Here is a 113,551-nt window from a genome sequence, read left to right as displayed (position 1 = left end):
CGTGCCTCTCCATAGGCACGGACGTGCCTCTCTAGAAGTAAAAACGTTGCAGAGTCTGTCTTCCAGGCACGGATGTGCCTGATGCTGGGCACGGACGTGCCTTCTCTGCTGCGCGTATCACTCATACTAAATCAGTCATAACTTCATATCCAGAGCTTCGTTTGAGGCATGTAATATATCGTTAGAAAGGTCTTCAAGTCTAATTTCCAATGCAATTTTAATAACTCCATAATCATTTGTATATCAAAAGTTATGAGCATAATAGTGAACAGGTGTCATATTTGTCAAGTATTTCATCAACGTTTTGCTTCATTTCCACTCAATTACTCCGTTAATCCTGAAATACATCAAAAACAACGAAACTACCCATAAAAGCATCGAATCATCGAAACTAAACCAAATTACACCAAAATGGACTAAAACACTCTACTAAGCGAATAAAACCAACTAAAAACAAGCTAAATAATATACACAAAACACGACTTATCACACCCCTTGAGACAACTTTAAGGTTTGGTCCCCATAATGCAATTTGGCTGGATTATAATAGCAGAATTCAACCCATCGCGAAATGCCCGGACAACGGCGACGAACCTCACGTAACATGACCGATCGATCAACTAGATTGAAGGCATTTTGAAAATCAACCAACAATATAAAAAGACCAACATCAGAACCACGATCCTCAACCAACCGATTCACTGCATGAAGAATTGCCTCGCCACCCGAAGAAAACCCAACACCTAATTGAAGACCATCAAAGTAACTTCCTAAAGACTGGCCAACCATAACGACATCCACCTTTGAAACTAGACGCCGCCAAACAGTACCCATAGCAATAGGATGAATACCACCACCAGGCTTGACAAGTAGTGTAAGAGGAGCACTAGCAATATACACTCCCAGTTGCATAGGACATCTTCCAGCTAGAAAGAAATTAACCACCCCGAAAATAGAGTCAATTAACTCATCTGATACAGCAACCGCAGCGCCACTCAAGCAATCCATAAGGTGCTGAGCACGTAAACCATCCCTACCACATGATGTGCCACGTGGAAAACTCTTAATCCGATCCAAAACAACATCAGAAGTAGTAACGAGATGAAGGTGATCAATAGGTATATCAGGCAAGGATGGAGCTGGAGAAGTAGGGTGTTTAGACCGTAAATCCGCGAGAGTGGCATCATTATAAGGAGCAACGCTTGAAGAAGAAAGCACCCGGACTGCATGGGTGTACTGGCCCTCACAAATCTTCCTACGACACTGCTTGATATTACGCACCTCCAAATTAAGGTCCTCATCATCAACCACTAAGAAAGTAGGAGAATCCTCTGCTATAGTTTCCCTCACAAGCTGCAAATTACCACCTGGTGCACTCCAAGAACAAATAGAACGGGAAATACTCTCTTCTTGGAGCCGACGTTTTGCCGAAGACCTAGACTTATAGCTACTACGCGGACGAAAGGTTTTAAGGGTGTAAAGAGGTAACACTAACAAAGAGACCTAACTAGAAATGTCATCAGGCTTAGTGATCACCTTATCAAGAGCACCTTTCTGAACCCGAGAAAACCCCAAACGACACTTGGGAGGGATAGACTTCACAATACGAAACCCCTTAGAGAAAAAACAATCAAGAAGAGCCACATCAAAACCACACTGTTGATCTTGCACCAAACCACCCACGTGTCCAAGCCGAGCTGGAGAAGAGGGAGCTTGCGGCTTGGAGAAACCATAAAGCACAAAAAAAACAATACCATCTCTTTCATCCGAGGGTGACACAATCTCACCCGTACTATGACAGCACTTAGTACGATGCGTATGCATTTTGTAGCAAACTCCACATAATCAAATCCCCATACGCGAAAAAGTAACTTCAGCCTCAGTATAAACAGCCAAATTAGAAGTAAGAGAGTGCCGTTTGATATCCCGCACACCAATACAACAATGACGATCACAAAGGTGCTTAATAAGAGAACTCCTAGTAAGGCCATTACCACTTCCAACTTGACAACCACTAAGACCCACAAACGGACAATGAAACTTCACATTGGCTGCCGACATAGCTACACACGACCACTAAAAATTACGGCACGAAACACCAACAAAACTACCAAAAACAGCGAGCAAGAAATGACACTAGAAACTGACCACAACACCTAATCCACACCAACACTGCACCCAAAACAGCACCAAATCCACACCAAAACTACACCCAAAACAACACCAAATTCACTCCAAAACTGCACCAGAAGCGATCCAAGAATGCAACAAAACTGCCTGAATATTCACATAGAACTGCTGCTGGAAAAGTAGAAAATTATGGCAGCCAAATTTGCCGGAAAAACCCCCTGAAGCCGCCGGGAAAACTGCACAAAAACCGAGAAAAACCGCTCTAGAAACTGCGCATAAAACAGAGAAAACGACACCCAAAACTGACCCAATACAGCACCGCCTGAAAACCTTTGTCGCCACCTGAAAACAGCCGCCTGAACCTCGTCAAGTCCGCCTGAAGAAAGCCTGAAAATCACATCGGAAAAACCCCAAAATTGCACCGAAAAGACCCAAAATTGCACCCTAAAAAACCGAAAATGAACCTGAAACCCCGCTGTCACCGTGAGACCTTAGTTGGACCTTAGCCGTGACTGTAATACCCTGTATTTTGATACGCATTTTCTAAATTAATTAATTAATTATGATTTCCCAAAAAGGGTATTTTAGTAATTTAAATTACTATTTGAATTTTGGAGCCAAATGATATTTAAATTTTGACGCCTAAAGTATTTTGAAACCTAATTATTATTGTTAAATTTTGGATAAGATTTATTATCCGTTAATTTATTTTTAAAACCGGATTATTTATATATTTAGGATATTTTAATTAAAGCAAAAACTATATTTTATTATTTAATTGATAAGGTCCGAAAATTCCTAATTATTGACTAAGATTTTCAGATTTTCCTAGTGTGGAAAATCTGATTTTCTAGGTTAATTTATTTAGTGAATAATTGGTATTTTATTAATTAATTATTTTATACTTTAAATATTATTTACACAATTATTTTTAATTCCTTAAATCTAGAAAAATAACTCCCTAAAATATAATAATAGGATCCAAAAATTTGAGCTATGGAAGCTCAATATTTGTGGCCTTCATGGTCAAATTTTGGGTTATTTAATCTCCTTAATATCTCTTATTTTCCTTAATTTTATTTCTCCATCTCCTAAGTATTTGATCGGCTTATTTTCCTACCTTATATCTTCGTTGATTATTCCCCAAGTAATCTCTTTTGTCATATTATTTTTCATCACTACACACTTTCCTTAATTATATTATTATTAATCGTCTTAATATCAAAACTTTCCATATTCTTTCATTTTCTTCTCAAAGTAATTCTTTAATTCTTTTTGCCATAATTCTTCATACATTTTCCTACCATAATTCATTCATGAGCTAGCCTATAAATACCCATTGATTCATGGCCAAACACTCACACCAATTCTGTTCTTCTCTCTTACTCTTCTTATCCTCTTTTCTAAAAGAAAATCAGCCTGTATATCTTTGAAGCCAATTTTCGGTCACTTTTTGTCAGTTTTGGGGTTTTTCTATTTCACAAAAATTGTTCTTCTCGAAAAATCCTTGAGGTTAGGCTCAAGAATCCCCTAATTTGGAGTTATATTAAAGGAGTTACAGCCTCTGCAAGTTCTAACTATTCTTTCCAACGCAAATACAATTCTTCTCTTTTTTCCTTTCTTTTCTTTCTTGCACCACCACCAATCACCATGACCGCCACCTCCAGCCACCTTCCGGAAGGCTGCCCTTGCCGCCACCTCTCTCTCTTTTCCTTGGTTTCCTACCTTTTCTTCTTCTCTTCTCCTATTTAATTAATTATTATTATTATTATTTATTATGAGTAATTTTAATTAAATAAAATCAGATTTTTATTCATGTTTATGAAAAATAAATTAAAAGGTTCATGTACATATAGTTGGGGGTTTTTAATTTAATTGTTGTGATTATTTGTTAACCTTATATTAATTAAGGTTATATTTATTTGTAGGGTTTGTTTAATCAAGGTTCTTGAAGTCTATTTGTGTAATTGCTAGCAAGGATCAAAGGTACGTTTAGGTGGCTAGATACCTTTGGAAGTGATTGGTTTGAATAACATGTTTATATGATTTTATTGGTGATTGAATTAAATTGATTTGAATTATGATTTATGAAACAAAGTATGGTTGGAGGAATTGATTTTAATATTTGTTTTAATAAATGTATTTTTGAAGGATTGATTTCATGTTTTGAATGGTTTGAATTAAATATCATGTTTAAATAAAGGAATTGATTTGAAAAGTTTGTTGAATTAAATAAAAGGTTTTTCAAAGGAAGAGTTATTGATTTAAAAAATTTATTTATATGAGATTTAATTCTCAAGTATTTATTAAAAGGTTGATTTTGAAGGCATGTAGAACTAAATAAAAAGGAGTTTTGATTTAACCTATATAAAGGTTAATTTTATTTAAGGAGTAATTATTGAATTATTATTATTATAGTTTTACAAGCATGTTGATAGTAATCCCACTATGCGGCTTTGGTTGATAAGACTTTGGACTTTGTATGACCGAGTCTTTCCTCAAGAATAGCCTTGCAATATAAGGAGACTACACTACTAGAAAACTGGCCATTTTCGACGGAAAAAATTCCGTCGGAATCACCCTGAATTCCGTCAGAAAACCCGTTTCCGACGGAATTTCCGTCGGAACTTGTTGTCAGAAACAATTTTGTAGGAAAAACGGCCTTTTCCGGCGGAAATTCCGTCGGAATTGTTTCGTCGGAAGAGGAATTCTGGCACCAGAAAAGTCTGTCGGAAAATTCCGACGGAAAAAAGTCAATAAAAAAACAAAAAAAAATCGCCTCCCGCCACCCCCACCACCAGCCCCCCTAACCCGTACCACCAGCCCACACCACCCACCACCACCACGTCCAACCGAAAAACCCACACACCACCCTAACCCTAACCCGTATCCCCTCCCCACCACCCTAACCCTAACTCGTATCCCCTCCCCACCACCTATATACGACCACCGAAATCACCACCCACCTCACCAGATCTACAAACCACCCACCTCGCCATTCCACACCCTCCTAAACCACCACCGAAACCACCCCAAAAAAATCAAAAAATTCCGACCAAAATCCGGATATATCCACCACAATCTCGCCAACCCAGCCACTAAAATCCGAACTCCAACATCCACCACCACCACCATAAATTTTCAAAAAAAAAAGCCGAAAAAAACAACAAATTGATTAAAAAAAAAAGATACATACCTTAATTCGACCACACATAACCTTGAAATTGGGTTTACGAGGCCAAATTCGACCATGAAAACTCTAGATCTAGACTTTTCATGGCCGAATTTGACTTGAAAACCTTGTGTTGTTGATGTTGATGGCGAAAATGACGGAAATTTGTTGTTGTTGATGTCGGCGTTGGTGGTGTTGTTGATGTCGGTGGTCAGTGTTGGCGGTGGTGGTAGGAGATGCGAGGTGGTCGAAAGAGGGGTAAGAAGAGGAGAGAAAGAGAAGATGAAAGAAAAGAGAGAAAGAGAAGAAGAACGAGAGAGAAAAAGAGGAGGGAGAAAGAGAACGAGAGGAAAGAAGAGGACAGAGGAGGAAAGACATAGAAGAGGAGGAAAGAGAAGAGAACGTTGATGATTTAGAGTGTTGAATGGTGCGCGCTCGCGCCCATGTTAAGCGCGCCCGCACCAAGTAGGCGCGGCCGCGATGAGAGCGCGCCTAAACCGCGCACCTCTCTGCAAATCAGCATGTTGGATGAAAGTGGGGGCGCGGTCGCGCGTCTGAGGCGCCCGCGCTGGAGACTGCACTTTAACCGCGCCCCTCACTACCTTCTGGTTTCACTTGCAAACTTTCTGGGACGAGCGCCCGCTCCAAAAGGCAGCGCGCCCGCGCATTCAAGTGGCGCACCCGCGCCTGTGGTGGCGCGCCCTCGCCTGTTTGTTGCGCGCCCGCGCTGCTTTCTAGTTCTGCGGTTTTTTGCTGACGGTTATTTCTCTTATAAAAGAGAATTTTCGTGAACAACGAAAACATAGACAGAACATTATTCTTTGTTTTCTCTCCCAAAAGTATTCTCCACATTTTCTCTCAATTTTCTTGCAAACTATTGTGAGAAAACTCTTGAAATTTAGCCAAATTTGTGAATTATTCATTGTACTACGACTCTAAGTGCTAATAACAAAGTTTTGCTGTCAATTGTATCTCAAAGAGGATTTCCGATTTAACCCAAGCACCGTGTGGGGAAATAAACCTCTTTAGGAAAGTGTTTACACGCCTTTGACAGTGTATCAAGGTTTGAGACTCAAGAGGTCACAAGTATTCTCATGTTCATGTTCATCATCATCAAGGATTGGAGTTGAGGCAAGTTAGAGTCTTTTACATTAGTGTTCTTGTTTGTAATTTCAGAATATACATTGTTTATTTGGTGCTTGGTTGTAATATAGGTTTTGTTTCCCACAAACTTTAAGTAATTCTTTGTTTGAATTGCTGTAAAACCTAACAGAGAAGAGGTGAGGAGAGAGAAAGAGAAGGAGAAAGGGGAAAGAAAGAGGCGGAAATGAATTGGGGGGTTTGGCTATTTTAGGGTTTTGGGTTTTTTTTTTATTTTATTTTTTAAATTAGATTCCTATGGAAAATCCGTTGGAAAATTCTGACGGGTATAAAATCTGTCCGAAATTTATTGTTCCGATGGAAAAATCCGTTGGAAACTACATATATTCCGTCAGAAATTTTCAATGGAATTGTTGAATTCGTCAGAAATTTACGACAAACTATAAATCTGTCGGAAATTTTGCATTTTCTGACGGAAAAACATGTCCGTCAAAATTCGGCATATTTCTAGTAGTGCTAGCTTGGGGGGGGGGGGGTGTGCACACTTGGTTTTAAAAAGAGGAATTGGTTTTATTCAATTGATTATTGGAATATTGAATTATTGGAATTGGTATTATAAATCGTTTCATCGAATTATTGAGAATTGGTTTGAAACATGAGTTTTGGAATTCATTGGATTAATTATTGGAATTGGTTTTAAAAGCATGTTTGCAAATAAATTGAATTTACTTATCTTGCACTTATCGTACTTAGCATATTTTGCTAATCCGTATTTTCTATTTGTTTTGGTTCGCCCTATTTACCCGTAATGGTAAGCAGTGTTGACTATTTTCAGGTGGAGTCATGAATGAGCATATAGGAGTCTCGGGATTTGCTTCACCTAGTTTAGGAATGTTGAACTTGTCTTTATTTTGAGTACTCATAACAATGTTACTATTTTGATAAGTATTAATAAAAGAAAGTTGAGTTTCCGCTGCAAGTTTTGTTATTGAGTTAAGTATTTCGAGTAGCCTTGCGTAATCACGCGGCGGTAATACGCCTAAGTCCATCTCTACGGTATAATTATACGTATTATACTAGTATTTCCGTAGAGGGAGATTTGGGGGTGTTACAGTGACACCGATGCCGGAGAATGGACTGTTGACATGGAACCATTGACGTGGAAAAGCTCCGTACCCTAATCACCCATAATCGCTCCTTTCGAGAGAAAAATTATTATTATTATTGTTATTATTATTACAAAAATAAAATAAATGCGTAAATGAAATCATGGTATTAATTTATTTTTTAAAAGTCATCCTCAAATCTCTATATATAAATTTTAAATTTGTGTATTAATATTACTCCTTATTATTCATTTTTTAAAAAAATTTCTATTATTTTTTAACAAATTTCTACATTAAATTTTGTATGCCCTTAAAACAATGAGTTATACTCATAAGTTTGGACTTATGGTACAACTAAACTAATAATCAAAATGATGGTGGATTGGTTAGATTTCTCATCAAGCATTTTATTTTATTTATTTATTTGTTTATTTATTTATTTATTTGGCATGTTATCATAAAGACTTTATTCATATCATATGCTATCTGCTGCCTTTAATGCATGGAGTACGACATTGCATCCACTCATTCTGAAACATTTCCTTAACCTTAGTTAACAAGCATGGTATCAAATTCACGTACTATATTTTTCGGGTTATGATTTATTAATAATATTGCATATATACTCCATATTACTATTGTAAATGACAATATGACATGACAACCCCAAATTTAAGAAATTTCTTGTTCCTTTATTCCTTCTCGTATAAGTTTCCTTGGTTTCCAATTTGTTTGTTGGAATATATAGATCATGAATTAAAAAACAATGTTACGTAATTTATTGTAACTTTAAAAAATATATGTCACCCTTTATTTAATATTATTGAAAAAGGTATCCATATTATTATGAGTTGTGAATTTTTCGTGATTGACTTTGTTTTACAAGGTTTTAATTTGCTTTAGTTTTAAGGGGTCAATGAACAAATTAAGCAACTATATCCTACAAGCTAAGTGCAACGACCACACATATAATTGGTGCATTTGGTGCATCTATTTCAATTCGTTTAGCTTGGTGCTTATTTGTACACGGTAGTATCGTATATATACAACGTAATATATATGTTTTTTTATTTAGGGATGCTTATTACTTCATATATGTGTAGTTGTCTAGAGAATCACAATGACTTATAAGAAAAATAAAGGACTACTAATCGAAGAGAAGAAATTAACAAACACAACTTGAAAAAACAGAAAAGTATAAAATATAATTAACATATCAATTAATGTATAATTTCTGTTTTCTTATATATGGAAGGATGCCCTTGGGTTTTTTTTTTTTTTTTTTTCGGGAGATAAATATAATTATATAAGGGCTTACATACATTTGTTTCTTTAGCCAAGCAACAATTCATAAAAAATAATAAGATTCTAAGAAAACCAATTAAATTCAAGTTTTTATTATCAAAGCTGGGATGATTTTGATCCAATTGATTTTTGTGAACTCTTAATTGGTTCATAATTAAGTTTACAAATGAATAGCTGTTAGGCTATACGTTGTTCCTTTTTCTTGTATTTGGATACCATTTGTACTATTTAACTTGATCTAACTTAAATTACTTTGTAACTGATTGATTGTACCATTCCAATAACACCATTATATATTATTTTAGGTGGAAATAAAACCATAATATTTTAACTTAGAACAATTTTTTTTTTTTTTTTTAATTAAAGTAGCAATGTATTTGTTCATTATATTTTTTACATGAGAAACTCTAAATAATAAACTACTATACTGCAATTCTATCGGTCATATTTTAGTTGAGTATATAAGTAAACACATCGGGTGTAGTAAACTAATAAAACTACGGAGTATATATACTATAACAAGAAGACAGATTGTATCAATCAAGTAAACCACCGATCTGGTTATTGTACAAAAGGATTTGTCTTGCATCACATAACAAGCCCTAATTATATCTTAATGATTTCGTTATCCAAATTAAGATTGTATGATCTGTTTTCGTGTATACAAATTTTTTATATAATAGAACTATCAGCTGATTGATCAAATCAAGGCACTATTTCTGCTTGACCATTGACTCTATGTTTAATTTGATGTTGTTTATAATATGCACATTGTGTCCTTATCTTATCTCCTCCCAACAAGAATCTTAAAAGAAAAAAAATGAATCACAATCGGCTCAAGATATAGTATCTTAATTATATTATTATCTAAATATGAACATGTTATGTTATGGCTTAGCATTTTACATTTTTTTTAGTTTGGATTATGCTGGTGTGAAAACCATAATTGTGAACAGCTAAACGCACTTTATAAGATTTTTTTTTTATCAACAGGCAAAATCTAGGGTACGAACGTATAGGCGTACAACTATATATATTTTATGGCCTATATCTTCTTATTAATTCTTATATGCATCGATGGAAATTTTGTCCTTATAACCATACAGAGGACCATGAAACATGTCCTGTTCAAGACCTCATGAGTTGGTCTTAGGCAATTAATATGTTTTGTCATGATTTTGTAGTTAGACAAATAATAATGGTAACTTAGATTTTATGTCACATTATTTCTTTTTCTAAAATGATGATAATAATGTTGTGGGACTAATATATATGCATGTCGTTCCATAAGATCTCCATCATCCAACATCATATTCTATCTATGGCATGGCAATCAAGCTTCCACAATCACTTTTTACCTCTTTAGGCCCCTGATTGGATTTTGCATGTCATACTTTACATTAAAAATTAGGGAATTCATCATTATGTAATGTTCCTAGTCAGTCCATCTTTATTTATTTTTCTTATTTTGACTTAACTTGATAATTAAAAAAGATTTTAAATAATAAGAACAAAGAAATTAGAGATCGAGGGTATATATATAATAAATGATAATTGTACATTTGTATCCCCGTATTAGTTTTTATTTTTTTTTATTTTGGTGTTTAGAGAGCCACAAAGGCATGGGTGAAAATCTATTCCTGGATCTCCTAGAATCGGGAGAGAAGCTCCAACCACTTGAGCTATCCTTCAATTGTACCTTGTATTAGTTAAAGGATGACTAATTATCTAAAAGCATGTTAGTTTATTAGATTACATCCCGTGTGATTCTACAATCTGTAATACGAGCTAGTACTCGTACACCATTATATAGATAAGACTCTACTCAGTACTCATACATGTGGTAATTAGGTCATCCAGTCTAACAGGGTTGAGTACTATCTACGAAGTATTAATTTAAAATGTGTGCACTTATAACGAATGTAATCTATTTTTATTATTAGTTCAACCTCGATTTCCAAAAAACAAAAATTAAAATGTTCAGATTTACGAATATATTTTTATCATTTTAAAAAATATTCTTATATTTTTCTAAATTGTTTTAATGCTTCTTTGTTTCTTAAAAAATTAAGTTTCGTGTTTATATTGTTTGATTAACAAAATTTAATTTGATCTAGATATGTTTATATTCATTTAAAAAAAAACTAAAAAATAGAAACTTAGGCGATAAATATTTTAACCAGAAAACGACATATGTATAACTAGTACTTCAAAGTAAAAATGAATTAACTTATTGCTCCATAGCATAAATAACCAATATTGGATTCGTCCAAAAAAAATAACCCTAATTCAATTTCGCATTGGATCAGATGACCAACACATTCATATTGTACAATTTGACAGGTCCAAATAGGGTAAAATTGGGAGGGTCCAACTAAAGGTGTCAAAATTCGAAAAATATTTGATTCAGATTTGGACTCGCGTGGATATAATAATTTAGCATGATTTAACTTTAAATATTAACTAGATCCGACCCGATCTGACCTCATCAGACCCGATCCGATCATCCGAATCGACACCTTTACAGTCCAAATCTATCTACTTCGTATGTTTCTTTGTAAAATGGTTGACAACCTGGTATTATTTGTGGCCAGACCATATAGAAGGTTAAACTGCTACTGAATTGTCAACATTAATACTGAGTACCAATTATAATTATATACACATTGTTATTATATATACGCCAACTGTAAATAATACCGTACTGTAGTACTTAAGCAAAATTCCTTGTTCTAGCCTTTCATGTCATGTGAACCCACGTGCAATTCTCACCGTCATTGGCTTAAAAGCTTTTGCGTAAAAAGTACGGAGTACTGATTTATTAATTACGAGAAATAATTTAAATAAATACTCGTATCCCGTTGCGATAACTTACTACTCCATAATTTATTGTACTTCGTAATAATATAATGTACGAGTAATATGTAGCTCTAATTCTCTATTTAACTTCGTATAAGATATTAAGGAGTACAAAAACTATTATATATATAGGATGTATAGTAATATTATTGTACATCGAGGTAATTTTTATTGAATTTAAGGTAACTTTTAGACTTTTTTGTGTAATTTTTATTAATAAAGCATAAATAATTTTTATTTACATCAAGGTAACTTATATATATTGGATAACTTTCATTCATTAAAGGGTAACTTTTGATCATTTTAAGGTAACTTTATAACGATATACAATATTTTATTGTACATCTGATTTTCTTAAATGTTAAATTTAGTGTAAGTTTAAAATAGCTGAAATAATCATTTAGATTTTGTAAAACGATATATAAATAAATGTAGATGGAAAAAAAAGGGTGTTGTTAAACGCTCTTTTTACATACTAATGCCCCCATTTTATAACTTAAAGTCTTAAATGGACCATTTTGCCCCCCTCTCCTTCTCACTCTCATCCAGCCATCTCCATTAAAGGTGGCTTATGAGCTTTCAATCTTTCATCCATTGAGCACATTATCATTTTAGTTAATATAGTAATACACTATCCATTATTCCCAAAGTATCACAACAATCAATATGACAAAATTAACACGTAACAACATAGGAGTATTCCCACATTATATGATTGAAATTTGGACCTCTAGAAAGTAGAAATCCTTTATTAACAAAAAAAATTAGGAGTTTAAAATTTGTTCCAAATGTTGCTACTGGAAATTCTTGCTCCCATTGAACCATTGGTAAGAATTGGCGGCAGAGAAGCTAGGTGGGGTGCGAACTGCGAAGGAGTTTTTGATGGTGGTCGAAAAATGCCCAAAATTTTCGATACCCTAAGGTGGAAACGCCTAGATATTTCGTAACTTGCAGGTGGCAATGAAAAATCTAGGTGTTTCCACCCGCAGGTTACAATATATTTAGGCGTTTCTTAATTTTTTTTTAAATAAAACAACTTCCAAAGCCTTTGATGGTGGTGGTGGTCCTGGTGGCTATTGGTGTTAGTGGTGGTGATTGATGAGGAGACAGTGATGGCGATGGGGTTAGTGGTTGGTGGGGAGATGGTGGTGCTTTAATGGTGGAGCCCGTGGAGAAAGTCAGAATCTGCTTTATTCAAGGAAAAAGCACATAAGTCCACTTTAATGGAGGATGCTTCAATGGATGAGAAAGCTCATAAGCTGCTTCAATGGAGGAGAAAACTCATAAGACACTTTCAAGTTTCAGTGGAGAATTAAGAGTTGCAATGAAAATGAAAGTAAAAACGAGAGGGGCAAAATGGTCTGATCAAATTAAAATGTGGGCATTAGTATATAAAATGAGGGCGACGTTTAGCGTTTCACAAAAAGAAATGTTGATAAAGTAATTAAAGTAAGTATAATTAATCCAAAAATAATCAATAAAAGAATCTCAAAATTGAAGGAACAAAATTACAGTAACATGTTGAACACTTGTAATGTCCATACAACATTACAACCTACAAGTATTTCATTAATTGTCTTAGAATATTGTCACATACACAAATAATTTACAATCAGCCCAACCTAGCCCATTATTGTTTGAAGTTCTATCACAGTACTAAAGAGGGTCAATAAGTCAACACTTGTAATTTATACGATTTTTGTCAATTTGCTTCTTCAGTATTGATTTCGTACCATAATTATTGTAGCAACTTTTTGGCTGACGGGCTCATTCATGACACTTAAATTTTCCATACAACATTTTTCATTTAATGTCACACAAGTATTGTGCACATACGCAATTACTTTACAATTAGCCCAACCCAACATATAACTGATAAAATTTTATCACAGTACTCAAAAGGGTCAACAAAATAACACGTTAATTTTATACCATTTTAGTTTATTTACTTTTTCGTTTTTGATTTTATTCTATAATTATTGTAGTAACTTTTTCACTGACTCATTTATTACGCTTATATTGTCTATACAACCTTTTTCATTTATTGGTACACAATTAATACAAATTAGTCTAGCCCATTTCTCAGTTGTTTAAAGTTCTATCACATTACTCAGGAGGGTCAACAAATCAACACGTGTATAAGTGTATTTAATATAATTTTTGTCTATATACTTCTCCATTATTGCCTTCATACGATAATTATTGTAACAATTTTGTGACAGAGTGACTCATTTATGACACTTACATTATCCATACAACCTTTTTCATTTCTTGTCACGTGAATATAGTGCACATACATAACTAATTAACAATTACCCAGCCTAAGCTAACCCATATTTGTTTAAATTTCTATCACAATAGTCAAAATAGTCAACAAGGCAGCACATTGATTTTATACCATCCTGTTTATTTACTTTTTCAAACTTGATTTGATACCATAAGTATTGTTGCAACATTTTCACTAGCGCACTCATTCATGAAAATTATATTGTCCTTACAACTTTTTTCATTTATTGTCACACAAGTATTGTATATACACTATTAATATACAATTAGTCTGGCCCAACCCTTAGCCATTTAAAGTTCTATCACAGTACTCAAAAGGGTCAACAAGTCAACACTTGTATATAAAGAAGTATAATATTTGTCTATTTACTTTTCCATTATTGGTTTCATACGATTATTATTGTAGCAACTTTTTGATTAACTGTCTTATTTATGACACTCACATTATTTATACAACATTTTTCATTTATTGTCATACGAGTATTATGCACATACATAATTAATAATCAATTGTCCCATCCTAACCCATATTTGTTTAAATTTATATCACAATACTCAAGATGATCAACAAGGCAACACAGTGATTTTATACAATTTTTGTTTATTTACTTTTTAATACTTGATTTCATACCATAATTATTGTAGCAACTTTTTTACTAGCTGACTCATTCATGACACTTAAATTACATTGTTCATACAACCTTTTATTGTCACACAAGTATTGTGCACACACAATTAATTTACTATTAGATTAGCCCAACCCTTAGTTGTTTAAAGTTATATAACAGTACTCAAGAGGGTCAACAAGTCAACACGTGTATTTTATACAATTCTTTTTCTATTTACTTCTTCAGTAATGACTTCATATGATAATTAATGTAGAAACTTTTTGACCGTTTGACTCATTTATGACACTCACATTAACCATACAACCTTTTTCATTTATTGTCGCACAAGTATTGTGCACAATATGTAATTTATTAACAATTATCCCAGCCTAAATAACCCATATTTGTTTGAATTTCAATAAGGCAACATGTTGATTTTATACTATTTTTGTTTATTTATTTTTTCATACTTGATTTTATACCATATCATAGTAGCAACTTTTTCACTGGCTGACTCATTCATGACACTTACATTGTTCATGCAATCTTTTTCATTTACTATCACATGTATTGTGCACATACACAATTAATTTACAATTAGGTTAGCCTAACCTTAGCTGTTTAAAGTTCTATCACAATACTCAACACGTGTATTTTATATAATGTTTCTATTTACTTCTCCTTTATTGATTTCATATGATAATTATTATAGCAACTTTTTAACGACGCTTATATTATCCCCATACAACTAATGCACAATTAGCCCAATTCATAATTGTGTAAAGTTCTATTACAATACTCTAGGGGGTCAGCAAGGAACACATTGATTTTATACCGTAGCAACATTTTAACTGGCTCGCTCATTCATGTTGAACATTTGCATTGTCCATACAACCTTTTTCTTAATTGGTATACGAGTATTATACACATACATAACGCTACCCTCGTTTGTATACACAAATACTACGTAATTGAAGAAAATTCAATGCAATATTATAGCAGTATGCCAGTATAGTATCTACTAAATCAAACAGATTCTCATACAGTTGTAATTAATACTATATGTAAGGAAAAACATATTCATGTAGGATATTTTTGAATTCGTCTCAATAAGTACTATCATAATATATAACTTTTATAATTTTTACTTATGGAGAATTAAAGTTGTTGATCGTTAAAGTTTTGCATTGGCAAGCGCGATAAAAGAACAGGTCAAGTAAAAAAGAACAGAGGAAGTATATGTTTCTATGTTACGAGTATATAATTTACAATGCCTTGTTGGAGAATTTTAGAGTATTTAGTTGATAATATTCATGTTATGTTAAGTTTAAGTCGTTTGGTTAAGGTTTCATGACTTATACAACATATGATTTGAGTTTACATTCCCAACATCCTTATACAACTAATCAAGAGAAATGAAATAAAGTAAGCTGAATCGTCACTATTGTTGCAACTGTTACTACTTATTATGGTTTCGGTTTCAATTTCTCTTGATTTAGTTTGGCAGTTAATGCATTATTATTACTTAATGCATTATTGTTTGATAAATGCATTGTTTAATGCATGTCTTAACGCATTGTTTGATAAATGCATTGTTTGATGACTTAATGCATTGTTTGATAAATGCCAGTTGACATACTCCTATCTTTATACATATATGAGACTCCTCATATGATGAATGGCTATAGATGAAATATTATTTCTATCTTATCACTTTGGCATAGGAAATTATAATCAATTATTTATTATTGCAAAATATAAAAAACACTTTAATACATTGAATTGCTATAATACTACAAGTTATTATAATTGTTTTTCATTGTATCTCCTGAGTAATTTCCGTGACACCCGGTGTAGTATAGGATCGGAATTATATTTTTGGAAAAGTGATCCGTTCACGCCTCGAAGCATTTCGTTAATTTCATTTCCATTTTTCTTTGTGACCCTTGTTTACTAGAAAATCCCCAACATGCCTCACAATAAAATAGTGTAAGGCAGTGTCATACAAAGGTCTCAAGGCACTTCAACTTCAGTTGAATGAGGTGGAGGAGAAAGCAATACCACAGAACTTAAAGCTCAGAAAAACATTGGTACCTTACAAGTTACAACCTTCATATATACTAAATAATACGTATAACTCGAGTTTTCATACAAATGGATGCAACCACGTCAATCTTCAATTGCAGAAGAGAAAAATATTTCTACCTTCCACCTTAATGAAACAAACAAACAAACAATAGAAAGCAACCAAATTTTACACAACTAGGTGCTTCTTATACTATAAACTTGCAGCAACATGGTGGTTGGATGCACCGCACGATGCATAGCTAGGTCAATCTCATGACAACTTCACTTCCTTTTTGCAGAGCGGGCAAATCTGAATGAAACATAAAACGTTTGCATCAGGTTCGTCAACAAAAAAGCATACTCATCTAAAAAAGATAGGAATCAAACTATTTAAAAACACATGCATTCTAAATTTGCAAACAAGCATTCCAAATTTGCAAGTTATCAACTAGGAACTCCCAAGATATATTAAAGGTTAGCAACTTAATTATCAAAATAAAGTCCCATTACACCATTATAAAATATAATCCCAAAGTTGCAAGCAAACATTCCAAGTAAAGATCAATTGAAAACACAAGGAATGTTATAAATTTAAGAACTTAATTAGCAATATAACACTCTGCATCCCATTAGGCCACACACCTTTTTTTTTTTTTTTTTTTTTTTTTTTTTGCGGGTAAGGGATGGAGAAAGGACTAGGCCGGTGGATGGGGACACGTACGATCAGAATTAGCCTGTTTGACCAATATAATCCAGCCTACTATGCCTCTATTACCAAGGAAGATATAAAAAATTGTACAATTTGTTCTGACAGTAACTTGTGTGATGCTAAGTTGCTAACAGCCAGGCAATCTAAGAAATCTGATCCACAGAGTTAGCAAACAATGTCAGATAACATAAGTTGAACAACCCTCAAATGGATGTCATTAGTCCTTTTCCAATCTCTACAGTACTCAAGCTAAGCTTTCAAAGTGACAAGGGACACGCTGAAATAAGCAGAAACACATGCACATGCAAGGCAAAATTCTTTCAATGTTGATCGGTGATGACGCTAAAGTAGCTGGCAAAGATGTATCTACTAATCTACTGTACCTTTAATACCAAGATATCAGAGATGAGACCCCCAAAAAAAACTCTTCAAATTGTACAGAAATGAAAGAGGGATATTAGGTTATGGCTGATTCTATTTGTGAATCAACATTGAACATTTGCACAACCTTTCACCATGGACAAGTCACCAAGACCATGATTAAATGCGAAGCAACACTTAAGTAAAATTAACACATCGAATAATATAGAGGAAAAGAAAATAGAAAACTAGCTTACCCTTTTCTTCACCAGCCAAGGCTCTATACAATCTTTATGATATTGATGTAAACAGGGCAGACTGATAATAGAATCCCTGTTTTTATATGCTGTACAACAGATCACACAGCTGAAAATGCATTGCACCATCAGTAAAGTTGATCAGTAAGACAAAAACAACACTCTAAGACAAACCAAGAAGGTATACAAATTTTGAATTTGCATCATATAATCATATTCTAACATTGGTAGTTCAAAAGTAAAAAAGCAAGCAAAATTTCATCGGTATGACATGTTAATTTACAAAAACCAGAATCAGATGCACATTTCTCCTTTAAGAACTTTTAGAATTCACAAACAGAAGCTCAAACTTAAGGGAACTTTATGTGTTTCTTTTTTTTTTTTTTTTTTTTTTTTTTTTTTTTTTTTTTTTTTGAGGAACATTATGTTCATCCATTATTTTAAGTTCACCCATTGTTGGAAAAATAACTTTGATTGGATGACCACATAAAACCTCCAAACAAATGTCTACCAATTCCTCATTTCATTTCATTTTCAGGAGACAGGGAGGATAGAGATAGAGAGAGGAGGAAGTAAACTTACTCTCCAATATCAATTTTCTTTGAGAAAATTCCAGATCTGTGCGTGTGACGTGGCAAACTGGATATCTCACTCTTAGATAATCCTTGGTTCTCACTACCAATCGCTTCCCCCAAGGACTGCAGCTCCTGAAATAGGAAAAAATAAATCTAATAATTTAAAAAAAAAAAGAAAAAAAAAAGAGTAACACTAAAATGTGAGCATCTGGACTCTTTACGGTCTGAGTTGCACGATCCCTTTCTTAGGTGACCATGAAGCTTTAAAATGTAACACAGTAATAAACCAATCCTGATTACATGAGCATAAAAACCTACTTTGAAGAACAGGTTAAGGAAACAAATGCCAGCTTGTGTGGATTTTTGCAACAAGCCCACAAGAGGCCTCACAGGCCCTCAATGATTCATACAAACAAATTCAACCAGAAAGAGAGAAAACTTGAGTTAATTAACATGAAAATGTAGATAAAAATGCCCAACTTACCTCATAAGTCATTTGATCTGGATCAACGGAATCCTGAATTGTCTCCTGCAAGCATGAAAGTGACAGGCTTGCCTTTTCAGACAAAAAGTAACACGAAGTAGATTAAATATTTATGTGTGAAAGATCCTAATCGAATTACCGAGACAGATGTGCCAGCAGCAGCAGGTTCAGAGTTCCCTATATATACGAGAAAAGAGTTAAGGTTTATAGTTTATACAATACCATGATTCCACATAATGTATACTGCGTATTAACTTTCTAATATTTAGTTAGACATCAGGTTTTCTTCAAGTATGGGCGGGGAACAGGTATACAGCAGTGAGCCTTCCATGAAAAATGGAAGGTAAAGAAAAGACAAACGACACAAAGTGACTAGTCAAGAAACTAGAACATATCCGATCACATTGACCACATCCACAAACATGTATAGGCCATCTACAGTTCACTTTCTTCCCAATACTAAGCACCATAATGGGCTTCGAGATACCTCTAAGAAGTCAACATAAAAGAACAAATGAGTATGACACAAAAGAAAGCAAAGAACGAGAAGGAAGAAGCTTTCATAGAAAACAATTGACGTAATCACATTTGAGCAAAAGCACATTTTAAGCTTAAATTGTCTAGAACTAAGACCATAACAAAATGAATGATAACAAAACAAATATGGTAAGACTCTAGCAAAGAATCAAGCTCGCATGAGTCGTATCAGATTAAAATATTATACATGCCAATTAGAGTAAAAATCATTGTCTATAAGTCTTAAACCAATCCTAGACTGACAAGTTCCTCCAGTAAGATCAAATTTTAAAGGAAATGATTTAGCAAGCTGCCAACATGCTAAACCAGCCTTTAACTCAAATAATTTATTATTTAAAAAAAAAAAAAAAATCTAAGAATTGTTAAGAGACATTGGCAGCAAAGTCCATACGAGTAGATGGAGTATGAGACCTCACTGGATGCCACAAGAACTACAGAGGTTTACTGTTTCCATGCTGAAAAGTTATATTCACTTGTATCTGGTCACTACCTCACATGCTTTGTGCAAGTAACACTTATTTGAGTATGAGCATCAAAAACAGAAAACAACGTCACAAAGTCAATGACTAATGCAGCGAATGAGAATCAAAAAATAATTTAAATGGTACTCTAGAGGTAAGGAAAACAAAGATTTGAAACAATAAATCTCAGAAAGGAGTAGAGAAGCTCAGAGGTTGTGAGAGAATGAGATACACAGGCATAGATAACAGCTTCTTAGATGGGCAAAAGACCTAAAAAGTTATAATCCCACAATAATATAATTCCCATTTCAGGAATCTTAGTGCCAATACACCAACCTGCCGCAGCATGTGAGCATAGGATGAGTATTAACATGAAGAAAAATTGCATTTCTTTGTCCAATTCTAGAAACAACCAGGCTAGAATTAATACCCCACAATACTTCGGCAACAATGATCACAGGAAAATATACTACATACATCAAGCTAATTTAACAATAAAAGTATTAACATCTTCCGATTTCAGGAATGTTAGGCCAATCTGCTGCAGCCCGTGAATACAGAATGAGTATTAACAAAAGAAAATGCATTTTCTACATCAATCTTAAAAAGAACTTTATACCCCCACAGCACTTCAGCAAAAATGAGTCAGTGGAAAACAAATAAAATTAAAAAAAAGGTAAAGTTCGATCAACATTCAAAGAAGTGTGGATCAGTAAATATCAGGCTTTACTAAAGTAAGGAAAGAAGTTGAGTTCCAGAAACTTCAGCATTCAATACAGGCTTGGTCTTGTACTACTTACTAGAAGCACTACGCAGTGATTCTGAAATGGCATCATGATCAATTTCTTCTTCTAAATCTAACTCTTGCAAAGATCTAGCCACAGCTTCATCCAATGCCAAATCATAGTCACAACTTCCTGAAAATGATGATTCTCCCCATGAATGCTCATGGCTACTGCTTGGTTCATTGTCAGAAGATCTAGCTATTTGGTCTATAGTTAGACAGCTAATCTTTAGGGACTGGTAAAGACTTTCCTGAGATGTAAATAAAAAATTAAAAAAAGTCAACAACAAGGGTCAGCTATGTTCTAATTTCAAATACAGCACATCAAACTTACACATAAAATTTTGTAGAAACATGGAAAGAACCATCCTTGGAAAGTTTTAAAAGATATACCTGATGCTGAAGAGCCTCTTCAATAGTAAGACCAGGAAACAGTTCTTCCAAATTTTCTTTAAGCTCAGGTAGGACATGATGTTCCTCCCACGGCTGGCTACCCATAGCTGTTTGATAATTTCTCTATTGAAATCACCTCAATCCTCTAAACTGAATCAGGAGTTCAGGACGAGAACCTTTAACAGAGGCAGAGCTGCAGAAGAGTGTGTATCAGCACCTCAAATCAAAAGGTGCCTTGTAACTGAAATCCAAGACAAATTCTCTTTTCATCAACTATTTGAATCACCACTTCAACACAGTTCTCTAAACCAGATGTGCCTTTAAAGCTGAAGCCAATTCCTTTTGATCAGCTTTTAAAGACCTCAATTCTCTAAACTAGACCAGTACGAAAAGCATCAACAACAGCAAATATAGCTACAAGAAAGAAGAGATAATCAGGACCTGTGGTCATTATTGTTAACTCTTCTATTGAGAATATTATAGCAGCGTTCAAAAGTTCACCAAAAAAAAGGATGATATTTACAGAATATGCACCAATACAAGTAATGAAATGCAGAAAACTGTAGTACTAGAATCAAATAAGATCATCAATACTATGAACATACTAATCTCAATCTTAAATGAAAAGGGTGTTTCCATTCCTGACACTAAAAAGGATAACCGAATGCATATTACATAGATTAGCAAATACTTCACATGAAGGATAAGTAAGTAAACACCTTAATGAAGGATCCCCATGAACCCGTTTAAAAATTCTCCCTTCTTCAATACTAGCCAGAAGGCCCAGAACCTCATAAAACATATGATGACATGAATCAGGAAGATTAATGAAAAAGTGAAAAAGAGGAAGAAAGAACCTAATTAGAAGTTCAGTGTATATATAGCCTTTTTGGTCTTTATTAAATTGAATTTCTTCTCTAACCAAGCCACATCGACCAAGAATACCGACCAATTTTCCAAATTACTACATGCCTCACCTCACATTGACAAAGACAGCATAAAGAATTTACATTGTAGATATTTCCATGCCTAAGAATACGGGAACGCGGATAGAAAGTGCAATATAAATATTTTTAATTATCTTGAAAACAACCTAGATAAAATCTTGATCATACACTATTTCCAAAATTCAAGAACAAGCTTCTTAGCATCAAACAAATGGAAATTCCAAGGAAAATCTATGTAAATACTACTAGAAGATAAGTCAGACTAAGAAACAAATTACTATAACAACCTTAAAACAGTACTATGTACTAGTTAATCAAACAATAGGTCAGCTCTCAAGTACAATTTCCTCCCACAAGTATCGTCTTTTCTTAGAAACTTATAATTGCAGAAATATAGTAATTTAGACATGTATTCCTCTGACTTTGTCAATTTTTTTGATAAAATTAATAATATCAACAGAAAATGACAATCATCAACAACATTAACCTACTTACGCAACAAAATTACAACATAATCAACTCAAGAACATTAAAGAAAGCAAACAAATTGCTAAAAAAACCCATCAAATTTCCTATAATATAAACAATGTGAAGTAACTAAAAGAATAAGAATGGAATCTTGCAGATCCTAACTAGTAATTAAACTGTGCAAATATATAATTTGAGAGAGATGAAGAAATATACCTGATGATTTTTTAGTGAGATTTGCAAGAAAAAATAAAATTGGGAAGATGGGGTTGTTGATATCTAGACCACAAAATCAGTAGATTACGACAAATAATTGAGATATTCCAAATAATTATCCAATTTTTAATAGTTTCTCTCTCACTTTTTCAGAGTAAGAAGATGAACTGAAAGTCAAAATATTAGGAATTATTTTTTGGCCAGATAAAGAGAAAACTGTTTGGTAAAAATTAGAAATTTCGACGCAGGGCAAAGCTATAGAGGGAGTTCCACCTTCACGGTTGTTCTTGCAAGACTTTGGGTGGGGCCAAACGCCGGTACCGTGTATTACCGCGGTATCTATGGTATAATCGGGTGTATTTACTAATTTAGATTTCAAAACATAACATTTTTAGTCAAATTATTGTTAAAGTATTAAAATACTCCCTTCGTTCTTTAAGGTTTTTCTATTCCTTTAAATATGTAGAAGATTCTCGTAACTTGTGTATATGCTGACTTCATCACCGTAATTTTTAATGTTTTATGGATAGATTTTAGATGAGTAACTTAATTTCTAAGGAGTACTCCGTAATTAAGAATTTACACAAGGATTCGAATATTCGATACAAGATTACCCTTTACATAATCTTGGGTTTTTCAACACAGTAAATTTAGAGATCAAATCTTGGATTTTCGAGCAGTTTATTCACGAGCAAGGTGCGTCAAGGTTTCAAGGACTATGCCAATACTCTTAATTGAATATTTGTGCTCTATGTTTTTTTTTTTAGTTGAAAATATTTTGTGCTCTATGTGCTTGTAATAATTTAACTTTTGGCTCATCATTTATACTTCATGTATCTTTAACTATCTAATAGATCAACTTAGACATAGTTACTTAACTCAAGTATATGTGCTTGTAATAACTTTTGGTTCATCATTTATACTTTGTATATCTATAATTAACTGTCTAATAGATCAATTAAAGAGACATAGTTACTTCACTCAAGTGTATAGTAGGTCTAAGATATTGTGATTATACATGCACTATAGCATGCTTTTAAAAAATTTAAAAATATTTCAGATAAAATCGAAGCTAAATAGCTAGAAGAGCTAAAATCTTGAGTTGAGCTAAGCTCAAGAACTCAAGCTCGGCTCATCTTGTTATCACCCCTGGCGTAATCTATTTGTTTAACTCTTGGACCTTAATTCTTTGTGCAAGGCCATCACTTGATTACCATGTAATGGTACTCAAGATATAGTAGGCATATAATTTGCATACATAAATCTATTTCTAACCTGTAAATATATAACTTGCAAATAGATCGATAATCATCCAATTATCATTATTCCCTGAATTGCAAACTTCAGGTACAAACCAAAAGCAAATCCATTGTTAAACAATATTATTAAAGAAAAAATGGACTAAAACAGATATAACTTTGGACATTTTTTGATTAAAAAGTTCTATTTCATTTTGGAATAGTCCCAAGTTCTTAGGATTAATTTTCCTCAAATGCACCCCATATAAATATGGAGCTTTTTAAACCATTTTTGGAAGATTTCCCATATAACTTTAGAATCATTTTCCAAAATAATTCAAACTTCATAATATTTTGAGAAAACTAGTCCAAAAATCATATTGTTTTAGTCCATTTTCATAGCAAATAAACCAAGTTCAACATTATTTAAGAAATAAATTAGCAAATAGATTGTTTTTGCTTTATTCTTATTTGAAAATTCGCCTAGATGAAAGGACCAACGAACGCCTCTTCAATACTCTCCCAGACATGTATCATTGTCATCATCAATCTGAGGATCGTTGATTAAGTAGGCAGCAATTGCATCCATAGGATCCTACATAACATAGACAAAAACATAGTCATATATCAAGCAATATACAATCCTAGTAAAATTTATAACTTGTACTATGCTTGGGATATCTCAACTACCCCTCTATTTAAATTACATGCAACACCTACTATTTTAGGATATTTAAAATTGACATACGTCTAAAAATTAGTTATTCCGTAATTAGTTATTCCAATATTCAACAAATTATAACCAACAAGACTAGATAAACTAACTTGGTAAAAAGCATATAGAATTGAGCCAATCAAGTGAAAAACTTGAAGTAGTTTGTGTACGTACCATGGAATATTCATCACCATAAACATGTGATAACCAATTTTCGAGGTGATTCGAGGTTCCACTATTGAAGCCATAGCCCTCCATTTCCTACAAATATTACAAGCACAGCATATGTATATAAGTCCAAAAGGCATGGGAAAATAAGCATATAAACATGTACGCATTTGTTTATCTAAGGAATGGTATGTTATAAACTTGTGAATTTATGATGTGTATTGTGGAGTACTAATTATTTTGAACATATATTTTAAGATATTAGTATCATGATTTGCATTTATTGGCTTTATTATCTATGGATATAGAAAGATATCAGGAAATTTACATTACCAAAAAAAAGATTATGCGAACATCATACTATCTTTACATACCAATGTAATAATATTTGTTTCATTTTCTTAGTTGACATATTTTGACTTTTGACATTATTTACAAATTCTACTTTGATTACCGACCGTACCTTTTATGATCTATAGTAATGATAAAACAAAATTGTTTGTTAGGATTACCTCAATATATATGTTCATAATAGTAATATTTTATAATTTTTACTTATGGTCTTATTGATAATTAGAGATATAACCATTGATTTTTTTTTTTTTATTTTTTTTTTTACAACGATATTAACCTCTTGTGTATTGATAAAAGTGATAATAAAAATATGTGAACTAAAAAAAATAAAAACAGAGGAAGTAAATGGATTATAAATTAAATACTACGAAATAACAAAAAATGGATTGATTGAACATAATTAATTGGATGCAAAGAAAACATACCTGATCTTGTTGATCATTTGATGCAGAAGAGCCATTACTCTCTTGATTTGCCACAGCCAATTGCTCAGTAAATGTAACCACATGTTGATTACCAGATGATATGTTGCTCAAATTGTCCGAGTTATCAGAAACAATTTGAGTCTGTTGTGCAACAGAATTGGGCATGTTGCGCGTAGCAGCGGCAACAGGCAGAGGTGGTTGCTCCACAGACAATGTATCAGCAACATCAGGCTGATCAGGTTGCTCATCAACGGAGTTGGGCACGTTGACATCAGAAGGTGCTTGCTCAGAATCGTCGGAAATGTCAACAACATCAGCTGCAGGGTCAGGTTGCTCAGCAAAGTCAGACAAGTCAGCCACAGGGGGCGGACCACAGTCGGCCTCAGAAGAAGATTGCGCGGCACGGTTCCACAAAGCTCCCAAAGGAGTAGTAGGACGCTTGGACAAATTAATCATGGTAGCTATTTTTGAGAAAGGTTGTTGTGATAAGTTGAAGAATTCACCCATTGGACTTACAAAAGAATTTGGTAGGGTGAAATTTGGCCTACTTCCCACAGGAGGGACACTGGTTTCTGTAGGAAAGTTGGACAGCCTAGTCGTCGTTGGATCAGTAGTAGAAGACGCGACATAGCTAGTAGGCATGGCAGGCACAGGAGTAGTATGAGGCATAAAGTTGGTGCCAAGATGTTGATTCATGTAAGTTGGCATATAATTAGCAACACCATAAGATTGTCCAATAAAATTACTAGGCATATTACCAATAGAAGATTGTTGCATCATGTTGTTGCCATTAGTAAAGTTGTGTATGCCTCCAGGATAGTAAGGAACATTTCCATTAAATTGATGATGACTTCCAATTCCTTGATATGGAGTTGCGAATAATACTCCGTCATTATCCATAGCCATAGCCATACCCATACCCATACCATTACTTGGGCCGCCGCCATGTAACCTAGCATATCCGAATGGCCCTTGTGTCATCACATTTTGAGGCTGTGTGCCCGTACCATTATTGCCTAAGCAACCTTGTAATAACCCAGCATATCCGAGTTGCCCTTGTGCAACGGCTTGACCTTGTGTACCAACCGAAGCACCACCATTAGCACCACCATTGCCCCCTAGATTTGGCACGTTACTCTCTAGCATGTACCATGGTACATTATTGTTACACATACGATTACCAAAAATATTATGGTAATAATTCGCACCACTAATTGCACCAATAGTAAAATTAGTACCATTGCTCGGAATTGGTGAGACAAGAGGTGCAATGGGCTGATAAGGGGTGTACAAGCTACCAACACTACTAGTTGCTCCAATAGTACTAGTAGTACCATTGCTCGGAATTGGTGAGACAAGAGGTGAAATGGGCCGATAAGGGGTGTACAAGCTACCAACACCACTAGTCGCACCAATAGTACCATTGCTCGAAATTGGTGTGACAAGAGGTGAAATGGGTTGATAGGGGGTGTACAAGCTACCAAGCCCCTGAGATGATGGTGGTGCCAAAGACGGCGATAAACCAATACCATAACCAGATGTGTTTGTACTATTACCAAGTAATGGCATTCCATAATTCTGCCAGAATTGAGTAACAGCTCTCCTTCTCTTGAATCTTGTCCTACTTTTGTCTTCTTCAAGCTCTTTCATAAACATTGCAGTTGCATAGTTAAGCAAGAAGGTGTTGTGAACAAGGTCTGGAAATTCATTATAAGTTAAGCTTGACATTTGATTCCAATCAAGAGGAACACCATATTCTTCGATTTTCATACAGGCGTCATAAATTCTCTTCATATAGATTCGATACTTCTGCAATAATATTGATCGAAATCTATGTTAGAACTCGTAACCATAACTAGTTTTTATATGGATATTTTATTATTTGAGGACGAAAAGAGTTCGTATACTCCATATATATTGTGAGTAATTAATAAGTAACAAAGATTTAACGTACATGAACGTATGTTTTTTCATAGCCTCACTAGCTCGAAAGATCATTTTATTAATTTACTCTTATAATTAAGTTGTGTAAGGATGGTTCTCACGTATATGATCTAGCATGATTTTTCTTTTAACATTTTTATGTTACGATGAAAATTATAAAAAAAAAGAAAAATAATAATAATAATAAAGTGGGAGAAATACTTGAATGAAAAGTGCAAGTTCTTAAAATTATTTTAGCATACTAGGTTAATTAATTATGTACCTGGAGATGGCTAGATATATGTGCTCGGTTCAATCCACGTACATTCATGTGCTCCATAATCTTTTTCGGAACAGCCCCTGCATTAAAAATAAATGCAAGCAAACAAAATGAGCAAGTATTCTATAATCTTAAACATGCACGTACGCATCTGCAATGATTATTAAGATATCAGATTTACGTTACGTTAAGTATAAAGTATGATGATCTATTTAATAACTTACTATCATAACCAATAGCTTTTATAGCGTCCAAGAATCTATTGTGCAACGCGGGTGTCCAAACCAACTTTGTCTTTGGATTCGCCCTCTTCCTTGTATCGATATCAGAGGGATCTTCATTTTTGTTATTAACATTCAACTTCTCCAAATCAATCTCAGCAGATTGGCCTTGTTTAGGCTTCTTTCCCTTAAAATTGTTCTTAGCTTTCATTCTTATAAGAATAAACCGCCAAAGATTTTGAACTTGATTGACTACTGGTGGCTTACTCATCACAATTGCTCCTCCTTGCAAACCAGTTTCTGCTGCAAGCTTTTGCTTGTCACTAACTTCTGACATCACTGCAATTACACAATTATGTGACAATTAATTAGTATAGGTTAATAGTTACTCTATAGTGATCGAGGGTAATTAAAATACTACGTCCGTTACATATTAGTTGCAACTTTGGAATATTTTATATCTCACAAATAATACGCTAAAGTTGCAATTAATATGTAACGGGGGTAGTATTTCAGTATGTCAAATGACTATCTCAACCAAAAGCCTAAATGATGGTTAGACTTCCACGAGACCATGATTGATTTTAAATTATTTTCGGTCACAATATATGTATTAGAAAATTAATATTGTTATTTTACACTACGTAGGTAGATATATAGCAAGTAAACTTACAAACAACAGGGATTGAAAAATCATCTTCAATTTTCTGTTGGAGCACAACACCATTCATCAAGGGCATATAAATATCTGCTATCACAAAGTCAAATGAGACCTCTTTCATCTGAAGAATGTTTAACGCCTCAAAAGGGTCTCTTGCAGGAGTCACTGAGTCATATAAACGAGAAAAAAAAAAAAAAAAAAACTATTAGCAAATTTGAGATAGTATATAATTATAATTAAGTTTTTGTTTTTGTACGAAATTATAATTAAGTTATTAATTTCATGTCATTAAAATTTAAACATGGAATACATTTTTTTTAATAACTACAAAAATTCATTACTATGTGTCTGTGTCTATGTACAATTGTACATGCAAGACCTCTATTAGTTTGACAAAATTTATTTACCTCTGATCTTTACTAATTACACAAATTCATTATAATTTGATATTCATCTATAATCAATATTAAAAAAAAAATTAATCAATAAGTTTCAATTTTATCAATAAATCTGCACATTACCAATAATTGGGTAAGTAAATGTCTTAGAATTAATCTATAAAAATAAATTTCTCAAGTAATCTATGTACGAAGTATTATTTACATTTAGTACCAATTTATGATAAACTTATAAATTACTAAAATAAATCAATTCTTTTTTACTTTAAAAGATCGATTGTACTTGGTTTTGGTTGTTTAGAGAGCCACTAGGGTGAGTGAAGCTTTAACCACTTGAGCTAACCTTCACTCTCAAAAGATTGTACTTCGTAACTCGATGAAATTATTTTTTATAAATAAAACTAATTTTTACTCTATAAAATTAATTTTTAGTGATTAAACTAGATTTAATTTGATCTTTGATTTTCACTAATCAAATGAATTTTTTTAATATTGATTATAAATGAATATCATTGATTATTTTTTTTGAGGTGTAGAGACTCAAGAGGACCTAGGCCTACATTTAATTAGTCCTTATTCTCTTCAACATTTAAAAAAAAATTAAAAAAAAAAACAATGTATAAAAAAGGATCGATTCTCATCACTCACCCTAGTGGCTCTCTAAACAACCAAAACCAAGTACAATCGATCTTTTAAAGTAAAAAAGAATTGATTTATTTTTTATTTTTTTTTGACAAGAAGAAGAATATTATATTAATAAATAGTCATACGGTATCTACAATAATAATAAAGATTTATAAACCACAGATTTAGAGAAAATAATATAACTTTTACAATCAAAATCATAACTATTTTGCATATCGGGCATAGCTTACACTCTACCGCTTCAAACTTGATACGAGCTGTCATTTTCGATGTCTTGCAAAAATCGATTTTGATAAGACAATTTTTACAATCCAAACTTTTTTAAATGGCAATCTCAGTAAAATTCTTTTTTTTAGCTGGCATTTGATTTTTATTTATTTATTTATTACCTATAACTGTAATTATTTTTTTTTTTTAAAAAATCATACTTTTTTTGAATAAATCCTCAATTAAGCAAAACATAATTACACCTGTGTAACTCAATGTTAGGTACATACAGTCGGTGGTAATATAATAATAGGAGCTATGAACTTTTATAAAACTTTCTCATTAGAATTGAATTGAGCAAAACTTGTAAGTGTCATTACACTTAAATTTGATAAGTATTATCATTTACTTGTATTTTTAAAATGAGCAAAAAAATTATTTGTTGGAAGGTGGGACACTTTATTTAGGTTGAATTTTTGTTTTTTTTTTTTTTTTTTAAGAGCCACAAGGACGAGGGTGAGAATTGATCTCATATCTCCTGATGTAATCGGGAGGAAAGCTCTAACTAGTTGAGCTATCCCTCACTCTCTTTTGTTAACTTTGTGATGGTGATGAATAATTTCATGTTATCAATTAACGCAAAATTTTGCTTGTAAAAAGGATTAATTTGAATAATTCATTCAAAATCTTTGTTTTTACTTACTCTGATCTTTGGCTCTTCAATGAAAAAAAAAAAAAGGATTAGAGGGACCGAGTATATATGTGATGGTTGGATTTTTTAAATAATTTTTTTTATCTTCCTGATTTTACTTTATTTCTTTTATGGTAAATGAAATTCTCACTTTTATATATACCTCCTTATTCTACCACATGGTCTATCTACATTATAGTGTAAACCATTTGGGCTATAATATAGTGTATGATAATACCAATTTAAAAAATGGACCAAACTTTTCACTAATTTCCTTTTGAAAAATGTCATTAATAATATACTACCTTTAGCCTCTTCAATTCTTTTAAACAGGTCACCCTTTTGCTTAATTCTTAATATACATCCTCTGGGCCGGGGGTATTAATTTTAAATACCAATAGTTTAAATAAAACTTGCATTGTAAATTTGTAACCTTTTAAACAGGTTAATTAAGCCATGTGTCACTCTACGATTGGTTGAAAAAATTATTTATTTATTTTTTTTTCCAAAAAAAATTGTAACCTTTTAAAGGGGAAGGGGGTTTCAAGCATAAGGGGTGGTTTCGGGGGTTGGTGGGATGATTTCGGGCGTGGTGGGGGCAGTTTCGATGGTGGGTAGGGGTGGTTTCGTGGGTGACAACGGCTTGTTTCATTGGAGGGGGTGGTTTTGAACATGAATAAGGTAGGTTGGGGTGTTGCAGTGGTAGGGCGGTGGCAGTGTAGGTGGAGCGATGGTGGGGTGTTGGCAAGTGGGGCAGTGGTGATGTTGGAAGGGGAGGAGAGAGAAAAAGAGAAAATATAATTTATTTTTTCAAAAAAGGGGGTGGAGAGAGAAAATTTAATCAAAATAATTTTTTTTAAATGATTCATAGAACGACACTTGACATGGTTAACCTATATAACGTGTTGCATTCGGTTTTGACTTGTTTAAAATTAATAACCCCCAAACATTGTAATATTAAGAATTAATTAAACGGTTGAGTTGTTTAAAAAGCACTCGCCAAAGTTTGTATTATTTATGACAATTTTTTACTATTCTTTTTCTTGCTACAATAATAAGGGAGATTAAAAAAAGAACAAAAGGAATGAATCTCTTTTACTTTTCTAAATTTAATGATTACTTATGTGGCACTCTAAATGCTCATTTTTCTGAAGGCGGAAAAACTTAGTTAGGCCCGGCCCGGCCCGAAATGACCGAGCTTGGGAGTTTTTTGGGCTCGAAATTTGGGATCAAGCCAGCCTAGTCCGATTACTAAATTTTTTGAGTTTTGGGCAAACCTAAACATTGTTTTTTTAGTCATATAAATTTCATCTGACCCAAAAATACTGTATTTTTTACTCGATCTAGAGAGTTTGAGCACAACTTTTTTGGCTCAAACTTTGGTCCGCCTGAAGCTTTGGCCTATGTGCCACATTTTTTAGCCAAGGCCTAGCCCAAGTTTACTCAAAAATTTCTTATGGTAAAATTGTAAAGAAAAATAATTAACAAAATTAATTTTTTAATCAATATTTTTAATTAATAGATGTAGTTTAAATCTTACAAATGGGTAGACTGAATAAGGCCTTATTAAGTCAAAATAATAAAAATTAACTACATGCATTGAATCGAATTAATAAAAGAGGGAGTTTCGGCTCAACAAAACTCCTCCATCCCAAATTTACAAATCAAAATTTTTTCCCTTAGATATATATATACAAGTTTAAAACATCAATCAATTGAAGTCAAGTTAGAAAAAATATTGGACAAAAGAAAGAGCGTCTTTTATCAAATTTTGTAGTAAAATAAAAAGTACCTGAAAAACATTGTAAAAAATCAAAAATGAATTAGGATCGATTCTCATTTCTCATTCTAGAAAATCCCTTGATAGTAAACAACTAGAGTAAAAAACTGATGAGCTTTAAGAATTTACATTAGAGCATTTAGAAAACAATTTACTCATGATATAGAGTAAACAACTAGATTGTTTATAAACTTTTATACATGCTAAAATTAATGGAGAGGAAGAAATTTTTTATAATTTTATTCATTACCTTGATAGTTAAGCATGTTGAGCAATCCCATGAAGAAATCCAAGCATGAAGGGTCATCATCTATAACCAAAACCTGGACTTTAGGGACACTCTCATCTATTGGTGAACAATTGAATGGATTTTCATAGTCATTCATTTTGTTGTGTTTAAAGGATTTAAAAACTAGAGGCCTGAATTTTATTTTATTTTATATAAAATGAAAATACTCAAAGATTAGGACTGTCTTCTCTTAATAGAGAGTGTATGTAAAGACACTTCAAGAAAAAGAAGACATGTATATATAACATTGTTTTTAAGGGGGTATTTATAACAAAAATGAAAAGGGTATATGTTGACTAACTCTAAGATATTATGACCAAAGTCCTTTAATTGACATATATTATTTACTATATTATTTATTTATTGTTAAATGGTAAATATCTAAGCAAGGATAAGGACTCTAAATTAATGCAAAGGTTCAGGCCTTGTTCACATCACCTAAGTTAAATTATTGATATTGATATTGATATTGAAATTGAAATTATTGTTATTAAATTTAACTTATTTTTTGTTGAATTTAAATTATATTTATAGATTAATTTTTTTTTAATGATTCTTTGTTGTATTTGTTCTTTGAAGTTATTGATTTTTTCTGATTAAAACTGATTTTTCTAAGCTTATTAGCTTATTTTTATAGAACTTAAATTATTTTTACTACAATTATTGTTTTAAGAACATGAATGCTATTTGTTAGTAATAATGCATACAAAAAGAAATGATAGGAAAACAAAATATGTATCTATACTTTCTTATAATATCAATCTTCATATCTTGCTTACTTCCATATAAATAATATAGATTTGATTTTAAATACTGAAATTTGGTTTAATAATATAAGGAATTTTCTTTGTACCTAATGCTTTGGTGTTTTTTCCATTTAGGCAAAAATAATTAAGTAATTTTAATTTGAATATATGGTCCTATTATTCATATGTTATGCAAGCTTTCACAATTTTTTTTCATGATGATAATTAAATGGAATAAAATAGTTACTTTGAATTTTTTAACAAATTTAATTATCTCCTTTGATTGTTAAGAACACTTCATATAGTTTTTTATTCTGCAGGATATCACCCTTCATAAGAACTTGTTATAACAATTAATAATTTGCTAATTTACACATTTGGATCAATGTTTGGGATTTACCAAATTTCTAAGCATTTTCTTTTCAACAACAAAAATTAGCTTAGCTAGAACTTGGATTACATATGTTTAAGGTGATGGACTTAAAATTCATATTATGAATTCATTTTTAATTTTTCTAAACACATGTAGTTAAGCTTACACTAGTTTATTCAATAACTTTTCATATATTATTACAAATATGTGTGAAGTATTGTGAATTTTTATAAACATATATGCTGATCTTGTGTTACACATAGCATATAGGATATAATCATCTCATTTTCAATTGACTTTGAAAGACAATGATCTTTCGGACTTTGTGTACAATATCTATACTAATTTCCAGCAACAAATGGTAAGAAAATCATATTCTAGACTTGAATTTGGCGCTCAAACTTACCGCATTATTTGAAATTTACCACGTCCTTTTTGCCGGTTTACATAAATGTTGTATAACTAAGTTTGTAAAATTCTTGAGACATGATGTCCAAAACATGAGATTGGAATTTGTCTACTTTAGTGTTTGATATACCCATAATATACTTAATTAGACAAAATAAAACTATCATATTTAAAAAAGTGCATTACATGAAATTGCTATATAATTAGTTATAAAAATAATTGCTACCTATAAACTTAGATATTGTTGGTTGGTTACAACTTTGGCCTTCCTTTGTTTTTATTTATGGTGCTAGGTCTGTCCATATTTTCATTATTGATTTCATTTAATTTAATAATGTCAATTTTTAAGAAAAACATGTAACACCTTAGAATTTTGTACAATATATGTAGCTTGATATATATTTATTTGATCACCAATAATAGAATCAATCAAAAAAACAAATTATAGATAAGAAAAATTAACATAAAGAAAAGGCCAAATTAGAAAATAACACCTGCAAAAAGACCCGATTTTGATTATAACACCTTAACATTTCGAAATTTTATTATAACACCTACAAAAATCCCAAAATTTTAGTTTCACCACCCACTAACGGACTTTTGGATGGAAACCGTTAGTGGGACCCACTAGGGACACATGTCAGTTGTTTATTGGCTTAAAAATAAAAATTAATAAAAATTAAACCCTAACCCCCTAACCCAGCCAGCCCCACCATCGGCACCACCTACCCAGCCGCCGGCATCACCTGCCCTCGCATAATCCGGCGATACCAGGCCCAGCCCAGCCCTGAAGTTGAGCAGCGAAAAACCTTCCGGATTAACGCTTGCAATTGACGGTTTCCTGAGCAGTGAAATCGCCGGAACTTCACCGACGAAACTCACCGGATTCTGCAGGATTTCAGCCCGTTTCTTGAGCCACGAAATCTTCCGAACAACCACCTGCGAATTGACGGAGAACCACCTGCGAATCTGCTGAATTTCGCAGCGATTTCAGCCGGTTTTTGCGAAGCAACACCACCGGAATTTGGCTAAGACAACTTCCGGTTTGACGCCTGAAATTGACGGAGAACCACCTGCGAAATTTCGATTGGTGCTTGTAGCGGTTGTTGACGGTGGTTTGGTTGTGGGTCTGAAAGAGGCGAAGGGGCTAGGTGGTTTTCGTGGAGGGTTGTGGTGGGTTGGGGTGATTTTTCGGGGAGAAGGAAGGGGGAAGTGGATTTACGGGGGGGCTGAAGTTGGTGGGGGTGACGGCCGGTGGTTTCGCCGGAGAAGGAATGGAATCCAACGACAGTGGGGGGTCTCCGGCGGTGTAGTGACGGTCGGCGGTGGTGGGGCTTGTGGCTGGGTTAGAGTTTAGGGTTTTTTTTTTTTAATTTTAATTTTTATTAATTTTTATTTTTAAGCCAATAAACAACTGACACGTGTCCCTAGTGGGTCCCACTAACGGTTTCCATCCAAAAGTCCGTTAGTGGGTGGTGAAACTAAAATTTTGGGATTTTTGTAGGTGTTATAATAAAATTTCGAAATGTTAAGGTGTTATAATCAAAATCGGGTCTTTTTGCAGGTGTTATTTTCTAATTTGGCCTAAAGAAAATGGATCGAATAACATATGTTTTTGACGATGATCCTATTAAACATATTTCCACATTTACAAGATTTTCATTTGTGCTGTAATATATATATATATATATATATATATATATATATATATATATATATATTTAAATTTGATACTATAGGTGTACAATAATGAAGATTTTAATCTAATTAGCGTAAATTTAGGCATGGATGGGATAGACTATAATAAGCATGTACCATCGGACCCAAAACAAATGAGAACATATTTTCAACCGACTTATTAATGATATACATATATATTGAGAGAGAAGAATTAGTTTTATTTCAATAAATTAACACAAACAAACAAAGGTTGGTGTGCACGTGTGATAATGACCAACTACAAGGAAAAACGCTAGTAATTTATCTTTACTAGCTCCACACTTCCATCCACATACTAACAAGGATTGGCAAATAAAAAAAAACAAGGATTGGCAAATTAATTAGGAAAAAATCTTTCTTGATATTGCTTTTTTTCCCCATTTAATAGAATTGATAATTAGGTGATTACTTTTAATTAAAAAAATAAAATATGAGTTGTCATTCACTAGTCCTCTTAGGTAGATATGAAAATTTTTAGGAAATAAACTCCCTTTGATAACTCTATTATGTTTTTTAAGTGTCGTTATGAACTTGAGGCTCTCTAATAAAGTTGTTATTAGACTGTCTCTAATTAATGCTGTGTCACGTGGTATCTTAATTACCTTTTTACTTTTTGACTAATAAGTTATTAGTCAACTTTTGTTCCCAAAAGTTCTTCTTATTTAATTTAATCCAATATACTAGTACAACATAAGGAAAAATATAGTCATGTGAATTCTTGTTTACTTTGTTTCATACATTAAGAATATTTAACTTTTCTAATTTTTAATTATTATCATGTAATTATAGATATTAACACTTAAAAAATATTTATTGACAACTATGCCCATAGATTTATGGGAAGGACTTTTATTTGCCAGCAGATAGAGTGGTCAGTTTTCCTAGAAGGTTGAATGGAAATTTAAATTTCCCTTTGTTTGGCCAATAAAAAATTGTGACTTATGAATCTATAAATTGGTCTCAATTAATGTATCCTGACAAATTATAACTACTGTGTGGTCCAGGATATACATAAAGGTGTTATTCTAGACATTTGTAATAAAATAGTTAAGACAGTTTGATTCCCTTTATTTTAATAAATTATCCATATAACCTCTAAAAAAATTCGCTTGGCTTGTGAATAGTATGATTTTGAGTAATTTTGCTCTTTGACCTTACAAACACACGCAATGCACAAACAAAAAAAATTACTGCATACTTCCATAGTGAACACCAGTAACTTCAAAATACAAACAGTCTAGTAAAAGTAATAGTAAATTTTATTGTAATTATAATTAATACATAATAAAATAATTTAAAACATGAAAATGACACGCCCTAAAATTGCACATTCCAATACTCATACTCATAAAATCGTAATAGTCTACTAGTCTAGGACTCTAGGTAGGTACGAGTAAAATTTTATACTCGAATATAAAACGGATACCATAACTCGAGTCAATAAGACATAGACTAGGACTTGAATTTGTAATTAATAACAAAACATGGGCTTCAGTTGGGCGCCCACAACATCTCATCATCTTAAAAAAATTTCAACACATTGCTTTTGAACCGTTTAAATCAATAAACAACATCTCTTTCTTTCATACTTTCTCTCTCATCTTCTCCCCAATCTCCGATTCGCCGGTAACCACCGTGCACCACCGTCGCAACGGCGGCGATTCACCGAACAATGTCAACTTCGTTAATCTCAACGCCATTTTCTCTCCCAACAAAAACCCACCTCCAATCTCAACAATCTCAAGCATTTAATACTCTAAAATCTCCAATTTTTCTCTCTAATTTCACTCCTAAACCACTTTCTCTCTCCTCCAGAAAACTCCCGCCTCTTTCCGCCATGGCAATCGAGAAAGAAACCCCAGAAAACGAAGCCCCACCCACATTTCTCCGGGACCCATCCACGTCATCGGACAGTGTACGAGGAAGGTTCGAGAAGATGATAAGGGATGCACAAGACAAGGTTTGCGAGGCGATTGAGGCTGCAGATGGTGGCGGGAAGTTTAAGGAAGATGTTTGGTCGAGACCAGGTGGTGGTGGTGGGATAAGCAGGGTTTTACAAGACGGCGTCGTTTGGGAGAAAGCTGGTGTTAATGTTTCGGTTGTTTATGGTGTTATGCCGCCTGATGCTTATCGTGCTGCTAAAGCTGATGGTGGGTCTCATAAACCTGGTCCTATCCCTTTCTTTGCTGCTGGAATTAGCTCGGTAAATTTTGATTTTGATATTGTTGATTTTTGATTGAAATTTTGAGGTTGAGATTTTGATTTTGTGGGCGATGTTTCTAATTTTGGATTTGATTTTGAAAGGTTATGCATCCGAAGAATCCGTTTGCTCCAACTTTGCATTTCAATTATAGGTACTTTGAGACTGATGCTCCCAAAGGTATCCAATAATGTTATTGAATTTTTGTTGATATTGATTGAATTGTAGCAATTTCAATTTTGATTGACTAGTTATGATTATTGATTTAGCTTGTTATCAAAGTAGAATGGTTACGGGAATACAATTCGCTACCTTTAGTTCTAAAGCTAGTCGAATAGTGTTCTATATTACCAATTTAGCTTGTTTAGGATGGTAGTTTGTGGCCATTGTGGGGGTATTAGTGAATTAGGTGACTGTGACACTGGTATAAACCCAGTAGGAGTACTGTGGCATGCTGGCATCACATTGAGGTTATAGATATTACAGGATTTGAACTCGTGAATGTGTTTCTGAGCTATGTTTCGATTAGTTAAGGTAGTGAAGAACAAGAGGGAGTAGCATAAGGTGAATCATATGACTCGAAGGCATTTGATAAAATTGAGTAGCTGCTAAGACTAGAGTAATCATGTTTCACTGAGCTTCAATTTTTGAATGTGGTGGGAAAATAAAGCATTTCATGATATTAGGCGTGTTATGCAAATGTTCTTTTTAAATTTTTGGTATGGACTATTTTGCAAATTTTCAGATTACTTTATAGTTTAACAACTCTATATTACTCAGAATAGCAATTTGGTGGCCTACATTCAAAGATGATGCATGTCATTGTGATTTAATGAAACTAGCAAAATGGATTTCTTAATGTTAGTAGTTATTTGTTTTCTTTCTCAGTCCATTGCAGTGTTGTATGTGGATACATTTTCGATTAAATTGTTGTCCCATTATACCAATTTTGCTTTACCTAGCAAAAGTTATAGTTGTGTTGCTGATATTTTGCTTCATGACTTTCAAGTTTCAATTAACCTTTTTTTGCTTTTGCGAAGTGTAACATGGCCATGACCCATTCTGTAGTATCACTACTTAAAGCCAGTGCTTCATTGCTAATTGTCTATAAAATCTATCATTCTGCTTTTGCTGTGATCACTGTTTTGTGATAAGAGGTAGAATGGTGGCAGGGTTTCTGACCTTAATGATCTTCATGGGTTAGCTGGGTGTTGGGAGGCCCATTAAAATTTTCAAATAGTTCTCTTGCTAAAGTAAGAAATTGTAGCTTCGAGAGTAGTTTCTGTTGTGAAATTGTGCGAAAGAATTCTTTCTAATTCAAAGGAAAGAGCAGAGAATATGATCTTAGAAGCTTGATGCAAAGCTTTGTTATGCTTTATGGCTTGTAATTTTTAGTTTTAGACATTGTCTGGTTAGTGCTCTCAAACAAATGTTGTTCTAAATGTACAGATGTTCCTGGAGCACCTCGACAATGGTGGTTTGGTGGTGGTACTGACTTTACTCCTGCCTACATTTTTGAGGAAGATGTTAAGCACTTCCATCAGGTATTTGCTCCAATTAAGGGCTAGAAATCTTTGTCAATTTATGATGTGAAGCTGGTGTTTATATAATTTTTATGTTGCGTCACTTAATTTTAGGTGAAGAGAACATCGCCTTAGTAGTCTAGAAAAATCTCATCATGTCAAGTTTTTTTAAATGAAGAATCTATATTTTGAACCTGCTGGTCATTCTTATGCTGCAAAGTATAATACCTCTGTCCCCTGCATTTCTATCATGTACACCTTGCTACTTTTATTTTTCGAATAAAACTATTGAACACTTTCTGTTTTCTAATTTGTGGTTGGCCATACGTGCTTAACAGAATGATGGTATATGCTTGCTTCTTGGGTTGACAAGAAATGTTGCTGGCTATATTTATTAGCTGTGTTTGTGACAAACAAATCATATAGTACTGTTTGCTAAAAATACTTACATGTTTGATGTTATTGCTGTACTGATATCGTGTGAAGGCTTCACCTTAACTATCATATTATGCTGACATTTGGCTGACTTTGTAGGTCCAAAAAGATGCTTGTGATAAATTTGATCCTAGCTTCTATCCACGTTTCAAGAAATGGTGTGATGATTACTTTTACATCAAGGTTTGTTTCTTATATGATGTTCATATTTTACTGTCCTCGGGTGCGTAATCTTCCATGTGCTGATGTGCATGCCTATTTTGTACTTTCTTCAAGAGTGGATGGAGAATTTCATTTTAAGAAACCTTGCTTAGTTGAATTGGGAGAATTTTTTTGCTTTGTCTTGCCAATTTACTGATGTGCCATACTCTACCCATGTCTGCTCTCTTGTATGGAGTATCAGGATACTTGTAGTATCTTCCAGGTTCATTTGGGTTTTAGTGATGAACAACATGAACGAATTTCTTTCCTTTGTCTGGCATATTTACTGACGTGCCAAGCTCTACCCATGTCTGCTCTATTGTATGGAGTATAAGAATACTTAGACGGTCTACTAGATTCAATTGAGAAACTTATGATAGCTTGATGTGTCTACAATCTGCATCTTATGTATCCATATATATATTTACACAGATTTAAGGCTACAGTAAGCTTTCTGAGACTACTTCATTTTCAAATGTGAGTCATTTTAGCCCATCAGCCCCATCCTATTGCTCTAAATTATAAGTCAATTTACAATAACAATACAACAATAAAAGCCATTTTATCATATCAAGGTAAAGAATTAAATAGTTGCGAACTTGCTAATTTGCAAAAGTGACTAAAATGCCTTATGTTTTAAGATGGAGATAGTAAATTGCTACGGCCCTTATTGAACCTTTAAAATAAAAAGAGGTGAATACTCAAATGGCTTCCCAGTTATCACGTTTTCCACTCTTCCACTTGCTAACTTACCTGAGAGCTGTAGTTTGAGCGGGCCGATTCACTAACCAGGGTTATTAAAAGCCCTACGGATCAGAAGATTTTCATCTCCTACTTTTTTCTACAATTCTTCAAATATATATATATATATTTTTTTAATTTTTGTTTGATGGAATCATGTTGCCGATGCTTGTGATAAAGAACTAGAGCTCCACCATTATAGAAAATAAAATGTTAGCTCTTTCATGCTTGCTTCTTTTTTTAACTGATTATCGGATATTTGTATCTCATACATCTGTTTTTTTTATCAGTATGTTGTTGGAGTTTGTTTTTATCTTTCTATCTACTGATCTGAGTGTGCATTCTGAAATGTAGTTTATGTACTTGATATGTGATTTAGTAAACATTGTTACAGTTATTTATGGTAAGGATATATTCATTAGCATTTTTCAACAGCACCGAGGTGAACGGAGAGGGCTTGGTGGAATCTTTTTTGACGATCTAAATGACTATGATCAAGAGATGCTTCTTTCTTTTGCCACTGGTACGTATAAACAGTGAATCCTCTTGTAATCTTTATATAACAGTTTATTCTTGCTTTCCAGCATTCCAGGTATGTTTTTAACTTTTGTGATGCTTTTACTTAACTTTGCAGAATGTGCAAACTCTGTGATACCTGCATATCTACCCATCATAGAGAAAAGGAAAGATACACCTTTCACTGATAAAAACAAGGAATGGCAGCAGTTACGACGGGGACGTTATGTAGAGTTCAATTTGGTATGAAAATAGCTTTGAAGGGTAGAAATTTACTCCTAGTTTCTTTGCAATGGGCTCACTTGTATTATTTGATGGGTTTATAGGTCTATGATAGAGGAACAACATTCGGTCTGAAAACTGGTGGTCGTATAGAGAGCATTCTGGTCTCACTTCCTCTGACTGCTCGATGGGAATATGACCATGTAAGCCTTTTCGTAGCCCCCTGTGATCCTTGTACTATGAAGCCTTATGAGTTATCCCCCTCTTTCAGTCCCAGCTCAAAGTTAACATTGCTTTAGGGCACAGAAATGAGCTTGGAGAAAGATACGAGAGGTAGAATGCTACGTGGAATGTTAGCTTTGAGCTGAGACGAAGGGAGTAGAAAGCAATTTGAGAACTGACACATTGCAATATTATTATTATATGCATAATCACTTATATTACCATTTCTTGCCACACTGGTGTTTACAGAAGCCAGAAGAAGGCAGTGAAGAGTGGAAATTGTTGGATGCTTGCATCAATCCTAAAGAGTGGTTGTGATCGTGAGTTCGTGACAATGCCTTTGTAGAATCGGCCTGACAACTTTTTTCTATCCCTGCCTTTGAGTGAGACTGCTTGAAGTTGTAGCGACAATAGCTTGTATTTAGCCCTTTTTGAAGGTTCATGTGTTCAATTGTAGATTAATTCTGAGAATCATCCGCTCAATTGTTGATGTAGTAACCTACTATGAATGTAATCAGGTTAAAGTTGTAAAAGAACTTTGTTCTCTCTTATTACTTTAATAAGTGTGCCTACTATGAAGTATGAAGCACTAGTATTGTCAAATTACTCAATAGGGTTTGGTCAAGCTTAATCAAGGTTTCAACCCAAGTCATCCTCTTAAATGGGCATCGATGATGGCCCAACTTTAGATAAACTAGAGGGCAAACATTCTAGTTACTTGTATTATTATACTTCTAAGTACTGCTAATAGGCTTGTAGTTGGTTTGTATAAATAAGCTCAAATGTTTAGTTGTCTAAAACTATACAAATTGGAATGCTCCTTGAAAAATTTTGCTTTGAATTTCAGGTCTTTAATTGACACTTGAAAGTATAACAAGGTTGACTGTTAGAATATTAAACTTGAAATGAATTTAACAAGATCACGTGAAAAATTTAGTGCAACGAAGGAATTAAGTTGTAATATTGGTACACCATTGATGTTGTTTACATTGGATTTAACTTAAATTAATAAAGTTTTGAAACTACATCACCAATAAAAAAAATTCTAGCCGTCTTCTCTCTATTTTTTAGTGTTTCATAGGCTGAAAATAGTCAAATTTCTCCGGAAATTTGGCTATTTTCGGCCCTTTCCCTTTGGTTCCTTTATGTTTTTGTTATTAAATTCAATAAATCTACACTCTTTGAAGTAATAAGTACTCATATAGTGAGTTTGAGTGTAGAAAGTGCCCCTATGGTGGGCTTTGTTCTAATTTTGTTTTTGTATTTGTTTTTTGAGTTTAGTACAAGTTGTTTCATGGGTAAAGATTTGTGCGGGATCGAAAAAGAGGTTAATACTTTGAGTACAATCAGATGAAAATTTTCTTCACGACTACAACAGATCGATAGACCCCCTCGTCGAAAAAGGCTGTAAATCACAGCGATATAAAAGAGGGTATGAAGAATGTATGATTTGCAACAACGATCGTAATTCTGCTAAAAGGAAGCTTTTATTTGATTCAATTATCATGTATTTATTAAATTTAAATCTCTTTATAAATTTCGTATGGTTTTTTATTTATGAATCAATCTTTATTCAAAAAAAACTACATCACCAACATCCATGCTGTTCTTCAGCATAGAATCGTAATATTAATCTTTAATTATGCAAGAGCTAATGAGTCAAAGTGAAGGAGGTCCAAAGTGGAGTGGTTACATAATTACTTTACATAAGTTTGGAAATTAGACTTTCTAATAATAGGAATGGGCCCATAAACTATTGTCATTCCTTATTATCAGCAGCAACTTGATTTTAGCCCAATTGTTAACATTATCGTCTTAGCTAACTTTATGCCAAGATTGCCAACCATATAAGTTCGTTGTTTTTTGCCCTTGTTTTTTATCGTTCACAAATCCATGCACCATGTTTATCAAGACCTTACTAAAGTTGACAAGAAAATAAAACTATAAAGGTCATGGTTTCACTTCAGTATGTAGTTTGAGCTTTAAATATTCTAGCTACAACTAACAAGATACTCCTAAGTCCTAAGTATAAGAAATATGAAGTTTATAATTTTTATTGAATGATTATACAAGCTTGTATTGCTGTATATATATATATATATATACAATATTAACAAATATAGAACGTCAATTAGCTGATACTATGCCTAGAATTATGGCTAAATTACAACAGAATTACTGGAGGTAAAAGAGATACATTGACTAAGAAGATTACAACAGAATATTTTAATAAGGAAAAGATAACAAAAGATAAGTGGAAGATTATCTTCTAATACTAAGTACTACTCATGGTCCAAAACTCTATGAACTAAAATAATTCCTCCTTTTTCTGTAAAGATCTTCATGTTGTATATTGTGCAGCCTCTAATATCAATAGAAAATATAAAAATTGATTGAGAATATCAATATTAAACAAATTAAACACGACACAATGAACATGAAAAACTCCATAGAATATAATGAGGAAGTGAAGTAGTATAGTGTTTAAATATAGTAAATTAAATTAATCTCCCATAATGATGTCTCTCAACTAGGAAAATAAAGAAACCATATAAATACTATATTGTATTTTTAATTAACTGAATTAGAATAGTCATTTTCATTCAAGCTATAATTTTCATCTCTATGTTTTCTGATGTATAGTTACAACTTACAAGTTGATCGATCAATTAAATTTTACTAGTATATGGGTTTGGAGAAACATGCGGGAGCCACTTCTTTTGTTTCATGCACGTTTACATTCCATGTTGGATTGTCATGTCTCATGTCTTTCAGTTTAGCCACTTGTTTTTCTTTGACTCTTTGTAGGTACTCCGAGTAAGGGTGTTCTGCTGTTCCTTGCTTCTAGTTTCTTAATCAGTGTAATAACAATATTCCCATTTTACATCATAATTGTTACAATGACATACTTCTATTATAACTGATACAAGAAAGATTTGTGAAATCAACAAAAATAAGAATACAGATTTACGTGGTTCACTGACGATTAATTAGCTACGTCTATGTGTAGGTGAGATGAGAGTTTTATGTATCTTGAGAAAAATACATATTACAAAATAGTGGTTAGGTTAAATCTTAGCTGCATGCCTGCATGAGTTAGTTTATATAGGCCGGATTCTCAAAATAGAAAACGAAATTAGCTGAAAATAGGCCCAAACACACAATACCTTAGCAAATTGGGCGATTTAAGGCGTATTACAAGTTTATCACCATTTTGCACTACTATTTATTTCACAATAACTAAATAAAGATTAGAAATATAGAATAGATTGAAAAGTATACTCCAACAATATATTAGGAAGTACTCCGTAGTAATTAAAAAAAGGATAATAAAGTAATGTATAGTGTGTATATAATTTAAGGTTGTTAAACAAAAAAAGCATAATAAAAAGGTACCCATAATGAATATAATCTAATTAAATGATAATTTGTCCAAAATCAACTCATAAATAATTAAGCAAGGAGCTTATAATTGTCAAATCAGCTCTTAATTGTAAGTTTGGAATAAATGATGGTGTTTGTTCAATTACTAATCCTTTTAACATTTGCCAGCTCTATACTTCCTATGATCCACTATATTTCGCCGAGGCTAGCTAGTCCTATGCTCCTATGTATATATGGACGTATATATGGTCCTATGTAATCATGTGATGGGTTTATATGTGATTACAAGTCATGCATGCATGCAATTAATATAATGTACATACAATTGATTGACAATTCAAGCAATGCAAGGTAGTGGGCAAGAGTGACTTTATTTTTTAAGAATAACGTAGGTATGAGTACTTGCTTACGGAGTAGTACTTACTGGCCTTATTCAAACACTAATTACGCGTGGCATAAATAATTATACGATCTCAAACAATATTAAAACAAGCCATTCATATGTATGATATTGCAGTACTTAAAGATAATAAAAGTCAGTCAATATTTGACTCGGTAATTACATACCGTTTAATTAATTGGTTTCATGACTGTTCATTTAATAGCAAGATCAAATCTTGCTAAGAGTTATTTGAAAGTGAGAAATATAAAATTATCACATTTTAGAAAAAGTCATTACAGTCTCATAATAAGTTACTGTGTTAATTTTTTGAGCATCATCAATTCTTACAGTCTTCACACTAGATGGTTACTTGGGCCTTGGCTACTGGCTAGATAGATGAATAGTTGTACACTTGTACTAAGTGTTTATAGAGCAAATCTATATTAACAAGTCAATTAAATTAACCTAATGTATATGGACTATCTATGCAAGATTACTATGCGAAGAAACCTATGAAAAGATAGGCATACACAGTCATGCATAAAAGCTAAAAAGGGACGACACATATAATATGCACTTTTAAGCTCTATTTATCAATCCAAACTTAGCCCAATCTTCTTAATACAATACTTGAAGACTTTACCTTTATTACTACGTACTGTCTTCATTTCTTTTTTATTGATTACACATTATATTATCGCCCATTTTTATTTACTCTCTATTTGATTACAATCCTACAATGCATTTCTAATTTACAAGTACTTTCTTATCTAACACATAATGGTCAAAATCCACTTACTACCTTTTCTATCTAACTTTTAATTTATATAATTAATCTATTAGAATCCATCATCAATCATCATACAACTTTCACTTATATTTAAAACAAGGAAAAAATTGATAAGCTCAGAAAATCGGGTTTCCTTCAACCTCCGACCAATCACCCAAGATTTTCGCTTATCAAAACCAAATTTTGCTAATACTCTATTAAAGTATTTATCTTTTCTCTAATTCTATACACTTTATAATTTTGTTTATAAAAATTCATTTGTGTCAACTAGGTATGGAGTGTTATTAATAATTAATCCGTAATAATGTATGAATCATACAAAAACGTTAAAAGTGAATGTATTTCGTAATATTTTGCATTAAATTAAGATGAATGTTTTCTCCTATTATTTCAAATTTTAAACATTTATTGAATGGAGTAGCATTTTACTAGTAATACGTATATCGATAGATACAACTTTACGAGTAATGTTTTATTTTCCCCTTAAAAGCTATCAACATCACATAAAACTCACCCACAAATTGAAAACACACAAAAAATTAATACACCTTTTCACCATTTTCCAAAAACCTATAAGCTAGATTTTTACTTAATATATAACCAAATTCCCTTAAACTAACCATCACAAGATATTACATTTTTTTTTTTTTTTTTTTTTTTGAAAGGAGATTTTACTTAATATATAACCACATAAATCAATATATAATCTCAATTTTATTTCAACATTTTCTTCTTCACTCCCTTCACCAATAAATACTCTCACTAGTAGAGAAATCTTATATAACAAAATCCAAACACCCAAAAAAAACATGGGAGGTTTAGACTCACCACACCACCCCACTTCAAAACCTTCTTCCTCATCCTCATATTGGAACAAAATAATCAAAAACACCAATAAACACAACATACTCACTTTAATTTCCATTGTTTTCCTATGCTCCTTTTCCTACCTCCTAGCAATATTGCAGGGCCGTGGTCGTGGCCCTGCCACCGCTACAACGTGTATTACCACCACTTTCAACAACATATACGGGTCGGGCTCACTAGACTTCGTTGCCCACCACACAGCGGACCACGAACTATCCACTTCAAGCCCGGCCCAAACACGGGTGTATCCCCCGTGCAACATCACGTACAGCGAATACACCCCGTGTGAGGATAAAAGGAGGTCAAGAAAATTCACAAAAGATAGACTGATATATAGAGAAAGACACTGTCCCAAAAAATTGGAGGTCCTAAAATGTCGGGTACCCACCCCAAATGGGTATAAAAGCCCGTTTAAGTGGCCCGTTAGTAGGGATTATGTATGGTACAATAACGTACCACATAAACATTTAACGGTCGAGAAAGCGGTTCAGAATTGGATCCGGTTCGAAGGTGACCGGTTCAGATTCCCTGGAGGAGGGACTACGTTTCCTAATGGTGCAGACGCATATATTGATGATATTGCTAAATTGATTAATCTTAATGATGGGTCTATTAGGACTGCCATTGATACTGGTTGTGGGGTAAGTTTATTTATTTTTTTTGTATATTCTATTATGATAATTATTTTTGTTTTGAGAAAATGTATTGATTAATTTTGTTGGAATGCTAGTGTATTTTGTGGGTGATTAAATTAAATTTTTGGAATTTTGTTATATTTCTTTTTTCTAAGGTAATGTATAATGTTATGATTGGTTAATAGTGGGTTACGTAAATTAGACAAGGAGGAATAGAGAAGTATGTGCATGTGGAATCTTTTGTCTTATGGTCCAGATTTTTGTGCTTGGAAGAATAGTCAAAAATTGGGGTGGCTTTTTTTTTTTTTAATTTTATTATTCTTTTTCTTTTTCTCAAGGAGTAATAATTGGTGTGATGTTAAGTCCGGATTATTTTTGTTATTATGGGTATGTTCTCATCGTCTAAGTTTTACTAATATAATAAATGAAGTTTTATAATAAATTAAATGAGAATAACTTTCAATAAATACTTATAGAACATGGTCTAAGTAGCATGTTGAGTTTTGTACACGTACTATAACATTTACTTCACTTGTATGAGATTAATATAGAGTGATTATTCACTTGTATGAGATCGTCTTGTAATAGAATTTGAAAAGCAAAATGTGCAACTAATCAGATCAATTGAAATTTTGAAAAACACAATTTTGATTGTATGTATATATAACTATGCTGACAAATATCATTTGATCTGAATCTTAGTTGTATATGGATTTGGTACAAACTATCATATGATCAGGATCTTAGATATAGTATTTTTTTTTTTAATTTATTTTGAACAAATCTTAGCTATAGTATCATACCTGAGAGTATTTCATAGCATAGTCATATGCTATAGCATTCTAAATAATGTATCATACCATTAGTTACTTCAATTATTTAGAGAATAAACGATTTGATGGTAAAAAGTTAGTTAATTTAATTTGTTTACTAATAGGTAGCAAGTTGGGGAGCGTACTTGTTGTCAAGGAACATACTGACAATGTCCTTTGCACCAAAGGACACTCATGAAGCTCAAGTACAATTCGCCCTAGAACGCGGTGTTCCTGCTTTGCTTGGTGTTATTGCTTCTAAGAGACTCCCTTATCCTTCTAGGGCTTTTGACATGGCTCATTGCTCTCGTTGCCTTATTCCTTGGGATCAATATGGTACGAGTACTACAAGTATTGCATAAAAAAAATAAAAAAATCCTACTAGTGTCATTTAAAATAGGAATACCCATTACACATATTAATTTTGTTATGCTATTTGTCGTGTTTTGTATTATTTTGAAACAGATGGAGTATATTTGATAGAAGTTGATAGAGTACTTCGACCAGGAGGGTACTGGATCCTATCGGGCCCACCTATCCGATGGAAGAAGTATTGGAAGGGGTGGGAGAGGACCAGGGAAGACTTGAATGCACAGCAAACTAGGATTGAAAGTGTAGCCAAAAGTCTATGTTGGAACAAAGTAATAGAGAAGGGTGATATTGCTATTTGGCAGAAGCCAATCAATCACATGAATTGCAAACATAACAAGAAAGTTAATTCTATGCCACATTTTTGCCCTGCTTCGGACCCTGATCGGGCCTGGTTGGTCTTTCTTCCCCTTTTACTTCGTATTTGTCGCATATTTAGATGTATTAATCATTTTTCGTGTTTTAGACCATCTTTTACTAGAACTTAACGTTTAGCTTATACTTGTTACATTTTTCTTTATCATTGCGGACTTTAACTTATATAAGATGCAAATAATATCTTGTTTTTACTTTGACCATGAATTAATAATTTATGTTTGCAAGTTACTAATTTAATTTTACTCCGTATGATTTTACTAATCAATGATACATATGTGACTAGGTGACCAACTTATGAAGTTGTGCAACTAGTTACTTTTTGAAACATTCAGCATTGTGTTAACAATATTGTGCAACAAAATTTTAGGTACACAAACTTAGAGACATGTCAAATCCCTTTACCAGAAGTTTCGAAGGATGAAGAAGTTGCAGGAGGACAATTAGCAAAATGGCCTAAAAGATTAACTGCAGTACCACCAAGAATTAGCAGCGGTACTATAAAAGGGATTACCCCGAAAATGTTCCAAGAAGACATGGAATTATGGAATAGGAGAGTGTCTTACTATAAAACTGTGAACAACCAGCTAGGGCAACACGGAGGGTACCGAAACCTTCTTGACATGAACGCGAATTTGGGTGGATTTGCCGCGGCTTTGGTGGATGATCCTGTTTGGGTGATGAATGTTGTTCCTGTAGAAGCAATCAATACTCTTGGAGTCATCTATGAAAGGGGGTTGATTGGTACTTACCAAAGTTGGTAAGTAACAAAAATAAAAATGCATTATATATTTTATTTAAGTTTTTCTTTGATGAAAGTATAGTATAAACTGTGCAATATTTTTTGTAGGTGTGAAGCAATGTCTACTTATCCAAGGACTTATGATCTCCTCCATGCAGATTCTGTTTTTACACTCTATAATGATAGGTATGTATATCTTGTTGTAAATGTGTTTCCTCAATTCTACAGGTTAATTGATCACTTTTGGACCAACTCTATCCGAAAAGCCCAATTATATGCAAACAAGTTTCGGACCTTGCTATTTGGGCCCTTTGACTCTTGAGCCCAAAGTAGGCGGCTTTTCAACTCAACTTCTTACTTGACCTGTGATCAACTCTATACGTATCTATCGCATATAGTGGTTATATATCGCCATAATTTGGTCGATGTAATGCAGATGCGAGATGGAGGATATATTGTTAGAGATGGAAAGGATACTGAGGCCAGAAGGAAGTGCAATTTTTCGAGATGATGTCGATAATTTGGTGAAGATACAGAAGATAACAGATGCATTACAATGGGATAGTCAAATAGTAGACCATGAAGATGGCCCTCTTCAAAGAGAGAAAATTCTGTTTGCGGTAAAAACTTATTGGACTGCCCCTTTTAGCGCTAATGAACAGAATTCCAATTCTGATTCTTAGTACCTTTTTTTTTTTTTTTGTGTTTCACTCCAGGTTAAAATTCATTCTGTATTAAAAATGGGTAAATCCACACAAGTGAAATGAAAAAAGAGTTCTTTATACTCTATTGTCAGCTTAGTCCTTTTCCCTTATACGAGTTTTACGTGGTAACATTACATTGTCATCATGATGTTATCTTGAAAGTTGTGTAATAAAATTCAAGTTAGTTTTCTAGATTAATCAAAGGGGCAAACATGATACAGTCATACAGCACATCAGTTAGCACGTTGGGTTATAAACCGGACTTGGACCGCGTTTCATTAGAAAAGTCCAAATGATACTCCATATTGCCTAAAAATCTAAAATGATAAATAGTTTTATCCTATTTACCAGGTTGAGGCTTTGAGCAAAAGAATCAAATTCACACCAATATTCTATGTTAGTTCTTGCTATTTTTTTTTTTTTTGCCCAAATAAAGTTAAGGTCCAAAATTTTGACTTCTTTCTTTTTTTTTTTTAAAAAAAAAAAAAAAACAAACATAGCTTTGACTTATTTGTATTATTAAATATTAATGGGTGATCACTGAGTAGGTTGACTATAATCTAAAGTCACGGAAGATATTGGCCTACTGCTATATACGTATATAGAGATTCATGGCCAACATTGGTGTGGTGGGCCTACGGGGTAGGTTAGCAACTCATGTGGGCCAAATTGCAAAACTCTATTTATTCACTTGTCTTATCATCTTGTTACTTCAGTTGATCCACTTTGCTCCATATTTTCACCCGGACCGGTTTTTAAACACCCTTAAATAAGAACGTCGACATTAATCAAACTCAGTCACATATCTTGTTAGTTTTGTCTTAATCTATAGATTTAGATTATTAAATTTTAATAATAGCTCAAAATTTTCAGCAGTACTCCCTCTATTTGGATTAAATTGATACGAAGCTAGTTCAAATTAAACGATCAAGTTGATAATGTTACTGATCAAATAAAATAATGAACTTTGAGACCATGATAACATACAGACATACACGTACTACTATACTAGCATAATGTTTTGGAAAGAAGGAATCTTAAAGTTTGTAGTTTAGTAAAATGTTACTGTAGTAGTCTTTTAGTGCTACAAGTTTTGCTATCCATCGATATTCTCAACTAGATTCAAATCAAATAAAGCTACATCTTTTATTTTATCTCGAACCATCACTACTCACTACTGTCTAGTCTTCACCAATAAATTCACCCTTAAGCACACCTTTTTCAAAAGTTAAACTACTTCACAACTCCAACATTATTTCACCACTTCCTGACCTTCCCTTACAAACAATCTCTCACAATTTAGGAAAGAGAAAAATAAATAAATAAATAAAAATTTCATGAGGGGTTTAGACACAACTTACAAGATTTTTCCTTTTTGGAGGAAAATCAATCACATCTATGCACTAACCATCGTTACAATCCTATGTTCCTCCTATCTTTTAGGCAGGTGGCAACGCGGCAGTGGTGAACCTTCCACCCCTGCCGCAATTGTCACCTGCACCACAAACAACCTCACTACCCCAACCCAAGTTCCCAAATTGTTGGACTTCTCCGCCCATCACGTGGCGGAGAATGATCCATCGATGTCCAAAGGCTCGGGCTTACTACAAACCCGAACCTACCCCTCGTGTAACACTAACTACATCGAATACACCCCTTGTGAGGATCCAAAACGATCGTTAAAGTTAAATAGAACCCGTTTAATGCATTTGGAGCGACATTGCCCAGCAAAAACGGAGCTCCTAAAGTGTCGGATACCGGCGCCATACGGGTATAAGAAGCCGTTTACGTGGCCCGTTAGTAGAGACTATGCTTGGTACAATAACGTACCACACAAAGAGTTAACCGTGAAGAAAGCGGGTCAGAATTGGATCCGGTTTGAAGGAGACAGGTTCAAGTTCCCTGGAGGTGGGACCATGTTTAGAAATGGTGCAAATGCATATATTGATGATATTGCTAAGTTGGTCAACCTTCAAGATGGGGCTATTAGAACTGCCATTGATACTGGTTGTGGGGTAAGCTTATTTATTTTTTATTTTTTTACTTTATTAATTTTTTAATTCAAAGCCTAATTATTTCAATTGTATAACTGTCTTTAGTGTTGTCTTTACACTTTAGATAAAGGAAGGTAAAGTAAGATGCTTGGGGAATTAGTTTAGACAATTGTCAAACTTTATTTGGTTCATTTTATCTTACTTAATGGTTTGGGTAAATTTATGTTATAAAAGGGTAAGTACCTATTTATGTTGATTTGTGGTAATTAGTTAATACTCCGTAACATAGATTTGAACAACGGAATACAAGTGTGCTTACAAATAAGTGAAAATAAGGTCTCGCCGTCAAGTGACTAAAAAAGTATATAAAGTACATTATACTGAATAATTGAACCTTCACGGGATTATGGAACAAAATCATGATAACATTATATAGAGAATTAAATAATGTGCGATTTAACTTTACTTTTGTTGTACCATGGTAATCTTACCATAAGTAGGTAGCTAGTTGGGGATCATACTTGCTATCAAGGAACATATTGACAATGTCATTTGCACCAAGAGACACCCATGAAGCACAAGTTCAATTCGCCCTAGAACGCGGCGTCCCTGCTTTGATTGGTGTCATGGCTTCTAAGAGGCTCCCTTATCCATCTAGAGCCTATGATATGGCTCATTGTTCCCGTTGCCTTATTCCTTGGGACCAATATGGTACTTTTCCCATCCCATCATATATTCGAGTATTATTGCAATATGTAATGCTACATTGTCTATATATATGTTGTTTTAACTGGTACGAAATATTGGCAGATGGAGTATACTTGATAGAGGTTGATAGAGTGCTCCGGCCAGGCGGGTATTGGATCCTATCCGGTCCACCAATTCGGTGGAAACGGAGTTGGAAGTCGTGGGAAAGGAGTAAGGAAGACTTGAATGCAGAGCAAAGTAGAATAGAGAATTTGGCAAAAAATCTTTGCTGGAAGAAAGTCATAGAGAAGGATGATATTGCTATTTGGCAAAAACCAATCAACCACTTCAACTGTAGACGAACACAAACTGATAACCCAAACCCACCTTTATGCCCGACTCAGGATCCGGATTTGGCTTGGTAAGTCCTTCCTTTCAAATTCTTACTTCGTAATTTTGAGTATGTAAATTTCATACTTAAACCGATTAGATAGTTGACATCCACACCACTTGTTTACCACTCTGTGGTTAGTTACATAGTAAATGTGAACATTGATATACAATTTTCAACTAATTAAACATGGACAAAGATTGTGTCCAAAAAAAGTAGATGAATTAGGTCATGCCAAGCCGCAAAAGTTTGACACAAATATGTGGTTGGTACAAAAATTTAGTTATTCCAATTAAAAACATTTTTGTACAACTTATTATAGCATTAGCTAGTATATTTCTTTATTTATTCTTGAAATATATATTGATCCTTGGAATTAACAATATTATCCAACAAATCTCTAGGTACACAGATTTGCAAACTTGTCTTACACCTTTACCAGAAGTATCAGCAAATCAAGAAGTTGGAGGAGGACAATTAGCAAAATGGCCAAAAAGATTGACAGCAATCCCACCAAGAATTAACAGTGGATCAGTTAATGGAGTAACCCCAGAAATGTTCCAAGAAGACATAAAATTATGGAAGAGAAGAATGTTATATTATAAGAAAGTGAATTATCAGCTAGGGCAGCCGGGAAGGTACCGGAACCTCCTAGACATGAACGCGTACTTTGGTGGTTTTGCCGCGGCTTTGGTTGATGATCCTGTTTGGGTGATGAATGTAGTTCCTGTGGAAGCTAAGGTTAATACTCTTGGAGTCATCTATGAAAGGGGGTTGATTGGAACTTATCAAAGCTGGTATGTGAAAATTAACATAGTACAATGTCACAGAGTAATTAGACTGCCCTAATTTTAGTGTTTTCTTATTGTAAGAGACTAAGAGTAATGTGATGTTTTGTTGCAGGTGTGAAGCTATGTCTACTTATCCAAGAACTTATGACTTTATCCACGCTGATTCAATTTTCACACTCTATAAAGACAGGTACGTAAATGTTACAAACCTTTTATTTGACAAAGTGTTACGTTATTTGGTTACATTCCCCTTAAAAACTTTTTTTGTCTAACATAATTTTCGTGTATACTATTATCCGAAAAGATATTGTAAATTTTTCTAATTGTGTCGCTTTGTGGTGCAGGTGTGAAATGGAAGATATTTTGCTGGAAATGGACAGGATTTTAAGGCCAAAAGGAAGCGTGATAATCCGGGATGACGTGGATGTATTAGTGAAGATTAAGAAGATAACAGATGCATTAGAATGGGATAGTCAAGTAGTAAACCATGAAGATGGGCCACTTAAAAGGGAGAAGCTCCTTTTTGGAATTAAAACTTATTGGACTACCCCTAACCCAACTCAACAAGAGCCCAATACTCACTCATAACCCAACATGAATATTTATACTTTTTCACTATGGTATAATGTAGTTTAGTAATTCATTTTGGTGTCCTAAATTTTATACTTTTTTATTAGTAACATCAAACATATATCAAAATTATTTTTGGTTGAGTTTGTTGATGAAATTAATTATGTAATGAATTTGTATGCGGTCAAATTCTTCTTTGATATGTGTGTCAAAAAAAAAAAAAAAAAAAATCTATTTTGATATGAACTCGTGCTTTGCCAATGGATATTTAATTCTAACCCCTAAAAAACGTTGAATATTTTTCACGTTTGGAGTATATTCATTGCAGTCAGTCAGTCAAAGTTGTAGAATGACTTTTTCACAATATTGATGCTTATCCTTTCGATAATTTAGGAATAAGATTAGTAAAGCACAATGGCGTAAATCATGTAACTACATACTTGACATAATATAAATGATAAAATAATATTTCGTATAATTTTTAAATTTTACACTAGTCGTTTGAAATATGAGTACCATAATATTTTAATGATTATATAATTCATAATTAACATATTTATTTCAAATAATAAATTATATTAATTTATTATTGATATTAATTAGTATTATCAACATTTTTTTTTATTTATCAAATTTTTAATTTCATTTATATAATTTTTATTTTTATTTTATAGTTTCTTAAAAAATATTTATTTTATGTTGGATTAAAATTTTCAAAATTTATATTTACATTGTAGATATTATAAGACTAATTGTGGTCATTTTATAACAGGAAAAAATGAACCAATCATATTATTATTATTATATATCATTAAAGGGTGTTGTTAAACGTCGCGCGTCGCCCTCATTCTACATACTAATATCCGTATTTTAACTTAAAGTCTTAAATAGACCATTTTGACCCCCTTTCCTTCTCACTCTCATCCAGCCATCACCTATTCACCTCTGAATTCTCCATTAAAGGTGGCTTATGAGCTTTCATCCATTGAACACACAATCATTCCAATATAGTAATAAATTATACATTTGCATCAAAAAAAGTAATACATCATGATTCCCAAATTATCACAACAATCAATATGACAAATTTTACGTGTAACAACATAAATTATTCCCCCGATATATGATTGAGACCTTTGGAAATCCATAATCAACAAAAAAATTAGGACTTTTAAGTTCAAAGACTTTGCGGCAGAGAAGCAAGGTGGGGGTGTGGAGGACTTTCTGATGGCGGCCGAGAAACGCCCAAAATTCTCATAAACCTCAGGTGAAAACGCCTAGATATCTCGTAACCTACAGGTGGGAACGAAAAATCCAAGCGTTTTCACCTGCGCGTTACGATATATTTGGGCGTTTTTTTTTTTTTTTTTAACTAAAAAACTCTGAAGCCTCTGATGGTGGTGGTGTGGCTGGTGGCTGTTATTGTTAGTGGTGGTGGTTGGTGAGGAGATAGTGATAACGGTGGGGTTAGTAATTGGTGGGGGAGACGGTGGTGCTTCAATGTGGAGAAAGTCAGAAGCTGCTTCAATGAAGTTATGAAGGAAAAAGCTCATAAGCCCACTTTAATGGATGATGCTTCAACGGAGTAGAAAGCTCATAAGCCACTTTCAATGGGGAATTCAGGGTTGCCAATGAAAATGAGAGTGAAAACAAGAGGGGCAAAATGGTCTATTCAGATTAAAATGCGGGCATTAATATGTAAAATGAGGGCGACATTTAACGCTTCATTTAAAGTAATATGGTAGTCTGTAAATTATCCTAGATAGGGAGTACATAACTAAATTAGAGAATTAAGGGCCAAACCCCTTAAACCTAGAGTAATTGGGAAATAGAAATATAAATTCATTGAATTGAGATCAAGTTTTAAATTTAAAAAAAAAAAAAAAAAAAAATCACAAGAAATATAGTACCAGTACAAAATACTAAGATAAGATAAATTGCTTGCAAAGGTTCATAATAACACAACTAAAATTCTAGAAACAATAAACTCTATACTGAATTTATCATGATAAAGTTTGTTCTTAAGTAGTATAGTGTTTAAATATAGTAAATTAAATTAATCTCCCATAATGATGTCTCTCAACTAGGAAAATAAAGAAACCATATAAATACTATATTGTATTTTTAATTAACTGAATTAGAATAGTCATTTTCATTCAAGCTATAATTTTCATCTCTATGTTTTCTGATGTATAGTTACAACTTACAAGTTGATCGATCAATTAAATTTTACTAGTATATGGGTTTGGAGAAACATGCGGGAGCCACTTCTTTTGTTTCATGCACGTTTACATTCCATGTTGGATTGTCATGTCTCATGTCTTTCAGTTTAGCCACTTGTTTTTCTTTGACTCTTTGTAGGTACTCCGAGTAAGGGTGTTCTGCTGTTCCTTGCTTCTAGTTTCTTAATCAGTGTAATAACAATATTCCCATTTTACATCATAATTGTTACAATGACATACTTCTATTATAACTGATACAAGAAAGATTTGTGAAATCAACAAAAATAAGAATACAGATTTACGTGGTTCACTGACGATTAATTAGCTACGTCTATGTGTAGGTGAGATGAGAGTTTTATGTATCTTGAGAAAAATACATATTACAAAATAGTGGTTAGGTTAAATCTTAGCTGCATGCCTGCATGAGTTAGTTTATATAGGCCGGATTCTCAAAATAGAAAACGAAATTAGCTGAAAATAGGCCCAAACACACAATACCTTAGCAAATTGGGCGATTTAAGGCGTATTACAAGTTTATCACCATTTTGCACTACTATTTATTTCACAATAACTAAATAAAGATTAGAAATATAGAATAGATTGAAAAGTATACTCCAACAATATATTAGGAAGTACTCCGTAGTAATTAAAAAAAGGATAATAAAGTAATGTATAGTGTGTATATAATTTAAGGTTGTTAAACAAAAAAAGCATAATAAAAAGGTACCCATAATGAATATAATCTAATTAAATGATAATTTGTCCAAAATCAACTCATAAATAATTAAGCAAGGAGCTTATAATTGTCAAATCAGCTCTTAATTGTAAGTTTGGAATAAATGATGGTGTTTGTTCAATTACTAATCCTTTTAACATTTGCCAGCTCTATACTTCCTATGATCCACTATATTTCGCCGAGGCTAGCTAGTCCTATGCTCCTATGTATATATGGACGTATATATGGTCCTATGTAATCATGTGATGGGTTTATATGTGATTACAAGTCATGCATGCATGCAATTAATATAATGTACATACAATTGATTGACAATTCAAGCAATGCAAGGTAGTGGGCAAGAGTGACTTTATTTTTTAAGAATAACGTAGGTATGAGTACTTGCTTACGGAGTAGTACTTACTGGCCTTATTCAAACACTAATTACGCGTGGCATAAATAATTATACGATCTCAAACAATATTAAAACAAGCCATTCATATGTATGATATTGCAGTACTTAAAGATAATAAAAGTCAGTCAATATTTGACTCGGTAATTACATACCGTTTAATTAATTGGTTTCATGACTGTTCATTTAATAGCAAGATCAAATCTTGCTAAGAGTTATTTGAAAGTGAGAAATATAAAATTATCACATTTTAGAAAAAGTCATTACAGTCTCATAATAAGTTACTGTGTTAATTTTTTGAGCATCATCAATTCTTACAGTCTTCACACTAGATGGTTACTTGGGCCTTGGCTACTGGCTAGATAGATGAATAGTTGTACACTTGTACTAAGTGTTTATAGAGCAAATCTATATTAACAAGTCAATTAAATTAACCTAATGTATATGGACTATCTATGCAAGATTACTATGCGAAGAAACCTATGAAAAGATAGGCATACACAGTCATGCATAAAAGCTAAAAAGGGACGACACATATAATATGCACTTTTAAGCTCTATTTATCAATCCAAACTTAGCCCAATCTTCTTAATACAATACTTGAAGACTTTACCTTTATTACTACGTACTGTCTTCATTTCTTTTTTATTGATTACACATTATATTATCGCCCATTTTTATTTACTCTCTATTTGATTACAATCCTACAATGCATTTCTAATTTACAAGTACTTTCTTATCTAACACATAATGGTCAAAATCCACTTACTACCTTTTCTATCTAACTTTTAATTTATATAATTAATCTATTAGAATCCATCATCAATCATCATACAACTTTCACTTATATTTAAAACAAGGAAAAAATTGATAAGCTCAGAAAATCGGGTTTCCTTCAACCTCCGACCAATCACCCAAGATTTTCGCTTATCAAAACCAAATTTTGCTAATACTCTATTAAAGTATTTATCTTTTCTCTAATTCTATACACTTTATAATTTTGTTTATAAAAATTCATTTGTGTCAACTAGGTATGGAGTGTTATTAATAATTAATCCGTAATAATGTATGAATCATACAAAAACGTTAAAAGTGAATGTATTTCGTAATATTTTGCATTAAATTAAGATGAATGTTTTCTCCTATTATTTCAAATTTTAAACATTTATTGAATGGAGTAGCATTTTACTAGTAATACGTATATCGATAGATACAACTTTACGAGTAATGTTTTATTTTCCCCTTAAAAGCTATCAACATCACATAAAACTCACCCACAAATTGAAAACACACAAAAAATTAATACACCTTTTCACCATTTTCCAAAAACCTATAAGCTAGATTTTTACTTAATATATAACCAAATTCCCTTAAACTAACCATCACAAGATATTACATTTTTTTTTTTTTTTTTTTTTTGAAAGGAGATTTTACTTAATATATAACCACATAAATCAATATATAATCTCAATTTTATTTCAACATTTTCTTCTTCACTCCCTTCACCAATAAATACTCTCACTAGTAGAGAAATCTTATATAACAAAATCCAAACACCCAAAAAAAACATGGGAGGTTTAGACTCACCACACCACCCCACTTCAAAACCTTCTTCCTCATCCTCATATTGGAACAAAATAATCAAAAACACCAATAAACACAACATACTCACTTTAATTTCCATTGTTTTCCTATGCTCCTTTTCCTACCTCCTAGCAATATTGCAGGGCCGTGGTCGTGGCCCTGCCACCGCTACAACGTGTATTACCACCACTTTCAACAACATATACGGGTCGGGCTCACTAGACTTCGTTGCCCACCACACAGCGGACCACGAACTATCCACTTCAAGCCCGGCCCAAACACGGGTGTATCCCCCGTGCAACATCACGTACAGCGAATACACCCCGTGTGAGGATAAAAGGAGGTCAAGAAAATTCACAAAAGATAGACTGATATATAGAGAAAGACACTGTCCCAAAAAATTGGAGGTCCTAAAATGTCGGGTACCCACCCCAAATGGGTATAAAAGCCCGTTTAAGTGGCCCGTTAGTAGGGATTATGTATGGTACAATAACGTACCACATAAACATTTAACGGTCGAGAAAGCGGTTCAGAATTGGATCCGGTTCGAAGGTGACCGGTTCAGATTCCCTGGAGGAGGGACTACGTTTCCTAATGGTGCAGACGCATATATTGATGATATTGCTAAATTGATTAATCTTAATGATGGGTCTATTAGGACTGCCATTGATACTGGTTGTGGGGTAAGTTTATTTATTTTTTTTGTATATTCTATTATGATAATTATTTTTGTTTTGAGAAAATGTATTGATTAATTTTGTTGGAATGCTAGTGTATTTTGTGGGTGATTAAATTAAATTTTTGGAATTTTGTTATATTTCTTTTTTCTAAGGTAATGTATAATGTTATGATTGGTTAATAGTGGGTTACGTAAATTAGACAAGGAGGAATAGAGAAGTATGTGCATGTGGAATCTTTTGTCTTATGGTCCAGATTTTTGTGCTTGGAAGAATAGTCAAAAATTGGGGTGGCTTTTTTTTTTTTAATTTTATTATTCTTTTTCTTTTTCTCAAGGAGTAATAATTGGTGTGATGTTAAGTCCGGATTATTTTTGTTATTATGGGTATGTTCTCATCGTCTAAGTTTTACTAATATAATAAATGAAGTTTTATAATAAATTAAATGAGAATAACTTTCAATAAATACTTATAGAACATGGTCTAAGTAGCATGTTGAGTTTTGTACACGTACTATAACATTTACTTCACTTGTATGAGATTAATATAGAGTGATTATTCACTTGTATGAGATCGTCTTGTAATAGAATTTGAAAAGCAAAATGTGCAACTAATCAGATCAATTGAAATTTTGAAAAACACAATTTTGATTGTATGTATATATAACTATGCTGACAAATATCATTTGATCTGAATCTTAGTTGTATATGGATTTGGTACAAACTATCATATGATCAGGATCTTAGATATAGTATTTTTTTTTTTAATTTATTTTGAACAAATCTTAGCTATAGTATCATACCTGAGAGTATTTCATAGCATAGTCATATGCTATAGCATTCTAAATAATGTATCATACCATTAGTTACTTCAATTATTTAGAGAATAAACGATTTGATGGTAAAAAGTTAGTTAATTTAATTTGTTTACTAATAGGTAGCAAGTTGGGGAGCGTACTTGTTGTCAAGGAACATACTGACAATGTCCTTTGCACCAAAGGACACTCATGAAGCTCAAGTACAATTCGCCCTAGAACGCGGTGTTCCTGCTTTGCTTGGTGTTATTGCTTCTAAGAGACTCCCTTATCCTTCTAGGGCTTTTGACATGGCTCATTGCTCTCGTTGCCTTATTCCTTGGGATCAATATGGTACGAGTACTACAAGTATTGCATAAAAAAAATAAAAAAATCCTACTAGTGTCATTTAAAATAGGAATACCCATTACACATATTAATTTTGTTATGCTATTTGTCGTGTTTTGTATTATTTTGAAACAGATGGAGTATATTTGATAGAAGTTGATAGAGTACTTCGACCAGGAGGGTACTGGATCCTATCGGGCCCACCTATCCGATGGAAGAAGTATTGGAAGGGGTGGGAGAGGACCAGGGAAGACTTGAATGCACAGCAAACTAGGATTGAAAGTGTAGCCAAAAGTCTATGTTGGAACAAAGTAATAGAGAAGGGTGATATTGCTATTTGGCAGAAGCCAATCAATCACATGAATTGCAAACATAACAAGAAAGTTAATTCTATGCCACATTTTTGCCCTGCTTCGGACCCTGATCGGGCCTGGTTGGTCTTTCTTCCCCTTTTACTTCGTATTTGTCGCATATTTAGATGTATTAATCATTTTTCGTGTTTTAGACCATCTTTTACTAGAACTTAACGTTTAGCTTATACTTGTTACATTTTTCTTTATCATTGCGGACTTTAACTTATATAAGATGCAAATAATATCTTGTTTTTACTTTGACCATGAATTAATAATTTATGTTTGCAAGTTACTAATTTAATTTTACTCCGTATGATTTTACTAATCAATGATACATATGTGACTAGGTGACCAACTTATGAAGTTGTGCAACTAGTTACTTTTTGAAACATTCAGCATTGTGTTAACAATATTGTGCAACAAAATTTTAGGTACACAAACTTAGAGACATGTCAAATCCCTTTACCAGAAGTTTCGAAGGATGAAGAAGTTGCAGGAGGACAATTAGCAAAATGGCCTAAAAGATTAACTGCAGTACCACCAAGAATTAGCAGCGGTACTATAAAAGGGATTACCCCGAAAATGTTCCAAGAAGACATGGAATTATGGAATAGGAGAGTGTCTTACTATAAAACTGTGAACAACCAGCTAGGGCAACACGGAGGGTACCGAAACCTTCTTGACATGAACGCGAATTTGGGTGGATTTGCCGCGGCTTTGGTGGATGATCCTGTTTGGGTGATGAATGTTGTTCCTGTAGAAGCAATCAATACTCTTGGAGTCATCTATGAAAGGGGGTTGATTGGTACTTACCAAAGTTGGTAAGTAACAAAAATAAAAATGCATTATATATTTTATTTAAGTTTTTCTTTGATGAAAGTATAGTATAAACTGTGCAATATTTTTTGTAGGTGTGAAGCAATGTCTACTTATCCAAGGACTTATGATCTCCTCCATGCAGATTCTGTTTTTACACTCTATAATGATAGGTATGTATATCTTGTTGTAAATGTGTTTCCTCAATTCTACAGGTTAATTGATCACTTTTGGACCAACTCTATCCGAAAAGCCCAATTATATGCAAACAAGTTTCGGACCTTGCTATTTGGGCCCTTTGACTCTTGAGCCCAAAGTAGGCGGCTTTTCAACTCAACTTCTTACTTGACCTGTGATCAACTCTATACGTATCTATCGCATATAGTGGTTATATATCGCCATAATTTGGTCGATGTAATGCAGATGCGAGATGGAGGATATATTGTTAGAGATGGAAAGGATACTGAGGCCAGAAGGAAGTGCAATTTTTCGAGATGATGTCGATAATTTGGTGAAGATACAGAAGATAACAGATGCATTACAATGGGATAGTCAAATAGTAGACCATGAAGATGGCCCTCTTCAAAGAGAGAAAATTCTGTTTGCGGTAAAAACTTATTGGACTGCCCCTTTTAGCGCTAATGAACAGAATTCCAATTCTGATTCTTAGTACCTTTTTTTTTTTTTTTGTGTTTCACTCCAGGTTAAAATTCATTCTGTATTAAAAATGGGTAAATCCACACAAGTGAAATGAAAAAAGAGTTCTTTATACTCTATTGTCAGCTTAGTCCTTTTCCCTTATACGAGTTTTACGTGGTAACATTACATTGTCATCATGATGTTATCTTGAAAGTTGTGTAATAAAATTCAAGTTAGTTTTCTAGATTAATCAAAGGGGCAAACATGATACAGTCATACAGCACATCAGTTAGCACGTTGGGTTATAAACCGGACTTGGACCGCGTTTCATTAGAAAAGTCCAAATGATACTCCATATTGCCTAAAAATCTAAAATGATAAATAGTTTTATCCTATTTACCAGGTTGAGGCTTTGAGCAAAAGAATCAAATTCACACCAATATTCTATGTTAGTTCTTGCTATTTTTTTTTTTTTGCCCAAATAAAGTTAAGGTCCAAAATTTTGACTTCTTTCTTTTTTTTTTTTAAAAAAAAAAAAAAAAAACAAACATAGCTTTGACTTATTTGTATTATTAAATATTAATGGGTGATCACTGAGTAGGTTGACTATAATCTAAAGTCACGGAAGATATTGGCCTACTGCTATATACGTATATAGAGATTCATGGCCAACATTGGTGTGGTGGGCCTACGGGGTAGGTTAGCAACTCATGTGGGCCAAATTGCAAAACTCTATTTATTCACTTGTCTTATCATCTTGTTACTTCAGTTGATCCACTTTGCTCCATATTTTCACCCGGACCGGTTTTTAAACACCCTTAAATAAGAACGTCGACATTAATCAAACTCAGTCACATATCTTGTTAGTTTTGTCTTAATCTATAGATTTAGATTATTAAATTTTAATAATAGCTCAAAATTTTCAGCAGTACTCCCTCTATTTGGATTAAATTGATACGAAGCTAGTTCAAATTAAACGATCAAGTTGATAATGTTACTGATCAAATAAAATAATGAACTTTGAGACCATGATAACATACAGACATACACGTACTACTATACTAGCATAATGTTTTGGAAAGAAGGAATCTTAAAGTTTGTAGTTTAGTAAAATGTTACTGTAGTAGTCTTTTAGTGCTACAAGTTTTGCTATCCATCGATATTCTCAACTAGATTCAAATCAAATAAAGCTACATCTTTTATTTTATCTCGAACCATCACTACTCACTACTGTCTAGTCTTCACCAATAAATTCACCCTTAAGCACACCTTTTTCAAAAGTTAAACTACTTCACAACTCCAACATTATTTCACCACTTCCTGACCTTCCCTTACAAACAATCTCTCACAATTTAGGAAAGAGAAAAATAAATAAATAAATAAAAATTTCATGAGGGGTTTAGACACAACTTACAAGATTTTTCCTTTTTGGAGGAAAATCAATCACATCTATGCACTAACCATCGTTACAATCCTATGTTCCTCCTATCTTTTAGGCAGGTGGCAACGCGGCAGTGGTGAACCTTCCACCCCTGCCGCAATTGTCACCTGCACCACAAACAACCTCACTACCCCAACCCAAGTTCCCAAATTGTTGGACTTCTCCGCCCATCACGTGGCGGAGAATGATCCATCGATGTCCAAAGGCTCGGGCTTACTACAAACCCGAACCTACCCCTCGTGTAACACTAACTACATCGAATACACCCCTTGTGAGGATCCAAAACGATCGTTAAAGTTAAATAGAACCCGTTTAATGCATTTGGAGCGACATTGCCCAGCAAAAACGGAGCTCCTAAAGTGTCGGATACCGGCGCCATACGGGTATAAGAAGCCGTTTACGTGGCCCGTTAGTAGAGACTATGCTTGGTACAATAACGTACCACACAAAGAGTTAACCGTGAAGAAAGCGGGTCAGAATTGGATCCGGTTTGAAGGAGACAGGTTCAAGTTCCCTGGAGGTGGGACCATGTTTAGAAATGGTGCAAATGCATATATTGATGATATTGCTAAGTTGGTCAACCTTCAAGATGGGGCTATTAGAACTGCCATTGATACTGGTTGTGGGGTAAGCTTATTTATTTTTTATTTTTTTACTTTATTAATTTTTTAATTCAAAGCCTAATTATTTCAATTGTATAACTGTCTTTAGTGTTGTCTTTACACTTTAGATAAAGGAAGGTAAAGTAAGATGCTTGGGGAATTAGTTTAGACAATTGTCAAACTTTATTTGGTTCATTTTATCTTACTTAATGGTTTGGGTAAATTTATGTTATAAAAGGGTAAGTACCTATTTATGTTGATTTGTGGTAATTAGTTAATACTCCGTAACATAGATTTGAACAACGGAATACAAGTGTGCTTACAAATAAGTGAAAATAAGGTCTCGCCGTCAAGTGACTAAAAAAGTATATAAAGTACATTATACTGAATAATTGAACCTTCACGGGATTATGGAACAAAATCATGATAACATTATATAGAGAATTAAATAATGTGCGATTTAACTTTACTTTTGTTGTACCATGGTAATCTTACCATAAGTAGGTAGCTAGTTGGGGATCATACTTGCTATCAAGGAACATATTGACAATGTCATTTGCACCAAGAGACACCCATGAAGCACAAGTTCAATTCGCCCTAGAACGCGGCGTCCCTGCTTTGATTGGTGTCATGGCTTCTAAGAGGCTCCCTTATCCATCTAGAGCCTATGATATGGCTCATTGTTCCCGTTGCCTTATTCCTTGGGACCAATATGGTACTTTTCCCATCCCATCATATATTCGAGTATTATTGCAATATGTAATGCTACATTGTCTATATATATGTTGTTTTAACTGGTACGAAATATTGGCAGATGGAGTATACTTGATAGAGGTTGATAGAGTGCTCCGGCCAGGCGGGTATTGGATCCTATCCGGTCCACCAATTCGGTGGAAACGGAGTTGGAAGTCGTGGGAAAGGAGTAAGGAAGACTTGAATGCAGAGCAAAGTAGAATAGAGAATTTGGCAAAAAATCTTTGCTGGAAGAAAGTCATAGAGAAGGATGATATTGCTATTTGGCAAAAACCAATCAACCACTTCAACTGTAGACGAACACAAACTGATAACCCAAACCCACCTTTATGCCCGACTCAGGATCCGGATTTGGCTTGGTAAGTCCTTCCTTTCAAATTCTTACTTCGTAATTTTGAGTATGTAAATTTCATACTTAAACCGATTAGATAGTTGACATCCACACCACTTGTTTACCACTCTGTGGTTAGTTACATAGTAAATGTGAACATTGATATACAATTTTCAACTAATTAAACATGGACAAAGATTGTGTCCAAAAAAAGTAGATGAATTAGGTCATGCCAAGCCGCAAAAGTTTGACACAAATATGTGGTTGGTACAAAAATTTAGTTATTCCAATTAAAAACATTTTTGTACAACTTATTATAGCATTAGCTAGTATATTTCTTTATTTATTCTTGAAATATATATTGATCCTTGGAATTAACAATATTATCCAACAAATCTCTAGGTACACAGATTTGCAAACTTGTCTTACACCTTTACCAGAAGTATCAGCAAATCAAGAAGTTGGAGGAGGACAATTAGCAAAATGGCCAAAAAGATTGACAGCAATCCCACCAAGAATTAACAGTGGATCAGTTAATGGAGTAACCCCAGAAATGTTCCAAGAAGACATAAAATTATGGAAGAGAAGAATGTTATATTATAAGAAAGTGAATTATCAGCTAGGGCAGCCGGGAAGGTACCGGAACCTCCTAGACATGAACGCGTACTTTGGTGGTTTTGCCGCGGCTTTGGTTGATGATCCTGTTTGGGTGATGAATGTAGTTCCTGTGGAAGCTAAGGTTAATACTCTTGGAGTCATCTATGAAAGGGGGTTGATTGGAACTTATCAAAGCTGGTATGTGAAAATTAACATAGTACAATGTCACAGAGTAATTAGACTGCCCTAATTTTAGTGTTTTCTTATTGTAAGAGACTAAGAGTAATGTGATGTTTTGTTGCAGGTGTGAAGCTATGTCTACTTATCCAAGAACTTATGACTTTATCCACGCTGATTCAATTTTCACACTCTATAAAGACAGGTACGTAAATGTTACAAACCTTTTATTTGACAAAGTGTTACGTTATTTGGTTACATTCCCCTTAAAAACTTTTTTTGTCTAACATAATTTTCGTGTATACTATTATCCGAAAAGATATTGTAAATTTTTCTAATTGTGTCGCTTTGTGGTGCAGGTGTGAAATGGAAGATATTTTGCTGGAAATGGACAGGATTTTAAGGCCAAAAGGAAGCGTGATAATCCGGGATGACGTGGATGTATTAGTGAAGATTAAGAAGATAACAGATGCATTAGAATGGGATAGTCAAGTAGTAAACCATGAAGATGGGCCACTTAAAAGGGAGAAGCTCCTTTTTGGAATTAAAACTTATTGGACTACCCCTAACCCAACTCAACAAGAGCCCAATACTCACTCATAACCCAACATGAATATTTATACTTTTTCACTATGGTATAATGTAGTTTAGTAATTCATTTTGGTGTCCTAAATTTTATACTTTTTTATTAGTAACATCAAACATATATCAAAATTATTTTTGGTTGAGTTTGTTGATGAAATTAATTATGTAATGAATTTGTATGCGGTCAAATTCTTCTTTGATATGTGTGTCAAAAAAAAAAAAAAAAAAAATCTATTTTGATATGAACTCGTGCTTTGCCAATGGATATTTAATTCTAACCCCTAAAAAACGTTGAATATTTTTCACGTTTGGAGTATATTCATTGCAGTCAGTCAGTCAAAGTTGTAGAATGACTTTTTCACAATATTGATGCTTATCCTTTCGATAATTTAGGAATAAGATTAGTAAAGCACAATGGCGTAAATCATGTAACTACATACTTGACATAATATAAATGATAAAATAATATTTCGTATAATTTTTAAATTTTACACTAGTCGTTTGAAATATGAGTACCATAATATTTTAATGATTATATAATTCATAATTAACATATTTATTTCAAATAATAAATTATATTAATTTATTATTGATATTAATTAGTATTATCAACATTTTTTTTTATTTATCAAATTTTTAATTTCATTTATATAATTTTTATTTTTATTTTATAGTTTCTTAAAAAATATTTATTTTATGTTGGATTAAAATTTTCAAAATTTATATTTACATTGTAGATATTATAAGACTAATTGTGGTCATTTTATAACAGGAAAAAATGAACCAATCATATTATTATTATTATATATCATTAAAGGGTGTTGTTAAACGTCGCGCGTCGCCCTCATTCTACATACTAATATCCGTATTTTAACTTAAAGTCTTAAATAGACCATTTTGACCCCCTTTCCTTCTCACTCTCATCCAGCCATCACCTATTCACCTCTGAATTCTCCATTAAAGGTGGCTTATGAGCTTTCATCCATTGAACACACAATCATTCCAATATAGTAATAAATTATACATTTGCATCAAAAAAAGTAATACATCATGATTCCCAAATTATCACAACAATCAATATGACAAATTTTACGTGTAACAACATAAATTATTCCCCCGATATATGATTGAGACCTTTGGAAATCCATAATCAACAAAAAAATTAGGACTTTTAAGTTCAAAGACTTTGCGGCAGAGAAGCAAGGTGGGGGTGTGGAGGACTTTCTGATGGCGGCCGAGAAACGCCCAAAATTCTCATAAACCTCAGGTGAAAACGCCTAGATATCTCGTAACCTACAGGTGGGAACGAAAAATCCAAGCGTTTTCACCTGCGCGTTACGATATATTTGGGCGTTTTTTTTTTTTTTTTTTAACTAAAAAACTCTGAAGCCTCTGATGGTGGTGGTGTGGCTGGTGGCTGTTATTGTTAGTGGTGGTGGTTGGTGAGGAGATAGTGATAACGGTGGGGTTAGTAATTGGTGGGGGAGACGGTGGTGCTTCAATGTGGAGAAAGTCAGAAGCTGCTTCAATGAAGTTATGAAGGAAAAAGCTCATAAGCCCACTTTAATGGATGATGCTTCAACGGAGTAGAAAGCTCATAAGCCACTTTCAATGGGGAATTCAGGGTTGCCAATGAAAATGAGAGTGAAAACAAGAGGGGCAAAATGGTCTATTCAGATTAAAATGCGGGCATTAATATGTAAAATGAGGGCGACATTTAACGCTTCATTTAAAGTAATATGGTAGTCTGTAAATTATCCTAGATAGGGAGTACATAACTAAATTAGAGAATTAAGGGCCAAACCCCTTAAACCTAGAGTAATTGGGAAATAGAAATATAAATTCATTGAATTGAGATCAAGTTTTAAATTTAAAAAAAAAAAAAAAAAAAAATCACAAGAAATATAGTACCAGTACAAAATACTAAGATAAGATAAATTGCTTGCAAAGGTTCATAATAACACAACTAAAATTCTAGAAACAATAAACTCTATACTGAATTTATCATGATAAAGTTTGTTCTTAAGTAGTATAGTGTTTAAATATAGTAAATTAAATTAATCTCCCATAATGATGTCTCTCAACTAGGAAAATAAAGAAACCATATAAATACTATATTGTATTTTTAATTAACTGAATTAGAATAGTCATTTTCATTCAAGCTATAATTTTCATCTCTATGTTTTCTGATGTATAGTTACAACTTACAAGTTGATCGATCAATTAAATTTTACTAGTATATGGGTTTGGAGAAACATGCGGGAGCCACTTCTTTTGTTTCATGCACGTTTACATTCCATGTTGGATTGTCATGTCTCATGTCTTTCAGTTTAGCCACTTGTTTTTCTTTGACTCTTTGTAGGTACTCCGAGTAAGGGTGTTCTGCTGTTCCTTGCTTCTAGTTTCTTAATCAGTGTAATAACAATATTCCCATTTTACATCATAATTGTTACAATGACATACTTCTATTATAACTGATACAAGAAAGATTTGTGAAATCAACAAAAATAAGAATACAGATTTACGTGGTTCACTGACGATTAATTAGCTACGTCTATGTGTAGGTGAGATGAGAGTTTTATGTATCTTGAGAAAAATACATATTACAAAATAGTGGTTAGGTTAAATCTTAGCTGCATGCCTGCATGAGTTAGTTTATATAGGCCGGATTCTCAAAATAGAAAACGAAATTAGCTGAAAATAGGCCCAAACACACAATACCTTAGCAAATTGGGCGATTTAAGGCGTATTACAAGTTTATCACCATTTTGCACTACTATTTATTTCACAATAACTAAATAAAGATTAGAAATATAGAATAGATTGAAAAGTATACTCCAACAATATATTAGGAAGTACTCCGTAGTAATTAAAAAAAGGATAATAAAGTAATGTATAGTGTGTATATAATTTAAGGTTGTTAAACAAAAAAAGCATAATAAAAAGGTACCCATAATGAATATAATCTAATTAAATGATAATTTGTCCAAAATCAACTCATAAATAATTAAGCAAGGAGCTTATAATTGTCAAATCAGCTCTTAATTGTAAGTTTGGAATAAATGATGGTGTTTGTTCAATTACTAATCCTTTTAACATTTGCCAGCTCTATACTTCCTATGATCCACTATATTTCGCCGAGGCTAGCTAGTCCTATGCTCCTATGTATATATGGACGTATATATGGTCCTATGTAATCATGTGATGGGTTTATATGTGATTACAAGTCATGCATGCATGCAATTAATATAATGTACATACAATTGATTGACAATTCAAGCAATGCAAGGTAGTGGGCAAGAGTGACTTTATTTTTTAAGAATAACGTAGGTATGAGTACTTGCTTACGGAGTAGTACTTACTGGCCTTATTCAAACACTAATTACGCGTGGCATAAATAATTATACGATCTCAAACAATATTAAAACAAGCCATTCATATGTATGATATTGCAGTACTTAAAGATAATAAAAGTCAGTCAATATTTGACTCGGTAATTACATACCGTTTAATTAATTGGTTTCATGACTGTTCATTTAATAGCAAGATCAAATCTTGCTAAGAGTTATTTGAAAGTGAGAAATATAAAATTATCACATTTTAGAAAAAGTCATTACAGTCTCATAATAAGTTACTGTGTTAATTTTTTGAGCATCATCAATTCTTACAGTCTTCACACTAGATGGTTACTTGGGCCTTGGCTACTGGCTAGATAGATGAATAGTTGTACACTTGTACTAAGTGTTTATAGAGCAAATCTATATTAACAAGTCAATTAAATTAACCTAATGTATATGGACTATCTATGCAAGATTACTATGCGAAGAAACCTATGAAAAGATAGGCATACACAGTCATGCATAAAAGCTAAAAAGGGACGACACATATAATATGCACTTTTAAGCTCTATTTATCAATCCAAACTTAGCCCAATCTTCTTAATACAATACTTGAAGACTTTACCTTTATTACTACGTACTGTCTTCATTTCTTTTTTATTGATTACACATTATATTATCGCCCATTTTTATTTACTCTCTATTTGATTACAATCCTACAATGCATTTCTAATTTACAAGTACTTTCTTATCTAACACATAATGGTCAAAATCCACTTACTACCTTTTCTATCTAACTTTTAATTTATATAATTAATCTATTAGAATCCATCATCAATCATCATACAACTTTCACTTATATTTAAAACAAGGAAAAAATTGATAAGCTCAGAAAATCGGGTTTCCTTCAACCTCCGACCAATCACCCAAGATTTTCGCTTATCAAAACCAAATTTTGCTAATACTCTATTAAAGTATTTATCTTTTCTCTAATTCTATACACTTTATAATTTTGTTTATAAAAATTCATTTGTGTCAACTAGGTATGGAGTGTTATTAATAATTAATCCGTAATAATGTATGAATCATACAAAAACGTTAAAAGTGAATGTATTTCGTAATATTTTGCATTAAATTAAGATGAATGTTTTCTCCTATTATTTCAAATTTTAAACATTTATTGAATGGAGTAGCATTTTACTAGTAATACGTATATCGATAGATACAACTTTACGAGTAATGTTTTATTTTCCCCTTAAAAGCTATCAACATCACATAAAACTCACCCACAAATTGAAAACACACAAAAAATTAATACACCTTTTCACCATTTTCCAAAAACCTATAAGCTAGATTTTTACTTAATATATAACCAAATTCCCTTAAACTAACCATCACAAGATATTACATTTTTTTTTTTTTTTTTTTTTTTGAAAGGAGATTTTACTTAATATATAACCACATAAATCAATATATAATCTCAATTTTATTTCAACATTTTCTTCTTCACTCCCTTCACCAATAAATACTCTCACTAGTAGAGAAATCTTATATAACAAAATCCAAACACCCAAAAAAAACATGGGAGGTTTAGACTCACCACACCACCCCACTTCAAAACCTTCTTCCTCATCCTCATATTGGAACAAAATAATCAAAAACACCAATAAACACAACATACTCACTTTAATTTCCATTGTTTTCCTATGCTCCTTTTCCTACCTCCTAGCAATATTGCAGGGCCGTGGTCGTGGCCCTGCCACCGCTACAACGTGTATTACCACCACTTTCAACAACATATACGGGTCGGGCTCACTAGACTTCGTTGCCCACCACACAGCGGACCACGAACTATCCACTTCAAGCCCGGCCCAAACACGGGTGTATCCCCCGTGCAACATCACGTACAGCGAATACACCCCGTGTGAGGATAAAAGGAGGTCAAGAAAATTCACAAAAGATAGACTGATATATAGAGAAAGACACTGTCCCAAAAAATTGGAGGTCCTAAAATGTCGGGTACCCGCCCCAAATGGGTATAAAAGCCCGTTTAAGTGGCCCGTTAGTAGGGATTATGTATGGTACAATAACGTACCACATAAACATTTAACGGTCGAGAAAGCGGTTCAGAATTGGATCCGGTTCGAAGGTGACCGGTTCAGATTCCCTGGAGGAGGGACTACGTTTCCTAATGGTGCAGACGCATATATTGATGATATTGCTAAATTGATTAATCTTAATGATGGGTCTATTAGGACTGCCATTGATACTGGTTGTGGGGTAAGTTTATTTATTTTTTTTGTATATTCTATTATGATAATTATTTTTGTTTTGAGAAAATGTATTGATTAATTTTGTTGGAATGCTAGTGTATTTTGTGGGTGATTAAATTAAATTTTTGGAATTTTGTTATATTTCTTTTTTCTAAGGTAATGTATAATGTTATGATTGGTTAATAGTGGGTTACGTAAATTAGACAAGGAGGAATAGAGAAGTATGTGCATGTGGAATCTTTTGTCTTATGGTCCAGATTTTTGTGCTTGGAAGAATAGTCAAAAATTGGGGTGGCTTTTTTTTTTTTAATTTTATTATTCTTTTTCTTTTTCTCAAGGAGTAATAATTGGTGTGATGTTAAGTCCGGATTATTTTTGTTATTATGGGTATGTTCTCATCGTCTAAGTTTTACTAATATAATAAATGAAGTTTTATAATAAATTAAATGAGAATAACTTTCAATAAATACTTATAGAACATGGTCTAAGTAGCATGTTGAGTTTTGTACACGTACTATAACATTTACTTCACTTGTATGAGATTAATATAGAGTGATTATTCACTTGTATGAGATCGTCTTGTAATAGAATTTGAAAAGCAAAATGTGCAACTAATCAGATCAATTGAAATTTTGAAAAACACAATTTTGATTGTATGTATATATAACTATGCTGACAAATATCATTTGATCTGAATCTTAGTTGTATATGGATTTGGTACAAACTATCATATGATCAGGATCTTAGATATAGTATTTTTTTTTTTTAATTTATTTTGAACAAATCTTAGCTATAGTATCATACCTGAGAGTATTTCATAGCATAGTCATATGCTATAGCATTCTAAATAATGTATCATACCATTAGTTACTTCAATTATTTAGAGAATAAACGATTTGATGGTAAAAAGTTAGTTAATTTAATTTGTTTACTAATAGGTAGCAAGTTGGGGAGCGTACTTGTTGTCAAGGAACATACTGACAATGTCCTTTGCACCAAAGGACACTCATGAAGCTCAAGTACAATTCGCCCTAGAACGCGGTGTTCCTGCTTTGCTTGGTGTTATTGCTTCTAAGAGACTCCCTTATCCTTCTAGGGCTTTTGACATGGCTCATTGCTCTCGTTGCCTTATTCCTTGGGATCAATATGGTACGAGTACTACAAGTATTGCATAAAAAAAATAAAAAAATCCTACTAGTGTCATTTAAAATAGGAATACCCATTACACATATTAATTTTGTTATGCTATTTGTCGTGTTTTGTATTATTTTGAAACAGATGGAGTATATTTGATAGAAGTTGATAGAGTACTTCGACCAGGAGGGTACTGGATCCTATCGGGCCCACCTATCCGATGGAAGAAGTATTGGAAGGGGTGGGAGAGGACCAGGGAAGACTTGAATGCACAGCAAACTAGGATTGAAAGTGTAGCCAAAAGTCTATGTTGGAACAAAGTAATAGAGAAGGGTGATATTGCTATTTGGCAGAAGCCAATCAATCACATGAATTGCAAACATAACAAGAAAGTTAATTCTATGCCACATTTTTGCCCTGCTTCGGACCCTGATCGGGCCTGGTTGGTCTTTCTTCCCCTTTTACTTCGTATTTGTCGCATATTTAGATGTATTAATCATTTTTCGTGTTTTAGACCATCTTTTACTAGAACTTAACGTTTAGCTTATACTTGTTACATTTTTCTTTATCATTGCGGACTTTAACTTATATAAGATGCAAATAATATCTTGTTTTTACTTTGACCATGAATTAATAATTTATGTTTGCAAGTTACTAATTTAATTTTACTCCGTATGATTTTACTAATCAATGATACATATGTGACTAGGTGACCAACTTATGAAGTTGTGCAACTAGTTACTTTTTGAAACATTCAGCATTGTGTTAACAATATTGTGCAACAAAATTTTAGGTACACAAACTTAGAGACATGTCAAATCCCTTTACCAGAAGTTTCGAAGGATGAAGAAGTTGCAGGAGGACAATTAGCAAAATGGCCTAAAAGATTAACTGCAGTACCACCAAGAATTAGCAGCGGTACTATAAAAGGGATTACCCCGAAAATGTTCCAAGAAGACATGGAATTATGGAATAGGAGAGTGTCTTACTATAAAACTGTGAACAACCAGCTAGGGCAACACGGAGGGTACCGAAACCTTCTTGACATGAACGCGAATTTGGGTGGATTTGCCGCGGCTTTGGTGGATGATCCTGTTTGGGTGATGAATGTTGTTCCTGTAGAAGCAATCAATACTCTTGGAGTCATCTATGAAAGGGGGTTGATTGGTACTTACCAAAGTTGGTAAGTAACAAAAATAAAAATGCATTATATATTTTATTTAAGTTTTTCTTTGATGAAAGTATAGTATAAACTGTGCAATATTTTTTGTAGGTGTGAAGCAATGTCTACTTATCCAAGGACTTATGATCTCCTCCATGCAGATTCTGTTTTTACACTCTATAATGATAGGTATGTATATCTTGTTGTAAATGTGTTTCCTCAATTCTACAGGTTAATTGATCACTTTTGGACCAACTCTATCCGAAAAGCCCAATTATATGCAAACAAGTTTCGGACCTTGCTATTTGGGCCCTTTGACTCTTGAGCCCAAAGTAGGCGGCTTTTCAACTCAACTTCTTACTTGACCTGTGATCAACTCTATACGTATCTATCGCATATAGTGGTTATATATCGCCATAATTTGGTCGATGTAATGCAGATGCGAGATGGAGGATATATTGTTAGAGATGGAAAGGATACTGAGGCCAGAAGGAAGTGCAATTTTTCGAGATGATGTCGATAATTTGGTGAAGATACAGAAGATAACAGATGCATTACAATGGGATAGTCAAATAGTAGACCATGAAGATGGCCCTCTTCAAAGAGAGAAAATTCTGTTTGCGGTAAAAACTTATTGGACTGCCCCTTTTAGCGCTAATGAACAGAATTCCAATTCTGATTCTTAGTACCTTTTTTTTTTTTTTGTGTTTCACTCCAGGTTAAAATTCATTCTGTATTAAAAATGGGTAAATCCACACAAGTGAAATGAAAAAAGAGTTCTTTATACTCTATTGTCAGCTTAGTCCTTTTCCCTTATACGAGTTTTACGTGGTAACATTACATTGTCATCATGATGTTATCTTGAAAGTTGTGTAATAAAATTCAAGTTAGTTTTCTAGATTAATCAAAGGGGCAAACATGATACAGTCATACAGCACATCAGTTAGCACGTTGGGTTATAAACCGGACTTGGACCGCGTTTCATTAGAAAAGTCCAAATGATACTCCATATTGCCTAAAAATCTAAAATGATAAATAGTTTTATCCTATTTACCAGGTTGAGGCTGTTGATTTAGGGACAATTAACCCTGTCGAAGGGGAAGAAAACCTTGAACTAATGCTGTGTGGGAAAATTTTGACGGATCGATCGTATAATTTTGATGCTTTCAAGAAGACTATTACAAATATTTGGGCTCCTGCCCATGGATTAGCAATGAGGATGCTATGCCCTAACCTTTTTACGATCCAACTGTTCCATTGGAGAGATAAGGAGAAGATCTCGGAAGGTCGTCCATGGTGTTTTGACAATATGCTAATTCTCTTGAAGGAGGCGGAGGGCGATGAACAACCGGAGGAGGTGGAGATTACTCTATCACCTTTCTGGGTTAGACTTAAAAATTTACCCTTCAATAGCAGATCAGATGAGTATGTGAAAGCTCTAGTTAGGGATATGGGGAAAATTCTGGAAATTGAGGAAGACGTGCTTGTGTAACACCCTAGAAATTCCTTTTCGTTAAAATACCCATTTTGCCCCTTTTAAAATACGAAAAAGGAAAATCTAAGACATTACCGCCACCATGAAAACGCACAACAAGAATTAAGCTTATTTCTGACGAAAATTATCCGTCAAAAAATAGGGCATTTCCGTCGGAAATGACCATTTCCGACGGAATTCCGCCGTAAAATGTCTGTCGGAAAACCCTTCGTCGGAAAAAAGGTCGTTTCCGATGGAATTTTCGACGGAAAAAAGGCGTCGGAGCTTGGTGGCTGGGGGAAAGGAAATGTTCGACGGACTGGAAAATCCGTCGTAAATAAAGCATTTTCCGACGGAAACAATCCGCCGGAAAAGGGGGAATTTTCCGACGGAAAAATCCGCCGGAAAAGAGGGAATTTTATGACGGAAAAATCCGCCGGAAAAGAGGGAATTTTCCGACGGAAAAAATCCGCCGGAAAGGGGGAATTTTCCGACAGAAAAAATCCGTCGGAACAATGAGGATTTCCGACGGAAAATAATCCCCACTGTATTCCGTCGGAAATTTTTTTATTTTCTATTTTTTATTTTTTGCTTCCACTTCCCCTCTGTATATTGACCTGTTCTTCGCTACTGTAATCTGTTTAAAACATAATAAAATTTCATTTGAAAATAAATCAATCAATATAAATTAATAATTATAATTATTACATTCAGTTTGGTTAAATAACCTACATTGTATCTCAAATTATGTACAATACGTGAAAAGAAACAAAAAGCTACACGACGGGAAAAGAAGTCGGGCCTCCCCCACAACCGGGGTCGTCGTCCCAAGGGTCTCGCGGCTGCGGCGGCATCGTCGTGAACACGTGAATGGAGTGTTGAGTCCGGTCATGCGACTCAACATCTCGTCCATCATCTCTTTGTTCCTCCGCTCAAGTTCCGCCATTTGAGCCTACACTTGAGCTTGTACCTGGGCCTGCACTTGAGCCTGTACCTGGGCCTGCATTTGGGCCTGCATTTGAGCTTGCACCCGAGCCTCGATCTCAGCCACAACAGACGACGGCGGGTGGTACTGCTGAGAGGACCCAGATCCTCGGGACTGGGATTGATAGTACAACTCAGTACCTCGACCAAGCCCCCTTACTCGGCCTTTCTTGTTACGCCCGCCTACTGCATCCCAGTACAATTCATCCTGGCTTTTGGAAGACTCATGACTGCTTGCTTCCTCAACCATTTTATGATATGTTTCCTGCAGAAAATTGACGAGATATATTAAGAAATAATGATGTTTCAAGAGAAAAGGGGCCAAAGAGGGTTCTACCTTGCCTATTTTTCACATTTCTTATCAAACTAACCTATAACTTGCACTAACATACCAATATAGCCTAGTTACAAGTGTTCATGCATTGAAAACGAACCTTATAAGCATTTCACTAAGTTTTGGGACAGTATTCGTGATTTTCAAGGGAAAATGAGCCAAAAAGGGTTCTACCTTGCCTATTTTTCACATTTCTTATCAAATTAACCTATAACTTGCACTAACATACCAATATAGCCTAGTTACAAGTGTTCATGCATTGAAAACGAACCTTATAAGCATTTCACTAAGTTTTGGGACGGTATTCATGATTTTACCAACATAGCCTAGTTACTGAATTTAAATTTTAGCGACATTAAATTAATGAATTTATTACCGCAATCTCCTTGGACTTTTTGTTTGCCGGAACCTTTCGTTTTCCCGGCACATCCTTGAAGTGCGTTTTCAGGAACAGATCAGCAGCGGATGGCAGTTTCCCTTGGTTTTCTACTGCCTTTGCACATAAACACAAATAAATCACATTAATATGTAAACTTAATTACTGCAAAACCAAAAACAACAATTCTCATATACTGACCATCCGTTTTGCATGCTGTACGGATGATACGGAACCCTGGAGGTGGGTTGCCTCCACTTCATTCTCCATGGAACCGCCTCTTCGGTTCAGCTTGTTCTGTGTGGACCGCTTCTTGTACGTGTCATCAGAGTCAGGAATCTCCATCATCTTCTTGTGCACTTCCTCTGACACCCAATACGGTCTCACACCTTTCATCTTCTTCGTGACAGTGTAAAACATGTCACGAAGGCGGGTACCGGCCCGAGCTTTAAATGCCGATCGTACATGACTGTCCAGCTCCGGTGACCACGTAAATTTTTGCTGCAAAATCAAAACTCGTAAAACGTAACAACAAAAAAATTTTCAAATAAAATAATACACAATTGTATTGGTACATACCCTGAACAAGTTCCACCAATGACTTTTCGTGGCCTCGTCAACCTCTCCATAGTTCCTCCAAGGCGCCGTATAGTGCCCCTGGATCGAACCGGAGACGGCTTTCTTCACTATTTGGTCATCAACCTGTTTCAGAACAACAAAAAGGACGTTAGTAGCTTTTGATAATTAGAAATACGAACCACGAAATGCATTTAACATCTGATCTAATATTCTTACTAGAGCGTGGTCGGGTCTAGGCGTGGCACTAGATCCCCTCCTGCGTGCTCTGACTGCCCTGAGCTCCGGGGCTGTGACAGATCCTCATGCTGAGTAAGCGAATCTGGTACCTGAGTGTCACCCAGACCCTGAACAGTCTCAGAGTCATCCTCAGCGGTCTCGGGGGCCTGCTGATTGTCTGACACATGGTACGAGGGGTAAGGTTGAGATCTTCGCGTCTTCCTCCCCGAGCTATCTCCCTTTCTTCCTCCGGCCATGCTTCCCTACAAAACAGTTCAAGGGCATAATATACAGACATAAATAGGTTAACAGTTACATTCCTCATATCAATCAATACAGCTATTCATTACAATCATTTATTATAATCAATAATACTTTTCATTACAATCACTAAATACTCATTACTATCACTATTGCGATCACTACTGTTATCATCGGTACTATCATCAAAAACAACAATGTCGTCCTCATCCTCGTCACTGCCCTCTTCGTTGTCACTTGAACCGACGCTTGATTCGTCTTCAGAAGCAAACACAATATCATCGTCCTCACCCTCGGAGACAACAAATGCATGACCATCGTCACCGTAGTCTGGGATATCAGTTGGTGGGCAGAGTGTACTGCATTCCCGTGTTTGTGTTCCTTGCAAGAACTCCGGGTCAACAGGAGCATCCACAACGGACCTTGCCTGCGTTTTAAATACAGCCCACCATTGAAACCGATCACGTTTGAGGCTCGGATATAGTGCATAATATACCTGACCAACTTGGTAAGACAGCACGAATGGGTCATATTTGGGGAATTTCTTAGTGTGATTCACGTCAACAAGCTTGTATTGTTCATGTATGTTCATACCCCTACCACAGTCCATCCAACTACACCTAAACAAGATGGTCTTGTATTCACGGATCACACCAGTGTAGACAACTTCAATAATGTCTTGTAACATGCTAAAATACTCTCCTCCATCTTGACTGGACACACACACACCGTAATTGATCGTGCCCTTATGTCTGTCATAGTCTTGCGTATGGAAATTGAAACCGCTAACAAATATTCGGCTCCAAGTGCGAACTTTCTTGAACAGACCCATAGCCAAAGCTTGCAACACATCAGATCTTGGTTTCTCTTCAGTTACCTATTAGTGTTAGATAAAATTAAAATACATCATATTTGGATTATTAAAATTGAGTTGGATTGTACATACAGAAGTCAATAATTATCCCTATATTTGAGAGTGGTCTGACCTTGTCCCTAAACCAATTAGGGAACTGTGTTTCGAATGTCTCCCATACAACTTCTCTACGCAAAGTAGGACGGGTGCTAAGAATATGGTCCTCAAACTTCCTGCTACGATAGCAAGAACTTGTTAATGACCGTGAAACTCAGTACACGTGATCATATGATGGAAACAATTTAGTTACTGTGGATTACCTTTCATATTCACCTAATATGCCACTGTTTGATAAAACAAATAAGTGTGCACGTTGAAATTCCTTTTCATCTAACCACCTCAATTTTCCCTCAGTTGACACACGACCGGTGTCCTCCGTAAACAGTTCTGGGATGTCATTGGTGTCGAGGGAGGTGTCAACATCAGCATTCACATTCCGACCCAGATCTCGTGTTTTTGTGTCAACTGACGGCTGGAAGTAATTTGAGCAGAAATTTGATATCTCCTTAGTTAGGTAAGAGCTGCATATCGAACCTTCAACACGAGCCTTGTTGCCAATTTTCCGTTTTATATGGTTCAGGAACCTGAAATTAAAGTATATTATGATTTTAAACGGTGAATTTGTGATTGCTCAACAACTAAATCAAGGGTTCATTACCTCTCGAATGGATACATCCATCGATACTGCACAGGTCCAGCTAACTTTGACTCGTACGGTAAGTGAATGGGTAAATTCTCCATGGAGTTGAAGAATGCAGGTGGAAAAATCTTCTCCAGTTTGCAAAGGATCTCGGCAATGTTCTTTTCCAGCTGTTCCATGTCACTGACTGTGATTGTGTAGCAACACAAGTCTCTAAAGAATTGACTGATCTCTGTAATTGCATTCCAGACATGAATAGGGAGCAATTCTCTCAATGCGACAGGTAATAACCTCTCCATGAACACGTGTCAATCATGGCTTTTCATTCCGTGTATTCTACACGCCTGCAGATCTACACATCTGCTCAAATTGGAGGCGTAACCGTCAGGGAATCGCAGGTCACGAACCCACTCACACAAAACCCTCCTCTGACCCTTATCGAGGCAGAATGTGGTCTTTGGCATGACCTCATTCCCTCTGTCATCAGCCTGTACATGAAGTTGAGGTCGCCTACAATATTTGGCAATATCATTTCTGGCCGAAGGTGTGTTAGAAGTTTGTCTTCTCACATCCATTACAGTGTGAAATATTTGATTAAAGAAGTTTTTTTCAATGTGCATGACATCTAAGTTGTTACGAATCAACAAATGCTTCCAATACGTAAGCTCCCACAAGCAACTTTGCTTGAACCACCCTTTCTTTTCCTTTTTCAACTCTTGCAGTGATTCAAGCCCATTGGTGGCCCTCGGAAGGTCTTTTACACATTCCCAAAGTTCCTCCCCTGACATGATGTGCGGCGGTGAGCCTTTTTCAACTCTGTTTATGCAAAATGCTGTTTTACTTTTTCGGAAAGGATGATCTGCAGGAACAAATTGACGATGACAATCAAACCACGAAACTTTTCCGCCATGCTGCAATCAAAATGCCTTGCTTTTTTCCATGCAGTACGGGCAAGCCTTCTTACCAGCCGTGGACCATCCAGACAACATACCATATGCAGGGAAGTCACTAATGGTCCATAGGATGGCTGCTCTCAAATTGAAATTTTGTTTCTTTGATATATCATAGGTACTTGCGCCAACTTCCCACAACTGTTTCAGCTCTTACATCAGTGGTTGCATGTACACATCTAAATTTCCCTTCGAATTTTTGGGACTAGGGACTATCAGTGACAAGAACATGAACTGCCTTTTCATACACATTGAGGGAGGCAAATTGTATGGGGTCAAAATCACGGGCCAACAAGAGTACTGACCCCCGAACTTACCATGAGGAGCAAAACCATCTGTACACAGCCCTAGTCGAACATTCCGTGGATCCGAGGCAAGTTCTGGGAAGAAGGTATCAAGCTGTCTCCAAGCTTCAGTGTCACTAGGGTGTGCCATCATGCCTTTGACACGAGGATTATTTGCATGCCAACTCATTTCCTCTGAAATGTTCTTCGTTGCAAACATCCTTTGCAACCTAGATGTGATCGGGAAATAAAATAACGCATTCTTTGGAACCAAGCTGCCTTTAAAAGTTCTTTTGTATCGATCACTGCCACACACTCTACATGTAGGAAGCTCAGCATCTTCTTTCCAAAACAACATACATCCCTTAGGGCATGCATGAATCTTTTCATGCGGCAGCTCCAACCCCTTAACAACCTTCTTAACATCGTAGAATGTCTCACCCAAACGGCTGTTGCCAGGGATCGCTTCTGTCAACAATGAAACGAACCCATCAACACACCTGTGCGAAAAATTGTACTCACACTTTAAGCTAGTAATTCTTTCCGCCACCTCCAAAACTGACATCGAACTCCCTTCATACAATGGATGTTCAGACGCCTTCAACAAATCAAGAAAACGCTTTGCTTCAGCGTTAGGCTCCTCCTCTTCAGTACCCGATCGATCATAATTATGACCAACAACATCCATAACCATATCACGATATTCATTTGATTGGCCTTCTACTGAGGATTCAGGTAACCCTTCCCCTTGACACAGCCACTCCCAGTAACGAGGAGTGAATCCCTTACTGTACAAATGAATTCTTACTGTGTTCGGATCTTGAAAACGTCTATTATTGCATTTAACACAAGGACACCTATATTCATTCTTTGCAGTCTTACGATGATCTTCGCAAAACTGTATGAATTCCTCTACCCCTTTCAAGAACTCAGGCTTAATAGAACGCCCATCCAATCTATCATACATCCAGCTCCGCTCTCTTCGTTTCATGATTCTAACTTCAACGGGTATATATCTAAGCGTATGATTATGAAAATTATTCATTTCAAACATTTTTAGAATATTGAAACACTAAACTAACATATATACATTATACTAAACTAAACTAACATACATACATTATACTAAACTAAACTAACATACATTATACTAAACTAAACTAACATATATTATACTAAACTAAACTAAACTAACATACATTATACTAAACTAAACGAAAGTAAACTAACATACATACATTATACCAAACTAAACTAACATATATTGTACTAAACTAAACAAAACTAAACTAAACTAAACTAACATACATACATTATACCAAACTAAACTAACATACATTATACTAAACTTAACTTAACTAAACTAACGTACATTAAACTAAACTAATAACATACATTATACTAATATAAACTAAACTAATAACATACATTATACTAATATAAACTAACATACATTATACTTAACTAATATACATTATACTAAACTAACATATACATTATACTAAATTAAACTAAACTAAACTAAACTAAACTAAACTAACATATACATTATACTAATAAACTAAACTAATTAAACTAACATAAAAACATAATTAACATATCAATAACCAACATACATTATATTAAAAATTAAACTAACATAAAAACATAATTAACATATCAATAATCAACCTACATTATATTAAAAATTAAACTAATAAACTAACATACACCTTACATTAACATTAACATTAACATTACATATTAAAAATTAAACTAATAAATTAAGATAAACATTAACATTAAAAAAACTAACCGGATTATTAATGTCGGGTTCGTGATTTTGGGTTTTTGGTTGTGGGTTGAATGGAGCGTGAAGAGCAATGGAGGAATGGGCGTGAACAACAATGGAGGAATGAAGAGGCGTGAAGGACGAAGGAATGAAAAAAACCGGGAAAAGTGAAAACGAATGGAAGTTTTCTGATTTTAGATCCGCAAATCTTCCGACGGAAATTTCCGTCAGACAAAATGGTTTCCTATGCACAGAACTATTTTCCGACGGATTTCCGACAAAAATTTCCGTCGGAAATTGGTATCCAAGGTTCAACCATTTTCCGGCGGAAATTTCCGTCGAAAATCTGTCGGAAATGACTTTCTCCGACGGAATCATTCCCTCGGAAATTTTCCGGCGGATATTTCCATCGGAAATTGCAGGAATCCGTCGGAAATCCCCCAGTTTTCCAACGGATCCATTTCCCTCGGAAAAGGTGCCTTTTTCCGAGGGACGTAATTTCCATCGGAAATTTGCTTCATTCTTGTAGTGACGACTAAGGCAAATATCAAAGACTCACACACAACGAAAGAATACTTTTAAAACCATTTAAAACAAGTTAACTTAAAAAGTCAAACCAAACGAAAAAAAAAGTCAAAATAAGTCAAACAAAGTCAACCTACAACTTGGAACCACTGTAGGCCCTTAAAAACCAAACAATATTTAAAACCTTTGCATTAGTCTTATGATCAAAATAAAATAAATAATATTCAAGACAAATAAAACACAGTATATTCCTATGAGAACTAAGCATGATTCGCTCTTCACTCATGCCTTTCATGAATAAGCTAAATCACCTGAAAAGCTTCTCTCTACTTGTCCCCACTACTCGCCATTAGAAATGAGTCGTCGTAGGGCCAAGGTAAAGACAAGGCCAAACAAACATACAAACACACAATCAGCAATGCTGAGTACATAAGCGTAATAAAACACACTAACATGCTTTCATCCTAACAACGCACAACTTACCGTGTTGCCCCTATTTACAAGCACACAGAATATTCAACACCTAACTAGACCAATACAATTTTTTATTTAATTTTGATTACACATTGAACGGGTTTCCAACCAAATCCCTGCCTCAAATAAATTGAGGTAAACTACACCGGGAGCTAACCAGGTAGGCAAATGTCACATGAAGTGACTGGACGTCCTGCGCAATAGATAAATAAAAAGGAAAATACATCGTGTAGAAGTTATGGTCAAATATAAAGTCGCATAACTCCCCCCATATGTTCATACTCAAGGTATATACGTTCCAAGAGTTTTGGTGTGTAATCTCTTTCACTTTACGCTGTTTACATATTATTATACTTGGTGATGACTCTCAAACCATTACACAATCAAACATTACACTTCATTCAAGCAATCAAACATACCAATTTAATTCTTGAATAATGAGTGACCACCTAAATTTAATAGTTGAACCCTTTTTAATCTACCTCGGTGTCAAAGACACCTTAAACGCATAATGCTTCGCAAATCCTATCCCTTGGTGTTAGAAACACTTTAAGTGCATATAAGCACCGGAAAAAAATTTTATTCCCGTGTACTAAGACACTTATTAGCTCAATTCATATGCTTAAAGCATCAATAAAAATTATATGAACCATAATGAAATTCCTTTTTAATATTTCAAACCAAATTAAACGCTTAGTTTAATTAAACATGCTCTCTATCATGCCAATAATAAAAGTGTGGTTCATATCTAACATGCCAATAAAATTAATTTCAATTACCAATTCACCATAAATAATTCATACATCACAATTCAATAATAATCTGAAATTTTATTTAAAACCCTTACTTTTAATCCCAATTAATGGGTAATTAAAAAGCCTTTTAATAAACTTAATTATAACTTATATATAAAAAATCCAACATTATTAAAACTTATAAAATTGCTGTAATTTAGTTTAAAAACATTAATTTCAATAGTTTTTAATCAACCACAATCAAATTCTGTCAATATACATTAATTTAGAAACCTATGGTTTCAATTTGGGGCTTTATAATTCAAAACCAAATCTAAAACTTAATATACAAAATACTTATTATTAAACATCCTAACATCATCACAAAACCCAAAAACAATAATTAGATTAGGGTAGATTTAATTAAAAATAAAAAGAATTTTTTTTTTGTTCGGCCATAATAGCACCGACACCACTGCTGTCACCGACACGTGCTGGTGGCTGCAGTGGTGGTGGTGTGTGTGGTGATTGAAAATAAAACAAAAATAAATAGGAGAGTGAGTTTACCTTTGGGTGCTCTCCACGTTAGACATATGATGGGTATTTATACCCCCTCTCAATATCCCTCCTACTTAAAATTCCTTTACTACCCTTAATAATTCCTTTTCTAGTCAAACTAGTATTTTGACTTTCCTTAAATACCATTGACTTTAAAAATTATCTTTTTATAAAATAATATGCCTCAATATTTAAATCATAAAATAAAATATTTTCAAGATCATTAAATAATTAAAAATAAACTTTTTAATTAAAATAATTCTTTTTAAATTAATAAAAACCATTAATAATTCATTTCGAATTATTTAAATACTTTAAGAAATACTTATTTATATTAAAATACGTATAAAAATACGGGGTATTACAGCTTGGCTTTGGAAGGTATAGGCGTGCCAAGGTAATGCTTGATACCTCACTTCCGTTGAGGCGTTTTCAGCGGTTTAAGAACAAAAGGGTAGGGAATCAAGAGTTGACTTTGCATATGAGAGGCTTCCATTTTTCTGCTTTGCTTGTGGAATTATGGGGCACTCTGAGAGGTTTTGTCAGGTGGTTTCGGATGAGGAGAAGGAGAAAAAATTGGGGTGGGGGACGGCACTCAAAGCCATTCCAAGAAAGGGGAGGGCGAATGAGTTAGAAGAGATGGGAAGCATTGCGGAGGGGGGGGGGGAGAAAGCTCTGTTTGTTACTAAGGAGGGGAGTGGGGCAAGAATTGAACTAGAGAAGAGTATACTGGGGGAGGAAAATTAGGTTATTGTGCATGATAATAACGTGGTGGGGGAAGCATTAGTTAATGTTGATGTGCCAGATGTTGATAATGCTTCTCAATCCTCTTTAATTGGTGGGGCTACTAACCCACTTTCTTCTGTCTTTTCTAATCGGGGGCAGAGGAAAAAGTTCAAGAAGACTACTCAAACTCATGGAGGTGACACGGCTGATTTGGGGTTGGAGGGAAAAATAGGAGAGATGTCTGGAGGAAAAAGAAAGAATATGGACAGTGGTAAGGATGCACCAGTGGATTACGTTCTAAAAGTACCAAAAAAATGCAAAGCAAGATATCGATTATGATGATGTGATGATTGACAATCTAGTAGCGGAGGTTGGCAGTGACCAATCCCGCGAAAAGCCATGAAAATGCTAAGCTGGAACTACAATGGGCTTGGCAACCCATTGCGAGTTAATGCCCTCTGGTGTTGGAGGGATAGGCCGAGTTTTGTTTTTGTGTTAGAAACAAAAATTGATGAAAAAAGGTTGGAGGTGGTTAGGAATAAGTGTGGGTTTAGTAGTGGTCTTTGTATAAATAGTCAAGGAAGATCAGGTGGACTTGGTTTGTGGTGGAGTGATGTGAATGTCAGTATTTGCTCGTACTCTATGCATCATATTGAAGCGGGGATATGTGATTCTGATAAGTCTCCTAAATGGGTTGTGGTTGGAGTTTATGGATGGCCGGAAGCGTCAAATAAATATCGTACATGGGATTTGATGAGACACATACGATCAAAATCTTCTCTTCCGATGATTATGATGGGTGATTTCAATGAGACATTGGGTATGCATGAGAAAGAGGGGGGTGTGGTTCGCAGAGAGAGGGAGATAGATGCCTTTCGGAATGCTATGGATGATTGTGGCATGCGGGATCTTGGTTTTAAGGGGAATGTTTTCACGTGGCAGCGAGGTACCTCACCGGAGACTATTGTGCGTGAAAGGCTTGATCGATTCATAGCAGATGCTCAATGGTGCTCGCCTTTTCCATTTCTCGAGGTAATACATTTCCCTATATGTCACTCGGATCATGCTCCTATTTTATTGAAATTTGATGAAAAAATGCCGGAGGAAAAGAGAAGTAAATTGTTTCGCTTTGAGGCGATGTGGCTTTCAAGTGATGCTTGTGTGAGGTTGTATCCGATGCTTGGTGTGAAGGGTTTAACCACCCAATTCATGACAGAATTGGATTAGTGGCTGAATGCTTAACTTCATGGGCTGCCAAGGAGTTCGGGGCTGTGAAGAAAAAGATTAGGGGGGCTGAAATTCAGTTGAAAGAAGTGCAGGGTGGGTGCATGGATGCATGGGGTTTAGCTCAATGCAGGGAGTTAGCAGACAAAATTGATGAATTGAGAAGGTTAGAGGAGTCATATTGGCATGCAAGGGCGAGGGCAAATGAATTGAGAGATGGAGATAAGAATACGAAGTATTTCCACCATAAGGCAAGCCAAAGGACAAAGAAGAATGCAATTATGGGGCTATTCGACAATAATGGGGATTGGAGAACCGAGAAGAGTGCGATTAAGGGGGTGATTTCTGAGTATTTTGGGGAGCTCTTTGCCACTAGTAACCTAAAAAATATGGAGGCAGCATTAGAGGGAATTGTACACCTTGTTTCGGATGAGACAAACCGGTTACTGGATAGTGAGCCTTTGGGAGAAGAAATTAGAGCAGCTTTATTTCAAGTGCATCCCAATAAAGCTCCAGAGCCGGATGGAATGCATGCTCTATTTTTTCAGAAATTTTGGGGTGTAATTAGTATAGATGTGATCCAATTTGTGAAGAAAGGGTGGCGTGGAGAGGCGAGATTGGATGAAATTAATCATACTTGCATTGTCCTTATTCCGAAGTGTGATGATCCAAAATTTCAATGTGCAATGTTTGTGCAATGTTTTGTACAAAAAAATTTCCAAGACCCTTGCAAACAAACTGAAACCATTTTTAGGTTCAATCATTTCAGAAAATCAGAGTGCTTTTATTCCAAAAAGACTCATTACCGATAATGCTCTAGTCGCTTTTGAAATTTTTCATGCAAACGGTGGCTCTCAAGTTGGATATGAGCAAAGCATATGACCGGGTGGAGTGGGGTTTTCTTGAGAAAGTTATGCTGAAAATGGGGTTTTGCCAGAGTTGACCAATCGGATAATGGAGTATTTGTCGAGTGTATTGTTCTCTTTCAAGTACAACGATGCAACTACCGGTTCTCTTACTCCTTCTCGTGGCCTCAGACAAGGTGATTCGATTTTCCCGTATTTATTTTTATATGTGCTGAAGCCTTTTCTAAGTTGATCTCAAAAGCCGCGGCCGACAAGTTAATTCATGGGGCGCGAATTTGTAGAGGGGCTCCTAGAGTCTCTCATTTGTTTTTCGCCGACGATAGTATTTTATTTGCTAAAACAACTCTGCAGCAATGCTCTTATGAAAGAGCATCGGAACAGAAAGTTAATCACTAGTAGAAAAAATGAAAACCGCACCCCCCTTTTCGCAGCGGTTATTTAAAACCGGTAGGAAAAGAAATGGGCGGGATTCTGAAAATTACTTTTCCCACCGGTTCCTTATAAACCGGTGCGAAATGTTTGTTTTCCCACCGGTTTGAACCGGTGCCAAAATATTTTGTAAAAAAAAAAAAGGGGGGAAAGAAGAGATTTCGCAGCGGTTCAGCATAAACCGGTGGGAAAAGGTTATTTAGGACCAGTTCGAACCGGTGCGGAATGTAACCCAGCAACCCGCCTAATTTTAAGGATTTCAATTCGCGAAACCTTTCTTCTTCCTTCAATTCATTCCCCTGCTTTTCCACATTGAGTTCTTCGTTCCTTCTCTCGTTCTCGCCATTGCTGTCCTTCATTGAAGCGCACTCTGAGCTTTCTCACCTCCATTGCCGCCAAGGTCAATTTGTTTTTTCTCTCCATAGCCCTCCTATATTGAAACGCATGCAGAGCTTTCTCATCCCGATCTATTGAAGCGAATTCAAGGGTTTTCTCACCTCCATTGTAGCAACTTCGAGGTAAGATGTATTTTGGGTCTTCTTATTCTATTGAATTCTTTCGCAATATAGGGTTAGTCATTGATTTTCTTTGCAATTACATAATTCTAGGGTTAATTTGCCGGCCTGCTGTTGTGAGTTCGAGAACATGGGGTTTGAACCAGAATGAGGCTGAAGGGCGGTTGGTCTTAGTCTGCTGTTCTTGTGAATTTCGAGCTTGCTGTTGTGACTTTTGATTTTGCTGTTGTATTCAGGTAAAGCTGTTGTCTTTGATATGTGTTCATTTGTAAAATGTCGCTTACTGCAGTCCTTAGTCCCATCGTTTGGATATGATGAAGCCACTTTTGTCAGCAAAACTCTGTGCATTACTTATCCACTACTGCCTGCATAACTATGTCCATCACAAAGTAATGCAATCTGTAAGGCAGCTGAGATTGTGCATCTATCTCTCAAATACATGTTACTGCATTACTAGTAGTCAGTTGGATAATTGGTTTATACATGTATATGTTTGTTGAATTGCTATAATGTTGTAGTTTTAGAGGTTGGTATTATAACAGGCTGCATCCCCAGATAGTCCAGGAACCATTCAGCTGATGTGAATATATTAGCTTTTTATGCATTTGGTTCATTATTGTGGTTAAGAGATGATGAGAATCGGCTAGATCAATTGTATAGGGGCTAACAACCTATTTCACTTGTCAAACAACTTTCACTGAATCTTTTTCCAGCAACCAAAAAAATACACTCTTTTCGTCATGACCTTAAATAATGTGAAGGCTGAGATTATATTGTGAGTGTTGATCTAAAATTCATCAGACATTTTAGAAATGCAGGTCTTTGATATGTGTTCAGTTGTGGTGGTTCCATGTAGAGTAGTTTGGTTTCTAAGACTGGTGTTAGGAAGGCTGGTTATAGGGAAACTGTGAGAGTTTTAAAAAGAATTCTTGCTATTATTTGTGAGTGAAAGTGGGAGTTCTAAAAGGATTCTAACTTTCTAAGGGTCACACAACATTTTTATTTCTATCAATAAGACTCTAAACTAATCTGCATATTCAATTGTCAGTGTATGTGCATCAATTACTAACATTTTTTCATTTTGAATCTTAGAGCAATGATATAGCTTTCTTTTAAATTAAGTGTGATTAGATTATATGTGATGAAAGACGCTAACATGTCTCGAACTTCATTCAGCTATTTGCTTGTCAATGGACCTCCTTTCTGTACCTTGCAAAACTTGGTTAAACAAAAATGATGTTAGCTAGAATTAATTACTTAGGTTATGTATGTAAAAATACATTTACAATTTAAGTTAGGCAAAAATTTAATACATAGGCCTATATGATCACTACTTGTATGCCTATTTTCTACATTTATTGCCAAATCAACTCATTCTTCCTCTTAACATGTCATTTTTACCTAGTTAGAGACAGCTAAGACTTGAAATCACATTAAAAGAGCATTTGAATGGTTTATGGACGCAATTTCATTCAAAATAGGCGAAATAAGGCCTATATCACTACTTGTATGCCTATTTTCAATATTTTGAATCAAATTACCTCATTCTTCCTTTAAACATGTCATTATTACCTATTTAGAGGCAGTTAAGGCTTGAAATCGCATTAAAATAACATTTGAAGTGTTTTAAGACGCAATTTCATTCAAAATGGCCCGAATAAGGCCTATATCACTACTTGTATGCCTATTTTCTATATTTTTAATCAAATTACCTCATTCTTCCTCTTAACATGTCATTATTACCTAGTTAGAGGCAGCTAAGGCTTGAAATCACATTAAAAGAGCATTTGAATGGTTTTTGGACGCAATTTCATTCAAAATGGCCCGAATAAGGCCTATATCACTACTTGTATGCCTATTTTCTATATTTTTAATCAAATTACCTCATTCTTTCTCTTAAAATGTCATTCTTACTTAGTTAGAGGCAGCTAAGGCTTGAAATCGCATTAAAAGAGCATTTGAATGGTTTTTGGACGCAATTTCATTCAAAATGGCCCGAATAAGGCCTATATCACTACTTGTATGCCTATTTTCTATATTTTTATTCAAATTAGCTCATTCTTCCTTTAAACATGTCATTCTTACCTATTTAGAGGCAGCTAAGGCTTGAAATCTCATTAAAAGAGCATTTGAGTGGTTTTTTGACGCAATTTCATTCAAAATGGCCCGAATAAGGCCTATATCACTACTTGTATGCCTATTTTCTATATTTTTAATCAAATTACCTCATTATTCTTCTTAACATGTCATTCTTACCTATTTAGAGGCAGCTAAGGCTTGAAATCTCATTAAAAGAGCATTTGAGTGGTTTTTTGACGCAATTTCATTCAAAATGGCCCGAATAAGGCCTATATCACTACTTGTATGCCTATTTTCTATATTTTTAATCAAATTACCTCATTATTCCTCTTAACATGTCATTATTACCTAGTTAGAGGCAGCTAAGGCTTGAAATCACATTAAAAGAGCATTTGAATGGTTTTTGGACGCAATTTCATTCAAAATGGCCCGAATAAGGCCTATATCACTACTTGTATGCCTATTTTCTATATTTTTAATCAAATTACCTCATTATTTCTCTTAAAATGTCATTCTTACTTAGTTAGAGGCAGCTAAGGCTTGAAATCGCATTAAAAGAGCATTTGAATGGTTTTTTAACGCAATTTCATTCAAAATGGCCCGAATAAGGCCTATATCACTACTTGTATGCCTATTTTCTATATTTTTATTCAAATTAGCTCATTCTTCCTTTAAACATGTCATTATTAACTAGTTAGAAGCAGCTAAGGCTTGAAATTACATTAAAAGAGCATTTGAAGTGTTTTAAGACGCATTTTCAACCTAAATGGCCCGAATAAGGCCTATATCACTACTTGTATGCCTATTTTCTATATTTTTAATCAAATTACCTCATTATTCTTCTTAACATGTCATTATTACCTATTTAGAGGCAACTAAGGCTTGAAATCTCATTAAAAGAGCATTTGAGTGGTTTTTTGACGCAATTTCATTCAAAATGGCCCGAATAAGGCCTATATCACTACTTGTATGCCTATTTTCTATATTTTGAATCAAATTACCTCATTCTTCCTTTAAACATGTCATTATTACCTATTTAGAGGCAGCTAAGGCTTGAAATTACATTAAAAGAGCATTTGAAGTGTTTTAAGACGCAATTTCATTCAAAATGGCCCGAATAAGGCCTATATCACTACTTTTATGCCTATTTTCTATATTTTTAATCAAATTACCTCATTCTTCCTCTTAACATGTCATTCTTACCTAGTTAGAGGCAGCTAAGACTTGAAATCTCATTAAAAGAGCATTTGACTGATTTTTGGACGCAATTTCATTCAAAATGGCCTGAATAAGGCCTATATCACTACTTGTATGCCTATTTTCTACACTTCTTATCAAATCAACTCATTCATTTTTTTAAAATGTCATTATTACTTAGTTAGAGGCAGCTAAGGCTTTAAATCACATTAAAAAAGCATCTAAAGGGTTTTTGGACGCAATTTCGTTCAAATTAGAGCAATTACTATCATTAATGTTAGTTTGATTAATGATGCGTTATTCTTTAGCAATGTATGTATGTATTAATTACTTACTAACTTTTGTTTTTCTTTTTGATTTTTTTATAGATTCATATGTGAATTGAAGCACAAGTTTAGCTTGAAGACTACAAAGTTAGCTCAATTGTGGTATGAATTATAAACTTAGTCTATGTTTCTTTTTCTTGATTCATGATGAAAGTTTTCTCATGCTATTACAACTTGTGTATTGTTTAATGACAAATTAATGCAACAATATATAAATTCTTGCATCATCATATTCCTAGATACCCGTTCAAGGCTTTCTCATTAGGAGAAAGTCTTGAATAGTCCCCGGTTGGGACTGTTCTTGAACGTTTACTCTCACTTAGGTGGTGAATGTATGTCAGTTTTTTCGATTTTAAGGAACATCTTGGCTTAGCATTTCCTCGATCACCATGTTCTCTGGGTACATATGTGGGTAAGTAATTACCTACGTCGTGTACTTGGAGAACTGGGGGGAAATGCTGCCAGATTTTCCTTAAAATTGGAAATCTTATATACATTCACTAGTGAGAGTAAACGTTCAAGGATGGGTTAGGCTGGAGTGATAAGGACCCTTTGGAAGCATATATGCATTTTTGTATCTATATGAATGTTATATGCATGTTGTGTGTTTGAATTTGATTTATATATATATAATAGATGTAGCAATTATTCGTAATATGTTGCCATGTTTAGAGACAATTTACTTAATGGAGAAGGATCGTGGCTGGATGTATGGTAGACGTGATATTTTGGAATTCTTTGATGGGGTTCAAGAGTTTTGTGAGAGGGCTTCATCTTATCAGCGCATAATGGGTTTCGATTGCCTCTATTGTCCTTGTGTTGATTGTAATAATGTGAAGGTGGTTAATAGTGTTGATATCATTATAGAAAACAGGCATACAAGTAGTGATATAGGCCTTATTCGGGCCATTTTGAATGAAATTGCGTCTTAAAACACTTCAAATGCTCTTTTAATGTAATTTCAAGCCTTAGCTGCCTCTAAATAGGTAATAATGACATGTTTAAAGGAAGAATGAGGTAAATTGGTTAAAAATATAGAAAATAGGCATACAAGTAGTGATATAGGCCTTATTCGGGCCATTTTGAATGAAATTGCGTCTTAAAACACTTCAAATGCTCTTTTAACGTAATTTCAAGCCTTAGCTGCCTCTAAATAGGTAATAATGACATGTTTAAAGGAAGAATGAGGTAAATTGGTTAAAAATATAGAAAATAGGCATACAAGTAGTGATATAGGCCTTATTCGGGCCATTTTGAATGAAATTGCGTCTTAAAACAGTTCAAATGCTCTTTTAATGCGATTTCAAGCCTTAGCTGCCTCTAACTAAGTAAGAATGACATGTTTAAAGGAAGAATGAGATAAATTGGTTAAAAATATAGAAAATAGGCATACAAGTAGTGATATAGGCCTTATTCGGGCCATTTTGAATGAAATTGCGTCTTAAAACAGTTCAAATGCTCTTTTAATGTAATTTCAAGCCTTAGCTGCCTCTAAATAGGTAATAATGACATGTTTAAAGGAAGAATGAGGTAATTTGATTCAAAATATAGAAAATAGGCATACAAGTAGTGATATAGGCCTTATTCGGGCCATTTTGAATGAAATTGCGTCAAAAAACCACTCAAATGCTCTTTTAATGAGATTTCAAGCCTTAGCTGCCTCTAACTAGGTAAGAATGACATGTTAAGAATAATAATGAGGTAATTTGATTAAAAATATAGAAAATAGGCATACAAGTAGTGATATAGGCCTTATTCGGGCCATTTAGGTTGAAAATGCGTCTTAAAACACTTCAAATGTTCTTTTAATGTAACTTCAAGCCTTAGCTGCTTCTAACTAGTTAATAATGACATGTTTAAAGGAAGAATGAGCTAATTTGATTAAAAATATAGAAAATAGGCATACAAGTAGTGATATAGTAGGCCTATGTATTAAATTTTTGCCTAACTTAAATTGTAAATGTATTTTTACATACATAACCTAAGTAATTAATTCTAGCTAACATAATTTTTGTTTAACCAAGTTTTGCAAGGTACAGAAAGGAGGTCCATTGACAAGCAAAGAGCTGAATGAAGTTCGAGACATGTTAGCGTCTTTCATCACATATAATTTAATTTGAACTTATTAACTTATACATTAATTATTAGTATAGTTTGTAAATATAACACCTTTTAATGAATGAGTTGTAAAGGCTATATGACATTTCATTGTATCGCATTTACGGATATTAGTTAATATTTATCTATTGTTGTTATTATTCCAATTCAATGTAAAATTATTATATTATTAGTATTTTAATAATAATAATAATACGGGTAATAATAATAATTATTATTATTATTATTATTACTGTTATTATAATATATATTAATGGCAGAATTAATACAAGATGTGCAGGTATTTTAATTATTTTTAATTATCAAATTTTTTTTTAAAAAAAAAACAGTTTTTCCCACCGGTTTACACTTTGAACCGGTGGCAAAAACAATTTCTAAAACTGGCGGGCTAACTTTTCCCACCGGTTCACCCCAAAACCGGTGGGAAATGTCAAGGCTTTCCCACCGGTTCACCCCAAAACTGGTGGGAAAAGTCACGGTTTTGCCATCGGTTCATCCCAAAACCGGTGGGAAAAGTTATTTTTCCCACCGGTTTTGAACCGGTGGGAAAGCTTTGAGGATTTGGCACCCCCCAAATAAAAAACGGTTCAAAACCGGTGGGGAATAGGTGTTTTGAACCGGTGGGGATTAGGGTTTTTCGCCTAGTGAATCTTGGTAAGAAGGAAGTTGCTTTTAGTAAATGTGTTCATCCCAAGAGAAAAAAGGAGATTGTTGACACTCTTGTAGTTTGTGAGGTTGAAAAAAACATGAGAAATACTTGGGGCTTCCGACCATTATTGGGAAATCAAAGAAAGCGGTGTTCACTTGTTTAAAGGAGCGGATGTGGAAGAGAATGCAAGGGTGGAAAGAGAAGTTGATATCACGTGGCGGAAATGAGGTGTTAATCAAGGTGGTTGCCCAAGCAATCCCAACTTATATGATGAGCATCGTCCGTATCCCATATAGCCTTATTGATGAGATGCACTCGGTTCTTACGAGATTTTGGTGGGGGTCGAATGGTATGGAGAGAAAGATGCACTGGCATAATTGGGAATCCCTATGTTTGCCTAAGTCGAGGGGTGGTTTGGGTTTTCGTGACTTGAAATGCTTTGACCAAGCTTTACTTGCGAAACAAGCTTGGAGGTTATGTAATGATACAAGCTCACTGTTAATAGAGTGCTAAAGGCAAAGTATTTTAAAAATACTAATTTTATTGAGGCTTTTAGAGGTTTTGACCATAGCTATAGTTGGAGAAGTATATGGGGCTCAAAATTGGTCTCGCTCGATGGCCATAAATGGTGTGTGGGAAATGTTGCTTCTATCAAAAGTGTGGGAGGATGCGTGGATACAAGGAGAAGGGTCCCATTTTGTGCCTACACCATCAAGTAGCAGCAACTTGGATCTTCGGGTTCATGAGCTAATTGTTATCGAAAAAGGGTGCTGGGATGAAATTCTGATTTCTGCCACATTTATAGAAGCGGATAGGAGAGCTATTCTTGACATCCCTCTCTCAACTGATTGGCCCTGTGATAAGCGGTATTGGTGGCCTACTGCAGATGGCTTATACACGATGCGTTCTGGGTATTGGTTGGCAAGACTTGGTCATTTGAGAACCTGGGATTTATTCTTTGGCGCAAGGGAAGGTGAGATGTGGAAGGTGGTCTGGCAGCTGGGTGGTCCTCCAAAGTTAAGTCATTTTATTTGGAGGGCGTGCAAAGGTAGTCTGGCTGTCATATGCGTGAGACTAGTGCTTGTTCCATTTGTGGCGCAAGCAATGAGACCGTCTTGCATACGCTCTTTGAATGTAAGTTTGCAAGACCCATATGGGATCACAGTGAGTTTCAAGTGATGTTGAATGATGCTCCAAGTAGCTCTTTTGCCGATAGGTTTCTATGGATGGCAAGAAAGTTGGATAAGGTGCAGTTACGGGTTTTTGCGTCCCTCGCTTGGGCAGCATGGCACTGCAGAAATACAGCTATTTTCGAGAGCGAACAGGGGTTGGATGGAGTTAGGGTGGCTGCTGGGTTCGTACGGTTTAACGAGGATTACAGGAGCTATAACAAGAAAGTAAGCGCCTGTCCTGGTGTGCAGCATATTACTTCGGCATCTAGAGTGATGAATGGGGGTGGTATTTGCTTTGGAGTGGCAATACGGGATGATAAGGGTGTGCTGTTACTTGCTGCAGTACAGCGCCTAGACGTATGCTGGCCTGCTGATCTTGCCGAGGCTGGGGCAGCTCGGTATGGGTTACAAATTGCTCATCGCTTTGACTATAGGAATGTGGTGCTGGAAGGAGATGCTGTGAATGTTATGTGTGCAGTCCAAAGTAAGCAACTGGGTGCTAGTCCAATGTATTGAGTTTTAGGTGACATCTACCGATTGAGTTCATCGTTTGATTTCTTTCATTGTAAATTATTTGTAATCACATTAGAAGAGCGGGTAATACCGAGGCTCACTTAGTTGCTAGGTGGGATGTTGATGTTAATTCGGAACGTATTTGTACTAGTGAGTTCCTCCAAAGTATTCAAACTTTGGTTGATCTCGATTTGATTTAATAAAATTGTTGCTCGCTTGTCTTCAAAAAAAAAAAAAAAAAATTAATTAACAATGATGTTAAAGGAGAGATTTTGAGGGGTGATATTATATCTTTGATTATTTCTAATGGATTATTGATGTTAATATCTGCCATTGTTGAGAGATTTGAATATGCCAAAATCTCGAGGTAAGTAAGCTGGAAACCAGAGGTGGGATTTTAAAGAGGAGGGACACGGTTTGTATATGAATTACCGACGTAAGATTTATCATAATAATTAATAATGTTGCTGATAGATTTTTTTTTTTTTTTTTTTGGGGGGGGGGGGAAGGGATAAATACAAGTGAAAAACATGATACGAAGTATATAATACGGAGTACATAGAAGCTATGTACAAAGAGCTATGGAAAAATATCGTAATAGAATATACGAGTACTTTACGAACTAGAAGAGGTGATAAAATCATCAAACAATGCAACATCAAAATTGTTTTTGGTTGAGTGTATGAGCAATTTAACGTTCAATATTAGTGGAGGGTGTAAATATATTGGCATTTTATTTAGTGTTTCGAATAAGTGAATAAAGAGTGAAGTGATTTTTCATAGTGATTGTTTGGTTGACAAAGAGGGAGGTGAAAAATCATGGAAATTAGTAACTTGAAAATTAATGTTTTGCAACTAAGAAATTTGTGATTTGATTGATTGTTGATTGACTTGTAATACTAATTGATTGGAAAATTTAGGAAAAAAATATAATTTATGAAGTTAATTGATTGTAATCAAAGATGATGAACTATCCCACATAATTCAAATACATTTTCGGATTGTAAAGGTCAGATCACAGAAAACATCAATCAATCAATAAGAGTGTTTGGCAAGGTAATGGTGTGAGTAGTGATTAGTGGTAGAGGTAGATTTTCTCAAACGTTAAAAATAGTAGCGTTTAAGAGTAGCAGGTAACGTTTGTTAATTTTTGGTTACTTATTTTTTAACAATTTATATTATTATTAATATATTTTAACCGCTACTTTTGCCAAACATCCATACGGCCATATTATCAACCGTTACTTTGACAGCTAACTCTGCCCACTACTAATTGACAACCCGAAACCTTAACAACTACCTGCTACTCGACCGCTAAAAGCTACTCGCTACCGCTAGCTTTGCCAAACAGGGCTATGCTAAGATTTTAAATTCTGCCTTGCTTGGGCAAGACTTTGTTTTAGGCTTTTTGGATTAATGTTAAATAGGGCATATAATAGTGTAGTATTTTTCTTTGTAAATAGATATGTATGCTATTGTTGACTTGAAATTATTTTTATTTAACTTAAATTATTTTACTAAATTGAAAATATATTTAAAAATAAAATTTTTATACTGATTAAAACTTATTTTTACTAATTAAAACTTATTTTTACTAATTCTCTATTTTCTTAAAAATAATTAAAAATATATCAAGATCTATAGGATGTTTATCAAAAGTTGTAATTAATTTTGTATATATGAAAAAGAAGTATATCCATAATAAAACTCTATTCAAAATTTTTTTTTATCTTAAAAAATCTATTCAAAATTCGTTTACTTAACATCATATGTCTCATATAATAATACTTATTTGTCATTGATGTGGCGCAACATTTGGCGAAAAATTAAATTGACTGCGAAATCTGGCTTTATTTATTAGTGATATGATATGATACAATATATACTTGGTTGAGCAATGATATGATCAAGCTTTTACAGTTTTACACTAGATTTTATCATTATAAGTATGTAACATAACTTATCTTTTTACTTCAAAATTTATGCTTAGGGTTACTGTCATTGATGATGTCCACAGGCCGAGTTAAATTAGGATCCCAAATATAACATTTACTCCGTAGCATAATAGTATTGATTCTTTCTGTTTCCCAAAAAAAAAAAAAAAAAAAAAAAAGATATAATTCAGATTAAGTCCATTGGTTGGGTCGATAAACTAGTACATGTACCATTTAGAGTTGGATTAGTCAGTAGCCATTTAGTTATCGATTTAAAATAGCTTTAAACATAGGAAGTACTCCGTAATTATTAAATACCTCAAATACATACGTGTGTTTCCGTTTGTCTAACTATTTCATAGGTTTCCTCAAAAAAAAAAAAAAACTACTTCACAGGTTTGAATATTATTTATCGTTAATTATACTCTGTCCGTATTTCTTATTCTTAAAGTCCTTATTCTTATAGTAAATGTGCTATTTTTGTTATACAAAACGATTTATAGTGCACCTTTTTTTTTTTTTTTTTTTGAATAGATGTATACTGCACTTATGCACTCAATAATGTGGTAACTATAATTTTGCTACAATTTCTATAAATTTGCAAATGGCCTTCCTTTTGTTGTGGCGTCACGATTTTTTTGTACCTACAATGGCTACAAACTATCACCTAGAGCTCATTTTGCGTTTGATTCATGCACTTGCACTGATAAAAGAAGCAATTAACCTAATGCAATTTTGATGACCTATTAAATAGATAAATCATGCAAAACATCACATGCTAAGTACGTAATAACCTCCAATTTCCATAATATATAAATCAAACTTTTGGACCTTCAATTCATATCAAACATAAATCACAAAATCATTAAATTAATAACAAATCAAACAAAAAATTAGAAGAAATGGCAACTATTAGCATGAAGTCCTCAACATCATCTTTCCAAAAGATGGCTATGGCTATACTAGTAGTTGCACTAGTGGTGCAACTCAAGGGCTCAATGGCCCAGTCTACACCTCCGAGCGCATGCGCCTCCCAGCTTGGTGGTCTAAATATGTGTACGCCCTACGTGGTTCCCGGACAAGCCAACACGAGCCCGAGTGCCGAATGCTGTGGGGCCCTCCAAAGTGTGAACCATGATTGCCTTTGTAACACCCTTAGGGTTGCTAGTCAGCTGCCTGCTTCTTGCAACCTCCCCGTTCTAAATTGTAGTACGTTCTTTTCAACTTTTATAATTTCAATTATCTTTAAAAAAAGTTTAGTGAATACTTTTGTAAAAATAACTCATTTGATATGAAAATTTTTAATGCAGGTAACTGAGCTGGAGAATTGCTGATCAAGAAATAAAACATCAAGCTTTGCTAATTTCCCTTTTAATTTATAATTTTATCTGTTAAAATGTGCCAACGAACAAGAAAATTGGGCAGTTGGTCACGGAAATGTGTTTGAGGGAGAGAGAAGAAGCACAATATTATAAAGTGTGCCTTTACTAAATAATTGTACTACCAATATATGTATGTAATTCCTCATTTATGGGAATTAACACTTTATATTATCACTTCTTGCTTTTATATTTTTCCATTATTTGATTTTCTTTTCGGATTTATTAGTCGTCTATATCGCTCAAAACTACACCCCAATATATTCTCAGCTCGTACTTTATTATGGGTATGTTCCACTAGTGATGGTGCGGATGTCAATGAAGTAGAGTGATGATGATGAGGTAATTAGATGTTGATCTCCTAAAACCGTACCCACCTAGCTCCTAAAAAAACCAAAAAAAAAGTATATACACTTACAATTGGGGTTGAAGTGTAATAGAAATAGATATTTCATGTTTTGCGGAAATTAAAACATTAAAACAATGGAATAATTAAGTAAAAGTGCAAGAGAGAGTTTTATGTATGTGAAAACTCCTTGTGCTCAACAAGAAGAAAAACCACACTACCACATGAAAAATATTAGTCAACTTCACTAAATCAGGCAACTACTCTATTACGGCTTATTGGAATTCGATAGCTTAAGTTCAAAGCTAAGTCTACACCGAAGCCTAATCATAAGAGCAAGTTAGGGTTAAAAAATGCCCTATGAAAATCTCTACTTATATACTTCTGGACAACGTATCAATATAAGATAAAAAAAGTGAATACTCGTAGTTAACAACTTTTTTGGGACACTGACTAGTTACGGAGTAACACACTAACACCCTACATGTAAATTGGAAGATCAATCAAGATTAACATGCTCATTAGAAAAGTTCAGTACTGTTAATTGCGTTGTCTATTGTATATACTCCCTCCGTCCCAATATATAGTTTCTATTTGTGTTTTTTCACGGTATTTAAGAAATTGGAGAAAAATTGGATAAAGTACATAAAAAAGGTGAAAAATACAATTTAGACAAAAGTTAAAGAGAAGAATTTTAATGAAGTACATGAAAAGAGTGAAAAGTATAATTGTCGACAAAAGTAGGAGAGAGAAAGTGAAAAAAAGTACAAGGTAAATAAAAATTTGAAGGGTAATTTAGGAAGTGTAATAAATAAAGAAAAAAAAGGAGGATGTAATGGTTTTTATATACTATCCAAAAATAAAAAAAAGGAACAATATTTTGGGTCTCTAAGGAATATAAAAAAATTAAAAATAAAAAAGTTCTAGTTGAACCTAGAGGTGCCAAAAACTAACCCGACTATCCGACCCGATCCAATCTAACCTGTAAAAAATTCGATTTAAATTTTAACTCATATTGACACAACAATTAACATGATTTAACTTTGAAATATATCCCACCTCATCAGACATCAGATCCATGTACCCGAATTAAATTGACTGTGCAATTGTCAATAGAGCTACATTGGGCCGAACCCCAAGAACAACACAATGCACAACTCTATTCTCTAGTTTTCTCTACTCAACAGTCAACACAAAATATTTCTGGAACTGTGTTTCTCCATTTCCACTACTTTTCCAGGATATAGAGAAAGAAACTGAAGCAATATTCATTGAAGTTCCAATTTTACGCCAATTCCAATCCAAGTTTTATCGACGGTAATCCCTTTTTCATAAAATTAAAAGCCCATAATTTCTTTTATTCTTCAGACTTTATCGAGTATTTGATTATTTACAATCTTGATAATATTTGCTTTCTTTCAATTTAATTTACATGTAATTATCTTCCGGAATTCTGGGATATTTTTGTTGTAGTTTGTTCAAACTTTATACCATGAATTTAGTTATAATTTCATATTATTGCGATTTTTGTATGGTGGGAACAAGTAACTATTCAATGTAGGTTCAGAATTCAGAAATTTGGGAAATTTATAATTGTATTAGGTTTATTCTTAGTGATTATGTGATAAATTGTTTGAACAATAAGTTTCTCAATGTATCAGGAAGTATAAAATTCTGAATTGTTTGAAGAAAAATGGAGAATGATAGAAAACCACCCCCAATTTTTTGTTTGAAATGGCCATGGGATAATAATGCCATTAGCCAACACCAGAAAAACCCTAGAAATAGTCCTTGTGATTTCGATACGCCGTGGGTCTTCAAATCATTACAAACCCTAGGAACCCTTTCTTTCAATTTCATTAATTCAATCTCAAAAACCCCTTCAAACAACAATTCCCCACTTAAAAGTTCCCTATTCTATTTTGCCGGTTTTTGGCAGAACAATAAAAGTAGCAATGAGGTTGATGTTAAAAGCCTCAATAGTGGTTTGGAATTGAAGAAGAAGCAACCTTTGAGAAAGGGTTTAACCCCGGAAGAACAAGCGGAAGCGGAGCAGAGAGCTTTTGCAATGGCATTGGCTAGTGGGAAAGAGGCAACAGTTCTTGAGTTCTATTCCCCTAATTGTAGACTTTGCAATTCGCTTCTCGGGTTTGTGACAGAAGTTGAGAATCGCAATGCTGATTGGCTTAACATTGTCATGGCTGATGCTGAGAATGAGAAATGGCTACCTGAGGTATCATCAGTTTATATTTAGTTTTTTTTGTAAGGAGCTTTTAGCTTAAAATTTTCCAAAATTTTATTATGTTACTGCATACTTTGGATTCAAATTACAGTACACAATTTTTTTCCAGATTGTGCTTGTGATAGAAAGGTAGGTTCAGTGTTAATTTTATCATGTGTTGTATAAGAAATTTAAAGCACTCAAATTATATGTTAGATTACGAACTGGGTAAAAGTTTAGTATTGTGAAACCTTAGGTTTTGAAGTTTGTGCACTTCAAATTTTCTAGTGTGGTTAGGTGCTATACTAATAAATATTTTGGTCAATTGTGGTATTTGCTAGTCTGCATTTCCTCCTTCATAATTAAGCTGATATCATCTAAGTACTAACTGTATTTTGTGAGCAAGGTATTTCACGGTCTGTTATAAATGCAGTGTGGGATGGAAGTTCCAGATGTCCAAACGGATTCTTAGGGCGTTAGGTTTATAGTTTATTGCATTGATTTTTTGATTGAAAACCAGTAAATGAATTGTTAAGTGTTGAGGAATTGGCTACATTGTGATGATCAGCAAGTGGTCAGATCATTGATCTGCTTCTGTGAAATTTCTTGGTTTATCATGAACTTTGCCCATCTTATAGCTGTTTGTCCCGTCTTTTTGTGAATAATCTTCTGATGTACACAAAATTTGCTGAAATTTTACTACGCGATGAAATTATATCTCATGGACAAAGTAGGGTTATAACATTATGCTTTCTGGCTTAGGGGTAGCTTATACAAATCAACTTCTGACTGTCGGCGATAATGTGCTGTAGTATACTTTCAGGATGCTCTTGTAAAATCCTTCAAACTTTTATTTCTTTCTTTGTGATGTGTATTTACTCTAGTATTTTTGTTGCTAGTTTATACCTTGGTTTCTATGCATTGCACAAGATTTATCTAAATTACAGCTAGCACTGACTATTAGCTTCACGTCTAATATCTTAAATTTCTTAATTGTACATCGTATTCCAATCTCAATAGATTGGTTCTGGTCTTCTGTTGCTGTTATCAGTAAACACAAATATTTTGCTTAAGCATTATGTAAAAAAGTATAATCTAAAAATTGCTTGTTTTGTTTGCACAAATCCAACATCCTAGTTACTGGATCAGCTTTGCTTATCCTTGTGTTTCTGTTGGTGCAGCTTCTTCATTATGACATAAAATATGTTCCTTGCTTTGTTATCATGGACAAGCATGGGAGGGCGTTGGCTAAGACTGGTGTTCCTAGCAGTAGGCTACATGTAGTTGCAGGCATTTCCCATCTTCTGAAATTTAAACGTCCTCAACAGCATTGAATACCAGAATTTAATATGCTCAAACACTGTATACTGGATTTCTATTTCTCATTGCTCCTCAACATTATCCATTGGTGGTAAATTTATCTTAGTGATCATATGTCTAATATCTTGAATTTTTATGCTCCTTACTCTCTTTCACTATAACATTTTTTGGAGTTTTCAATTTTTCATAGAGTGCAATAGCTTCATTATTTTAACCAATGTATTATAGTATGGACGTTATAGTATGTTGCTGAATACTTTGTCTATATGCCACAAATCACAAATGATTGTATATTTAATAATCTTTTCTAATTTCTTATAAAATGATTTATAAGATATTGCAAGTTAAATGTATTTTCTAGGAGTGCTATGATCCGACCATAGTTACTCCTTACATTTTTTTTTCTTTCTTAGTGTTACGCATTGACCACCACATAGTTCTAGGTAGTTTGGTTGTCTTTTATATATTAAAATGTGAGTGATGTTGTTGGGGTATTAAAAAATTATAAGAAAAGATACTTGAGATAATAGTTTATTAAAAAGTATGGGATATGAGAGATGATGTATATCTTAAAAAGGAGTAATGGGTATGTGTGGGGACTGGGGAGTGGGGACCATAAGAAGAGAGATGTAATATAAAATTGTAGTAATTTGCCAAAAAAGAAAGTGTAACACTTTAAAAAAAACACACATTAAGGAAGTGTAACACAGAAAGAAAAAAAAAAGGGAGTATTACATATGGTTGTTCAATCTGGTGGGTTGGATAACTTGATTTCCTTTTTGTTTACTCTCCCCCTTTTTTATGGTTTAGTTCTATTTCCCTATTTACTGATGCACTTGTTGTTACTCATATGTTTTGATCTTTGTGACTTTGTCTTACATTTTGACAACATAGAATCTTGGCTTAAGATTTTATTCGACGTGTCTGAAACAACATTCAGGATCCTGACATATGATAGAGTATTAGTATGTTGTGGACTTTCTGCTGCCATTTAACCAGAGCAGATTAGGCGCTGGTTCGATTACGACAGGGTTGATATCCTTTCCCTTAAATTCGTCCTATGCCCATATCTAACATGTTAGTTCCTCTAGCTAGCTTGGCTATTTTTCATGTTTATATATTTATTTTTTATTTTTATACAATTATATGGAGCATGTGAGATCTTCAAAGGTAGATAATGTAAAGAGACAAACTGCTATTATATTGGGCTCGTTTTGGTTATCCAAAGCCAGATTATTCTATATTTCCTATTCTTTTTACCTCTCATCTCATTGCTTTCTTTTTAAATTTTAAAAGAGTGAGGTAAATATTAAACCTTTCCTGTTATATCCTCTTTGCAGAAAGTAATGGGAGTAAGGGTTGATGAGCTGCCTAATACCCTTGAGTTACACTGTAAGCCTCTCTGGACCTATGTCTTATGATGCTTTCATTTGATTGTCAAGAACATGTGCAAATGGTTGAACTAGATCAGAGTTAATCATTGTCCGCACCATTACAAAAAGGAGGGTTTATTTCTGCTCGAGGCATGGGGTTAAATCACAATTCTTGAAAAAAAAAAAAAAAAAAAAGTTGGCCCAAAGCCCAAAAATTTGGCCGCACTGGATCAGGCTAGTACAAAAGTAATCTGAAATGCACTTCGATCAAGCTCCATCACAAAAAATGGCCTAAGCGCCTAACCGTTTAGGCCAGGCCAGCCAGGCTGGTTGTGATCCACCTTAGGTTCAGCATATCTTATATACGTAGTATATATTTCCTGAATTTGGTTTATCGTGTGGGTCTCTGCTTTATCTTCATTGAAGGTAGCAAAGACCAGGTTTGCATGGAACTAGTCAGATTTTCTTACACTTGTCCTTGTCCTTGTTTCACCCTGACGCCCTGTTGGTTGTACTGGTTCAAATGATTCCTGATTTATACTATTCCATTCCCAAACTAATTGTCTCGTTTCGAGATTTTACTTGAGTAACGATGGGTGGCACCTGGAAGTAAAGAGCATCTTATATGATGTAGATTATTTGGTCTGTTGCATCCCAAACACCATTTTACTGACTGTTATATTGTCTGATTCAACAGTATGAATGCATGATACATTGGCCAGCCATATGACAGTAACATAACAATTAGAGCTTGTGACCCACAGGTGATTCTTAGGTAAATATATTTGGAATCCAGTAGATTTCATTTGCATTTACCAATGATATTCGTTTTGCTAACACATGCTTGGTGGTGGTCACTGGCTAGTGTGCCGGTAGGCCCGAGCCAATTTATCTTCCTTAAAGAATGGATCTTGGTATAAATGTCCAACAGCCTGACCTAGGTAATATTTTGTGAATTTCTGAAATTGTATTGACGGAAAAATAGCCCATCAAGATGATACCATTTCCTAACCCAATTGCTTAATGGGCTAGGCACAGGCCCAGCCCTGCCCTGCCCTGCTCAGCTCAGCTCACCTCACCTCACCTCACCTCACCTGCACTATGATCAACTCTTGTAGTCTTGTGGAAATGCCAATATGAATAAGGACTAGTTGTAGAATACCCTGTACGTGCTGATGATGACGTCATAAGCTGGACCATAGTGCATATGTTTTTGTTTCTCATTTTTCTTACATTAGAACAAAGACATGCATTTGATTCTTAGCCAAACTGATCCTTAACTAGATCTCTTGGCATCTTGGCGCGAAACTTTAATAATTTGTTGATCTTTGCGTGTAATTAGTGAGTTGAGTTGTACTACTGTAGACTGTACTACTGTAGTAAGTTGAGTTGCATGTTTGATTATATGTTAGTGGGATGAAATGTTTATGTAGTTGCAAAATGAATAATTTGCTATCATACATGTAAATCTGTCTCATGATTGGCTTAGTAATTATGCAATGCTATCAATTTGGGACCCGAATTCTGTGGCTGTTGCTGTTGAAGGCCTTGAATCTCACAGGGATTGACACAACTTTTGGCAGATGAGTTCTTCCAAGTATCTTTTTGCAAGGGAGTAGACTAGAAGTTGACCTTCTTGCCCTACATTGGAGGACAGTTTATCCATAAAGCGTACACTGAAGCTCTTCAGGTGTCGGTAATCCCTTTTCACCTGCTTGTTTTATCTCTTTTGAATGATGCAGGTTATGTAAAAGTGTATAGCTTTAGAAAACCTGATCTCTGACTGAGTATTGTTTTCTTAACTTAGCAAAGATGCACTGAACTGCTAATATTTAGCTAAAATGAAAATCTGAGTGAAATCATTGAATAGGTCATGCGCAAGACCGTCTGAAAGAGTTGTGAGTTGTGTTATATTTTGTGGGAGATTGACTTTTGTACGTAACAGATACATATATGTGACATTGTAGGACATAGCTATGTGAATTGGAGGTATCTCCTTTGCCATTGTACCCCCATTCGACTGTCTTTTACAAAAATTTGCGAGAAAAATTTTCTCTCTGACTGCTCTCTCATGATAGATAGATGACAATATAGGACACAACACAGTGACTTTAATTAGGAGTGACTTGTTTGTCTTTGTATACTCGTCTTTTACAAAAAAGATTGCAAGAGCTTTTAGCTGGCTCCCCCACTCTTATTGTTTACATCCTAATTCATGAAATAAACACTTACGATTCGTCAAGGGTACAAGAAGAGTTTGTAATGAAATTTGATTAATAAGGAAGAGCCAAAAACATTGGTGCTAGAAAAGGACACTGATAAAAGCTTCTATAATTAGCAGTGCCTCTTATCTCTAGGATTATAGGGGGTGGCCACAAATAATCGTGTCTATAACTAGAGCCATAGAGGTATGGAAGGTGAAAACTACATTTGATCTCAATATGTACACTTATATGTATCCCCAAGGACTACATATGAAGTATAAGTTTGTACTCCTATGACGATTAAATCTTATTAAAGGCTTTCTAAGATTAGGGATTATATGATTTTAAACTCTTGATTAGGGATTACCATGAGCCAAGCTGATTCGAACTCAAGGTCCAATGCTTCTTATCCCTAGGATTATAGGGGATGGCCACAATTTATCGTGTCTATAACTAGAGCCATAGAGGTATGGAAGCTGAAAACTACATTTGATCTCTCCTTCATTTCTTCAAATTTTGGTAACTTCATACAATTTTAATGATGGTTTTCAGGCTCTCAACTTTCCTTCTTTATCTCCTGTATACTCTTATGTATCCCGTAGTACTACATGCGAAGTATAAGTTTGTACTCCCATGACGATTAAATCTTATAAAAGGCTTTCTATGAATGGTTGAATGTGATTTCAAACTCTTGATTAGGGATGATCATGAGCCAAGCTGATTTGAACTGCACTATGGTTTAGCTTGGTTTGATTTAGATATAAGAGTTGGAAATCAAGGTCTAATGTCCCTCTGAACTTTTGTCATATACAAAGTAATTGATTATTTGAGCCCTGGGGTAAAGGATGGATAAAATCTAAAAACAAAAAAACACTCAATCACCATTTAAGTTTGAGCTCGTTTAATACTCTCTTCGTACCTTAAAGTCTGACCCTTATGGCTAAAATTTAGTCCCAAAATTATCATCCCATTTGCATTAAAATACCCTTCAATTTGCAACAAAATTTGTGCAAATTTAACTTCCCCATATGAATTTTGTTTTTCCATGTAGTTTTTATTACTTTCTCTCTCTATTCTTTTGCAAGCCTCATGTAAATTTACCTTTTCAATGTACTTTTATTACTTATTTAAGTTTTTTAATTCTCGTGAAAATTGCCCATAAGGGTTGAAGTTAAAGGGACGGAGGGAGTATTTGAACTAGGTGTATTATCTTAAGCTCGAGCTTGGCTCATGAACTGAGTTTTAATTGAACTGATTTACAGCTGCTCTTAGTGTAGCTTTGTTCATGTCAACCCCTTAGAGCTTATGTATTGATTATCAAGGAAACCCAATAACTTAAGAGTGCATGTGTTCTCAAATAGTTGTGTTTATTTGAAGATTTTGAACATGACCCCTTAATTATGCAATTGGTTACTCTTTCTCCTAAATTTCACGGACTTTTATTCTAGCTAACTCGTGTGTTTCCTCATAACTCCTTTTTCTCTGTGATAGCTATTAGGGGTGAGCAAACCGGATACCCGGTTAAAATTTTAGGAACCGGATCCGAAATTGGTTAGAACCGGGTCCTAAAATTCGGAACCAGAATTGGATATGGTTCAATTGGGTCCTAAAACTTAGGATTTGGTATTGGAACCAACGGGTTCCGGTTCCGAGTATCCACATTGTAAAATTATAATATATATTATAATACTTATTTTAGTCTAATTTTATTTTAGCGTTTAACACTTGTATTTATATATGCATGAATCTATTTTATTTATATTAGGTATTAATGATATTTTTTTTTATTTTACTAACTAGATACATTCAACATAATTTTATTTTTTAAAATTTATTTAGTTTAATATAAATTGGGTAACCGGGTACCCAACCGGTTCTGGGTCTAAAAAATTGAGAATCGGAATTGGAACCGGTTGCAACCGGTTCCTTAATTTTTTACCCGGAATTGGAACCATCGGGTCCAATTCCGATTCCAATTTCGGGTACCCAAAATTTTTGCTCACCTCTAATAGCTATGACCTAACTCTCCCATTTTATTTTGGTGTCTCTTCATTCAATTTTTGTAAGAAAATAGGAAACTTATCATCAATATTTTGTCATGCATTATCTATAACAATAATTAACCCTTGATATCGCTCCCCAGCTCATATCCTTTGAGGTCTAGGAATTAAATTTCATTGGACTCATTTGAGGGATTTCTCCCCTTAACTAAGTCTCTTTCTTCTTACCATTAAAATAAAAAGTAACGACTTTTGATGACTTAACTTCTTTAATGCCTAATGATTCTATAAATTAGTAACCCAAATAAATATCTCACAATGTCAAGGGATTAAGTCAATGTAATGATAACTTTGAAAAAAAAAGTCATTGTAATGGTGGGAGAAAAGTGCCTCCAAAAGGAAGAATGACATAACACATAAGCATTTTCTACCTCCGTTTCTATAAAATTGCAACCATTTCCTTATCAAGTACTTCGTATGTTTATGACAAATAATAAATGAAAATTTGACATTTGCTATCAGCGAAAGAATCTTGTGTCATATTTGCTACCTATTTAATATTTTATTTTACTTTACTATCACCTAAATCCAAAATTATAGTTATCCGTTTGGGTTCCGTAAAGTAGGGCCCAATATTTCATTAAATAATAATCTAATTTATTAAAAAAAAATTCAGCCACCTCCCCCTCCCTCTCAGCCACACCCCCCTCCCCGTGCCGGCGCCCAAACGTTCCCCCGTCGACGCCCTAGACCTCTTCCCGTGGCCGGCACACCTAAACCCCTCCGTGCGGCACTCGTCTGTTTCCCCTAGCCCCTGAACCACGTTCCCTCACCCCAAAACCCCTTTCCCTCCCACGAAACCCTAGAAAAACCCTTCCCCTACCCTTGAAACCTCCCCATTGTTCCTCGCCCAGCCCCGAAACCCTAGCGGCCAGGGTTTTCGAGGGTGGAGGAAGAATGATTTGGGGGTTTCAGGGGTAGGGGATGGGTTTTTCTAGGGTTTCGTGGGAAGGAAAGGGGCTTCGGGTGGGGGATTGTGGTTTAGGGGCAAGGAGGAGCCGGTCGCCGGCGAGGGGAATGGGCTGGCCGGCGAGGGAAAGGGGGTGGCAGTGAGGTTTCGAGGCAGCGTTGATGGGGAAAGGGAGGTTGGACGGTGGCTGAAGATGGAGGGGTGGTTGGACGGTGATTGGGCCCCACTAACAGAAACGGCATAAGTCATCTGGTAGTGAAATATATATTTTTGGGAGGTAGTGAAGTAAAATAAAATATTAAACATGTAACATAAGGTTCTTTCGCCGGTAACAAATGTCAAATTT

General features: G+C 34.3%; 9 protein-coding genes across 11 annotated transcripts; 7 read left to right on the top strand and 2 right to left on the bottom strand.

Annotated features, from left to right (window-relative positions):
* Nucleotides 1-16,491: 16,491 nt before the first annotated feature.
* Nucleotides 16,492-23,179, bottom strand: LOC110697101 (E3 ubiquitin ligase BIG BROTHER-like). Of its 2 annotated transcripts, none has more exons than XM_021874443.1 (8): nucleotides 22,826-23,179; nucleotides 21,195-21,608; nucleotides 20,818-21,052; nucleotides 19,159-19,196; nucleotides 19,020-19,064; nucleotides 18,543-18,667; nucleotides 17,961-18,069; nucleotides 16,492-16,944 (listed from the first exon to the last, which is right to left on the bottom strand). In XM_021874443.1, exons 2-8 carry the CDS (start codon nucleotides 21,297-21,299, stop codon nucleotides 16,906-16,908), a joined length of 696 nt encoding a protein of 231 aa, XP_021730135.1. In that variant the 5' UTR covers nucleotides 21,300-21,608; nucleotides 22,826-23,179; the 3' UTR covers nucleotides 16,492-16,905. The 2 variants fall into 2 exon arrangements, with proteins under 2 accessions (XP_021730135.1, XP_021730136.1); XM_021874444.1 differs by lacking the exon at nucleotides 22,826-23,179 and adding an exon at nucleotides 21,914-22,770.
* A 14,373-nt stretch (nucleotides 23,180-37,552) lies between these two features.
* On the top strand, nucleotides 37,553-42,926 carry LOC110697100 (oxygen-dependent coproporphyrinogen-III oxidase, chloroplastic-like). Its single transcript, XM_021874442.1, has 8 exons — nucleotides 37,553-38,269; nucleotides 38,371-38,446; nucleotides 39,716-39,810; nucleotides 40,324-40,407; nucleotides 41,602-41,689; nucleotides 41,801-41,925; nucleotides 42,009-42,107; nucleotides 42,376-42,926. Exons 1-8 carry the CDS (start codon nucleotides 37,739-37,741, stop codon nucleotides 42,442-42,444), a joined length of 1,167 nt encoding a protein of 388 aa, XP_021730134.1. The 5' UTR covers nucleotides 37,553-37,738; the 3' UTR covers nucleotides 42,445-42,926.
* Nucleotides 42,927-47,491: 4,565 nt separating this feature from the next.
* LOC110697099 (probable methyltransferase PMT15) lies at nucleotides 47,492-51,291 on the top strand. The gene is made up of 6 exons (XM_021874441.1): nucleotides 47,492-48,190; nucleotides 49,122-49,332; nucleotides 49,462-49,759; nucleotides 50,111-50,500; nucleotides 50,591-50,668; nucleotides 50,919-51,291. Exons 1-6 carry the CDS (start codon nucleotides 47,492-47,494, stop codon nucleotides 51,163-51,165), a joined length of 1,923 nt encoding a protein of 640 aa, XP_021730133.1. The 3' UTR covers nucleotides 51,166-51,291.
* Nucleotides 51,292-52,026: 735 nt separating this feature from the next.
* On the top strand, nucleotides 52,027-55,852 carry LOC110697097 (probable methyltransferase PMT16). The gene is made up of 6 exons (XM_021874440.1): nucleotides 52,027-53,201; nucleotides 53,681-53,891; nucleotides 53,991-54,288; nucleotides 54,663-55,055; nucleotides 55,162-55,239; nucleotides 55,394-55,852. The coding sequence occupies exons 1-6, from the start codon at nucleotides 52,524-52,526 to the stop codon at nucleotides 55,635-55,637; spliced, it is 1,902 nt and encodes a 633-aa protein (XP_021730132.1). The 5' UTR covers nucleotides 52,027-52,523; the 3' UTR covers nucleotides 55,638-55,852.
* A 4,684-nt stretch (nucleotides 55,853-60,536) lies between these two features.
* LOC110697096 (probable methyltransferase PMT15) lies at nucleotides 60,537-64,335 on the top strand. Its single transcript, XM_021874439.1, has 6 exons — nucleotides 60,537-61,235; nucleotides 62,166-62,376; nucleotides 62,506-62,803; nucleotides 63,155-63,544; nucleotides 63,635-63,712; nucleotides 63,963-64,335. Exons 1-6 carry the CDS (start codon nucleotides 60,537-60,539, stop codon nucleotides 64,207-64,209), a joined length of 1,923 nt encoding a protein of 640 aa, XP_021730131.1. The 3' UTR covers nucleotides 64,210-64,335.
* Nucleotides 64,336-65,071: 736 nt separating this feature from the next.
* On the top strand, nucleotides 65,072-68,897 carry LOC110697095 (probable methyltransferase PMT16). Its single transcript, XM_021874438.1, has 6 exons — nucleotides 65,072-66,246; nucleotides 66,726-66,936; nucleotides 67,036-67,333; nucleotides 67,708-68,100; nucleotides 68,207-68,284; nucleotides 68,439-68,897. The coding sequence occupies exons 1-6, from the start codon at nucleotides 65,569-65,571 to the stop codon at nucleotides 68,680-68,682; spliced, it is 1,902 nt and encodes a 633-aa protein (XP_021730130.1). The 5' UTR covers nucleotides 65,072-65,568; the 3' UTR covers nucleotides 68,683-68,897.
* A 4,581-nt stretch (nucleotides 68,898-73,478) lies between these two features.
* On the top strand, nucleotides 73,479-77,382 carry LOC110697093 (probable methyltransferase PMT15). Its single transcript, XM_021874437.1, has 6 exons — nucleotides 73,479-74,282; nucleotides 75,214-75,424; nucleotides 75,554-75,851; nucleotides 76,203-76,592; nucleotides 76,683-76,760; nucleotides 77,011-77,382. The coding sequence occupies exons 1-6, from the start codon at nucleotides 73,584-73,586 to the stop codon at nucleotides 77,255-77,257; spliced, it is 1,923 nt and encodes a 640-aa protein (XP_021730129.1). The 5' UTR covers nucleotides 73,479-73,583; the 3' UTR covers nucleotides 77,258-77,382.
* Nucleotides 77,383-82,656: 5,274 nt separating this feature from the next.
* On the bottom strand, nucleotides 82,657-84,573 carry LOC110697352. Its single transcript, XM_021874734.1, has 2 exons — nucleotides 83,616-84,573; nucleotides 82,657-83,207 (listed from the first exon to the last, which is right to left on the bottom strand). Exons 1-2 carry the CDS (start codon nucleotides 84,571-84,573, stop codon nucleotides 82,657-82,659), a joined length of 1,509 nt encoding a protein of 502 aa, XP_021730426.1.
* Nucleotides 84,574-103,969: 19,396 nt separating this feature from the next.
* Nucleotides 103,970-110,089, top strand: LOC110697092 (thioredoxin-like protein HCF164, chloroplastic). 2 transcript variants are annotated; one of them, XM_021874435.1, is made up of 5 exons: nucleotides 103,970-104,434; nucleotides 104,779-105,350; nucleotides 106,520-107,735; nucleotides 107,999-108,050; nucleotides 109,615-110,089. In XM_021874435.1, the coding sequence occupies exons 2-3, from the start codon at nucleotides 104,811-104,813 to the stop codon at nucleotides 106,670-106,672; spliced, it is 693 nt and encodes a 230-aa protein (XP_021730127.1). In that variant the 5' UTR covers nucleotides 103,970-104,434; nucleotides 104,779-104,810; the 3' UTR covers nucleotides 106,673-107,735; nucleotides 107,999-108,050; nucleotides 109,615-110,089. The 2 variants fall into 2 exon arrangements, with proteins under 2 accessions (XP_021730127.1, XP_021730128.1); XM_021874436.1 differs by lacking the exon at nucleotides 109,615-110,089 and having other exon boundaries at nucleotides 107,999-108,226.
* Nucleotides 110,090-113,551: the final 3,462 nt, after the last annotated feature.

This window comes from Chenopodium quinoa, unplaced genomic scaffold (genome assembly GCF_001683475.1).
Source record: "Chenopodium quinoa cultivar QQ74 unplaced genomic scaffold, ASM168347v1, whole genome shotgun sequence".
Lineage (NCBI taxonomy): Eukaryota > Viridiplantae > Streptophyta > Magnoliopsida > Caryophyllales > Amaranthaceae > Chenopodium > Chenopodium quinoa.
The sequence above is the reverse complement of the archived record's forward strand: the minus strand, read 5'-3'. Positions and strand labels throughout refer to the sequence as shown.

Coding starts and splice junctions, on each gene's coding strand:
- LOC110697096 (XM_021874439.1), top strand. CDS start 60,537: ATGGGAGGTTTAGACTCACCACACCACCCCACTTCAAAACCTTCTTCC. Junction 61,236..62,165: donor CCATTGATACTGGTTGTGGG/GTAAGTTTATTT, acceptor GTTTACTAATAG/GTAGCAAGTTGGGGAGCGTA. Junction 62,377..62,505: donor TATTCCTTGGGATCAATATG/GTACGAGTACTA, acceptor ATTTTGAAACAG/ATGGAGTATATTTGATAGAA.
- LOC110697099 (XM_021874441.1), top strand. CDS start 47,492: ATGGGAGGTTTAGACTCACCACACCACCCCACTTCAAAACCTTCTTCC. Junction 48,191..49,121: donor CCATTGATACTGGTTGTGGG/GTAAGTTTATTT, acceptor GTTTACTAATAG/GTAGCAAGTTGGGGAGCGTA. Junction 49,333..49,461: donor TATTCCTTGGGATCAATATG/GTACGAGTACTA, acceptor ATTTTGAAACAG/ATGGAGTATATTTGATAGAA.
- LOC110697093 (XM_021874437.1), top strand. CDS start 73,584: ATGGGAGGTTTAGACTCACCACACCACCCCACTTCAAAACCTTCTTCC. Junction 75,425..75,553: donor TATTCCTTGGGATCAATATG/GTACGAGTACTA, acceptor ATTTTGAAACAG/ATGGAGTATATTTGATAGAA. Junction 76,761..77,010: donor TTTACACTCTATAATGATAG/GTATGTATATCT, acceptor GATGTAATGCAG/ATGCGAGATGGAGGATATAT.
- LOC110697095 (XM_021874438.1), top strand. CDS start 65,569: ATGAGGGGTTTAGACACAACTTACAAGATTTTTCCTTTTTGGAGGAAA. Junction 66,247..66,725: donor CCATTGATACTGGTTGTGGG/GTAAGCTTATTT, acceptor TACCATAAGTAG/GTAGCTAGTTGGGGATCATA. Junction 66,937..67,035: donor TATTCCTTGGGACCAATATG/GTACTTTTCCCA, acceptor AAATATTGGCAG/ATGGAGTATACTTGATAGAG.
- LOC110697352 (XM_021874734.1), bottom strand. CDS start 84,573: ATGAAACGAAGAGAGCGGAGCTGGATGTATGATAGATTGGATGGGCGT. Junction 83,208..83,615: donor AGATGGTTTTGCTCCTCATG/GTAAGTTCGGGG, acceptor TTGTTCCTGCAG/ATCATCCTTTCCGAAAAAGT.
- LOC110697097 (XM_021874440.1), top strand. CDS start 52,524: ATGAGGGGTTTAGACACAACTTACAAGATTTTTCCTTTTTGGAGGAAA. Junction 53,892..53,990: donor TATTCCTTGGGACCAATATG/GTACTTTTCCCA, acceptor AAATATTGGCAG/ATGGAGTATACTTGATAGAG. Junction 54,289..54,662: donor CAGGATCCGGATTTGGCTTG/GTAAGTCCTTCC, acceptor ACAAATCTCTAG/GTACACAGATTTGCAAACTT.
- LOC110697101 (XM_021874443.1), bottom strand. CDS start 21,299: ATGGGTAGCCAGCCGTGGGAGGAACATCATGTCCTACCTGAGCTTAAA. Junction 19,197..20,817: donor ATCACTGCGTAGTGCTTCTA/GTAAGTAGTACA, acceptor TCGTATATATAG/GGAACTCTGAACCTGCTGCT. Junction 16,945..17,960: donor CTTGGCTGGTGAAGAAAAGG/GTAAGCTAGTTT, acceptor TGTTTCATTCAG/ATTTGCCCGCTCTGCAAAAA.
- LOC110697100 (XM_021874442.1), top strand. CDS start 37,739: ATGTCAACTTCGTTAATCTCAACGCCATTTTCTCTCCCAACAAAAACC. Junction 38,270..38,370: donor TTGCTGCTGGAATTAGCTCG/GTAAATTTTGAT, acceptor TGATTTTGAAAG/GTTATGCATCCGAAGAATCC. Junction 39,811..40,323: donor ATGTTAAGCACTTCCATCAG/GTATTTGCTCCA, acceptor CTGACTTTGTAG/GTCCAAAAAGATGCTTGTGA.
- LOC110697092 (XM_021874435.1), top strand. CDS start 104,811: ATGGAGAATGATAGAAAACCACCCCCAATTTTTTGTTTGAAATGGCCA. Junction 105,351..106,519: donor ATGAGAAATGGCTACCTGAG/GTATCATCAGTT, acceptor CTGTTGGTGCAG/CTTCTTCATTATGACATAAA.